The sequence below is a fragment of the Acomys minous genome, assembly GCF_964271855.1.
Source record: "Acomys minous genome assembly, chromosome: 12".
Lineage (NCBI taxonomy): Eukaryota > Metazoa > Chordata > Mammalia > Rodentia > Muridae > Acomys > Acomys minous.
The window spans coordinates 93611453-93742125 of NC_140493.1; the positions used below are offsets into that span (position 1 = coordinate 93611453).

The 130673-nt window shown below is 49.5% G+C and overlaps 8 protein-coding genes across 13 annotated transcripts; 5 read left to right on the forward strand and 3 right to left on the reverse strand.

Annotated features, from left to right (window-relative positions):
* Positions 1 to 17538: 17538 nt before the first annotated feature.
* On the forward strand, positions 17539 to 29330 carry G6PC1 (glucose-6-phosphatase catalytic subunit 1). The gene is made up of 5 exons (XM_084749223.1): positions 17539 to 18000; positions 21553 to 21662; positions 24163 to 24268; positions 26939 to 27054; positions 27797 to 29330. Exons 1-5 carry the CDS (start codon positions 17771 to 17773, stop codon positions 28306 to 28308), a joined length of 1074 nt encoding a protein of 357 aa, XP_084605349.1. The 5' UTR covers positions 17539 to 17770; the 3' UTR covers positions 28309 to 29330.
* Positions 29331 to 54869: 25539 nt separating this feature from the next.
* Positions 54870 to 63637, reverse strand: LOC311609770 (alanyl-tRNA editing protein Aarsd1). The gene is made up of 12 exons (XM_084803109.1): positions 63496 to 63637; positions 63249 to 63380; positions 61394 to 61553; positions 60671 to 60728; positions 59731 to 59887; positions 59540 to 59656; positions 59167 to 59297; positions 58821 to 58887; positions 58572 to 58663; positions 58112 to 58166; positions 57159 to 57253; positions 54870 to 55074 (listed from the first exon to the last, which is right to left on the reverse strand). The coding sequence occupies exons 1-12, from the start codon at positions 63532 to 63534 to the stop codon at positions 54939 to 54941; spliced, it is 1239 nt and encodes a 412-aa protein (XP_084659235.1). The 5' UTR covers positions 63535 to 63637; the 3' UTR covers positions 54870 to 54938.
* A 722-nt stretch (positions 63638 to 64359) lies between these two features.
* Positions 64360 to 69976, reverse strand: PTGES3L (prostaglandin E synthase 3 like). Of its 3 annotated transcripts, none has more exons than XM_084803112.1 (8): positions 69629 to 69972; positions 69495 to 69544; positions 69177 to 69290; positions 68817 to 68883; positions 68615 to 68713; positions 67495 to 67584; positions 66029 to 66082; positions 64360 to 65241 (listed from the first exon to the last, which is right to left on the reverse strand). In XM_084803112.1, the coding sequence occupies exons 3-8, from the start codon at positions 69242 to 69244 to the stop codon at positions 65206 to 65208; spliced, it is 414 nt and encodes a 137-aa protein (XP_084659238.1). In that variant the 5' UTR covers positions 69245 to 69290; positions 69495 to 69544; positions 69629 to 69972; the 3' UTR covers positions 64360 to 65205. The 3 variants fall into 3 exon arrangements, with proteins under 3 accessions (XP_084659238.1, XP_084659236.1, XP_084659237.1); XM_084803110.1 differs by having other exon boundaries at positions 69177 to 69376; positions 69505 to 69544; positions 69629 to 69769; XM_084803111.1 differs by lacking the exon at positions 69495 to 69544 and having other exon boundaries at positions 69629 to 69976.
* Positions 69977 to 70133: 157 nt separating this feature from the next.
* Positions 70134 to 83263, forward strand: RUNDC1 (RUN domain containing 1). 4 transcript variants are annotated; one of them, XM_084803104.1, is made up of 5 exons: positions 70134 to 70659; positions 74974 to 75132; positions 77241 to 77439; positions 78384 to 78500; positions 79948 to 83263. In XM_084803104.1, exons 1-5 carry the CDS (start codon positions 70135 to 70137, stop codon positions 80814 to 80816), a joined length of 1869 nt encoding a protein of 622 aa, XP_084659230.1. In that variant the 5' UTR covers position 70134; the 3' UTR covers positions 80817 to 83263. The 4 variants fall into 4 exon arrangements, with proteins under 4 accessions (XP_084659230.1, XP_084659231.1, XP_084659232.1 ...); XM_084803105.1 differs by having other exon boundaries at positions 79951 to 83263; XM_084803106.1 differs by having other exon boundaries at positions 70134 to 70653.
* Positions 83264 to 87938: 4675 nt separating this feature from the next.
* Positions 87939 to 90878, forward strand: RPL27 (ribosomal protein L27). Its single transcript, XM_084803355.1, has 5 exons — positions 87939 to 88088; positions 88360 to 88442; positions 88925 to 89094; positions 90533 to 90643; positions 90759 to 90878. Exons 2-5 carry the CDS (start codon positions 88362 to 88364, stop codon positions 90805 to 90807), a joined length of 411 nt encoding a protein of 136 aa, XP_084659481.1. The 5' UTR covers positions 87939 to 88088; positions 88360 to 88361; the 3' UTR covers positions 90808 to 90878.
* Positions 90879 to 94092: 3214 nt separating this feature from the next.
* On the forward strand, positions 94093 to 104500 carry IFI35 (interferon induced protein 35). The gene is made up of 7 exons (XM_084749982.1): positions 94093 to 94306; positions 101883 to 101987; positions 102941 to 103088; positions 103185 to 103291; positions 103400 to 103586; positions 103684 to 103790; positions 104004 to 104500. Exons 1-7 carry the CDS (start codon positions 94286 to 94288, stop codon positions 104193 to 104195), a joined length of 867 nt encoding a protein of 288 aa, XP_084606108.1. The 5' UTR covers positions 94093 to 94285; the 3' UTR covers positions 104196 to 104500.
* Positions 104501 to 104676: 176 nt separating this feature from the next.
* VAT1 (vesicle amine transport 1) lies at positions 104677 to 112342 on the reverse strand. The gene is made up of 6 exons (XM_084749979.1): positions 111823 to 112342; positions 108626 to 108833; positions 108088 to 108258; positions 107885 to 107974; positions 106386 to 106627; positions 104677 to 106225 (listed from the first exon to the last, which is right to left on the reverse strand). The coding sequence occupies exons 1-6, from the start codon at positions 112246 to 112248 to the stop codon at positions 106142 to 106144; spliced, it is 1221 nt and encodes a 406-aa protein (XP_084606105.1). The 5' UTR covers positions 112249 to 112342; the 3' UTR covers positions 104677 to 106141.
* A 1953-nt stretch (positions 112343 to 114295) lies between these two features.
* On the forward strand, positions 114296 to 117850 carry RND2 (Rho family GTPase 2). Its single transcript, XM_084749983.1, has 5 exons — positions 114296 to 114455; positions 114946 to 115033; positions 115804 to 115913; positions 116477 to 116611; positions 117024 to 117850. Exons 1-5 carry the CDS (start codon positions 114354 to 114356, stop codon positions 117270 to 117272), a joined length of 684 nt encoding a protein of 227 aa, XP_084606109.1. The 5' UTR covers positions 114296 to 114353; the 3' UTR covers positions 117273 to 117850.
* The last annotated feature ends 12823 nt before the right edge of the window (positions 117851 to 130673 follow it).

Sequence of the window (130673 nt, forward strand, 5' to 3'; positions counted from 1 at the left end):
ATGAGACAAGACCCTGTCTCGAAATAAAAAATCAACAACCAAACAAAGAACCAACCAAACAATACTTTAGTGACATGTTAGTTTAGCAAACCACTGACACCCAACAACTTAAAAGCTAAGCACTTGGGAGGCAGAAACAGGCAGGATCTCTGTGGGTTCGAGGCCAGCCTGGTCTACAAAGTGAGCCCAGGACAGCAGGGCTACACAGAGAAACCCTGTCTCGAAACCTCCCCCAAAACCCCTCAAAAAAAAAAAAAAAACCCAACCCAACTCAAACCAACCAACAAACAAAAAAGCTAGGCATAACATCATGGGATAACATCTGAAACCTTTAGCCGAGATCTCCCCACTTTGCTGAATCCCAGTAACCTGAGGTTCCCACCAAGGTATTTGAAAATGTCTTGGCTTATGACTTTCTGTAGCTCCTTAGCTATGAAAACTCCATGGAATGGTTTCCCACCTTGGGCTATGCTACTTGCTACTTAAGGCAACCTAAACCTGTGTTCCAAGGTCACGCACATCTGGCCCAGGAATAAACTCTCTCTTCTTCCCTTTCATGTGTTTTGGGTTTACACTTGAGTAGAGTCTCTGAAAAAAGAACCTGGGCCTGGAGAGATGGCTCAGTGGTTAAGAGCATCACTCGCTCTTCCAGAGGTCCCGAGTTCAATTCCCAGCAACCACATGGTGGCTCACAACCATCTACAATGTGATCTGATGCCCTCTTCTGCAGATAAAGCACTCATATGCAATAAATAAAATAAAATAAATCTTTAAAAAGAAAAGAAAAGAAAAAAATAACCTGGGCGGGGGCGGGGGTGGGGTGGCGGTGGGGCTGTGTGATCTAGATGACACAGAGATGACCCCTTTCCTCTGGCTAGATGATGGGGTGGTGGAGGAGGGGCAGGGCTGCAGGCTCCTCTCTGAGGCTGGCACTTCTCCAGGCCTTGGGTGGGAAGAAGACAGAGTTCCTCACCCCCAGGACACACACACACTCAGTCTTTACTTGTGAGTCCCACGGAATTCCCCAGGGACCTGCTTTTCCTGTTAGGGAACCTCACCAAGTCTTTCCCCCACACCTCCCACGAACCTTTACCCTCTTTCCTCTGCGGCAGCAGTTCCTTCCCCTCTCCCTATGTCTCTCCTCCATACCCACTCAGGACTTCCGTGGAAGGAGATACAGGAGGAGCCAAAGGATTGTTCATTAGAGACGAGGGGACTGTGTCTGTCACTGTGTGTACTCTTACTATCTACCACATTTTGTTGTTGTTGTTTGTTTGTTTGTTTGTTTGTTTTTTTATTTTTGAGACAGGGTCTCTCTGTGTTAGGCTTGGCTGTCCTGGACTTGCTTTGTAGACCAGGCTGGCCTTGAACTCACAGCCATCTGCCTGCCTCTGCCTCCCAAGCGCTGGGATTAAAGGCATATGCCTTCACACCCAGCCACATTTTATTTTTTAATGAAGGCCAAGTCTCGTGTAGCTCAGGCTGGCCTTGAGTACTCTGTGTAGCAGAGGATAGCCTGGAAGTCTCCTGAGTGCTAGGGTTACAGGCCTGCACTGCTGTTTGCTTTTTTGTGCTGTTGGGGGAGGGAACAAGAGTTTTGGGGCAAATGTTCCACTAACGATGTTACACTCGCAGCCATGTTTTCTAAATCACTTATCAAATATAGGTCTGCCCCCCAACCCCTAAACCCCATATAGCTGCTGAAGAATCCAGGCTGTGTGGAAATCCCATCCCACAGGAATTTCTGTGTCTCACAGCCTTGGAAAGGGCTTATGCCTGTAGCTTGTGTGTGTGTGTGTGTGTGTGTGTGTGTGTGTGTGTGTGTGTGTGTGAGAGAGAGAGAGAGAGAGAGAGAGAAAGAGAGAGAGAGAGAGAGAGAGAGAGAGAGAGAGAGAGAGAGGACTCACTACCAAAGTTCCAAAAGTCCAGCCAGCCAGTGACACAGTGACTTCCGGAAAGCCTTATCCTCTGGACCGAGCTCCGGGCTCTCATGACCTTGAGGAAAACAAGCAGCCATGACGGCTTCCGTAGCCTTATGTCTTCTCGCCTCTCCTGCCCTGAGCCACTTCACAGCCATTAGGTCTATTTCCTTGCCTTTGACTAGAACGGCTTCCTGTCCTGTGCCAGTAAGAAACATGGTCTGTAAGGTCCCCTCAGCTTCTCCTCCTGGACGTGTCACCAGGTCGAAAATGAACCCAATTCCTGAGCCCAGGCAGATATGGAAGGGTATCAGGTCCCATCTCTGGGACCCTCAGCCACTCTGGCCAGGACGTGGTTAACAGTGGTGATAAAGCTAAGTTTGGGGTTCAGGGGTAGAGGGTGGAAGGGAGCTGTGAGATTAAAGAAGATACAGAAATTTGCTGGCAGATTCGTGATGTGCTTTCTTCACTCAGGGTAAACACATGCGCCCTTCATTCCAAGAGCATTTTGTAGAACGTCACACAAAATTGTCTTCTCGCCAGGGCTGGCTACATGGTTCCCTGGACATCCGGTAGTGGCTGTCTCCACCAGGTCAACTGGATGTCCACACTGACACCTCTGCCTGAATCTTTATGTGGCCTTACAGGCTTTATTCAAGTGGCCTCACACACGTCCCTGCCTGGCAGAGAAGTCCCTGGTCACAGACTGTGAGGAGTGGAGGAGGCCACTGTCCTCAGCTCTTGTGCCATTTTTTTTTTTCCGAGACAGGGTTTCTCTGTTTAGCCTTCCCTGCCCTGGACTCGTGTTGTAGAGCAGGCTGGCCTCGAACTTACAGCGATCCGCCTGCCTCTGCCTCCCCAAGTGCTGGGATTAAAGGCGTGCTCCACCACGCCCGGCTTCTTGTGCCATTTTGGAAGAGAGCATCTCAATTGCTTTCCCTGTTGCTGGGATAAAATAACCTGAAGAAGAGATATTAATCCCACTGGGTGAGAATAAGACCACTACCACAATTTTGAGCCAAATTTGAAGCAAGCTTTATTAAATACTGGCTAGGGCGATGGACACTGGCCAGGTCTGTACTCAGGGTTCCCAGAGTATAGCATCAAATTACATTAGACAGGGGCTTATAAAGGCAAGACCCACAAGGTTATGTCCATCCCACATTTGTCCAATCAGGGGCAAGCACACACCCTAACGTACTTCTTGCCCAGGAACCTCCTACCTATATGTGATCAAGGACGTCCTGTGCAGTTGGGGCAATCAAACTTGTTTACAGAAATGAAGATACTCAGCTTGTCATCTTACGTGAACAACAGGCCCCACTATTCCAGGAAGCTATTTGGCTCGGCAAGTGGGTGGGGTTTATAGGTTAGGGACATTTTTGTTGTCTAGATCTCTTAATTAAGTAATTTAAACTTGACCCGGAACTTTAGCCATCACAACGACTCAAGGAAGGGACGGGGTTGCCTTGGCTCACAGTTCAGGGTGCGGTCCATCATGGCAGGAAAGTTTAGACTTGAGGAGCTTGGGGGCTGGAGAGATGGCTCAGAGGTTAAGAGCACTGACTGCTCCTCCAGAGGTCCTGAGTTCAATTCCCAGCAACCACATGGTGGCTCACAACCATCTATACTGGGATCTGATGCCCTCTTCTGGCCTGTACATCAGAGCACTGTATTCACAATAATAAATAAATAAATCTTAAAAAGAAAAAAAAAAAGACTTGAGGAGCTTGAAGCAGCTGGTCACAGGTATCCACAAGAGGGGGAAGAGTGCGTGCTGGTGCTCGGCTCCCTCCCTATTTTCTCTATAGTCCAGAGTCCGATCCCAGGGTGCAGTGCCAACTACTTCCAACCTGGTGTTCCCACCTCAGCCAATTCACCCTTTCACAAGCTGGCCCAGAAGCCGAGTAATCCCTCACAACTGTGGCTGGCGGCTCATCTTCCAGGTAATTAATTCCAAATCCATCCGGCAAATTGGCACAGAAACGTTAACCCTCATGGAGGATTTTCTGGTTGAAAGCACTGGCTGGCCGGTTAACCTGGAGGTCAATACCCCAGCAGTACCTGGCCTCTGACCTGGTCTGCCAGGCAACCATGCTGAAGGGGACACAAAGGTTAGTGTCTTCCCTGACCCTCATCACGCTTCCGACTTGCTCAGCCCCCGCCCCCCGCCCCCCACATCCCCAACCCTCCAACCCCTACCCTATCCCCCCAACCCCCCCAGCATACCCCCCCACCCTCCCCCCCCTTTTCTAGCCAATGCTTGGAACTCTCAGGCCTCCATGAAAGGTTATGGCCCAGTTGTGCAGCCCAGGTCCTCTCCAGGCTGGGCTTCTTCTCATAGCGTGGGAGCCACCAAAAACTGCAGGAGGATTGTGGAGAAGTGGGGGGGGGGCGGGGGGGAGGGTGCGGTGAGGGGGTAGACAGGGCATGAGGGCGGGGAGGGGCGGGGGAAGGGCGGGGGGGACGAGGGGGGCCCGGGCAGGGCAGGAAATGGCAGGAGGAGGGCTTGAAGTGCTGCAGACTAGAGGAAGGAAGGCGGGAAATAGGGAACCCAGCTGTTTCTGGGGTGCAGGGTAAGAGAGGACAGAGAAAGCCCCCCAGGCTGAGCCGCTGCCGCTCTCCGCCTACCGCCGTTCTCCAGACCACACCCAGCACCCACGTGGGTCCGCACTCCTGGCTCTTAGCGTGTTGCTTGGTTTGGAACAGGATATAGACTTTTTCCATGAGTCACCTGAAGTCGAGGACCCTTCCCAGCCCCACCTTCTCCACCTGGCCTGACCCCGGTGCCTGCCTGCTCTGTTCCTGCTGTCTCTTGCTAAAAAAAAAAAAAAATATATATATATATATATATGTGTGTGTGTGTGTGTGTGTGTGTGTGTGTGTGTGTGTATAGTTGTATAGTTTGTTTGTTTTTATTTTATGTGTATGAGTGTTTTGCCTGAATGTAAGCGCACCAGATGCTTACATCATCTACAAAGGCCAGGAGAGGGTGTCTGATCTCCTAATACTGGAGTTACACATTGAAGACTCCCAGCAGGCCTGAGCATGGCAATCAGGTGTGGCCCTTCCCCATTCCCTCTGCCTTGCTAAAGACCATTGGGTTACATTTCTAAAGCTAGCCACCAAGGTCCCTTTCCTTATTTGGCCACCCAACCCCACCCACCCCCACCCCTGTCCTGAGGCTGACTACCAAGGTCCAGCTATCAAAGTATCAAAGTCCAGCAATCAAAAGTCCCCTTTTGGCTCACCTAACTAACATGCCCAATTAAAAGTAACCAGCCAGGTGGTGGTGGTGTGGCAGCGGCACACACCTTTAATCCCAGCACTGGGTTGGGGGGGTGGGGCAGATGCAGGTGGATCTCTTTGAGTTTGAGGCCAGCCTGGTCTACAGAGCAAGTACAGCTAAGGCTACGCAGAGAAACCCTGTCTCAAAAAACAAAAACAAGCAGCAAACGAACAAACAAACAAAAAAACAAGGTCAGGGCCTCAAGATAGCTAAGTAGGTAAAGGTATTTGCCACCAAGCCTGACTCCCTGAGTTTGATCCCTGGGTCCCACATGGTGGAAAAAAGAACTGACTCCAGCAAGCTGTCCTCTGACCTCCCTCCACACATGTGCCATGGCATACATACATATGCAAAAACATAATAAGTGTAATTTAAGAATTAAGCTGGCCAGTGGTGGCCTACATCATTAATGCCAACACTTGGAAGGCAGAGGCAGGCAAATCCCTGTGCATTTGAGGCCAGCCTGGTCTACAGAGCTAGTTCCAGGATAGCCAGGGCTACACAGAGAGACCCTGAGTAGAAAAACAAAAACTAACAAAGATAGATGATGCCTAAGGGTGACCTCTGCTCTGTACACACACACACACACAGAGAGAGAGAGAGAGAGAGAGACAGAGGGAGGGAGGGAGAGAGAGAGAGAGAGAGAGAGAGAGAGAGGAGGGAGGGAACTGGAGGGTTCTGAAGCAAGTCTGGCCTTGGGTCCGGTGCCCAGCCTGATACTGCACCCACTTATGGAAGCTGAAATGCGTCTCTATTGAACCTGGAACAGGCACTCGGCATTAGCACATTCACGTCACTTTAAAATTGAAAAAGCCATTTCCCCTCTGTTTTCTGATTTGACTCCCTGGAAGAGTGCAAGTCCAAAGGTCACGGGTGAATAAACCATGTTTTTTTTTGCACTGTCAGCTTGGCACACAAAGGCCAAAGGGCAGTACTGACATGTCAGCCCCAAGCACTTCCTTCCCGGGGGACAGTGGTATTGCCTGAACTCGTGTCCAGCAAAGGTTGCAGGGAGGAGCTGAGGCCAAAGGATTATGGGATGGTGGATATGAGCCAAGTCAGAAAAGCAGGTTCCCCAGCACAGAAGGAACCCTGAGCTTGGAGGTAGAGCTAACAGGCCACGAGGTAGGGGAAGGACCAGAAAAGTCAGACCACGGTTTTCTCTTGACCCAGTATTCATCGCATCTGTAAGGGGCGGGGCTGCTTTGAAGACAGCAGTTCAGTGTTTTACGGTTTCTCCTTCCGGAGAAGGGAGAGTGGATGCTGGGGTTTACAAGGTGTCTCTGGGGCACCGCTGCTGGCATTTGGATCCAGTCAGTGTGACCTAGGATGAGTTAACATCCCTGTACCTCAATTTTATCACCTGTGAAGTGGGGACAGGAATAAAAGCTACTTCGGGATCTTTGCTGTTGTTTTTTGGTTTGGGGTTTTGGTCTTTGGTTTTTTTGAGACAAGGTTTCTCTGTGTATCCCGTGGGGCCACCACCGCCCGGCTATAGGCTAGTTCAGTAACAGTGTAAGCAGCCACTCTAAAAAACTTAGTGGCCTAGAACAAAACGCCCAATTGACGTTGCTCAGAACTTGAGGGGTGGGGAGTCCGGGCTAAGCTCAGCCGGGCAGCTCTTCTTGTCTGCTGCATTCTTCTGAGTTCACTGACAAGGCTGTAGCTATCTGGCTAGTGGATAGGGTCAGGGCTGTCCAGAGTAGTTTTATTTATGTGTCTAGTGGCTGTGGCTATAGCAATATGTGTCCTGTAGGCTTTCCACTGCAGTCTAGGATGCCAACCACAGCCCGAAGAGAGCAAGCCCTAGTGAACAAATGCTTTCTAGCTCTTTCTTTTCCTCCATCAACTCAGTAGTGTGTGCATGCCTCTGTGTGTGTGTGTGTGTGTGTGTGGTATAGTGTCTATAATGTACTTGTTTGTGGAGGCCAGATGTCCAGATTCTTCTTCAATTGCTGTCTATTTTTTTTTTACATTTATTTGTTTTGCATGTAGGGTGGGCGGGGGTGGGGGTGGGGGGTGGACACATGCCACGGTGTGAATGTGGCGGTCAGAGGACAATTTGTGGCAGTTGTTTATCTCCTTCCACCATGTGGGTTCAGGAGGTCAGACTCAGGTCTCTAGACTTGGCAGCAAGCACTTTTACCCAGTGAACCATCTAGCAGGCCCACCATTTTCTTTTTGAGACAGGGTCTCTCACTGAAACTGGGCCTCACCAATTGCCTAGGCTGGCTGGTTAATGAGCTGGTTACAGATCTGCTTGTTCCTGGCTCTGCCCCAGCTCTGGAGGTATAGAATCCATACTGAAGACTCTTTATGCAAGTGCTAGGGGTCGGAACTAGGACCCTGTGCTTGCCCAGTGAGCATTTTATAACTGAGCCGTCTCTCCATCCTCCTGCCTCCCTTTTACCAATGTCCCATTAGCCAAGGCAAGTCACAAGACCAGACCCATATTCGAGGGATAAAGGCATAAACTTCATGTCCTGATAAGAAGAGAGGCACCATCAAAGGCAAAGGGGCCAGGGCCAGGGCTAAGAGCAAGCTCTCTACAGTCTAAAACACATCACACTGAGTGCCTGGTAGGTGAGCAGAGCTCGGTTTTAGAGACTGAAAGAAATGCCTTCTTGGCCCTCAAGGCTCAATGTAAAAAGAAAAGGATTGGGCTGGAGAGGTGGCTCAGAGGTTAAGAGCACTGGCCACTCTTCCTAAGGTCCTGAGTTCAATTCCCAGCAACCACATGGTGGCTCACAACCATTTATGATGAGATCTGGTGGCCTTTTCTGGTGTACAGGAGTGTACACTGTATGCATAGTAAATAAATAAATCTTAAAAAAAAAAAGAAAGAAAGAAAAGGATTGGGACATAAACCAAACAACTTCAAGGCATGCGTGCTTAAATGTGATCAGTCCCCCAAGATTAGTCAGGGGTGAGGGACACTGTGTTGGGAAGGCTTAATTAGCTTGACCCCGAATATGGTTAGAGTCCGGACGTTTGCGGACAAAGGGAATGCTATTCTGGGTGGAGAGAAGAGCAAAGCTAGGGCGAAATGGGTGTCCGGGAGGCACAGGGGCCATGGAGAAAGGGCTTTAAAGGAACAAGACTGGCCAGATAACCTGGACTCTAACAGTGTGTGAAGCTGGCCTTGAGCCTCATTCTATAGGCAGTGGGCGGCCCTGAGTGTGTTCTGGGAGTCGGTGAGAAGAAGTCCATTAGAGAAAAAGCCTGTCTTGCTAATAGCTGGATGCCTTGGGTGGGGAGTGGCAGGGGAGTGGACGTTGTCAGGTCTATGTAGAAGAACTGGCTTGAGCATCAGGAGCGAGAGCAAAGCATGGGAGATGGCAGTGGATAACATGCTTGCTTGCACAAGCACAAGAGCCTGAGAGCTGCCCCCCCCCCCAGCATCCATACAAGCTGAGATCTCATCTGTAATCCCAGCACTGAGGTACCAGGATGGGTACAGGTGCATTCTGGGAATCACTTGTGAGCCAGTCTAACCAAACTGGCAAGCACTGCATGCAGTAAGACCCTATCCCATTTTTTAAAAAAAATGTGGATCGACTGCAAAGACAGCTCAGCAGGTGAGAGCCCCCAGCTGCTCTAACAGAGGACCCAGGTTCTGATCTCAGCACCTACATGGCAGCTTTCAACCATCCATAACGCCAGTTCCAGAGAATCCAGTGCCCTCTTCTGACCTATGTGGGCAGCAGGCATACGTATAGAACACATACACACATGCAGGCAAAACACTTTTGCACATAAAATAAATGCTTTAAAGTAAACTGGGCATAGTGGTGCGCACCTATAATCCCAGCACTCTAGGAGGCAGAGGCAGAGGCAGCCAGATCTCTGTGAGTTCGAGGTTAACCTGGTCTACAAAGTGAGTCCAAGACAGCCAAAGTTACATAGAGAAACCCTGTCTTGAAAAGCCCCCAGCCCCCCCCCCAAAAAGTTTTAAAGTAAATATAAAAGAATAAAGTGGAGCGTGGTAGAAGACCACCCCTCACATTGACCTCTGGCTTCCACATGCACATGCATGGGCCAGTGCACACTTGTGCACACATGTGCACACACATGCATACAGCACACACACCCCAGACACAATAAATCAAATCAAATATCTATAAGAAATGTAAGTGTGGGTGCCTCCCAGCACTTGGGAGGCAGAGGCAGGCGGATTACTGTGAGTTTGAGGCCAGCCTGGTCTACAAAGCGAGTCTAGGACAGCCAGGACTACACAGAGGACCGTTGTCTTAAAAAAAAAAAAAAAAAAAAAAAAAAGGATCTCACTCACTTTCCTGTCGCCAAGGCTCCAAGGCACTCTCACTGAGCTCTATGGTAGCCTAGTGCATCCCAGCCTCAAGATGTTTAAAATCTAAAAAGCTAAAGGGACACCCTTTCCCTGCCTGCCCTTCTAGAAGCAGAGCATGTTAGACTCTTCTGGCCCTGCTTTCCCATCCTCCATCCCCATCACACACTGGGGAGACTCGGGAATCACCGCCTGGCTATTTCCTTCCCAGCTGAACCCTGCTGTGTTTTCATATCTAAAAATAGCTACAGGCCAGGCGCTCATTTCCCAGGGCCTCCCTAACTTTGGTGTTTGTTTTCATAGCAGGTTGGGACCTCACCTCTTCCCTTCTTCTCAGCAACAGTGAATCTGAGGGTGGTGGGGGTGCTAAAACGGTCCAAGACTACTTGTTTCCTAATGGTGTTCCAGCTAGCCGCGGGGAAAGAGCAGGACAAAGTGTACACTGTAAGACAGGGGTGTCTGCTTGAGATGAAAGGCTCCCAGTTGGAGTAACTGATGAAAGGTGACAAGGGCAGAGTTTGGGGGGCACAGGAAGCTTGCTGTGCAGGGGAGCTGCCAGCTTCTGTTATGTGCTTCAGATCTGAGCTGGTTCCAGTAGCCACAGCATCCAGCATCCAGGTGTCCCAGAATCATGCAAGGAGAACTGGCTCTAACCGGGCACAAATTTAACCCTTTGTATTTTTTTTTTTTACTCAACTATGTGAACACTTGTATGAAATATAATATGTGCCACACAACAGATAGGATGTGGAGAAGTTTATGATGTGAGCATGGGGAGAAAAAGAAAGGGGGGAGGGGTTCCCCAGAGAGAGAGAGACAGAGAGAGAGAAAGAGACAGAGTCAGAGGAAGAGAGAGCAGTGAGAGAGGTGAAAGAGAGCCATAAGGAGGGTTTGTCCTCTTATAATAGTCCTGGGCAGGGCCACGCCCCGTGGGAGGTAGGCAATGATACCACAGGTAGGCACACTGAAGCAGAATCCTAACAAACACTTGTTGCTGCTCTTTGTTTTTCAAGACAAGTTTCTCTGTGTAGCCCTGGCTGTCCTGGGACTTGCTCTTGTAGGCCAGGCTGGCCTTGAACTCAGAGATCCGCCCGTCTCTGCCTCCCAAGAGTTGGAACCAAAGGCGTGTACCATCCGCACCCATGATTCATTTTTTAAAAATACATTTGTTTTTGTTTTGAGACAGGGTTTCTCTGTGTAGCCCTGGCTGTCTTAGACTCACTTTGTAGACCAGGCTGGCCTCGAACTCACTGAGATCCACCTTCCTCTGCCTCCCCAGTGCTGGGATTAAAGGCGTGCACCATCAAGCCCGGCCCAAATTTATCTATCCTGTACACATGTGGGCATGCATGCAAAGGTCACTGGACAGCTTGCATACTCCAGGTCTCTCCGTCTACCATGTGGGTCATGAGGATTGAACTCAGGTCCTCAGGCTTGGCAGCAGTCATCCTTACCTGCTTAGTCATATCACCCTGAATCATTAGTGTTTGGGGGTGGGGTGGGGGACAGTTTCCTTAATAGACAGAGCCTTGCCTCGCTACTCAGTCTGGCCCTAAACTGCTAGAGTTCAGGCAATCCACCTGCCTCAGTCTACTGAGGAGCTGGGACTCAAGGCACAGGTCACTGCACCCAGCTGTCCATAGCTCAGCGTTCAAACTAGAACTCTATCTTTTCCTTGAACTCTGTGGCAAAGGGTCTGCTGAATATGTGCAAGGCCCCCGGGGGGTGGGGGCGCGGTTCTGAAAGAACTAGATCAGGCACATTCTCGTAGGAGACACTTTCGGAAGACGGCACTACGTGCTCAGAGCAGGAAGAGAAGATCTGCTGCAGTGTGTCACCAACTAAATTCGAATGCTAGCAGGAAGGACCAAATTAACCGGAGGAATATTCCCGACCTACTGAAGGCGCTTGGCATCACCAAAGGTTGTGCTGGGAATGAACAAAGAGTGTGTCATCTGTCCCTGAGGGAACTGCTTGGTTGTCCTGGCAGAAACATCCACTTCATCCACTTCTTTGGAGGAAGGGGACTTAAGAGATTTTGGGGGCAAGGTGCTGGCAGGAGGAAGGGAGAGAGCTGCAAGCTTAGTTGTTTTTAATGGAGGAAAATGCCTTTGGGTATTTTTCAGCGAACGAAACGTCCCAACTCCTCCTGAGAGGCAGGCTCCGGATGCCTGGTCAACAGATGCAGGGTTCAAGGTCCTCAACTTGAACTTTCTCACCGGACAGTGATAAGTCAGCCATTTTCACCGGCGGACAATCATTAACCCATCTCCACCTGGCGCCCAGACTTGTTTTTCTAGCACATGAACTGGGTCACTCACTCTGAAGGTGACAGTGGCTGAGCCAGCCAGTTTCCACAGTCCACCTTGAAACCCCTCCTGCATCGATCTCTTGGAAGGAGAGAGGAAAAGGAAACCCACCCAAATGTCATAAAGAAATAGTCAATAACTAAATGGCTGGGGCTACAGTTTGCTCGTCTAGTATGCACAAGTGGGTTCCTACAAGCCAGGAGTGGTGGGAAACACAGTAATTCCAAAACTCAGGAGGTGGAGGTCATTCAAGGGCACTGTTGACCTCAGAGAGAATTTAAGGTCAGCCTGGTTGGAGACACTGGTTTAATAGACACACACACACACACACACACACACACACACACACACACACAGACATACACACAGAGAGAGAGAGAGAGACAGAGACAGAGACAGAGACAGAGACAGAGAGGGAGAAAGAGAAGAGAAAGAGAGAGAGAGGGAGAGAGAGAGAGAGAGAGAGAGAGAGAGAGAGAGAGAGAGAGCTGTTTATCTTGCAGTTTTGACCTGACCTACATCCTTCAGTGAAAAATACCTACAGCTCAGAAACAGCTGTACGCTGTATCCTGGCCACATCTGTAAACAAGACTTTATTCTAGCACTACTAACTTTTTATTTTGATAAAATTTTTAAAGATTTATTTATTATTTATACAGTATTCTGCTTGCGTGTATGCTCGCAGGCCAGAAGAAGGCACCAGATCTCATTATTAGATGCCTATGAGCCACCATGTGGTTGCCGGGAATTGAACTCAGGACCTCTGGAAGAACAGTTAGTGCTCTTAACCTCTGAGCCACCTCTCCAGCCCCACCACTAACTTATAAAGTTGAAGAAGCCCCTTCTCTCAACAGCCTGGAGTCCCAGCCGGAATCCAGAGTTCAGCCTCAGATAAAACTAGACTTGCTTTCTGGTGGTACATGCGATTGTGGCTGACGCGTGTAGCGAATCACACTCCTTCCTTTCTGGATCTCCAGTTGGCAAATAAACCTGGAGGCATGAGTCAGCCTCTCCGGAAAAGGAGACAGTGGGACACTGTCCTATTTAAGGGTGGGTCAGACTGTAATTTCTAGCCCCCTTCCCTCACGTTCTTCCCAAACTTCTGGATGTCTGTAGAAAAAAAAAAATGCCCAGTGTCCTTGCTAACAAAGAGAGAGCCAAGCCACTTTCTACTCTTGTTATTTCTCAGCCTTCACTGGAACTTCCCAGCTGGCATACACCTGAAGTCATGCCCACTGAGGGCTCATAAGGAAGGGGCTCACTGGCATTTGTAAAAATAAGAGACAACTTCAGTACAAGCATCCTTCAGTTTTAGTCACTGTGTCTTAGCTCCCTGGCCCACAAAGACTGCCAGGGCCCCAGAAATCAGCCAGAATTTAGCTTGGAATACCTCTGGGTTCATGAGGCACTGTGCTAGGGGAATGTTGGTTACATGGAACTGGAAGATTTTGTTTTTGTTTTTGTTTTTGTTTTTTGTTTTAAGACAGGGTTTCTCTGTGTAGCCCTGGCTGTCCTGAAGCTCGCTCTATAGTCCAAGCGTACACAACCACCACCACCTGGCTGGAGAGTTCTTTTGTTTCTGTTTTTTTTTTTTTTTTTTTAAAGAAGTGTTGGAAGTTGGGCGTGGTGGCGCACGCCTTTAATCCCAGCACTTGGGAGGCAGAGGCAGGTGGATCGCTGTGAGTTCAAGGCCAGCCTGGTCTACAAAAGTGAGTCCAGGACAGCCTAGGATACATAGAGAAACCCTGTCTCGAAAAAACAAAAAACAAAAACAAAACAAACAAACAAAAAGAAGTGTTGGATGGGCATGGTGGCATACCATGTCTTGAAAAATGGAAAAAGAGGAGGAGGAGGAGGAGGAGGAGGAGGAGGAAAGAATTAGAGGGAGGAGACTAGAAAGACTGCTCAGTGGTTGTGAGTGTCTATTGCTCCAGCAGAGATCCCAGATTCAGTCCCAGCATCTACATGGTAACTCCAGCCCCCCCCCCCCTGCCCCCACCGCCACACACACAACCACATAATTACAAATGAAGGTGAAAAAGAATCCTTTATTTTGGGGGAGAGAGGCGTTTCAAGACAGGGTTTCTTTTGTACTCCTGGCTGTCCTGGACTCCCTTTGTAGACTAGACTGGCCTCAAACTCACAGAGATCCACCTGCCTCTGCCTCCTGAATGCTGGGATTAAAGGCCACCGTGCCTGACAAGAATCTATTTTTATTTATTTATTTATTTATTTTTGGTTTTTTGAGACAGGGTTTCTCTGTGTAGCCTTGGCTGTCCTGGACTCGCTTTGTAGACCAGGCTGGCCTCGAACTCACAGCGATCCGCCTGCCTCTGCCTCCCGAGTGCTGGGATTAAAGGCGTGCGCCACTATGCCCGGCTAAGAATCTATTTTTAATAAAAATTATTTTTAAAATAATGAGAGGGAGATGGTGAGGTTCTTTCTTTGAAGATAGATTTTTGTTATTTTGTTTGGGTTGGCTTTTATTTGTTTGTTTGTTTTTGTAGTGTCGGTGATCCAACACAGAACCTCATGCCAACCTCACAACTCTTATAATGCTGAGTTATCTTTCCATCCCTAAGATAATGTGTTTGTTTGTTTGTTCGTTCGTTTGTTTGAGACAAGAGTCTCATTGTGTAATCCAAGCTGGTCTCGAACTTACAGCCTCCTGGGTTCATCTCCTGTTAGATTACAAGGCTGCACTATCATAGCAAGTGAGATAATTCCTTGAACAACTAAATACTAGGCAAAGGCTCCAGAAAAACCAAATGTTCTGTCCACAGGATTTGCCTTTTGTGACCTCAAGAGGACCCGCAACTTTTTCAAATCAGCTCTCCAAAAAGACCCAGATCCTCTGGGCTTCCTCTCTTTCTGCACACTATAAAAATTTCCTAGGAGAAGCAAGAAAGAGCTGGGAGGTGAAAGACAAGGTCTCATGATGTAATCCTCAATTGGCTTGGAGGCCCCCCCCCCCCCCCCCCGCACCTAGCAGGCAGGCTGCCACAGCGACTCCTGCAGCCCCCCTCCCCCGCCTGCCTCCGTTCGAATAACGCTTATCAGCATTTGCAGGCATTCTCCAGGAGTTAGTTCCTTGAAGATAGCACCCTCTGTTCACTCTCCATATGCCGAGCACATGACAGACCCTGCCTGACATAGAGAGCCCAGCTCCTCACCTCACACAACCCCAGACAGCGAGTGGCCTTTGGATGCTTTGTCAGAGTGAATCTGCTCTGTTTGCCCTCAACTCACCTCAACCCCCAGAAACTCCAACCCTAGGAGCATCACAGCTGTTGCTCAATACTCTGTGGGAAGACTTACCCGGTACAGGGAAGGGGCTGTCTCCCTATAGCCCCCAAAGTCCTGACAGTGAAGGGCACTGCCCACGGAATGTTCCAGCACACTGAGCGTCTGCTTCCTCTGTGGCCACCCAGAGCCAACACCCCCTCCACCCCCCTCTCCAGGTTAGAAACAGCCTGTGTAGGGCTTTTAGTCTGCTTGAGATAGCAGGCAGTCCTTGATAGAGATGAGACACCAGGTCTTGCCTCCAAATGCCAAGAAGCACATATCCCTGAAGAAGTGCAGCCACTTCCAGCCTGTCCTACAGATTTGGGAACTCTGCATTTCCTCTCACTGGCCCCAATCTAACCCCTATGTGAAGGTTAAGATGGGTTTACTGCTGGGAAAATCAGGTAGGTTTTTAAGTGTTTATTCCTACAGGTTCTAACCTTGAAAGATGCACGAATCTGTCACCTGATTCCCCTCCCTGCTCCCCTCTGAGTTCTCTGTGCCTGGGAGTTGCTTTCAGAGTCATTGTATAAACATATATGAAAGAATAATCAAGATACTAAGGCCTTTTTTCTTTCCTTTGATTTTTCATCCTTTTTCCTTGTTTTCTTTCATTCATTCTTTCTCCCCCCCTCTCCCCCCCCAGGCAGGGTTTCTCTGTGTAACAACCCTGGCTGTCCTGGACTCACTTTGCAGACCAGGCTGGCCTCGAACTCAGAGATCCACCTGCCTCTGCCTCCCTAGTGCTGGGATTAAATCTATGCCACCGCGCCTGGCTCATTCTTTCTTTCTTTTAAGGTAGGGTCTCTCTATGTAGTCCTGGCTGTCTTGGAACTTCATACATAGACCAGGCTGTCCTTGGAACTTACAAAGGTGCTCCTGTCTCTGCCTCCTGAGTGCTGGGATTAAATGCAAGTATCACCACACCTGGCCCTTACAGCCTTTTTCAAAAATGACTAAGATGAGGCAAAGACTTATTGCAGTTGATGGAATAAGTAACTAGTATGCATAAAGCCCTGGTTTGGATACACACAGCACATGAACAGGGAGGGGCATGCACCTGGGAGACACCTATGGTCCCGCATCTGGAGACACCTGTGGTCCAGCACCTAGGAGACACCTGTGGTCCAGTACCTGTAGACGCCTATGGTTCAGCACCTGGAGACAGATGTGGTCTAGCACCTGGCAGACATCCATGGTCCAGCACCTGGGAGACACTCCTGTGGTTCATCACCTGGCAGACATCCATGGTCCAGCACCTGGGAGACAGCTGTGAGCCAGCACCTAGGAGACACTTGTGGTCCAGCACCTAGAGAAATCTCTGGTCTGGCACCTGGGAGGCACGAGGATCAGAAGAACACAGTTATCCTTTCGCAATGTGAATTAGAGGCCTGATATGCAGAAGACCCAGGGTCAAAGAACAAAACCTTTTCAAAAATTTAAAACTAAAAATTTCTGACTTTTTTTCTCTAAAGTCTCCAGTTGCCAATTTACTAGATTCTTATTTCTAATCACATGTTGCGTGTTCATTTTATTCTTATCGTATGAACAGAGGTTTTTTTCCCCCCCCAACCAATTAAAGAGCTGGAGACATAGCTCAGAGAGATCATGCTTGTCTGTCTGACATGCTTGAGGCCCTACATTAGATTTCCAGCAACACACACACACACACACACACACACTTTGTCCCATGTACACACACATTAACATGTACACACAAATGAAAGACATTTTAAAATATTTTTTGTCTTTTTAAAATTCTTAAATATTTCTATTTCACGTACATTGGTGTTTTGCTGCATGTGTGTCTGTGTGAGGGTGTCGGATCCCCTGGAACTGGAGTCACAGACAATTGTGAGCTGCCGTGTGGGTGCTGGGGGGCTGAAGTGGGTCCTCTGGGGGAGCATTCAGTGCTCTTAACCACTGAGCCATCTCTCCATACTAATGAAAAAACGTCTTGAAAGATTGTTTTCTTGCCTTAAGAAATATGACACTCAAAAAAAATAAAAATAAAAATAAAAATAAAAAAATAAAAAGAAATATGACACTCAGTATTGGAAAGATTGTTGGTTTTGCAAAGCAGAGGTAGACCCTGGACCCACATGAAGTTGATGAAAGGCCAAGGTGACAGTTCCCAGGACAACAGAACCCACTGCTTTTGTACATTCTAAATTAATAGCTCAAAATGTGGCTCCGCACCTCAGCAAACTTCCCTTTGTCTCCAAATAAATCAGCTGCAGACTTCCAAAAGCAGATGCCCTTGTAAGAGCTATGGTTGAAACAGACTCTGCCCCCAGCCTCTGGCCTGGCTTCAAGGATCAGGAAGGAGGGCAGCCCCTAGCACTGTCAAGCAGTGTGCCCAAGTTAATAATTGGCTCTGCCAATGGCCGATCAGGCTGTTTTTGTGTGCCTGTTTTGCTATTTTACGTAAATCACCCTGAACACGTTTGCATCAACCTACTGATGATACACCTTTGATCAATAGGTTTTAGACAAAAGTGGTTTTTGAGTCCAAAGATCAGGGCTGGGTTGACCTACAGACTGAATCCAGGGCATATAAAACAGGGGCAAGGCACAAGCTGATAGCAGAGCAATTGCTCCCCAGCCTGGACTCGCCGTGCGAACTCTGCTGGCAGCTTCCTGAGGTACCAAGGCAGCGAGGATGGAGGACGGGATGAATGTTCTCCACGACTTTGGGATCCGGTCGACTCGCTACCTCCAGATGAACTACAAAGACTCCCAGGACTGGTTCATCTTAGTGTCTGTGATCGCTGACCTCAGGAACGCCTTCTATGTCCTCTTTCCCATCTGGTTCCATCTGCAGGACACCGTGGGCATCAACCTCCTCTGGGTGGCAGTGGTCGGGGACTGGTTCAACCTCGTCTTTAAATGGTAAAAAACCATGGGGGGGGGGTGGGCAGAGGAGGAGGCTGCATTCTCTCTAGAAATGGCTGTCCTTCAGCAGGGGTACCCCCATACTGTTCACCAAGCTACAGCTTAGTCCCCCCACCCCCCGCCCCTGGCTGGAGAGTCTCTACAGAAAGAACAGAGGTTGTGAGAAATCACATCAGTGTCTGGAAATAAGGAAAGACTTCTGTCAGCTCTGAAGGGGTTTATTTTATTTTATTATTTTGAGATAAGGTCTTGCGTAGCTTCAGCCTAGTCTCAGATTTATTATGTAACAGACAATGGCCTTGAATTCCTTCTTCTTCCCCGGCCCCCCCCCCCCCCCCGCCCCGTGCCCCGAGGCAGGGTTTCTCTGTGTAGCCTTGGCTGTCCTAGACTCACTTTGTAGACCAGGCTGGCCTCAAACTCACAGTGATCCACCTGCCTCTGCCTCCCAAGTGCTGGGATTAAAGGCTTGAATTCCTTCTTGTCTCCACCTCCTGAGTGCCAGAAGCACAGTTTAGCATCCTGGGGATTGAACCCAGGGCTTTGATCTTGATGGCCAGGACTCCCCTGATGGAACTATATCCCAGGCCCTGAGAACAAGTTTTTTGCTTTTTTCGTTTTTTTGTTTTTCCAGAAAGGGTTTTTCTGTATAGCCTTGGCTGTCCTGGACTCGCTTTGTAAACCAGGCTGGCCTCAAACTCACAGAGATCTGTCTGCGTCTACCTCCCAAACGCTGGGATTAGAGATGTGTGCCACCACGCCAGGCTAAGGACAGGTTTTGTTGCTATTGTTGTTGTTGTTTTGTTTTTCAAGACAGGGTTTCTCTGTGTAGCCTTGGCTGTCCTGGACTCACTTTGTAGACCAGGCTGGCCTCGAACTTACAAAGATCCGCCTGCCTCTGCCTCCCGAGTCCTGGGATTAAAGGCATGCGCCACCACGCCCGGCTAGGGACAGGTTTTTAAGAAACAATTGTATTACTTTGAAGAAGGCTGGGTAGCATAGAAATAGATGTAGGGAAGGAGCAGGGAGGATATCAGAAAGAAGCAAATAACTTACAGCCTTTTGGTTAGGTAGTGAAAAGTAACCCAGACAGGCAGGACCTTGCTCTGCCACCTTCCAGCCGGAAAATTACATAAACTCTCTGAGCTCTGTCTTAGCATCTATAAACCTTGGTTCTCTCCAGAATCTTAATAATAATCACAATGAACATTTATTGAGCAGTTACTATGTGCCAGTCACCCTACCCCCTTGTGTGTGTGTGTGTGTGTGTGTGTGTGTGTGTGTATGTGTGTGTGTGTGTTGCAGGAGATTGTCCCCTGCACATTTAGAAAAGTGCTCCATCACCGAAGGGCACCATCATCCCAGGCCATGTGCTTTTCTGTGAGGCAGCTACTTATATTACAGGTCAGAGAGCAAGGCCTGAGTTTACCAGTAGGATCAAGATGGTTAGTAAGCAGCAGAGCCTGTCAGCATATGAAGAACTGAGTTACAGCCAGTGGCGGAAACTTGATATGGGGGGCTGAGGGGGGCGGTGAGGCAGCAGCCCTGATTTTTAACACTGGCCAGGTTGCATTGTGTAAATTTTTCCCATTATGGAAATATCCAAGTTATTGATGGCTCTTGCTTGGAAAATGTCAATGAGTATTTAGCGACTTGTTAGCCAGTGCGAGATAACCCTGGTACACTGCTGGTTTGGCCTGATTTCCTCAGCTAAACAATGCAGAGGAGCAGCTTTATCCTCCCTAGAACTTATCTGTGTCTGCTATCAGGTGTGTGTGTATGTGTGCATGCATGTGCATGTGCACGCATGGGTGTGCACATGTGTGTGTGCACATGTATGTACATGTATGTGTCTGTGTTTGTGGAGGCCAAAGGAGTCACTCCTCAGAAACTTTCTGAGACAAGGTCTCTGACTAGACTGGAGCTCACTGCGTAGATTAGACCACTGAGTCCTGGGGATCCACCTGCCTGAACCCCCACTCCCGTCTGCCACCATGCCCTGGATGTTTTTTTTCCCCATAGGATGGTGATAGAGTTCTGGGTTTTGTGTTTTCATAGCAGATATTTTACCTACTGAGCCATCTCCTAGCCCCTGTTTCCCTGCTTCCCGTGTGTGTGTGTGTGTGTGTGTGTGTGTGTGTGTGTGTAGACAGAACCTCACTATGTAGCTCTGGCTGTCCTAAAGCTTACCGTGTCCACCAGGCTGGCCTCAAATTCATACAGATCTGCCTGCTCCTGAGTCCCGAGTGTTAGGATTAAAGGTGTGCACCAACATGCCTGGCTTTTCCTTGTGCTTTTTAAGATTGGGGGTGGGGTGGGGGTGGGGTTGGTCCTCTCATTCTGTAGCCTGGGCTAGCCTGGAACTGATTAAATAGTCCAGTTTGGTCTTAACTCAGGCCTCCTCTCAAGTGCTAGGATTACAAGTGTGAGCCACCGTGCCTACTTTGTCTGTTTTTATGTTCTCAGACCTGAAGGCAGGGCCTGCACATGCTCTTTATTACGGAACTATATATCTTCAGCCCCAGGCATTTTTGTTTTTCTTAAAAGACAAGGTCTCTTACTATGTAGTCTGGGCTGGCCTTCAACTTGTATTTCACCAGCCTTAGAGACCAGGGGCTAGGATTAGAGGTGTGCACAGATAGAGCCAGCTCCAGGGCGTTCCCTGTTTTGTTTTTGAGTCAAAGAATCATGTGACATGGGTTGGCCTGAAACTCAGTAAGTAGCTGAAAATTCACTGTGAACTTCTAATCCACTCCTTCAGTCAGACAAGGATTACAGGTGCGTGCTTACCTGCCTGGTGTGTGTGTGTGTGTGTGTGTGTGTGTGTGTGTGTGTGTGTGTGTACATGCACACCTCAGCATGCACATGGAGGTCAGAGGACAGAGGAAGTCTATTCTCTCCTTCCACCATGTGGATCCCAAGGATCGAACTCAAGTCATCAGGTTTAGGGGTAAGCTCCGTTACCTGCTGAGCCATCTTGCTGGCCACTCCTGGTGATTCCTTTTGTTTGTTTGTTTGTTTTTTTGAGATCCACTTTGTAGACCAGGCTGGCCTCGAACTTACAGAGATCTGCCTGCCTCTGCCTCCCTAATGCTGGCATTAAAGGCATGCGCCACCATGCCGGACCTGATACTATGTTTATGTTTAAATAGATAATACATTCACCTGTTCAGATTTCAGAAGTTTTCCATTGTGTCATACAACGTTTCCCCCAACCCCTACCTCCTGCTCAGGCCTCTCCCCTGCCACCTCAAAGGCAATACATACTCAAGCCTCTTTCTGTCTTTGAAAAATGTGAGCTTTCCAGGAGGCAGAGGCAGGTGGATCGCTGTGAGTTTGAGGCCAGCTTGGTCTACAAAGTGAGTCCAGGTCAGCGAAGGCTGCACAGAGAAACCCTGTCTCAAAAAAGCAAAAGAGAGAGAGAGAGAGAGAGAGAGAGAGAGAGAGAGAGAGAGAGAGAGAGAGAGAGAGAAGACAAAGAAAAGAAAATGTGAGCTTCCAGCAAAATCACACACTTGATCACTCCTGACATTGTCCCTGCTGTTTCCACAGGATTCTTTTTGGACAGCGCCCCTACTGGTGGGTCCTGGACACTGACTACTACAGCAACACCTCCGTGCCTCTGATAAAGCAGTTCCCTGTCACCTGTGAGACTGGACCAGGTGAGAGTCCTAACCCTCACTGCGGGGGGGGGGGGGGAGGGGCGGGGGGACGGGGGGACATCATTCTTTATAGACTTGCACTGACACCGACCTTGAGGAGGCTTGAGGACAGCCACTGCTTCACTCTTTTGTCACAATTCAATTTGTCTTCCGTTTGGTACAAATTCATAGCAGCAGGGAACCTCTGTTGCTAGTTTGGAAACCTAAGTGACACTTCCAGGATTAAAGTCCAAGGGAGGCAGTGGCACACCCACAGGCAATAGTTAGTCAGGATAACCGAGCCAGAGCCCCGTCTCCAGAGAGGGGACAGTGATGGACAGAAGCCTGAGGCCTTGGTTGCCCCTCTTAGCAGCCCGGCCCAGGGAACACGGTCCTCTAAGCAGACTGTCTCATCCTCATGCTACCTGCAGTTTTTGTCTTATTTGGGGGAGTTTATTTCTTTGTTTTGAGGTATGTCCTCACATAAACCGGACTGGTCCTAAACTCACTAGGCAATTGATGATGACTTTCTGATCCTCCTGCCTCCCCCACCTGCCTCCAAGGACTGGAGTGGCAGGTATGGCAGACACACACTTTACCAACTGAGCCACATCCCAAGAGTAACTTCTGTTGTATTAGTTATAGACAAATAGGAATTGTTAGGTCAAATGATGGACTTTTTTAAAAAATGAGAAATATGGGGCTGGAGAGATGGCTCAGAGGTTAAGAGCACTGACTGCTCTTCCAAAGGTCATGAGTTCAATTCCCAGCAACCACATGGTGGCTCACAACGATCTATAATGAAATCTGTATACATAATAAATAAGTAAATCTTTAAAATAAAAAAAAATAAACATGAGAAATATCCAATAAGACCTTCCCAGAAAGTCTCTGTGCCATTATCCCCTCCTTAGGGTCCCTCCCTGGCCTTCTGGACTAGACAACATCTTGGATGTTTAATCTAAAGACCATTGGTCTCCCTAGCTCTAATTTTTACTGAGGACCTACCATGTGCCAAGACTTCTTCTAGAAGCCCGAGATACCTTTGCTAGTGAACAAAGCAAAGAAAGATCCAGGCTTTATAGGACTAAAATTTGAAGAAAACGGGTCAGTGTACAAAGAAATAATAATAAATCAGCAAGACAGAGTATTAGAAGATAATTTGCAAAAAGAAGAAAGGGAAGAGAAAAAAAAGTGGCTGGGGAGATGGCTCAGCAGTCAAGATCACCGGCTTCTCTTCCAAAGGACCCAGGTTCAACTCCTGACATCCATACGGCATCTCAGGGCTGTTTGTAGCTCCAGTTTCAGGGGATCTAAGTCTTCTATAAATACTGCATGCACATACTGAACAGACATACATGCAGATAAAGCACACATAAATGTAATTTTTTTTAATAGGGGAGGAGTGGGGAGAGAGTGAGAAAGTCTGTCCCTGAGATTTCCTGGAATGCTGACTGGAGAGAGCAGTTGTTACTCTCCAGAGCCACAACTGTGCAGGCGAAGGGATGTGCCGATGGGCAGAAAGAGAAGTTCAGTTGTGACTAAATCTCACATGACTCCACAAGGAGCTCTCAAACTGGAGATTTTTCTTCAAAGATTGCTCTGAACAGGTCAAGGGCACCGGCCTTTATGGCATAATACAGACAAGTTATGGGGAGCAAGCTACACCGAGGTATAGAGGATACCAGTGACCAAGATGGCTGTCTTCAGCCAAAGCCATGCTCCCAAAAGGCTGAGAGTTAAGGTCCACCTACAACCACATTCTTACCAACATTCTGTCGGGGGTGGGGGGGGGTGTGGATGGTAGATCTCAGGAATGGGAAGCAACTATAAGTTGGTCAGAGTAGGTCTCATTGAAAAGGTGACATCTGGCGGGGCAGTGGTGGCGCACGCTTTTAATCCCAGCACTCGGGAGGCAGAGGGAGGCGGATCTCTGTGAGTTCGAGGCCAGCCTGGTCTACAAAGTGAGTCCAGGACAGTCAAGGCTACACAGAGAAACCCTGTCTTGAAAAACCAAATAAATAAATAAGTAAATAAAGGTGGCATCTGAGTCAAGACTTGAAGAGGCAAGGGAGTTGACCCAAGGAATTCTGGGAGAAGAGCATGCCTGTTATGCTTAGAGGCGAGCAACGAGCCAGTGTGGTCAGAGCAGAGCGAGAAGGGAAGTAGATGGGAACGGCTGGTGGGCAGATCAGAGTGTAATCTGCACCCCCCAGTGTCCTGATTCCTGTACAATCTCCAGACCGTTCTGTAACTGCAAGAGCAGCGAATGTCCCTTTGTGTTTGCTGACCACTGTACTCCCACGCCCTTGCACCATGATTGGTACACAGTGTGGATTCAATTTGTTAAATAACTGAATTATAGATAAATGAGTAGATAGTAAGACTAATGCATAGGTGGATGGGAGGCATGATGCATGGATGGGCTGATGGACGGGTAGATGTGTGGATGGTGCCTCAGAAGTCTCTCGAATGGACATTTTTCCATCTTTAGCCCATTCATCTCCTTTCTGTCCTCTAGGGAGTCCTTCCGGCCATGCTATGGGCACAGCAGGTGTATACTACGTGATGGTCACTTCTACCCTCGCTATCTTTCGTGGAAAGAAAAAGCCAACTTACGGATTCCGGTAAGAACTTACCACTAGGGGTGTGGGTGAGCAAAAAACTCTATAGCTGGCACAGAGCTGTCCTTCCTACTTCCCCAGCCCCATGCTCACACCTGCGGCTGACACTAGTTAAGAGTTGTGGCAATTCTGCTGTGAGTTAACATCACAGACTGTTAGGGCCAGAAGGAATCCACTAGGGTGGCCCCTGTTTCAGACAAAGAACTACGGCTTACCAACATAAACAGAGATTCTACCGAGCATCTGGAGCAGTGATTCTCAACCTGTGGGTTTACACTCCTTGGGGGGCGGGGGTCACGTATCAGGTATCCTGCATATCAGATATTCACACTATGGTTAGTAACAGTAGCAAAATTACAGTTCTGAAGTAGCAGCAGCAAAGTGATTTTATGGTTGTGGTCATCACAACACAAGGAACTGGATTAAAGGGTTGCAGCGTTAGGAAGGCTGAGAGGGAGTGGCAAGGCTTAGATTAAACTCATTATTTCATCCGTTCATCTATAGGCTTGGTTCTGGGTATCAAACCTGGGGCTTTGTGCATGTTGTATAACTGCTCTGTCATGGAACTACATCTCCAGCATTAAAAATAAAAATCCACTGGACAGTAGTGGCGCACGCCTTTAATCCCAGCACTTGGGAGGCAGAGGCAGGCAGATATTTGTGAGTTCGAAGCCAGCCTGATCTACAGAGCAAGTTCTAGGAAGCCAGAGAAAGCCTGTCTTGAAAAACCAAAAAATAAAAAATAAAAAATAAAAATAAAAAAATCTGCTTCTGTATCAGCCTGGAGTCACCTCATACAGGTTAAAAAAAAAACAGACATAAGATGATCCTAATGTGGAGACCCTAGGTATTCAGTCAGGATGTAAATCCTTAGTTATCAAACAGATATAATCAGGCAGTTAAAAGACATAGAAAGAGGGCCTAGAGAGATGGCTCAGTGGTTAAAAATACTGGAGGTGCTTCTGGAGGACCTGGGTTCAGTTCCCAGCAGCCTATATGTTGGTTCGCAGCTGTCTGTAACCCCGGTTCCTGGAGATCTGACTCCATCTTCTGACCTCTGTGGACTCTGGGCATATACATAGTTGTTTTTAAGCCTGCTAGCTCGGTGAGGCAGAGGAAGCATTCAGCTAACCTTCCTGCTCAGCCAAAGCCCTCCCCTGCAAAAACAACAACAACAAAAAACAACAACAAAAAAAAACCCTCTCCTACTCCACATTGTCTCAAAAAACCCCTCAAACTCAACGTCCCTTCCTTCTACTTCCTGTGCACCCCTCTATCAGTCCTCCTGACTTCCTCTCACTCTCTATAGTTGTGTTTTTTTTTTTTCTCCTATGTTCACTCCTGTCAACTGGTTGCTTGTTCTGCCTCTTGATCTGTGGTTGACTTTATTTAATCCTGTTTACAATATTCAAACCAAAAGCTTTTGGGGTAAAGACGTGTGCTAGGGCTAAGCCAGACCACAACTAGAAACAGGTTTTTCCAGTAAACAACACAATCTTGGGGTTCATAGTATGATCAAATATCCTGCACCAATATGTGGTATAAAGCAAAATACACATACACATAAAAATACATATAAATGATGCCGGTGTGATGGAGAACCAGGAGTTCAAGATCATCCTCAGCTGGGGCTGGAGAGATGGCTCAGAGGTTAAGAGCACTATCTGTTCTTCCAAAGGTCCTGAGTTCAATTCCCAGCAACTGTACGGTGACTCACAACCATCTATAATGAGATCCTGTGCCCTCTTCTGGCGTTCAGGCATACACAGAGGCAGAACATTGAATATATAATAAAAAAAAATTTTTTTAAATCATCCTCAGCCACATAGAGAGTTTGAAGCCAACCTAGACTATATGTAGGGCCCCTCTCAAAAAAAAAAAAATAATAATAAACCCTGAGTCAGTAAGATGCTAGCTCTGCAATCCTCATAAAGGTGAAGGAAAAAAAAATCCTCATGAGGTTGCCCTCAACTTTTATCCACATGCTAGGCACACATGCACCCCACTCCCATACCCACATCATATACAGAAACACAATCATAATAAATTGAAGGTTTCTTAAAAGAGAAAAAATTCGCATAAACATGGTCTTAGTTGCTTTTCTATTGCTTTGATGAAACACCACGACCAAGGCAACTTAAGGAAGGGAAGGCTTATGCGGGTCTCAGTTCCACAGGGCTGAGTCTATCCATTGTGGCAGAGAAACATGGTGGCAGAAACAGCTGAGAGCCCACGTGTTAAACTACAAGCACCAATCAGAGAGAGCAGACTCAAAATCATCAACACGCACGCATGCACGCATGCGCGCACACGCACATGCGCACACACGCGCACGCACGCACGCACGTACAGCCAGTTTTTAAGCTCTCCAAACTGCCCCTTCCTCTATCAGGGCCATGCCTCCAAATCCTACGCAAACAGGACCACTAACCGTAGACCAAGGAGTCAAATGTCTGAGAATGGGGCTTGGGGGGGGGGGGCGGGGCGGGGAGGATCTCACTCAAAACACTCACAGGCACCATGCACTTTTGAACTTTTGAGTAAGACTCCCAATTTCTAAAAATTCCTCTGGCAGAGGCTCACTTTGCCAGGTTCCACCGCTCCCGCCAGAGCCGCTGTCTTTGCCGAAGGGTCCGAATTTGGGTTACGGAGCGATTGCCTATTCTCTCGCAGGTGTCTGAACATCGTCCTGTGGTTGGGATACTGGGCTGTCCAGCTGAACGTCTGTCTGTCCCGGATCTACCTTGCGGCTCATTTTCCCCACCAGGTTGTGGCTGGAGTCTTGTCAGGTACTGGCGGCCCTGACTCCTTTCCCACCCACTTCCTATATCCTCAGGACCTTCCTCCATCAGCAGGTCTCTGTGCTGTAAGCCTTTCCGTGGCTTACGAGCTGGCCAGGTGTGGTGGCGCACTCCTTTAATCCCAGCACTTGGGAAGCAGAGGCAGGAGGATCACTGTGAGTTCGAGGCCCACCTGGTCTACAAAGTGAGTCCAGGACAGCCAAGGCTACACAGAGAAACCCTCTCTCAAAAAAAAAAAAAAGTGACAATGGTCTACTGTATGGCTCAGTGGGTTAAGGCATTTACTACCAACCCTGACAGCCTGAGTTTAAACTTGGGACCCACATGGTAGAAAGAACCAACTCCTGTGGCTTGCCTTTTGACCTCCACACAGGTGCCATGTCACATGCATGCCCTCCCACACACGAACAAACATACTTTACACACACATACCCAATAAATAGATAGATGCAGTGAAAATTAGAACAAACAAAAGAGAAAAAGTCCATTCAAAACTGAATAAATGGGCTTGTCTGCCCTGAGTGACTCCTAGAAGAAACAGGTCCTGACACACACAACAGGAAACTTAAACTCAGTGGGAAGGGTGTATGGGATACGATTCTTCCATCTGAAAGACCCTCTTGAGGACCTTCCACTTTGGTGTGTGATGGAATCGCATCTGGGTGTATGACGTCATCTTCCCCTCCCCCCGTGGCCGCCTCTGTTTCTCACAGTTCTTTCCTCTGCACAGGCATCGCTGTGGCTGAAACTTTCAGCCGCATCCGGGGCATCTACAATGCCAGCCTCAAGAAGTACTGTCTCATCACCTTCTTCCTGTTTGGTTTCGCACTCGGATTTTATCTGCTGCTAAAAGGGGTAGGGGTGGACCTCCTGTGGACTTTGGAGAAAGCCAAGAGATGGTGTGAACGGCCGGAGTGGGTCCACCTGGACACCACACCCTTCGCCAGCCTCTTCAAAAACCTGGGGACCCTCTTGGGATTGGGACTGGCCCTCAACTCCAGCATGTACCGGAAGAGCCGCAAGGGAGAACTCAGGAAGTCGCTCCCCTTCCGCCTAGCCTGCATCGGGACCTCCTTGGTCCTTCTGCACCTCTTTGACTCTTTGAAACCTCCACCCCAGAACGAATTGGTCTTCTACATCTTGTCTTTCTGCAAGAGTGCGACGGTCCCCTTTGCATCTGTCAGTCTTATCCCCTACTGCCTATCCCGAGTCCTGGGCCAGACACACAAGAAGTCTTTGTAAGGCATGTGGGGATCCTTGGTATTTAAAGTCAGTGACCTGTGCAAAGGACTGGGGGCAGCCAAAGCCTTCTGCAACCCACTGCGGGAGCCAGAGGTGCTCCCATCAGCCCCGGTAACTCCCCGGTGTCTTTCTTTGCTGTCTTAAACCAAAAAGGTGAATTTTGTAAAGCGAACAGGGCTGTTTGAGGAAACGTTGAGAGGTAGAAGTTGGGTCATTCTGGATGTTTCCCTTGAAGACCCACTTACCATTCTCCTGTCAGATATAGAAGAACAAGCCCAGGCCAGAGGTTCTGACTGGGAACTCGCTTCCGGTACGGAATCCTCCCAGCTGGAACAAGGGAAAGACCACAGGGCGCAGGACCAGGAGGCAGGGTGGTGTCTCGTGTGCGGAGCAGACCATGTGCCAGTTAGAGGGGGGTAATCCTGCTTCTGCCTTTTCTCTACTGTACAGAAAAGTCACACTGTGCGCTTGTGTCACTGAACGGCCATGGCGACTGTGTCACTGCACATTCGGAGCGTTCAGGCATCATCGACTGCTCTACCACAGCCTCAGCCTAGGTCTGCGGTCCCTAGACCTCTCCACTGGTCCCCTGACTTGGCTGGGGGACCCTCGGGTGTCCAGCGGGCAACTGTTTGGTGGTGCTTTTGTAGGATTAAATTAAACTCTGAAATCTTGGGCGAAATGGCAAGGGGAGAGCCAGGGTTCCTCTCCCCCGAAGGTCACTCCTGATGCTACTTTTGGTTCCTGGAGCAGCCATATGACTCCTTTCTGTAGCCCAAGCCGGCCAAGAACTCATTCTTAGAGGAAAAGGCAGCTCCTCCCTGCCTGTTCTCCGCTCTGGGTGGATTTGCAGAGTATGTTCAGAAAGAAAAGATGCTGAGCTATTTATTCAAAATCCCTGTTTTTGCTACGAATTCTGCATGTATTCCTACCCACGCCAAGTACCTTGTTCTTAACATCGTTGAAAAGAAATCTACATGTGTGCAGTATTTTATTAAAATAACATTTTATTTAAGAATGCACTGTTGCTTATTACTCTATTTTGTTTCATTTTTTCCCTCTTATCCATATTTTCAGTTGATGTGTATGGGTATTTTGTCTGTATGTATGTCTGTGCACCGTATATCTCTACAGATTCCAGACAAGGGGGTTAGATCTCCTAGAAGCGGAGTTACAGATGTTGTGAGCTGCCTTGTGGGTGCTGGGAATTGAACCCCGTCTTCAATCACATGTAAAAGTGCCGAGCATGCTAGTGCACATTTGTAATACCAGCAGTGGTGACATGGGAGGGGAAAAAGGTTGAACCTGAACTTAGGTTCGAAGGTGGCACTCCAGGTCAAGGAGAGATCTGTCTCAAAAGGTGGAAAGTGCTTAAGAAACAACACATGACGTTACAGACAGACAGACACACACACACACATATAGAGGGAGACGTGGGGGACATGGTAGGAAAGAGCTTTATTACAAGCAAGCTAAAGAAAACTTAAAAGGCCATCTTCCTGGGATGCTGACTTAAGGGGAGTTTATTTTTATTTTATTTTATTATTTTTTTCAAGACAGGGTTTCTCCTTGTAGCCCTGGCTGTCCTAGAGTCACTTTATAGACCAGACTGGCCTCGAACTCACAGAGATCCGCCTGCCTCTGCCTCCTGAGTGCTAGGATTAAAGGCGTGTGGCACAATGCCCAGCTTTAAGGAGAGTTTACATAGGAAATTGATTACAGACTGATGGGCATACAGCCAGAAGTCTGTATTAAAATGACACCCATCTAATCACCAACTGAGGTGCTATTCAGTTCCGCAAAACTCAAGAACAAAGATCAGTTGAGCCTAGAAGCACAAGCCTTTAATCTGGTGGTTCTCAACCGGTGGGTCTCAGCCCCTTTGGAATTGCATATCAGCTGTCCTGCATATCAAATATTTACATTATAATTTATAACAGTAGCAAAATTACAGTTATGAAGTAGCAACAAAATAACTTAATGGTTGAGGGTCACCAAACACGAGGAACTGTATTAAAGGGTCGCAGCATTACGAAGTTTGAAGATGGCTCCCTGCCGTTCAGAGACTGAGGCAGGAGGATTGCTAGTGCCAGATCTGCCCAAGATGCAGAGCAAGTTCAAGCAAGGGGCAAGCTGACTGACTTAGTGAGACTGTCTCAAAGTGAAAAAACCAACAGGGCTGAGGAGATGGCTCTGCTATTAAAGTGAGTAATGACCCGAGTTCAGTCATCAGCACCCATGTATAAGCCACCTGCAGCAGCACAGGACTGTAATCCTATAGACAGGGAAGTGGAGACAGAAGGACCCCTGGGCCTTGCTGGCTATTGGCTCCAAAGGAAATGCCATTTCCCCAGATTTCAAAAGGAAGAAGAGACACTGGCTACCTGTGGTGCTCATTTGCACACCAAAGTGCATGCTGGCCTCCAGGCTCCCTCAGGAATCACAAGTAACCTAACACACTCTCAAACTCCATGTTAGCATCCTCGCTCTTTTTATCCCCCCCCCCCCCCCCACATACACATTCCCTCCAGGTCACAGGCTTCCCCTCCCAGCTGCTAACTCCTTATAACCCTGCTATTTTGGTTAAGCTCACTTTCTATCTCCCTCCCCCTACTCCGCATGCCCCCCCCTCTGCCTCTCTCTCTGTCTCTCTCTCTGTCTCTCTCTCTCTCTCTCTCTCTCTCTCTCTCTCTCTCTCTCTCTCTCTGGTCTGTGAGGGCTCAATTCAAAGTACTGTGCTTGAGAACTCTATAAAACAAAAAACGCCTCTAACCTGTAAACCCCACTTGCCTAAGAACAGATCACTTCCAGGAACGCTTGGGGCTCTTGCTCATGTGAGATAACAAAGCCACGTGCTTTCACTTCACTGAACAAGCTTGCTCACCCCAAATGTACAAGGATGTGCTTGACCACAAAGAGGAAGAACATCAAGATGTATGCTTGCCCCTGGTTAAATGAAGGTGGGTTTTGCCTTTAGTAAGCACTGGGCTAATGTAATTGCCAGGCAATTCTCGGCATGGACTTTGCCCGTGTCCATTGTCCTGGCAACTCTAATAAAGCTTGTTTCACATTTGGCTTAGGAGCTGTGGTGGGGGTCTTATTCTCTCCAGGTGGGATTAGCAGTTCCTCTCTCTATTCTGCTCCTGCTTCTCCCATGGCCAGGTTCAGCCTTGCTGACCGTGTTCAGTCTTCTTTCTCTCTCTGCTCTGGATGTTTCTAGATGCTTCTCTCATATCTACAATAAAAACCTTCCTAGCCAAACCATGGAATGATCACATCATCCATATTGGTGAGCTCCAGACTCAAGGAGAGACCCTGCCTCAAAAAAATAAGACGGAGGGCTGGAGAGATGGCTCAGAGGTTAAGAGCACTGACTGCTCTTCAGAGGTCCTGAGTTCAATTTCCAGCAACCACATGGTGGCTCACAAAGATCTATAATGAGATCTGGTGCCCTCTTCTGGCCTGCAGGTGTATGTGCAGGCAGAACCTTGTATACATATAAATAAATAAATCTTAAAAAAAAAAAAGATGGAGAGTGGTTGAGGAAGACACCCAACATTGACCTCTGTTACACACACACACACACACACACACACACACACACACATGGGGGAGGGGTCAGGAATCTGGTTCAGTGGCCAGAGTGTCTAGTATATGCAAGGCCCTAGGTTCAACTCTCTACAACCAAAGGCAGTGAGGCTAAGAGTTTTATGTCCTGGGCTGGAGAGATGGCTCAGCGGATAAGGGCACTGGCTGCTCTTCCAGAGGTCCTGAGTTCAATTCCCAGTAACCACATGGTGGCACACAACCATCTATAATGTGATCTGATGCATACTGTATACATAATAAATAAATCTCTTAAAAAAAAAAAAAGGCCGGGCTTGGTGGCGCACGCCTTTAATCCCAGCACTCGGGAGGCAGAGGCAGGCAGATCACTGAGTTCGAGGCCAGCCTGGTCTACAAAGCAAGTCCAGGACAGCCAAGGCTACACAGAGAAACCCTGTCTCGAGGAAAAAAAAAAAAAGAGTTTTATGTCCTAAGACTATTCTTGTGTCCATTTTTCCATGTGCAGCTCCTGACGTGTATACAATGGACAGGCTGGGGCAGGGTTGGGTATCTACCTGACGGCCCTCTTGCTGATCACTGAACTTGCCATAGCAATCATTGTGAAAGACAAGGGTCAGGAGCCGCTAAACCGGCAGGCGGACCACAGTCTGGCCTCAGGGCGGAGCTTCTGAACTAGAAAGGCAGCGCTGGCCAAGGCAGCACACTGGTTACCAGACCACAGGGCAGCAGGAGTTTCTCTGAGATCACATTGCAACTTGAAGGAGGGTGTGGCAGAGCCACTGCCAAGTGAAGCAATCGCACACCAGCAAGTAGGGAAGGGAGCATGGCAGGGGAGGAGGGGCGGGGGGGGGGGGGACGAGGGGGGACGGTCAGGACAGGACTAGTGACCTGCTGTGAGCAAGGGTTGAGGTTATAGGTAAAGAAAGTCTAAGGAAACTCAAGCGCCCAGGAATGCTCAAAAAAAAAAAGCTACCTCGAGTTTCTGTTAGGTGATTTATTCAATCCTGGTTCCCAGTCCCACCTCGGAAGCCTTGCCCCTCCCCCTCATCACCGTAACCCTGAGCAGCTTTAGGCAAGAGCTGCTTGATTGCCCCAGCTTCCTGGAATGTGTTGATTTCAGGGAGGGTGAGCTTTCGTACCAGTCTGGGCTTCCTCAGCAGCAGCCTTCACCTGGCAGAGACTCTCATGATCCGATGCAGGAACAGGGGTGTTGGTCCTCATCTGACCGAACCCCACAACTCAGGTTGGAGCCCTTTGTTGAGGCCTGGTCTTTGTGGCAATCGACACACTTGCAGCCATTTTTGGATTCAGTATCCGTCTTTGTTCATAAGGTGAAATTAAGTTCAAAACTCTGTTTCCTAGAAGTAGTTATGCATGGCTGACACTTACAGACCCTGCCAGAGGGCCAGGTTAACCTACATTAACAGACAGCTGCCAGAGGGTCACTATACCACAGACCCTGTCAATTTAGCCTACATTAACAGACCCTGCTAAAGTGTCAACTTAGCCTTGTGTTTCACTCCGGCTCAATGGTGTCCTAATTCGTGCTGTGTTATCTCCACACTTGGCTACACTCTGGTTGCACTCTGTGTTATCTCTGCACTTGCTCGTACTCTAGAAGACCCTAATCACTGCCTCCCTCACCTCACTTGGGACCAATTAACTTAAAGGTCAGCTCATAGTACTTGGTCTAGTTGGCCAACATGCGTTAGTCTATTACTTCCCCCCACCGTCCACCATCCTCGTCTTCTACAGCCGGTTCTCCTATAAAGAGACTGCCCTAAGGACAGGTCAAAGTCACAGTTAGGCTCCCAAGTCCACACTGTGGCCCTGCTTGCAATCAGCCTTGTCTTGGGGGTTGTGCGTTCATTCAATAAACCATCCATATCTAACTGAGCCTGGAGCCCGGAGTCTGAGTGGTTTGTGTGGCTTTTTCTTGGGCCACGACACCCATGCTTGATGCTCCAGACTCTAGTCCCTTGCCAGAGGACTCTCACAGAAGGCAAAGCCTTCAGCCCTGCAGTTGTGCCATCGATAAGCACCCCAGTAACGGACCACGCTCGTCAGCTTGCTTTGTTGAGTGAGCTATCGCTCCAGTTCCATCCACCCTGTCAACACTACTGTGGGCGGCGGTTACTATCATTGAACCTCCCGGCGCATGTGCTTAGACACGGAGGGGCTGAGGATCCAGCCACAAAGGTGGGTGGGGCCAGCTTAACAATCAGGCAGTCTTGCCACTGGAGAGATGGTCAAGTGGTTAAGAGCACTGGCTGCTCTTCCAGAGGACTCAGGGTCAGTTTCCAGCAAGGGGGGGGGGGCATGGGGGGGGGCTCACAGCTGTCTATTACTCCGGTTGCAGAGATTCCTTTTCAGGCCTCCATGGGCACCTGCACATGCTCCACAGGAGGCGGAGGTGGCTGGAGAGGTTGTGGCCGTGGGGAGTAAGCCTGTTATTGTTTTGTTAAATGGTCATTGGATGAGAAAAAAAAAAAGACCGGTTCCAGGTTTTGGCACCAGGTGAATGAAAAAAAGGAGAGGATATAATTCCTCCTAGGTATGGAGAAGGGGAAAAGATAATTGTTGATAAAAGAGAGAGCATAGCCTGAGGCAGGAGCATCTGGGTGATCACTCTGGACCAAACTTAGCTGGGCCGTGTCAGGAGAGAGGGTGGATGGGAGACGGCAGAGCCAAACCAAGCCAGGAGGATGAAGAAGAGACAAAAAGAGCCAGGTAACCAAAATGGGTGGATTATATAGGGACGGGCAGCCCAATGCCTGGACTGGAGAACTTCAGGGGAGTGTGAGGGGCATGCCAGCCAGGAGGATCCCTTAACAGGTAGGGACTGCGGGATGCTGGGAGAACCTGGTGGCCAGGTCTCCTTTCATATGCTTTGTTGTTGATGTGTTATATTGTTTTTCAGGGTTTCTCTGTGTAGCCTTGGCTGTCCCGGACTCATTTTTGTAGACCAGGCTGGCCTTGAACTCATAGCACTATGCCTTCTTCAGTCTCCCTGAGTGCTGGGATTACAGGCATGCACCACAGTGCCTGGATTGCTTTGATATGGTAAGTGGTCACCCTCAGCCATTTGTCCCAGGTTTGAGACCTAACAGCCATGTTATCAAACTACCTTTTTTAAATACTTATATTTACATCCAAAGATGTGTGATGCTCTCAACCTTGGTCAGGGAAGCCTCTCTTTGCAGGGGACTTAACAGAGATTTGTAAATGGTCAAAGTGCTGAGAATGAGACTGGATGTGGGGCTGAAAGATGGCTCAGAGGTTAAGAGCACTAACTGCGCTTCCAAAGGTCCTGAGTTTAATTCCCAGCAACCACATGGTGGCTCACAACCATCTATAATGAGATCTGGTGCCCTCTTCTGGCCTGCAGGTGTACATGCAGGCAAAACACTACACATAATAAATAAATAAATCTTAAAAAAAAAAAAAAGAGAGAGACTGCATGTGAATTGTCTATATTTATAAGTAAGTGGTGCCATGTAATAATACTGGGTGGAGCAGGGCGTAGTGGCTCATGCTTGTAATCCCAGCACTCAGGAAGGCAGAAGCAGGCAGATCTCTGAGTTCAAGGCCATCCTGGTCTAGAAAGAGAGTCCAGGACAGCCAGGGCTACACAGAGAAACCTTGTCTCAAAAAGCAAAATAATAATAATAATAATAATAATAATAATAGTTGGTATGCAAAAAAAGTATCTATATGTGCTGTTGTAGCTTGAATGTCACTATTACCCCAAAACTCCTAGTGAAGCCTTAACCTCTCAGTGTGATGGTATTTGGAAACGAGTTTAATACATCATGATGTAAATGGGCCTTTTTGATAAGTTTATTGGTAAGAAACACCAGAGAGCTTGCTCTCTTTCTGCGCCGTGTGAGAACACAGGTAGACATGCACAAGCCAAGAAAAAGCCCTCCCCAGATCTAACAGGTTTGATGCGTAGGACTTCCAGCCTATGAGAACCTAATTTCTGTGAAGTCAACCAGTCTGTGGTGTGGGTTCCTTTCTCCGGAAGGCTGGGCTGAGAATCTGGTCACAGAGTTTTCTTCAGCCTTCTGGAAGCTAGCTGAAGAAGGCTCTATCCTAAGAACAGGTGAGGAAGAAGATCTTCTCTGGACAGGAAGGGAGCACAGGGCAGCTGTGCTCAGCTGGGGTTGAGACAATAGAAATAAATCTACATCCCTTCTAGAGGGCGAAGGGAGAACTCCGGCTTGTGAAAGGCCAGACCGCACTTGATTAAAATAAAGACAGTCAAGAGTCAAAGAACTAGATATTAATTCACTAAGCTTAATGATAAAAGAAAGACAAGGACAGAGAGCCACAGGGGAGAAATGGGGAGTGTGCCCCAAACCTTCCAACCTCTGGGTTTTTAAACCAAGGGTACCTGAATAGCAGGAGACACTCCCAGGACACTCCCCCCTGCCCCTCCCGCCCCTACCCTCCACCCCCGCTTGTCTCCAGGATACTTTTGATATGTTTTTCTTCAAAAAGCCAGCTTTTAACACCTTTTATGTGGGTTAGGGTCTGCAAGGAACTAGCTTTTTAAACACATTTGGGTCTGGTGGATTGTTATCAGCTGGGTGGGGGTATTCTGCTCACCTATGTCCAAGCATTAAGCTTACCTTGTCTGCAGACAAGGGCCCACACTGTGGTGTTTTATCATAGCAGCTCAGTGTTACTACTGCTGTGATGAAACATCATGACCAAAGGCATCTCAGGAAGGAAAGGGTTTACTTCACTCAAGGTTACATAAAGATGTCCACACAAATGGTTTTTGTTGTTTGTTTTGGTCTGGTTTGGTTTTGTTTTTTTTTTGAGACAGCGTTTCTCTGTGTGTAGCCTTGGCTGTCCTGGACTTGCTTTGTAGACCAGGCTGTCCTCGAACTCACTTCAATCCATCTGCCTCTGCCTCCCAAGTGCTGGGACTAAAGGTGTGCACCACCACCTCCCAGCTCAAGACAGGATCTTAATGTATAGCCCTGGCTAGCCTGTAACTTGCTATGTTTACCAGCTTGACATCAGATTCACAGAGATCCGTCTGCCTCTACCTCCTAAATGCTAAGACTAAAGGCGTGCGCCACCATGGTGGGCAGGTATCTATTTTGTTCTGGACACTATTTCACTGGAGGCCTATGCTGCACTCTGCTGGCTTATGGCTCAGTTGGTGGATGTCTGAGTTGCTTTCACTCTGAGGTTATTATGAATAACACTGCTATGAATATTTGCAGTGCATGATGTCATGTCTCTTGGGTGTATCCGTAGAAGTGGAAATACCGGGTCCTACGGAGACTATATTTAACCTTGTCAGGAACTGCCAGCCTGTCTGTGGCTTTGCCACCTCTCTGAATTTTCTGGGCCATGCCCACATCAGGACTTTGTCTACTTGTTTGCACTGTAACAGATTAGTCAAGGAGTCCAGAGTGAGCTCCTCCCATCCTCAGTCACCCTGGCTTTGCTGTTTCCTCTGTATGGGCTGAGACCATTTCATTTGAAGGCCCATCTGGGCATTTGAAGTTCCAGGCCTCTCCAGTTGCGCAGTTGCTTGTAACCTGTCTGTGGGACCCGCTGGTCGACACCCCCAGGCTTTCACCTGCTGGCTTATGGCTATTTACGATTTCATGCTGCAGTAATTGCTGAAGCGGGACAGACATTTTTTGAGGCCTGCGTGTGGATCACACAGGATGGTGGCACTAGAGCCCCCCCCCCACCGCCCCCCCCCCCTGGCCGGAGTTCTTCAGACGCCTCTTGAGATGGAAGAGTATCTGCTGGTGCTTTTTTGGGGGAAAGAACCGACTAAAAATGGGATGAAAAAGCAATCAGCAAAGGTCATTCCTATCAGAAAACTGAGGACTTAATTGATTTAGAGAAGATGATAGCTAGCAAGGTGCCCAAGGCAGCGTTGGCAGCGTTGGCAGCGTTGGGCAGCTGGAAGCCCCAAATCAAATCAAATCAAATCAAATTTCAGCATGAAAGGTTTAATAGCTGCTAGATGCTGCTGCTTGGTAAAAACAAAACAAGTATGCTTCAATTTTTCCAAATTTCTCTCTCTCTCTCTCTCTCTCTCTCTCTCTCTCTCTCTCTCTCTCTCTCTCTCTCCTGTCTCTCTCTCTCTCTCTGTTTTGTTTTTGGTTTTTTGAGACAGTGTATCCTGTGTATCCTTGGTTGTCCTGGACTCACTTTGTAGATGAGGCTGGCCTCAAACTCACAGAGATCCACCTGTCTCTGCCTCCCAAGTACTGGGATTAAAGGCGTGCGCCACCACACCTGGCTTTGTTTTGTTTTTGTATTTCAAGACAGGGTTTCTCTGTGTAGCCTTGTCTGTCCTGGAACTCCATCTGTAGACCAGGCTGGCCTCGAACTCATAGTGATCTACCTGCCTCTGCCTCTCAAGTGCTGGGATTAAAGGCGTGCACCACCACCGCCCCAAATGGGCCTAATCTTGAGACTCTCTTGCGAGGACACACAGCTGCCCCGATGAAGACTGTGACGATGTGCTGTCTGGAGGACAGCATTGTACAACTCTTGCCTCTCCAAGGGTAAGAAGAACGAAAACCCCTTCCTCTTCACTGTTGGACCGATTCTAGATCCCTTGACTGAGGCGGCTCATTTTCTTGTGGTAAGAGGTTCATCTCCCTCTTTTCCTTAAATCCCCCACCTTCAACCCATGGTCCTGACGGGCTTCACTTCTGACATGAAGGCAAATGAACCTTTCAAGAGATGGAGGTTGGCCGCTGAGTGGTGGTGGCGCACGCCTTTGATCCCAGCACTTGGAGGCAGAGGCAGGCGGATCTCTGAGTTTGAGACCAGCCTGGTCTACAGAGCAAGTTCCAAGACAGCCAGGGCTACATAGAGCACTCCCTCCTCCCCCAAAAAACCTGAGAGATTATTTGGCTTAATTGATTTAATAACCCAAGAGACATGAATCGGTATTCTCTTTGGGATTGGTGAGAGCTGTCTTCACTATAGATCTGACTGGATTTGGAGTCACCTAGGGGATACACCTCAAGATATTTCCAGAGGGGTTTGACTGAGGAGGGAAGACCCACCCTGAGTTTGACTGGCACCATCCCCAGGGCTGAGGTCTAATAATAAGGAGAAAACAAGGGGCCTGGAGGGCAGGATGCTTGGGTAAAAGTGCCTGCAAGGATCTGAGTTTGAACCCCCTGTTGTAAGGTCAGACTGCATGGCACATTTCTGTAGCCCTGGTGTTCCTAGGTCGAGATGGGAGGCGGAGACACTAGACTCCCCAGAAGCTCACAGGCCAGTTTGCCTGCTGTGCACAGAGCGAACAGCAAGAGACCTTGTCTCAAATTATGTGGAAGGCAAGGTCTGAGGTCTAAGGTTGTCCTGTGACCTTCACATGCAGACCATGGCACTCAGGTCACGTGTGCGCACACACACACACACGCACGCATGCACGCGCACACACGCACACACACACACACACACACAGTGGATATAAACATGTTTTTGTTTTGATTCCCAAGCGTGGGATGGGGAACAGACTTGTGAGAGAACAGGTGATGCTTATCCACTAGAAGACGAACCACCTCATGCGGGGGCTTGGCTTTTGCCAGCTGAAACACATCCTAGTACAGACTCTGAGAGGAGATTATATATATATATGAGCCCAAAACAGGAGGTGGGGGGGGCTTTTTGGGTCTTGGTATCGTTCGGCTGTTCATCGCTCCACTTCGAGACGCTCCTAGAGAGAACCGCTTTAGAGAATATGTCAAGGCTCTGGGTTCTGACTACTGTTCCAGGCTCCAGTAGCAACTTTGGTTGAATTGCTGGTCTGCTGAAATCCTGCTGACTCTGCCAGGGGCCTCACTCCCAGGAACTGAGTCCAAAAAGGTCTGCTTCTCCTGTTCCCATTAACCTCTTTTCTCTCCTAACTAGGGTAGGTAGGTTGGAAGGGAGGTGTAAGAATTAAAGAACCCCCCAAATAAAGTAGGTTTAGAAAAGGTTGAAGCCTACACAAACACACCACACACACACACACACACACACACACACACACACACACACACACACACACACACACGGCATTGCTGGACAAAGATTGAAGTCCTATTTCCTCCAGATTAGCTGTTTTTAAATGCACCCGGAAAAGGAGGTGACTCCCTTATGTCCCCAGCAGGGCCTCTAGATGCCATTTGGTGGAAAGTGTTACAAGCCTGGTTCTGCTTTGATTAAAACGAAACAAAACAAAACAAAAACTTCCAAAACCAGGCATGGTGGTGCATGCCTTTAATCCCAGCACTTTGGGAGGCAGCCAGGCCTGGTGGCAAACATCTTTACTCCTGCACTTGGGAGGCAGAGCCAGGCAGATTGCTGTGAGTTTAAGGCCAGCCTGGTCCAGGACAGCCTAGGCTAACACAGAGAGACCCTGTCTTGAAAAAAACCAAACCAACAAAAGTGACTATGATATAACCCCAATCTTTGCCAGGCTCTTCACACTTGACCAGCTGACTCACTGTGTTATTCAAGAGGACCTCAAATTTCTGAAGGGAAGAAAGTGTGTGTGTGGTGGTGGGGGGGGGGTCATCCCTGCAGTTGACCCAAAAAAAAAAAGCCCTCTTCCTGTTCAAAAATATTTCCTCCAATCAGGTCTATCTCCTAAAGCAACCGGAGTCGTCATCTCCTGTGCAACCTCTATACAAGTAAACCACTGTGAGCTCCAGGGTCAGAGCCTGGGACGCTGTGTGCTAACTGACTGCACAGATGCTAACAGCTCTGGACTCCACATCAACTGAACATCTTGGCCAAAGTTTGGGTGAGATGGGCCAAGTCTGACCCAGCCAGCTATTGGAGGAGTTAGTGGGAGAGATCATCTGTCTCCCCACAGGCTTGGATGCACTTAACACTGTTGTGAAATCACCAAGGAGAACGAGCTAAACAAAGCACGTTCTCATTCGACGAAGCAACACAGAGCACAGCTAAGACAAGCGCTGCATAACTCTGCTCTGACTTCCTGAGAGACGGAGGAGATTAAAAACATCCCATGTCCTCCTCTTCTTCATTCTTCCTTCCTTCCTTCCTTCCTTCCTTCCTTCCTTCCTTCCTTCCTTCCTTTCCTTCACTTTGCAGACCAGTCTAGCCTGGAACTTTCTCTCTGTAGCCCAGCTAGCTGGTCTAGAACTTTCAATCCTCCTGCTTCATCCTCCTAAGTGCTGGTATTGCAGGGGTGAGCTACCATACCTAATTTACATATTTTTTCTTCTCTTCTCTCCTCCCCTTTCCCCTGCCCCTCCTGTCCCTCTTCATCCTCTCTACGCGCCCCTCCCTCCTTTTATTTACAGTGCTGGGACCTGAACCCAGAGCCTTGCATATGCCAGGAAACGTGCTCTACCACTGAGCTCTTACTTCTTTGCCACGCCATTGCCACAAAACTCAGTGCCCATACTGCTGAAATGAGTGTGTTTCATCACTTACTAATGAGAAGATGCCAATTTAATCATGGTTTACTATCTAAGTTAATCTTGAGGAAAACAACAACAACCTCCCAGGCTGAATAACTGTCTGACATTAAGAATTCACTAGAGGGGGCTGAAGAGATGGCTCAGAGGCTAAGAGCACTGGCTGCTCTTCCAACGGTCCTGAGTTCAATTCCCAAGACCCACATGGTGGCTCACAACCATCTATAATGAGATCTGGTGCCCTCTTTTGGTGTGCAGGTGTACATTGCTGGCAGAACACTGTATACATAGTCTCTTTTTAAAAAAGAATTCACACCAGGCGGTGGTGGCAGACGCCTTTAATCCCAGCACTCAGGAGGCAGAGGCAGGTGGATCCTTGTAAGTTCGAGGCCTGGTCTACAATGCAAGTCCAGGACAGCCAAAGATACACAGAGAAATCCTGTGTCGGAAAAAAAAAATTCACTAGAAAAATGAGGTCCATCTTGATGTGTAAGCATTAAGTAGCAACACTCCTTCCAGGGAGCATGTACTTGCTTTCTGGCTACTAAATATTAACTTATACTCAAGATGCATTACTTTTTAAATATTCCATGTACAAGGCAAGGGGGGTAGCTTGGTTGGTAGAGTACTTACCTGACATATAGGAAACCCTCGGTTTGATCCTCAGTGCCATATAAAACTACCAGGGGTGACACATACCTGTAAGTCAGCATTTGGGAGGTAGAGGCAGGGAATCATAAATTCAAGGTCACATTAGACTACCTAGCCAGTTTGAGGCCAGCTTAAGCTACGTGAAAGCCTGTCTCAAAAGAAATGAATGAATAAAGAGATAAGAAAGGCCAGTGAGATGGCTCAGTGTGCACAGGCTCTTGTTCTCAGGCCTGAGTTTGATCCCCAGGACCCAGGAAGGAAAGGACAGATTTTAACAAATTATCCTGGGACTCCCACATCCCCACAGTAGCATGCACACCTCCACACAAATCAACAAAATGTAATAAAAAATTTAAAATAGAGTCAGGAGAGATGGCTCAGAGGGGAAGAGCACTAGCTGCTCTTCCAAAGGACTGAAGTTCAATTCCCAGCACCCGCACAGTAGATCATCTGTAACTGGCCAGACGTCCAGGGCTGCGGTGGACACTGCAGATCACCGCACCTGCACAGAAGGCCTCAGCGCCATCCAGCCCTGCCCTAGCACACACTTTGCACTGTCCTTGTCAGTTCTAACAGTCCAGTGTAGCAGAGCCACTGCAGCTGCACCTCTGACCCCGAGAGCCCAGTCCTGGGGCTGCCTAGGCCCCTCTGCCATACTGGCCAAGCCATTCCCTTATTTGGCATTTGGACTGGTTCCAGATTTCACTCTTATAAATAGCACATCAATGTCTTTGCAAGAATTACATTTTTACCTTTTTTGGATTATTACTTCCTTGGGATATAGTACCCAAACTGGATTTAGTCGGTCAAGGGTTTGGCGTTGCATAGTTCTTACTACCCACTTGCCAGAATGTTCCTCGGGGAGATGATGGTTATTTGAGCAGTTTGGTTTTTTATTTTTCAATACTGTATCCATTTTGGTTCCATGATGGCTCCTAACATGCCAGGACTTTGGCTTTTCCTAAATTTCCACAAAAACATATTTAGGCATTATTGAATGTTTGATCAGGATTTTTTTTTTCCCACAACACAAAATAAGATTGAACTTCCCCTCCTCCTCTTCTTCCTTTTCCTCTTCCTCTTCCTCCTCCTTCTGTGAGGAAAAGAAGTTGGAAAACATCAAACAACAGCAATACAGTGATGTCAGAGGCTATTTTGGGGGGGTTGTTTGGTTTTTTTATTTTTATTTATTTTGAGACAGGGTTTCTCTGTGTAGCCTTGGCTGTCCTGGACTCACTTTGTAGACCAGGCTGGCCTCGAACTCACAGCTATCTGCCTGCCTCTGCCTCCCAAGTGCTGGGATTAAAGGTGTGCACCACCACCACCGAGCCAGAGGATTTTTTTTTCTGTGGCTGCACAGAAACTCTTTCTGGGTAGCTTGGCTGGAGATATCAGCTTCTTGACCACCCCAACACATACACACACACACACACACACACACACACACACACACACCACATACACACCGCACACACACACCCTACATATGCACACACACATCACATACATATACACACACCACATACACACCACATACTCACATACACACACACACACAACCACATATGTACACACATACACCACATACACACCGCACACACACACCCTACATATGCACACACACATCACATACATATACACACACCACATACACACCACATACACACACACACACACACACACACACACATACACCCCACATACATGTATGCACATGCCCCTCTACACACCACACATAACAAGAAAGTAAATAAATACATGTAAACAACCTGAAGACCCCTTGGGTATGTAAGTGGAATTAGGTCCTTCACCGTGCTAAACAAATAGTGTAGCCCTAAGCCACACCCACAGCCTTACCTATTCACTTATCTGGGAGGAGTAGGATTGTTGTTTATTTTGATCATGTGGTTTGGATTGTTTTTATTTTTTTAAAAATATCAACCAAAAAGCTTTAGAAGAATTTTAAGTTTTGTTTGCCTATTTCAGGTGTGTGCACGCATTTGAACTCAGGTGTGTGTGCCACGGTGCACATGTGGAGGTGAGAGAGGATGTTGGTTCTCTCCTACTGTGTGGCTTCCAGGGCAGCAGCTTGGGTCGTCAGGCAGCAAGTGTCTTTCCCCACTGAGCCATCGCCCCAGCAAAGGTAGGCAGATCTCTCTTCCTTTTTTCCTTTCTGTTATTGATACTCTGAAAATTGTGGAGAATAGAGGAAGACACCAACGAACACATGTGAGCACTCACACACACACACACAGCAAACACAGGCACACAGACAAGCACATACATACATACATACATACATACATACATACAGGAACATGTAAGTTAAATGTTATATTGTGTGTCTTGACATGAACTCAATATGAAGAGTTATATAAAAATCACCCATTGGTTATTAGTTAGGGACATCTAGAATCTGTGTGTGTGTGTGTGTGTGTGTGTGTGTGTGTGTGTGTAGATCTTTGGGGGGGGGTGCAGATGGAGGGCAGAGGTCAATCTTGGGCCTTGTTCCTCCTTAGGTGCCGTTCACCTTATTGTTTTGAGTCAGGGTCTCTCACTGACCTGGAACTCAGGAAGTCAGCTTAGGCTGGCTAACCGGCGAGTCCCCAGCGACCCACCTGTTGCCACCTCCTCAGCACTGGAGCCACACGTCTGCACTACTCACATCCGGCTTTTAGGCTGGTGTCGGGGACCAAGCTCTGGTCTTTTTTTTTTTTAAATATTTTATTTAATTTTTAATTTTTGTGCATTGGTGTGAGGGTGTCAGATCTTAGAGTTACAGACAGTTGTGAGCTGCCATGTGGGTGCTGGGAATTGAACCTGGGCCCTTTAGAAGAGCAGGCAGTGCTCTTAACCACTGAGCTATCTCTCCAGCCCCAAGCTCTGGTCTTCCTGCTTGTGTGGCAACACACTTTCCTGAGAGAGCCATCTTCACATCCCTTTTATTTAGAGTCTTATATAAAAAATTTGCATGGAGCAAAGGACAATGGAACTAGCCAGAAATAGATGTAGGATTAGATTTTTTTTTTTCCAAAAAGCTACTTTATTTAGGGTTCTTAATCGCTTCTCCCTCCCTTCAAACCCACAGAGCAGAGGTAGGAGAGCCTGAAAGTTAATAGGGGCAGGGCAATGTGGACCTGTTTAGACATAGTTCCTTAGGGTGAGGGTAATTCCACTCTGCACTGTCAGGAGACCGGAAGTCCAGCCCAATAGCAAACACCAAACAGAAACATGAATCAGCAGCAGCGGCACCATCCAGCAGAAACAGCCAAACCCCACTGAATTGGCAGGAGTCAGAGGAAGTGGCCAGAGTCAGCCAGCGTACCAGGAGAAGCTCTCTGGAGCGTTACTCTCTGCAAACTGAAATGTTGGAAACAACAAAGACCAGCGAAGCCATGCAAAAGTGTTGTCTCACTGTCTGCGGGCTCCTATTAATAGCCTCTTAGAGGCCATATAAGGTGGACTCTCACAAGACAGCTTCTAGCAAACATCGCGTGCCCTCTCACAGGTCTGTTTTCCTCTAACAAAGGTCAAGGGACTGTCTTCAGCGGTGGAAAAACACTCCCACAGCCCATACTTGGGGGATCAAAACAAAAAACACATTCACATGACACAACCAAGTCTTCAAAGAAACCAGAAACTTCCTTTTCAAACACAGAGTATTGTTGTTGCCTTCTTGTCAACAGTGGAGAGCCAGGAGGCTGTGGGAAGACGAGGAGAAAATGTGGTTCAAAGTCCGAAGAAGACAGAGTTTCAGAAACTGAGAAACTGGAAGCCACACTCAAACCTCTATTTAAAAAAGAACACGCGGGCCTGGAGAGATGGCTCAGTGGTTAAGAGCGCCGCCTGCTCTTCCAAAGGTCCTGAATTCAATTCCCAGCAACCACATGGTGGCTCACAACCATCTATAATGAGATCTGGTGCCCTCTTCTGCAGATAAAGCACTCATATACAATAAATAAATAAAATTAAAAAAAAAAAAAAAAAGAACACGCAAGCCTGGAGGCAGAGGCAGGCAAATCTTTGTGAGTTCGAGGCCAGCTTGATCTACAAAGAGAGTTCCAGGACAGCAGAGAAACCCTGTTTCAAAAGAAAACAAAAACAAAATAAAAAAGAACACAGAAACCAGGCAATGGTGGCACATGTCTTTAATCTCAGTACTGGGGAGGCAGAAGCAGGTTTGGTCTATTAAGTGAGTCCAGGACTCCAAGGCAACACAGAAAAACTTTGTCTTGAAAAACAAACAAACAAAAAAAAAAAAAAAAAAAAAAGGAAGGAAAGAAGAAAAAAGAAAAAAGAAAGAAGCCAGGTGGTGGTGGCGCACGCCTTTAATCCCAGCACTCAGGAGGCAGAGGCAGGAGGATCTCTGTGAGTTCGAGACCAGCCTGGTCTACAAAGAAAATTCCAGGACAACCAGGGCTGTTAACACCAAAAACCGAAAAGAGAGGGAGGGAAGGAAGGAGGAAGGGAAAGAGAAGGAGAGAGAGGGAAAGAAGCTGGGAGATGGTTCAGTCCATAAGTGTTTGCCATGCAAGCATGAGGACCTGTGCACATATGTGTAGCAGCTCACACAGGAACATGTGCGCATATGTTCCCACACCCTCACAGAGAGAGAAAGGAGGGAGGGAAGGAAAATCAATCCAGAAGGCTATAGTTGGCCCCGCCTGTGTGTTAGAACTCTATGTTCCACATTCTACGAACCAGGAAACCATGCCTGCCTCGCTAGACAAGGCCTCTCTTATCCTTGTTATTTATTTTTATTTAATTAGATAAGTAATGTTTTAATTTGGAGACAGGGTCCAGGCTAGCTTCATCAGCCAAGCCCTCTGCCAAATAGCTACAGCTCCAGTCCTCCCTCGGCTGCCTCGGGCCGAGGCGCAGGCAGGCACAGGCTCACAGCGCCCCCTGCTGGTCCATCACTAGGGATTGGCTATACTGCGACTGACATTGAAGGGTCCGCAAGAAGCGGGAAAGGCAGAGGAAACTGCAAAGCTTTGTACAAACTCACTCACTGCAATCACAACATGGGACATGGATGAAGCAAAGGAAACCAAGAGCTTGGACGTTGCCACAATGACGGCTTTTCAGACTTTCGGAGCTGAGTAGAAACCTTCAAGACATCCATACCAAAGGCATCAAAAGTGCTCACTTGATGCTGTCTCTTAACCAGGGTTACAGAAACAAGGAAGAAACACAGGCGCAGGATGAAGTGTAGGGAACTGGGGATCTACCTCTAGAACCCCATAAAGATTAGTCCCTAGGGCCTAGGAAGATAGCTTAGAGGACAAGAGCATTTGCTGCACGAACATGAGGACCTGAGTTCGAATCCCTAACACCCATGTAAAACAGCTGTGCATGGCTGCGCATGCCTGTTATCCCAGCACCGGGAGGTAGAGACAGGTGGACCCTAGAGGGAGCATCCGCCTAAGTGAGAGAGAGAGAGAGACAAAGAGAGAGACTCACTCAAGGGAACAAAATGGAGAGAGAAGGTGTGGGGATGGGGGAAGAAACTGACATTGTCCTTAGGCCTCCCAATGTGCAAACATGGAAAATAATAAGCCCTGGTTTTTCAGTTACAGGATTGTGTGTGTGCCTAGCCTGACCGAGAGACCTCATGGCGACAGACATAACAGTGGGAGGTTTGACATCTATAGCTTGATGACTCAGTTATCTTTCCTGCCAGAATCACCCAACACCCTTGGGCTTTGAATTATTTATTTGACCCAGAGACTGCAATGCTACTTTCCAGGATAGGGAAGATAGGAGCCATGGTAGCTCATGCTCCTTTAAGGTACATTATCAGACACACCATTGAGCCCATGCCTCCGTGATGGGCTTAGGAACCAGGCCCCTGCTCAAAGATGTGCCTCAAAGCCAGGCATGCTGGTACACAACCTGCAGTCTCAGCACTGGGGAGGCGGAGGCAGGAGGATCACTGCAAGTTCCAGACCCCTCTGGGATAATAGATATGGGATATCCTGATTCAGAAAGAAACAAAGGGAGAATGGGGGGCATGGAGAGGGAGAAAGGGAGCGGACATGCTCAAGCAGGCTCCTCCTCTCTCCCTAAGCGTGAGTCAGCATCCTCACCTAACGGACGACCTATCTTACAGAGTTCCTATGAAGGTTAAATGGGTGTATTTTGTGTTTGTTTCAGTGGAGAGGGAGAGCCCAGGGCCCTGTGCATGCTAATCACATGCTCTCACACTAAGCAAACATCACACCCTCAGATGAGTCAAGATTTGGTTTGTTTTGACTATGTCTCACTATGTCACCTAAGCTGGTCTCAAACTCCTAGGTTTAGATAATTCACCTCCCTCAGTCTCTTGAGCTCTGGGATTATGGGTGTTGGCCACCATCCCTGGGTTTACCCGTCTGCAAATGAGGAAAGTGATCAGGCCGTGGAGTCAGAAGAAACAGTCCAGGTAGGCACGATGGCGCGCACCTGTAGTCCTCTGCTGTGGAGGCAGAGGCAGGAGGACCTCAGCATGGAGGGCTGCCTGGGCTACAGAGTAAGAGCTTGTCTAAAAACATGAGATGGGGAGAGAGGGGAGGAGGGAGGAGAGAGGGGAGGAGGGAGGAGAGAGGGGAGGAGGGAGGAGAGAGGGGAGGAGGGAGGAGAGAGGGGAGGAGGGAGGAGAGAGGGGAGGAGGGAGGAGAGAGGGGAGGAGGGAGGAGAGAGGGGAGGAGGGAGGAGAGAGGGGAGGAGGGAGGAGAGAGGGGAGGAGGGAGGAGAGAGGGGAGGAGGGAGGAGAGAGGGGAGGGAGCAGCAACAGCTTCATGCTGGCCTCAAACTCACGGTGAGCCCCCTGCCTCTGCCTCCTGAGCGCTGGGATTAAAGGTGTGTGCCACCACCGCCCGACCCCTCTTTACCTTCTTATCGCTGTCATATTTGAAGGGTCATGGATAATGCAGTTTTTTCTAGGCTCTAAGCAACTTTGAGGCTAACTATCTGCAGCTCCAGAATTTAGAGGAGGAGCTCAGGGCAGCCATCCTACTGAAAGAGACCAGCCTGGTTTACACAGTTTGGTCTGTTCAGCACTAGTGGTCAGGATGCTGGACACCAGGGGACCAAAATCTTCCCAGGTCTTGTGATGTACCCACAACTCTCCCCTGCCCTTTTCTCCTTAATAATATTCTCTACCTCCCTGTTCTTTTTGTCCCCCCTCCCTCCTTTTTTTTTTGTTTTGTTTTTTTTGTTTTTCGAGACAGGGTCTCTCTGTGTTAGCCTTGGCTGTCCTGGACTCACTTTGTAGACCAGGCCTGCCTCTGCCTCCTGAGTGCAGGGATTAAAGGCATGCGCCACCACGCCCGGCTTTGTTTTCCCTTTTTTTTTATTTTTCCAAAGTCCCCGAGGGGGTGCACCGTTCCTGGAGGCACTGCAATACCAGGTCGATGCGTGGAGTGGACGGAGCAAGCTCCTATTCCAACTCCGACTTCCAAAAATCCATTTAATATATTGTCCTCGGATAGAGGACGTATCAGATATTAAACTGATAAGAACAGATACTACACTTGATCTTAGCCAAAAGGCCGAGAAGCAATTATTTACCTTAAAGAATTATTTTAGATTTTGTTTATTTCATGAGTATTTTGCCTGAATACGTGTATGGGCAGCATGTGTGCGCCCTGGTGCTCAAGAAGGTCAGAAGAGGCCATTGCATCTCCTAGAACAGAAGTTACATTATAGATGGTTGAAAGCTACTTTGTAAAGGCTGAGAACTGAGCCCTAACCTCCTGCAAGAGCAACAAAGAGCAACAAATGCTTTCCCCCACCCCCAGACAGGGTCTCTCTGTGTAGCCTTGGCAGTCCTGGACGCACTTTGTAGACCAGGCTGGCCTGGAACTCACAACGATTCCACCTGCCTCTGCGTCCCGAGTGCTGGGATTAAAGGTGTGCGCCACCTTGCCTGGCCCGCAACAGGTGCTCTTAACAGGTGGTCTTCCCCTTTCTCTCCTCCCCTGATCTTCTCTCTTGTGACTCTATTTATTCTTTTTCTTTTTGACCCCAGAGATTTTAGACCAGGCTGGCCTCGAACTGACAGCTATCTGCCTGCCTCTGCCTCCCAAGTGCTGGGATTAAACGCATGCGCCACCATGCCCGGCTTGTTCTGGTTGGTCTTAAGCCAACTTCACACACAAACTAATGTTATCTGAAAAGAGAGAGCCTCAATTGAGAAAACGCCTCCATAAGATCCCTCTGTAGGGCGTTTTCTTAATTAGTGATTGGTGGGGGAGGGGCAGCCCATTGTGGGTGGTGCTGTCCCTGGGTTGGTGGTGCTGGGTTCTACAAGAAACAGGCTAAGAAGGGGCTGGAAAGATGCCTCAGAGGTTAAGAGCACTGGCTGCTCTTCCAAAGGTCCTGAGTTCAATTCCCAGCAACCACATGGTGGCTCACAACCATCTACAATGAGATCTGGTGCCCTCTTCTGGCGTGCAGGCATACATGCAGGCAGAACGTTGTATACATAGTAAATTAATAAATCTTGGGGAGAAAATAACCAACAAAAGGCCGGGTGTGGTGGCGCACAGCTTTAAACCCAGCACTCGGGAGGCAGAGGCAGCTGTTGTGAGTTTGAGGCCAGCCTGATCTACAAAGGAAGTCCAGGACAGCCAAGGCTACACAGAGAAACTATGTCTGAGAGAGAGAGAGAGAGAGAGAGAGAGAGAGAGAGAGAGAGAGAGACAGACAGACAGACAGACAGACAGACAGACAGACAGACAGACAGACAGAGACAGAGAGAGGGAGGGAGGGAGGGAGGGAGGGAGGGAGAGAGAGAGAGAGAGAGAGAGAGAGAGAGAGAGAGAGAGAGAGAGAGACGGCCAGGTATGGTGGCGTACACCTTTAATACCAGCACATGGGAGGCAGAGGCAGGTGGATCATTGTGAGTTCGAGGCTAGTCTGGTCTACAAAGTGAGTCCAGAACAGCCAAGGCTGCACAGAGAAATCCTGTCTCAGAAGAAAGAAAGAAAGAAAGAAAGAAAGAAAGAAAGAAAGAAAGAAAGAAAGAGACAGAAAGAAACTCCCCCACAAAAACAACTCCCCTCTCCTTCTTGCCTTTCATTTTCTATTGCTTTTTTTCTCCCCAGCTACAACTGCTTTAAGAACAGGGTCCACGGATGCATTACTCAGTGACCTTAGCAGCTTAGGACACACCCAGCATAGGCTGAGCTCTCAAAATGGTGAGTAAATAAGCAAATGAATTCTGGGCTGAGTCATTATAGACACAAGTCAACAGCAATAGCAAAAATACAAGGTGCTTGTTGTGAAAGGAAAAGAGGTGTTTCTGCTCACAGAACTGTTTTGTTGTTGTTGTTGTTATTTTTGTTTGTTTCTTTTCTGCAACTCCTTCGCTTTATTTCTTTATTTGGTTTTTCGAGACAGGGTTTCTGGGTAGCCTTGGCTGTCCTAGACTCGCTTGTAGGCCAGGCTAGATTCAAACTCACAGAGATCCGCCTGCCTCTGCCTCCCCAGTGCTGGGACTAAAGGCGTGTGCCGCTGCCACCACCACCTGGCTGGCTTTATCTAATTGGCAAATAAATTATATATATTTACCACATACTTGATATTCTGAAATGTGTATGCACTGTGAATGGCTCAGAGAGCTACTGTATATATGACGCAACTTCCAGTATTGTTTGCAGTAACATTTACAATCTCTTCTTATAAATCTTAAGAATCCAGCAGTGTTGACAGTGTGGCTTGGTGGAAAAGCACTGCCTAGCAAGTACAATGGTCTGGAATTGGTCCCCAATGCACTTCCTTCCCCCTACATCCCCCATCCCCCCAAAAAGGAAAAAGAAACTAATTTGGTTTTTCAAGACAGAGTTTCTCTGTGTAGCCTTGGCTGTCCTGGACTCGCTTTGTAGACCAGGCTGGCCTCGAATTCACACCGATCCACCTGCCTCTGCCTCCTGAGTGCTGAGATTAAAGGCGTGCGCCACCACGCCTGGCTTGAAACTAATTATTTTTAAGTATAGTTATCATGAGAGATGTGGAACTTTTAAATTAGTCTCCCTTCCTAAAAAAAAAAAAAAAAAATATTGCTGAGCAGGGTGGCTCGGGAGGCAGAAGAAGGTGGATCTCTGTGAGTTCGAGGCCAGCCTGGTCTACAAAGTGAGTCCAGATGGTCAAGGCTACACAGAGAAACTCTGTCTCAAAAAACCAGGAAAAAAATGTTTTCTATGCTTTAACCCAGTGCCTTTCCTCCATCTATCCCACTTAGATTTGAGGTTGGTGGGGTTTCTGTGAGTTCGTTTTTTAGTTTGAGACCCACGGCCTCAGCCACATACAAGGACCTCAGGAAAGGCCACAGCACACTCGGGGAAGGCCCGCTCTTGTCTCTCAGAGTGTGAGTGCCGAGCTTGGTGTCCTGAAGGCTGCCACTGCACAGAAGGCACAGCACTTTCCTAGAGGAAAAAATAAACTCCTTCATCACTCGCCCCAAACAGCGAGGGTGCCCTCTGCTGAGGACACTTGAGTCGTTGGCTCAGGTTCAGGGATAGAAGAGCTTTGCACCAGGGTTTGTTGAACTGTTTTCCTGTAAGTGCCAGACAGGGCCCCAGAGTTTACTTAAGTTCTCACTGAGGAAAAACCCCAGGCTTTCTGGCATAGTGTGGCTGATTCACTGGCTTCCACCACGGATGAAAGGGTGACGTGGGGCCAAAGGGCATTTTTGACACAACTGTCTGCCTCGTGCTGTAGACAGGTATTTTTCACGGATGGATGTTTCAAGACAAATTCTGCTGCAAGGGTGTACCATAGCTATACTCCCAAAAGTATAATCTCTATGTGTAGGCATATGTAATTCCTTGAAAATTTTTTAAAATTATTTTTATTTTATGTGGATTGGTGTTTTGCCTCCATGTACGTTCTGTGTGAGAGTGTTGGATCCCTTGGAACTGGAGTTACAGTTATGAGCTGCCATGTGGAAGCTGGGAATTGAATCCTGGTCCTCGTGAAGGAGCAACCAGTGCTCTTAACCACTGAGCCATCTCTCCAGAACCCCCTTTTAAATTTTTAAGATTTTATCTGTATGGGTGTCTTGTCTGGATGTGTGTCTGTGTATAACATGCCTGGTGACCAAAGACGCCAAGAGCTGAGTTAGATCCCCTAGGACGATGGTTATTGGTAACTATGTGAGCTGCCGTGTGAGTGCTGGGAATTGAACCTGGGTCCTCTAGAAGAGCAGCCAGCCATTGCTCCAGGTCCCTCTAAAATTCTTCTCCAACAAACCAACCCAGTGTGTGTGCTTCTTGGTGAGCCTCATCAAGCCACCTACCCTTCCCTGAGCATGCAGTTCCTGGCCCCAGGCGCTGGATTAGGGACCCTGTGACAGGCTTGAGTGACGTTGCCAGGCCAACGCTGCTTATTTACCCTGCTTTACACAACCAATTACTGTTTTCATGTCATTTGCCCCAGTGTTTATGTCTCTCCCTAACTGAGTTATTTCAGAAAACTCCCTCTCTCTTAGGATACTGTGCTCATGTCCCTAAGTACAGGCCAAGACATGGGAGGCCAGGGAGTGCCTCAGCAGTAGGCCAGATGTCCACGTTTGCCCGGAAAGGCGGGTTTATGATTTGTTCTGAAGTGAATTAAGCCCAAGTCTGAATAATGCACTCATCCTCCATGTGCACAGAGCCCAGCTGAGTGATGCTGAGCCAGGACAGCTGCCCAGTCCACTACTGTCTTATTACAGACTCTAGGGTCTCAGTGTTGTGTCACACCTTAGCTCCACAGTGAGGTATGTAGGGGCTGCAGTCTTTAGGATATATATGGTTATGGGATGGGGACAGAGCACTCGTGATTGGCACACTGTAAGAGGTTCATGAGGGCTGGGCTTGGTGGCCCCAGCACACAGAGGCTGGTGGATCGCTGTGACTTTGATGCTAGCCTGGTTTACACAGTGAGTTCCAGGACAGTCAGAGATACACAGAATCCCTGTCTCAAAAAAAAAAAAAAAAGCTGGGCGAGGTGGTGCACGCCTTTAATCCCAGCACTAGGGAAGCAGAGGCAGGCGGATCGCTGGGAGTTGGAAGCCAGCCTGGTCTACAAAGCGAGTCCAGGACAACCAAGGCTACACAGAGAAACCTGTCTTGAAAAACAAAAACAAAAAATTTAAGCATGGTGGTACGTGCTTGTAATCCCACTGCTGGGAGGCAAAGACAGGAGAATCCTTGGCATCACTAGCAGAGATGCTCTTGTAAAAATAAATGAATAAATAAAAATTTAAGCCTGGTCTACAAAGCGAATCCAGGGCAGCAAAGAGTACACAGAGAAACCTTGTCTTGAAAAAAAAAGATAGCCGGGCGTGGTGGCACATGCCTTTAATCCCAGAACTCAGGAGACAGAGGCAGGCGGATCACTGTGAGTTCCAGGCCAGCCTGGTCTACAAAGGGAGTCCAGGACAGCCAAGGCTAACACAGAGAGACCCTGTCTCAAAAAACAAAAACAAAAACAAAAACAAAAAAAAGAAAAAGGAAATAAAAGAAAGAAACAAACAAAACAATTATTTATAAGATGGACCGGTGCCCTGAGGACAACTGCTGTTGTCTCCACACACAAATTACAAAAATCAGATCCTAAACCTGGTGGTACTTAGGATTCTGAGGCCAGCCTGGGTGACATAGCAAGATTATCTCAAAAACCAAAACCAAGGTAAAGCGAGATTTGGTTGAGGCTAAGCCCTGGGTCAAGTCTTACCTTAGCCATCAGCATCTATCCTACAACATGAAGCAGGACCCAGATCAGTACGTGGCACTGACTTCGTGGACACTCCACATGGACACTCGTGGAGGTTTTACTTAACAGGAGCCACGTTAGAAACAGTACACACGGGTGCTGATGGCATTACCACACTAGAACGCACAGTGCAAGTTGTGCACGCTAACATAAGTGGCAGTACCCAATCACTGAGAGTCAAATAAGTTTACTGTCCAAGAGACTGCTGTGGTCGGTCACAGGCACTGACATCTTGGCCCCTCACTCCTCAGCACTCTGTGTGCTGACAAAGTCCTGCAGAAGCGCCTGCACCTCTGCCCGCCGGCTCATCTTGGTGGCCTTGCCCTGGAAGCGGCCTTTCTTCCCTGCTCCTTTGCCTTCCAAGATTTCAGCCACCCTAGAGAACGGAGGAAACAGTTACCGAGAAGGTCCGTGAAAAGTAAAAAATCAAGGGCAGTTCTCAGGGCCTAGAGGAAGGAGACTAGGTGATTTCTAGCAATCAAAAGGCTGATGTAGGAGAATTACAAGTTTGAGGCCAGCCTCAGAAACTTACATTTAAAATATATATATTTCATATATGAATATGAACATATAGTTCATACTTGAGAGGCAGTCATAGAAGAATCAAGAGTTTGAAAGAAGGGGTGGAGAGATGGCTCAGAGGTAAAGAGCACTGACTGTTCTTCCAAAGGTCCTGAGTTCAATTCCCAGCAACCCCATGGTGGTTCATAACCATTTGTAATGAGATCTGGTGCCCTCTGAATACTGTATAAGTAATGAATAAATAAATATTAAAAAAAAAAAGAGTTTGAAAGAAGCCTGGGCTACAGGATCAAACCTTGTCCAAAAAAAAAAAAGGGGGGGGTTGGGGTGGGGAGAGGAGGAGTAGAAGAAAAGGAGAGGGAGGAAGGGACAGTGCACAAGCCAAACCACAGGCCACATGTGGCTGCCTATTAGGAATCTCCATTATAAATAACTATGTTGTCCTTCGATGTTTCCAAGGAACACATATCCCAGAGAGCCAACAATGACTGAGAGGTCTCATGCCCAAATGAACAGGAGTCACAGGGCAAGGTGGCCCACGCATTTAATCCCAGCACTAGGGAGACAGAAGCAGGCAGATCTTTTTTGTTTTTCTTTTCTTTTCTTTTCTTTTCTTTTCTTTTCTTTTGGGGGGCGGGGTTTCGAGACAGGGTTTCTCTGTGTAGCCTTGGCTGTCCTGGACTTGCTTTGTAGACCAGGCTGGCCTCAAACTCACAGCAATTCTTCTGCCTCTGCCTCCCAAGTGCTAGGATTACTACCACTATGCCCAACTAGTAGGCAGATAGATCTTTGAGAGTCTGAGGCCAGCATGGTCTAAGGAAGGAAGAAAGGAAGGAGGAGAGAGAGAAAGGAAGGGAGAAAGAGAGGGAGGGAGGGAGGGAGAGAGAGAGAACGACAAGAGAGGAAGCAGTGTAGTACCCTGGGCTCTGAGGCAGAGCCATGCAAATAAGAGAGGACAGGCACTGGGCGACTCTTGTCTTTCTAAAGTCCTAAGCAATAGCCAGCAACTAAACACGGGCAGGGGCAGAACCGCACCATGTGCACTCTTCATGCAATGAGCTCCAGGTTCCCAGCTTTGTGAGCTGTCACCATGCTGGGGTGGGCTTTGATAACTCAGCTGTCTTTGAGTCACTTCTGCCCTTATAAGCAGCCCCTCACCCATATCCCTATAAGTAACCCCAATAAACCCTACTGGATCACCACATACGACTTTGGTGGTCTCCGTACTTTGATCTGCTTTGGATCCCAATCTGGGGCGAGTAGACCTCTGTTCCCAGTTCCCCAGGATCAGTGTCATATAACACCTAGGTTTAGGACTGTGGTTCTCAACTGGTGGGTTGCGACCCTTCTGGGGGTCAAAGGACCCTTTCACAGGAGTTGCATATCAGCTCTTTATATTACATTTTTGGTTTTGTTTTTTGAGATAGGGTCTTTCTGTGTAGCCTTGGCTGTCTGGAGTAGCTTTGTATACCAGGCTGGCCTCGAACTCACAGCAATCTGCCTGCCTCTGCCTCCTGAGTGCTGGGATTAAAGGCGTGCACCACCACGCCCGGCTCTATGTTACGATTTATGGCAGCAGCAAAATTTCAGTTATGAAGTAGCAATGAAATAATTTTATGGTTGGGGATCACCATAGCACGAGGAAGGGTTGCAACACTAGGAAGGTTGAGAGCCTGCTCTGGGATCAATTTTATTTAAAAGAAACAAACAAAAGCCCTGGGTTTGAGTCTCATTTCTCCACTTTTAACTGTGAGATCTCAAGTACATGATATGAAGTCCCTCATCTGCCAAACAAGGAGTGCTGGTGTCAGACCACATCTACTCAGCCTGCCTCACGTGCCTTTGAACCAAGGAGCTCAGTCGTGATGCCCTGCTAAGTAGCACAGGGCTGCATTAGTACACAACTTCCCCGCCTCACAGGAGCCCACAGCACATTACCTGGGACCCAGGGTCTCCACGGCCTCCGCTGGGCCTGCCAGTAAGAACAGCCCAGCACCTTTCTCGTCCCCCACAGTTAAGAACAAGAGGGTCTCCTAGGGGGTAAGACAAGGAGATGGGCACACAGGGGGTTAACTCCCCTAAGCCCCATACTCTGCTGTGTTGAGAACAGGCAGCTCCCTTTCACCACAGAGATGTCACTGATGACTGATGACCCAGCCTTCCACTCTGATAGCTGGGCCACCACGCTTTATGAGAATGGCCAGGAAGTTGAACTCTAAGAGGACGCAGAAGCCTGCGACTGCGCTGAGTGAAAGATGCCTTTCACGGTCTCACACCCACCGCCCTCTCCCCTCTTTGCTGGACTAGACACCCATCCGCCATAGCCCAAACCACCGCGCTACTTCCTTCTGGCCACTCTGTTCCTTGGCCACCTGAACACCCCTAAGCAGGCCCTGCTGTCCAGCCCTGAAGCCTTCCGTTCCCTTTATGTAATATATTCTGCCCCTAGAATTTATCACTCCAAATTACAAATGCTGACAGACACTAGCTCTCAGGCTAGAGCATGGCTCCTTGAGATCAGTGCTGTGGGGAGAGCAGAAATACAGAGAGTCCTAAGCTTGAGCCCCGGGGAGACCTTTCATAAAGGGTTTGAATTAAGGACAAAAGAGACTTAGCAATCTCCTGTGCTGGACTATTAGGATCAAGACAGGCAGGTGAGGCCTGAGGCAGAGGCCTTCAAAGGGTCTCGCCAGCCCCAACTATCTCTCAGCACACAGATCTAGGTGGCTCTCTGGCTTTCTTAACAAGAGCTTGATCCTGGCTGGTGCTTGGAAAACAATCCCGACGAAAACTTTCTAACTCTTCTCGTGGTAACCTGGCTAAGCTAACTGCCTCAGTCCTACCACGCTGGGCCTCTACACCATGGAGGAGGACTCTCCCGTCCCTCTTACCTCTGACCCAATCTCATTGGCAATGATATTCATGAACTCGGAATCACCTTCTTTCCTACAACAAAGGACACAGGCGTGAGACCCAAGATGTAGCCAGGCTGTGACCACTGCAGGAAGCTGGGCTCCTCCTCTAGAGGCAGGCCAACAGTTGACAGGCCTCATTGCTTCCTGTTTGAGCGCACAAAGTCCCAGAGCCCTTAGCATGGGGAAGATGCCCTCAGCCTCAGTGGGGTACACACGAAGGATCCCCAAGATACTGGGAGATCTGTTAGATGGTGAGGGGGGCCAGCAAAGGAACTAATGAAGCCTACACAGCTATTATCAAATCCAGGAAGCCAGTAGCACACTTCCTGGGGTCTGCTCAGCCTACTATACCAACCACTTAGCAACCCACATCCCATTGGGCACTGCATTCTTGGGGGGGAGGGGGAGGCTGAGACATGAGCTCCTAATTCCTCACCTGTGTAGTGTGACCACACCTCCCCAGGCTGGGCTGTTCCTGAGGCTGTGGGCAGTGTGCACAGCCAGGTCTCTAAGGAGGTTCAGGTTGTTCTGAAATGGATGTGAGAAACTCAGTCAGGAGAAAACGACAACAGCGGGCATCATGGTCTCTCCTCCTGTGCTGTCCTCAAGCCCCCTCGATCGCCCACACATCGGCTCAGGCGAGGGGCCCAGGCCCTGTCCACTCCCCACAGAGCCAGTCAGTCACCTTCTGCAGGAGCTTGGTGGCATTCTGGAGCTTTTTCACCGCTTCTACGTGATCTTCCGCTCCGCACCTGTAAGACAACGGTTATTGGAGAAGGGCCGACTGCCCGGGTGTTTCCACGGTTGAGGACGCAAATGAATGATACGCTCCTTGCTGGGGTGCAAAGAGGCCTCCCGAGCAACTGCGAGGGAGGATACAGAGGACTGGCCGGCTCTGTGTGCGTCTGAGCTACCGCCCAGAGCACCTTACCCTCAGAGCAGGTCCTTCTGTCTCCCCTGCAGGAGACAGCCCACGGGTGCAGCAGGCCTCGGGAGCTGCGGGCAGGGGCAGGGGCAGGGGCGGGGCATACTTAAGCAGTGCGGTCAAGGCCTTTTCACTTCCGTGACTTCGCTCCATCCACTTCAGTACCCGGTTCCCAGCCAGAAACACCAGGTTGCTTTTGTTCCTCTTCCCTTTCTCAGTGCCCAGAATCTTAACGACCTAACACGAAGTGGGTAACAAACGCATACACTGTAGCGGGTCTTAGGACACAAAGGCAAGAGAGCCCGGAACCCCTCTTTAACTCTGAGGTAACAAAGCAGAGACTTAAGAGGCTCACCTGCACACACACACACACACACACACACACACACACACACACACACACACACACACACACACACACCCCGCCCTGCTCCCGGATACCCTGTCCTCACACACTCCCGCGGCCCTTCCGCGCTTACCTGAAGGTCACTGAGATTGCTCACGTGGGTCCCACAACACATGTTAGAATCAACGCCCTCGATGGTAACAACTCGAATGGGCCCAGCATGGTCATCTGGCAAACCGCGGCCCCTCACCTGGAACAGAGGGAAGGTCACAGGGCTGTCTGGAGAGGCACTCTGTGGAGACCGGTGCCCAGTTCCCGCCTCACCTGCTCCACCTCAGGGTCGTCCAGGCTGAGCTCTCGCACACTCACGGGCAGCCGGTCTCTGATTTTCTGATTGACGGTCTGCTCAATGGCAGCGACCTGCTCGGCAGTCACGGATGGGCTGTCCAACTCAATCACACTCCGGAGTCTCCCTAACTCCCTGCCAGAGAAGAGAAGAATGGGTAGAGCATGCTGCAAGCTCGTGAGGAACGGTCACGCTGAGACTGGAGGTGCGTGGCTGCAATCCTAGTGCTTGGAAGATGGAGGGAGGACCGGACTTCAGGTCACCCTGTTCCTATAACAGCGAGGGCGGGGCCGTGCCTGTAATCCCACACTCAGGGGGCTAACTATTGTGAATTCAAGGCCAACCTCGAACTACAAAGCCAGCCTGGGTTATTTAGAAATAAACTTTATAAACGATTTTTAAAAATAATTTATTTACTTTTATTGTATGTGCATTGGCGTTTTTGCCTGCATATATGTCTGTGTGAGGGTATCAGATCTTAGAGTTACAGACAGTTGTCAGCTGCCATGTGGGTGCTGGGACTTGAACCCGGGTCCTTTGGAAGAGCAGTCAGTGCTCTTAACCGCTGAGCCATCTCTCCAGCCCCTATAAACGATTTTTATTGAATCCACACAAACAATCCCATGGGTAGGGACTGCCATTCCCATGAAACGCAATAAGGAACATGACGAAAGTCACATGGTGACAGGACCACACACTTAGCTCTGGGTTCTACACTCTATGTTCTTTCCCAAGGAAAGGTCGGCTCTCGTTTTAAGTTTCTCCTAAAAACCACACAAGGCCATCCCAGGACCCACTCGTTAGGAAGAGAAGACAGGCAACTCTGAGCCTACCCCTACCCTAACCTCATCCCTGGGACCAGAGGTGGGAGTCGGGGACCCGTGGCACCCTGTGTATGCGTGTGCGCCCTCTGCTCACCACGATGTTGTCTTCAGCCCGAAGAGATGGTCAGCAACTGCCGTGATGAGATGTTGCCCTAAGGCAAGAGACAGGAGCAAAGTGAGGGGCCCAGTCACGCAAACCACCCCCCATGACGACATCATCTCAGAGGCTCACTGAAAGTCTGACGGGGATTTTTACTGAAAAATCGTCACAAGATCTGGGAGTCTACCTCAGCGACAAGAGTGCTTGCCTAGCAAGTACAAAGCCCTAAGTCAAGTGGAAGCACTGAGGAGAGAGGGGGTTGGGGACTTGTCGTCAGAGATGCAGCTGCACTCCTGACTGACGAGAGGGAAGGAGACAGTAAGAAAAGGAAGAGGCGGATCGCTGTGAGTTTGAGGCCAGCCTGGTCTACAAAGCGAGTCTAGGACAGTCAAGGCTACACAGAGAAACCCTGTCTCGAAAAACCAAAAAAAAAAATAATAATAATAATAATAACAATAATAAATTGTATACATACATACGTGTGTGTGTGTGTGTGTGTGTGTGTGTATGTGTGTGTGAGTGAAAAGGGCCAGTACTTCCTCTAGAACTTTAATTTTACGTTGTTTTCATAACACACTGCCTGAATCAAAGCTGACTCTAGGCCTGTCGATCTCTCCTCTAAGGCTCCCTCCCCGACAACTGGAACCCCACCTCAGTCACTGCGACACTGCTATTTACAGCGCATCTCCCTGCGTGTCCCCATCCTGTGGCCCTTACCTGAATGTTGCTGCATGTGGTCAAACCTCCGCTCCCAGTCCACCCGGACCTGGACTTGACTCCCAGGGGACAGAGGCGTCTGTGTGAAATGATCAGCCTGGGCCCCACGACGGGTCACCCTCAGCACAGAGATGTCATTGATGGTACCACGGTCATCAGGCTGGGGGAGAGACGTAAGCAACACTGGGGCAGGGCTTACCCCACCTAGATGGAAAAGCCCTCCAAGGGAAGTTCTAAGAGAAATGGACCCAGAATCTGAACTTCCCAGGGGAAAAGGGGCTAATGCTAAGTGAGGTGGGCCCACTTTCTCCCATGACAGGTCTCCTTGCTTGCACTCTCTCTTGCTCGCTCTCTTTCTCTATTTATTTTTTAAAATTATTATGAATACACAAAAGAAAACAAAAAAAAATAAGGAAAAATGATAAAAAAAAAAAAAAGAAAAAGAAAAAAATTATTACGAATACAGTGTTCTCCCTGCATGCACACCTGCAGGCCAGAAGAGGGCATCAGATCACATCATAGATGGTTGTGAGCCACCATGTGGTTGCTGGGACTTGAACTCAGGACCTCTGGAGAAGCAGTCAGTGCCCTTAACCTCTCTGAGCCACCTCTCCAGCCCTGATACTTTCTAAATGGTGAATGAATGCTGTTTAACTGTGGCATCAGTGCAGAGGCCTGAGTGGCTAAAGGCAGGAACTTTAGAGACTGTTAGAGAGAATCCAGGCCAATTGTTCGCAGCCTTCCTAATGCTTCAGCCCTTTAGTACAGTTCCTCGTATAATGGTGACCCCCACCCCACCCCACCCCAACCATAAAACTTTTTTTAAATTTTTAAATTTTTTTTTGGTTTTTCAAGACAGGGTTTTTCTGTGTAGCCTTGGCTGCTCTGGACTCGCTTTGTAGCCCAGGCTGGCCTCGAACTCACAGCGAGCGGCCTGCCTCTCCATAAAACTATTTTCATTGCTACTTCACAACTGTAACTTTGCTACTGTTATGAACTGTAAAGTAAATATCTGGTGCCCAGGGTATCTGACATGTGACCCTGTGAAAGGGTTATTCTACGCCCTCAAGGGGTCATGACCCCACAGGTGGAGAACCACTAATCTAAGGTGACAACAGGGAGGATTAAGGCTCTTTGTGTTTTACTAAAATCTTCAGTCCTGGACTTATTTCCATTTTTCAAATTCTGCTATTCTGCCCAAAAAAACAAAAAAACAAAAAACAAAAAACAAAAACCAACATATATAGCTGTTCAAAAAGAGAGCCCAGAGGAGCTTGGGTCTCAACACAGGAACGCCATCGCGGTCTCCTAGGCCAGGGGGGTTCGCGCCTGCAGGGAAGAACTAGGGTCTCAGTCAGAGCACTGACGTCACAACTCTCCGGGCAGCATCGCTCCCAGCCCCTGGGAAACCAGTTCACCCTAATACCCATCTCAGGACCTCTGCAGGGCTGTTCTGTATACCTGAAATCCGTCTCTTGCCCCAGAACCACTAAACAGCTGCGGTGGCTCACCCCATCCCTTCACAGACATCGGTACGGAATAGCCTGGGATGCTATCTTCAAAGGAGCCCACTCTTTCCCTTTACCCAGCTTTATTTTTAGTGCTATTATCATTACTTAACACCTGGTAGAGAGGGTTGTCTGCAATATGCACCCCATGTATTTAGAGGCACTGTCTTGTTCGCCCTTCTTCTTCAGCTGCACGTGTCCTATCTACGTGAGCATTTGCTGAATGAAGAAGGCAACGAGCTAACATCTGTCTTATTTACTGAGCTTAAGAGCGGGCGAGCGTGTTTTCTGTGAACAGGAATGTGGGGGTTCCTGGGAAGGGGTCGGGCTGAGGCTGCTCCTGGTACCTGGCCCCCGCCCTCGGGGAAAAGCAGCGTGTCTTCCAGAACCACCTGGAAACCGCTCAGCACTTCTTTCTTGCCGCCGCTGGCCTCCGTCTGCAGCTCGGCGGGACGGCAGGCGACCACGGTGGTGGTGAACTGGACGGAGAGACGGGTGCGAGCATTAGTACCCTTACAGCGAGACTAGAGCCTGCATTCACCCTCCCTCCCACTGGCACCCTCGGTCTCAGGATGCTCGCCTACAAGGCCGCACCTCCCGGGCATAGCTGTCGCGTTGACACAGGAACGCCATCGCAGTCTCCTAGGCCGGGGCGGTTCGCGCCTGCAGAAAAAGACGGATGGCAGACGGAGAGCGATGTGGGACAAACTTCCTTAAGCGTTTCTGCGCAAAGGTGAAAGCCTGAAGGAAGGGTTGTGGTTTGACCAAATTCACTGAAACTACTAACTGCAGGTGTTCTATGTTATTTTGTCACCGTTTTAAGACAGAAAGATCACAAAACAAAATTCACAGCTCAAAATGAGACGTTTTCAGCTAGCTCTTTGGGACGTGTAATTTGGCCTGCGGCGACCCTGCTGCACTGAGGTAGAAATAAAAGAGGATGGGCAGAAATAGACAAGGCATATATGTTAATATTTTTATTTAAAATCATCATCAATAATATTTCATGGTGTAACTTTTGTTCTTTTTACTAAAGAGGATAAATTTAACCCACAGACCTCAGAAACCATTGATTTATGATAATTTGGATTTTGTTTTGTTTTTGTTTTTTCGAGACAGGGTTTCTCTATGTAACAGTCCTGGCTTTCCTGGAACTCACTTTGTAGACCAGGCTGCTGGGAGGTGGTGGCCTTTAATCCCAGCACTTGGGAGGCAGAAGCAGGCGGATCACTGTGAGTTAGAGGCCACTCTGGTTTACAAAGTGAGTCTAGGACAGCCTAGGCTACACAGAGAAACCCTGTCTCAAAAACAACAACAACAACAACAAAGGTGTGCACCCTGGTCTACAAAGTGAGTCTAGGACAGCCAAGGCTGCACAGAGAAACCCTGTCTCAAAGAAAAACAACAACAACAACAACAACAACAAAAAGGTATGTACCACAATCATCCCCGAGGTAATGGATTTTTAAAACGTTTCATTTTTATTTATGTATATGTGCACTGAGTTACAGGTGGTTGTGAGCCACCTGTTAGGGGCCCTGAGGACCAAACTCAGATCCTCTGAAAAAACACTACACACTCTTAACCACAGAGGTGTACAGGAAGCTGTCTACGGTGACAGACATCCATCTGGGTGAGATGAAGTCCCCTGGCTTGCATTCAAGCCTGTCCACTAACATCTTCCCACTGCAAAAGAGGCCAGAATCTCTGGAGGGAAAAAAAAAATTTAAAAAGGCTTTCCACAGGAAAAGTACAAGGAGAAAAGAGACAGGATTCACTCCTAGAATTTATTGCAGTCTCTTTCTTCTTTGGCCTTTGCTTTACCACATACAAACACATGTTCAAATCCAAAGCATTCAAAACATAGATTCTAAGTCAAATCAGTGGGAAGTCGGAAGCCACCCTCCACACACACATCAACTGATGCAGGACCACCCTCAAGCACCCAGGGGGAAGACATAAAAGACGGAGAGGCACTCTAAAGAAACAGCTTCTGGAGCCTGGCATGCTTTAATCCCAGCACTTGGAAGACAGAGGCAGGTGGATCGCTGTGAGTTCAAGGCCAGGCTGGTCTACAAAGTGAGTCCAGGACAGTCAAGGCTACACAGAGAAACTCTGTCTCGAGAAAGAAAGAAAGAAAGAAAGAAAGAAAGAAAGAAAGAAAAAGAGCGAGCTTCCAGAGCAGTCCAAGGTCTCCTCGGCTCCTGATGCATAACCAACTAGTTGAAGAAGGCCCCATCATAGCTTCTCGGCACCACAGAAAGTACCCACAGCCTCCTCCCCAGCTCCCACTGTCACAGAAATCTAGGTAGTTGTTGCATCCCCACCGTCAGAATCATCCTGAAAAGAGAAGAAAAGGTACCTGTGGTTACTATGGTAACAGTCACAGCCAATGCTCACTGCCCCCATCCCCACCCCCAATCCTAAATCACATCTCTTAGGCTAAATTTGGGTAATGAGATAAATCGCTTTTAATCTCAGTACTCAGGAGGCAGAGGCAGGGGAATCGCTGTCAGTTTGAGGCCAGCCTGGTCTACAAAGTGAGTCTAGGACAGCCAAGGCTACACAGAGAAACCTTGTCTCAAAACACACACACACAAAAAAAAAAGTTTCAAATGTTGTTACTGCTCCTTAAAGGGCAAAGAGACTCAACAGAGCCAAGTTTGTTCTAGAATAGGGAAGAAGGGAGGGGCTTAGTGAACACTCAACCTCGTGTCAAATTCAGGCTGGGCTAACACACAGACGACTGTGTGTCAGAAGATGGAATATACATTCTTTTTGTTTGTTTTTTGAGACAGGGTCTCTCTGTGTAGCCTTGACTGTCCTGGACTAGATTTGTAGACCAGGCTGGCCTCGAACTCACAGTGATCCGCTTGCCTCTCTCTGCCTCCCGAGTGCTGGGATTAAAGGCGTGCGCCACCTCTGCCACCAACCCCACTCACCCCCACCCCCTACCCCCGCTGGAATATGCATCCTTATGTTTGTGGGTTTTCTCCTGTTCCTTTTTGGAGGGTGGGGTTCATGCATGGTGGGAAACCACTCTTACACTGAGCTGCATCCAGCTCTAATGCGTTATTTGTGAAAGTCTAAAAGGGAAACGGTAAGCTCTAGGGAAGGTGTTACTTACGTCCAGATCATCCATGGCAGGAGGAGGTCTCTTAGTGCTGACCTTGTTCAGGAGCTAAAGGGAAGAGAGACACGGTCACAAGAGAGGAGGGGTGAGGAGGGGTGAGGAAGGATGAGGAGGGGTGAGGAGGGGTGAGGAGGGGTGAGGAGGGGTGAGGAGGGGTGAGGAAGGGTGAGGAGGGGTGAGGAGGGGTGAGGAGGGGTGAGGAGGGGTGAGGAGGGGTGAGGAGGGGTGAGGAGGGGTGAGGAAGGATGAGGAAGGATGAGGAGGGGTGAGGAGGGGTGAGGAGGGGTGAGGAGGGGTGAGGAGGGGTGAGGAAGGATGAGGAAGGGTGAGGAGGGGTGAGGAGGGGTGAGGAGGGGTGAGGAGGGGTGAGGAGGGGTGAGGAGGGGTGAGGAGGGATGAGGAGGGGTGAGGAGGGGTGAGGAGGGGTGAGGAGGGGTGAGGAGGGGTGAGGAGGGGTGAGGAGGGATGAGGAGGGGTGAGGAGGGGTGAGGAGGGGTGAGGAGGGGTGAGGAGGGGTGAGGAGGGGTGAGGAGGGATGAGGAGGGGTGAGGAGGGGTGAGGAGGGGTGAGGAGGGGTGAGGAGGGGTGAGGAGGGGTGAGGGAAGAGCAGCCTGACTATTAGGAGAGGCAGGAGAATGGCCCTTGCGAGAGGGCGCTGGAGAAGTCATCCTGAGGAAGACCCAGGTTTGGTTCCCAGCATCCGAGTGGTAGCTTACAAAAGTTAACCTTAGGCGGAGTGTGTTGGCACTTGCTTGCAATACAAAAACTTAACAAGTGGAAGCAGGAAGATCAGGAGTTCGAGGCCAGCCTCAGCTCACTACGCAGGAAGTTCTCAAGGCCAGCCTGGACTACATGAGACCCTGTCTCAAAAGGAGCAGGGCCAGCCTGGCATGGTGGAGCATACCTTTAATCCTAGCACTGAGGAGGCAGAGGCAGATGAATAGGCACCTGCTGCCAAGCCTGAGGACACGAGTTCAATACCTGGGACCTACATGTTGGAAATAGAAAACAGATTCCCACAATTTGTCTTCCAGTCTCCACATGGGTGCTGTGGCATGTGTGCATCTTCTGCTCCCAAATAAAAAAATTAATGTGGGGGCTGGAGAGATAGCTCAGAGGTTAAGAGCACCATATGCTCTTCCAAAGGTCTCAAGTTCAGGCCAGGAGGTGGTGGCGCATGCCTTTAATCCCAGTACTCAAGAGGCAGAGGCAGGCGGATCGCTGTGAGTTCAAGGCCAGCCTGGTCTACAAAGTGAGTCCAGGACAGCCAAAGCTACACAGAGAAGCCCTATCTAAAAAAACCAAAAGGAAAAGAAAAAGAAAAAAAGAAAGAGAAAAACCAATCAATCAATAAAATAGTAAACCTTTAATTTTTTCCTTTTAAATTTCACAAATACTAATTTTTCTCATTTCTGCTAAATAGTGAATAAAATATGCAGCATATTAACCGTATCTCATACCTCGGCGTAGTGTTCCACCTGAGCCAGCTCCACCTCATCGTCTCCTTCCCAGTCTCTCCAGTTATCAAAGTCCACAGAAAGCCACACAGGCTGCAAGAGGAGGCACAGATCATCAGAGGCAGGAAGGAGAGAAGGGAGAATACATGGAAAGTGTGTGTGTGTGTGTGTGTGTGTGTGTGTGTGTGTGTGTGTGTGTGTGTGTGCTTCTCTGTGTAGCCTTGGCTGTCCTGGACTCACTTTGTAGACCAGGCTGGCCTCGAACTCACAGCAATCCGCCCGCCTCTGCCTCCCGAGTGCTGGGATTAAAGGCGTGCACCACCACGCTCACCTCAAAATAATTTTTTAAAAAGATTTATTTTATTTATTATGTATACAGTGCTCTGTCTACATGTACACCTGCATGCCAGAAGAGGGCACCAGATCTCATTATAGATGGTTGTGAGCCACCATGTGGTTGCTGGGAATTGAACTCAGGACCTGTGGAAGCAGTTGGTGCTCTTAACCTCTGAGCCATCTCTCCAGCCCCTCAAAATAATTTTTTGGCTGAGGACAAAACAAAACAACTAAATAAATGTAAAAGCCAGACTCAGCTAGCAGGTGGCCAACTTTCAGCTTTTAGGTAAGAACTTGCTATCTAAGAGCCTTAAGCAGGAGAGTGACAGAGAAGGGACAGCCATGCTGAGAGCGACAGAAATGATGGCTTAGAGATGGGACAAAAAATACACAACAAACTCCCAGCAAAGTCAGGCATGGTAGGCCACGCCTGAAATGTCAACACTCAGAGTGCTAAGACAGAAGGATGGCAGTTTCAAGACCAGCCGGAAGGAACTACGTGGAAAGAGCCTGACTCAAAACCAAAAGCAAACAAAGACATACAAAAAAAAGTATCTCCTTTGACAAACCCTGACGGATGCTGTCTCGGCCAGGAGGAAAGCCATAGATTCCAGAGTATTCGAGAGATCAAACATATAGGACCCAGGTGACTCACTGAATACTGACTAGAAAGGAGGCAAAGGCGATGCGATTCAGACGTCACTCTGGTGCCTGGGTACACAGAGAAAGGCCACCGGTAGAGAGCCCAGGAGTGGACGCCCACCCGACCCCACCCCCACCAACTCACCTTTATATCCTCCTTGGTGAGCCGAGGCCAGGCCACCTTCTCCTTCCATTTCCTCACAAAACAAGTAACGGAGCGACCAGAGCGCTTATCCTGGGAGTCCTGTCAGACAGACGGCCTCATTCTTAGAGACTTGAGTTTGGGGGGGTGAACCTCCAGGTTCTTCAAGATGGCCAGACCTGCCTATCCTTTACCCTGCCCTCACCTTGGAGTTCACCTTGGCATAGAACTCAATCTCATTGTACAGCTCCACTCCATCACCACTCCTGCAGCTAGAGAGAACGCAAAGGTAAGACAGAGGAGTCCCCGGTGGCGCACGCCTGCCATCCCAGCACTCGGGAGGCAGAGGCAGGCGGACCTCCGTGAGTTCGAGGCCAGCCTGGTCTACAAAGTGAGTCTAAGACAGCCAGGGCTACACAGAGAAACCCTGTCTCGAAGGAGGGAGAAGAAAAAAAAAAAAAGACATAGGAAGAGTGAGCGAACGGACAGTTCTTGAAACACTGAAGATGGGAACAGTTCTTCAGACACCAGGCCTGTCCAGGCAGGGGTGGGAAAGGCTCCTTACCTGAACACAATACGGTGGTCCTCGATGAGCACCCTGACGTCGGTGCTGTCCTCAACACAAAACTCCATGAAAACATATTTGGGTCTGTCGTACCACAGGGTCCGGGCATGCTGCCTGAAGAGGTTGGAGGTGGGGCTTGGTAGGACAGAGGCAATAGAGAGAGGGAGAGGGAGGAGACAACGTAGCTGCGTAGGGTACCACTGAGCCAGTTGGAGGGGAGTGGTAGGAGTGGAGGGAAGTGGCGAGAAAAAGGCCAGAAAGACAAGGGAAGTAAGGAGTCAGGAGGTGTATTCATATTACACCATCCCTTTCACCCACAGTCGCAGACACCTGGAGTCCGGAGCTCCGATGGGCAGGACCAGCAGCTTCTACAAGGGGGGGCGGGGCATGAAATCTGCGGGGAAACCGGCAAGGGAGTAGGTAGATCTGTAGGATGGCGTCCTGAAACTCACCGTTCCATGGTGGCTCCAGCTGCCTGGTGGCTTTTGGAGTCCCAAGCAAGGGCCTGGTACTAAATTTAGAACCAAGGGACACCCCTAGCAGCTGCCTCTCCTTATATGGTCAGGGGAAGGGTTGAGAGGAATAGAAGGGTGGTTTGACAGAAAAAGCGATCAGCGGTCCAGAAGGACTCTCAGAGCTTTTACTCCATGCCTTCACCTCTCTGGGTCTCCAGAAATATACGCATCAGGATATCACGTCTACCTTCTATGGCCAGAGGAAGGGCTACCCTAGACTATAGGCCGGAAGTTACTGGTCCTCAGCTTCGTTCATTTGTTCCTTCAACGAAAAGTACTCCTGTGCCTAATTCACAAAGTGCACTCAAGAAATCTCCAGGGGGCGGGCCCTCGGGAGATGGGAGGCGTGCAGGCCCCGCCCACCGCTCCTGCAGGCTTCCTGGCCAGCGGTTGCCATGGCAGCAAGGGGGCGCGACTGACGTGCGGCCGGCGTTTCCGGGAAGATGGCGACGGTGGAAGTGGCCACAGAGCTGGGAACTGTGGCGACCGTCTTCGGGCCAAAGTCGAAGGACGAAGAAGAGGAAGAGGAGGAGGAGGAGTCGCTGCCACCATGCGAGACTGTGCGCTGGGCCCCCGTGGGCGCAGTGGCCGAGGCCGGTCCTGGGGCAGCGACGTTCTCGGAGGAGGCGGCAGCCGAGGAACCTGGAGCGGCTCCGGGCTCTCCTCCCGACGCGACCATCCGCACGCTGAGGCGGCTGCAAGCCGAGCGTCGGCAGCTGGACTCGGCCCTGCTCGCGCTGTCCTCGCACTTCGCGCAGGTGCAGTTCCGCCTGCGCCAGGTAGTGCGCGGGGCGCCCGCGGAGCAGCAGCGTCTCCTGCGGGAGCTCGAAGACTTTGCCTTCCGCGGCTGTCCTCACGTCCTGGGTTACGAGGGGCTGGAAGACCCCTGCGGCGGTGGCGGCGACGGCGAAGGAGATGATGGGCTGCCGGGGGACCGGCCACGGGTGCGCGGCGAGGACCAGGTGAGTGTCTGAGGCTGGGTCCGGATGAGGATGAGGATGAGGATGAGGATGGGGCAGGCAGGTACCATGTGATGCTGACTTGGATTGAGGTAGAAAGGTGAGGCGCTACCAAGCTGAGAAAGTATTATGGGTACGTGAATGCAAGATACAGAGACTGGAGGCAGGAAGATGCAGAAAAACATACGGCAAGCGCTGAAAGACCTTGAGGTGCTTATCCTGAGTGCGCTTGGGTCACACGCTCTAACCTCCAACTCTGAGCCCTTGCTGATAAAATGAGCATGGGGAGTGGGCGAAGTGGCAGGTGAAAGGGTAAGTAAATTGGAATCCGTGAAAATGTAAATTAATCCCCCAAAGCGTTTTTTGGCATATAGATAGGCTGTAATCTTTATGCTATCTTATCTCAGTGGGAGGTTTGGTGACTAGCCGCCTTCCCCTGGCAGTGGAAAGAAACACACCCTTTTATAAGGACGTCCTAACAATGTCTTCAAACTGCCTCATAAAGGGGTTCTCTGACCGGCCTCGCTCTTCTGACTGACGAGTGCATTCTTCAGTACACTGAAGAAGCAATGGAATTCTGTAAACCACCGGGTTCCTTACACATTTTGAACCTCTCGAAGCAGGTCAACTTTCTCCTTATTCTACAGGTTGCACTCCACACGTGGCTTGCTTTCCACGTTAGCCAGGGAAACTTATCGGTAGCAGACATTGACTTCTGCTGGTCCTGAGCTGTTTCTAGTTCCTTCTCGTACCCAAATGTCCTTGAGCGAGGATCGGTCAGCCGTAAAGCTGCAAGATTTAAAAAGCAGCCAGGCACATGGAAGGCCGTGTGCAGATGTGATACTGTGGTTTTGTTTTTTTTTTAATTGTTTATTGTCGCTTGCAGAAAAATTCCCAGTGTGATGATGCCTTAAGAAATTGTGCTCGCTGCACCTATTAAGCAGCTGTCTTCTTAAGTGCATACATTGCTGTGTGAACAGGTAGTCCCTGAGTGGAGGACATCTTTGCACTGAGTGATGTACTTTTAATATTTTGGGGGGCAAAGAGGACAGTCTTGGGGGTGGAACCCAGGGGCTTGCATGTTGTAGGCAAGTGTTCTGTCACCAGTTAATTGTGTCTTCGGCCCTAGAAATTATTATTACTGATTCTGTTTTTCAGACAGGTTCTCTGGCCCAGGCTGCCTTTGAACTTACTGTATATATGGGGGGCGGGGTTGAGGGGGAGACAACACAGTGCTGGTGTCACAGCCTGCATGTGGAGGTCAGAGGACAACCTTAAGGAGTTAGTTCTCTTCTTAGAATGTGAACTGTAGAAATCAAACACAGGCCATCAGGCTCGGTGTTCCTAACTTTGAATTTCTGATCTTGCTGCTTCTACCTTCTGAGTACTCAGATCAGAGACACATAGGCCACTCCCAGTTTACTCATTGCTTAGGTTTGAACCCAGCACATTGTGTATGCCAGGCATGCACTCCACCAACTTAGCTATCTCTCCAGCCCCTTCAAATTACTTTCAACTTTATCTCAATGTGTACTGGAAATTAAATCTACTATTTCCTGCCTTGCCCCAGAACTCACTGTTCTCCCTGTTAAATTTGTTTGCTCAACTGCAGCAAACATGCTGTAACTACGACAGCAAGTGAGATACCCTGGCTGTCATGGAAACAAATCAGGGTTTATAGCTAGTTTCACTCTTCCTTGGCTTCACAAGCGGATGACAAAGATGGACTATTTGTGTCTTTCTCTTTTGGCTAGTTAGACAACTTCCTCCAGCCAGAATTCATTATTTAGAATTTTGTTATTCTGCACCTAATTTAGTCCAAAAACTTATAAGAAATATGTACTGTGGGCTGGAGAGGTGGCTCGGTGGTTAAGAGCAGGCTACTGTTGCGGAAGACCCAGGTTTGAGTCCCAGCATCTCCATGGCAGCTCACGACAGTCTATAAATCCTGGTCCAAGGATTAGACACCCTCTTCTAGCCTCTGTGAGCACCAGGCACTCAGGTGGTGCACAGACATGCATGTGGGCAAATCATCCATAAGCAAAAAATAAAATTAAGAAAATATTTTTTTTTTAAGGAAGAAAGAAATGTGTACTGAGAATTCACCCCATACCGAGCATAGGCCTAGGTGTACTGGAGATGGAAAGGCAAGGCTCTTTGGGAGTCCATAGGTTAGTAGAGACAGGTCTCAAACAAACGCTGTAATGAGTAAGTGTACACAACACAGAGGAAGAAATGGCGTGTTCTTCCACGAGAAAACCAGGGAAAGCTTTCAGGGAGACCTAGTTACCAGCTGAGGAAAGGAATGGCGTTATAAGAAAAAGCAGTAACACTCTGGGAGACTGGAGAGTATCCTGAGGCTTGCTTTCATGTTCAACAAAGCTAAAGAAAAAGGATTTCTCCAGGGCTGGAGAGATGGCTCAAAGGTTAAGACACTGTCTGTTCTTCTAAAGGTCCTGAGTTCAATTCTCAATACCTACATGGTGGCTCAAAACCGTCTGTACTGAGTTCTGGTGCCCTCTTCTGGCATGCAGGCAGAATACTATAGACATAATAAATAAATAAATCTTTAAAAAGAAAGAAAAGAAGCTGGGCATGGTGGCTCATGCCTTTAATCCCAGCACTTGGGAGGCAGAGACAGGCAGATTGCTGTGAGTTCGAGGCCAGCCTGGTCTACAAAGAGAGTCCAGGACAGCCAGAGCTGTTACACAGAGAAACCCTGTCTCAAAAAACAAACAAACAAAACCAAACAAACAAAAAAGGGGGGGGTTGATTTCTTCTTAAGAAGTTGAACAAAAGAAGAAAGAAAGGAAGGAAGGAAGGAAGAAAAGAAAGGGGATTTCTCTTTAGGAAGTTGAACGAAAAGTTAATTTTTTGTTTTTTGTGTTTGTTTTTTGGTCTGTTCTTTCTCCTACCTTGCTTCTTGAGGGCTTGGTAAGTACCACTTTAAGGCTAACTTTAATACTGTATAGATCCTAGTTTAAAATGTAGCCTTATGCCTGCCTATGAGTGGTTTTAGTGCCTCTGCTTCTTTGGTTTTTTTTGGTTGGTTGTCTTTTGTTTTTTGTTTTTTTTCCCAGTGGTAGCTGTTAAGACTGAGTCTGTATATGTAATCCAGGCTGGCCTGGAACTCACTGAGGAGTACAGGTGTGCATGTCATATCTGGAGTGCCGAAGAAGGCCCACTATATAAGAATATGTTAGCCAGACTTGATTCCTGTGAACGATGCTATGTGGTCCCTGGCAGTGAGAAAATGGTTGTCCTCAGAGAAACTTACCTCTCACATACACCCACACACCACACCTGCCCACCCCTGTGACTTCTCTTCTGTGTATTTCTGTGCCTTAAATAATTAGGTTTCATTGTTTTCCCTTTTACAGAAATAGCTATAACCTTTCCAGGAAGCTTTGAAATGTCATAAAGCTGGTTGATTTCTACATGTACAAAGCCTTTCTCTATACCCCCAGGCTTTGCTTTTTGAGACAAAGTCTCCTGATGCCCAGCCTCAAACTAGCTATCCCGCTCGTGCTGGAGGGGTACGCTTGACCCAGAGTCTTCACAGGCCACCACACCTGACTCATTCCCCCAGCAGTTGTGCAAACACTGGTTTGTGTGGAGTACTGAGTGAGGAATAATCTGTGCTGGCTGACCATGGAAGATGACACCTTTAACTCCTGGAGGCGTCTTACCTGAGTTTTCTCTCTCCTGACTAGCCCTTTGAAAAACAACAAGCCTATTAACAAAAGGCTTCATTGTGCTTGTATTCTGTCTGCAGGAAAGGGATGAACACTTCTTATAGAAAGTTTGAGGCCAGCCTGGTCTACAAGCGAGTCCAGGACAGCCAAGGCTAACACAGAGAGACCCTATCTCAAAAAAAAAAAAAAAACCAAAACACCCCCCCCCCAAAAAAAAAGAAAAGAAAGAAAATACAAATGTAAGCTGGGTGTGGTGGCACACAATCATAATCCCAGCATTCCAGAGGCAGAGGCAGGCAGATCGCTGTGAGGTCAAAGGCTAGCCTGGTCTACAAAGTGAGGCCATGACAGCCAGGACTGCACAGAAAAACCCTGTCTGGGAAACCGTGAGAGAGAGAGAGAGAGAGAGAGAGAGAGAGAGAGAGAAAGAGAAAGAAAGAGAGAGAGAGAATACACATGTAATCAGTTTACCTGGGTGAAGTATATTGTTATATTGTTACTTGTCCATTGTTTAATTGGCTCATTTGGAAGCATTATCTATTTCCCTGGACATTTTTGGCGTAGCATCTTAAAGTGCCTTTGATTTCTCTCTTTTGTGAAATACACCCAATTCTTTTTTTCATCACAGAGTGAGCAGGAGAAAAGGGAACGCCTGGAGAGCCAGAGGGAGAAGCAGAGGGAGCTGATCCTGCAGCTCAAGACCCAGCTGGATGACCTGGAAACGTTCGCCTATCAGGAGGGCAGCTACGACTCCCTGCCACAGTCCGTGCTCTTGGAAAGACAGCGGGTGAGCCGACCTTAGAGGGGACGCCAGCGTTTCTCATGGTTAATGTGTCCCTGCTGGTGGTGCACTGCCCCTCCCCAGCACAATTCTTCCATGGCCTTGGGTCACGGACCTCAGGTCCAAATCAAAGAGACGGTTTACTACTTCCTGGAACCAGTTTTTCTCTTTTGTTCCCTTTGTTCCAAAGTTCCTTTATCATTTGTTTTCATCAATAAAAAGGATTAAAAATTATGAAATAGCTGGGCTGGTGGCACATGCCTTTAATCCCAGCACTCAGAAGGCAGAGGCAGGCAGACCACTGTGAGTTCGAGGCCAGCCTGGTCTACAAAGTGAGTTCAGGACAGCCAAGGCTTCATAGAGAAACCCTGTTTCAAAAAAAAAAAAGAAAGAAATTATGAAATAAGTATATATTTACTTGGAAGCCTTCAGAGAAAGTAAATATAAAGCTTTTGGGATTTTATTTTTATTTTATGTGTATGAGTATTTTGCTTGTATGTACATCTGGGTACCATATGTGCACAAAATGCCTGTGGAAGCCAGAGAGGGTAGTAGAACCACTCAAGTGGAGTCACAGAGTTTGTGACACTCCATGTGGGCTCTGGGAATTCAGCCCTAGTCCCGTGTGAGAGTACCAGTGCTCTTAACTGCTGAGCCATCTCTCCAGCCCAAATAGGAGGCTATTGGTTCTTTAGCCATTTTGGATCGTTCACCCTGTTCTACTGGCCTAGTAAATTCACTTTGGCTTATTCACTCTGCTTACTAGCCTGGTAGATTCACAATGCATGAGCAGTGCCATTCCAATCAAAAGGAACTAAGTGTTGTTTTGTTTGTTTGTTTTTTGAGACAGGTCTCATATAGCCTAGGCTGGCCTCTTAACTTGTTATATAGTCAAGCTTGACCTGGAACTTGTGACCCTCCTGCCTTCTGTATCCAAGTGCTTAGATGACAGGCATACATCTTCCCACCTGGTTTATATGGTACTAGAGAGTGGGCATCCAAGTTTTCACTCATGCTAGGCAAGCGCTCTACAAACAGCTTCATCCCCAGCCCTGGGCTGAGGGTCATTCTGAAAAGAGAAGAGACTCTGTGCCCTCTTCTTTCTTTTTACATTATTGTATGAGTGTGGGCGCACATGGGCCACGGCACCCATTCTCCTTCAGCCTTTGTGTGGATTCTGCGGCTCTAACTCAGGTCACTATGCTTACATAACAGGCCGAGCCATCTCTTGGGGCCCTATCTTTTTTGGTTGTTCTTCGTTTTTCGAGACAGGGTTTCTTTGTGTAGCCCTGGCAGTCCTGGGCTGTGTAGACCAGGCTGGCCTCGAACTCAGAGATCCACCTGTCTCTGCCTCTCAAGTGCTGAGACTATTGGTGTGTGCCATCACTGCCTGGCTCAGGCCCTATTTTTGCTTCTTTGTTTGTTTATTTGTTTGTTTGTTTGTTTTTTCTGAGACAGAGTTTCTCTATGTAACAGCCCTGCTGTCCTGGGCTCACTTTGTAGACCAGGCTGGCCTTGAACTCACAGAGATCCACCTGACTCTGCCTCCCAGGTGCTGGGACTAAAGACATGCTCCACCACGCCTGACTGCTCCGGCCCTATCTTTTTGTTGTTGTTTTGTTTTGTTTTGTTTTTTCAAGACAGGGTCTCTCTGTATAGCCTTGCCTGTCCTGGCCTCGCATTGTAGACCAGGGTGGCCTCGAACTCACTGGGATCCACCTGCCTCTGCCTCCTGAGTGCTGGGATTAAAGGCCTGCACCACCATGCCTGGCCTTTTTTTTTTTTTAAGATTATTTATTTACACAGCATTTACCTTCATGTGTGCCTTTATGCCAGAAGAGGGCATCAGATCACATTATAGATGGTTGTGAACCACCACATGGTTGCTGGGAATTGAACTCAGGGCCCCTGGAAGAGCAGTCAGTGCTCCTAACCTCTGAGCCATCTCTCCAGCTCCCTCGGGCCCTATTTTAAACAGCAGCTACATCAGTTTCTCCTGAAGTTGGAGGCCTTTGCGGCTCTTATCCACCCTGAGCATAGCAGCCTTGCTAAGACTCCTCCCTAGGCCTCTGCATGAGAACTGCAAAGGACACAGTGACTGCTGCTCTTGACAGGTGATCATCGATGAGTTAATAAAGAAACTGGACATGAATCTGAATGAGGACATCAGTTCCCTGTCCACCGAGGAGCTTCGTCAGCGTGTGGACTCAGCAGTGGCTCAGATTGTCAACCCAGCGCGGGTGAAAGAACAGCTAGTCGAGCAGCTGAAAACCCAGATCCGGGACCTTGAGATGTTCATCAGCTTCATCCAAGGTCAGTGAGCATCTGGAGTGTGGAGACGAGGACAGGCGGTGTGGTAGTGCAGAGTGGTCAGAAGACACCTGGGGTGTGGTAGTGCAGAGTGGTCAGAAGACACCTGGGGCGTGGAGGTGAGGACAGGCGGTGTGGTAGTGCAGAGTGGTCAGAAGACACCTGGGGCGTGGAGGTGAGGACAGGTGGTGTGGTAGTGCAGAGTGGTCAGAAGACACCTGGGGCGTGGAGGTGAGGACAGGTGGTGTGGTAGTGCAGAGTGGTCAGAAGACACCTGGGGCGTGGAGGTGAGGACAGGCGGTGTGGTAGTGCAGAGTAGTCAGAAGACACCTGGGGCATGGAGGTGAGGACAGGCAGTGTGGTAGTGCAGAGTAGTCAGAAGACACCTGGGGCATGGAGGTGAGGACAGGCGGTGTGGTAGTGCAGAGTGGTCAGAAGACACCTGGGGCGTGGAGGCGAGGACAGGTGGTGTGGTAGTGCCCTGTGGTCTCAGAACTCAGATCTAAAGGAGCCAGTTCTCAACTGTTCCACAGACCTGAAGTGGGTGTGGTGGTACACGCCTTTGATCCTGGAATTCAGAGAGGCAGAAGCTAGCAGATCTCAGGGTTCCAGGCCAGCCTGTTATATAGCATGAGGGAGACCTCTTATATGTGCCACAGCAGGATGGAAAGAACATTGTCTTTCAGGTCCACTGCCAGACTCATGCCCTTGAGTAGGCTCCTCCCTCTTTAGTCTTACTCTCTTCACTGGGGATAATTCATTCTTCGTTTGCTAAGCAAATATTTATTGAGCCAGCTATGCTGTACCAGGCACCTTTCACACAGTAAAACGCAATAATCTATAAAATTCTGATCATGTAGCAGAGACTATTAACTATTCTTTTCCTTCTTAAAATCTGCTATGAAGGGGATAAATACGAGTCTTGCTTTTGTCACTTCTGATAATAGATGAAGTTGGAAGCCCCTTGCAGACGGGTGGACACTGTGACTGCAAGGCCAGCGGGAAGGCAGGAAATGGCCCCACCAGAACTGGCAACAGCACGATGTCCCCAGGAACCAGCAAAAGTAAGTACAGCTTCTAGAGTGCACAGGCTACAAAAGCAGAAAGTGGGAGGTGGAGGCGGGAGGAGTGAGAGTTGAGGTCAATCTGGACTGCATATCGGGAGCCTGTCTGGCAAGAAGAAAGGACAGTGAGGTTGGCTCCGTGTGTACTAGGGTTCTCATGCTGCCAAGCCTGGGGACATGGCTTGGAGCCTCAGGTCCCGCATGATGGAAGGAGAGAACTGACTCCCTCTGGTGCCCTGTGACCTTCTGAACATTCATCCTCTCCAGGCATGGTGGTGCATGCCTTTAATCCCAACATTTGGGAGGGAAAGGCAGGTGGATCTCTGTGAATTCAAGGCCTGCCTGATCTACAAAGAGAGTCCAGGACAGCCAGGGCTACACAGACAAACCCTGTCTCGAAAAACCAAAAAAAAAAAAAAAAGAAATAAGAAATAAGAAAGAAAGGAAGCCAGGCGTGGTGGCGCATGCCTTTAATCCCAGCACTCGGGAGGCAGAGGCAGGCGAATCGCTGTGAGTTCGAGGCCAGCCTGGTCTACAAAGCAAGTCCAGGACAGCCAAGACTACACAGGGAAACCCTATTTTAAGAAAGAAAGAAAGAAAGAAAGAAAGAAAGAAAGAAGGAAGGAAGGAAGGAAGGAAGAAAGAAAGAAAGAAAGAAAGAAAGAAAGAAAGAAAGGAAAAAGATTTATGATTGCTTGAGTCTTGGGAAGAAATGGGTAAGAGGAAATGATAATGGTGCAGGATTGCACTCGGGAGGCAAAGGCAGATGGATCACTGTGAATTCGAGGCCAGCCTGGTCAAAAAAAGTGAGTCTAGGACAGCCAGGGCTACACAGAGAAACCCTGTCTCCAAAAACAAAAACAACAACAACAAAAAAAATGGCATAGGGTGTCTTTTGGGGATGATAAAAACATTCTAATATGGATTGATGGATTGTGGTGATGGATGTACAACTCTTTAAGTGTAAATTTGAAATGACCAGATCTAGGAGATGCAGCTAGTACAAGCCTAGTGTAGATGGAATCCTAGAGCCCGGGGTTTAATCCTGAGCACCAAAACAAAAGGAAACAAAAAGAAGCTGAGCATGGTGGCATATACCTGTAACCCTTCAGAGCCTGGGCAGGAAGATAAAGAGTCTGAGGCCAACCTGGACATGGTGCGCCTGCCCGAAATCCCAGCCATAGGGAGGCCGAGGGATGAGGGCTGACACCATAGCAAGATCCTGTTTGGAACCAGCAGCAGCCTGAGTTGTACACTAGAAATGGATGCGCTGCACAGGATCTCAGTCACAGCCAGTAGAATTAGCCAAAGATCAGCCAGTCCAGCTGCACCCTTGCCTTCGTGTGGCCCTGTCCTGTGCCTCAGATGCAAGGCTTGCTCTCGGCTGTGGCCTGTTGAATGTTCCGTGTCCCTTTGACCCCTTTCTAATGAGTCGCTCTTTTCTAAGCAGCCAAGGCAGAAGACGCGAAGAGAGTCCGGGAGACAGGGCTCCACCTGATGCGGCGAGCGCTGGCTGTGCTCCAGATATTCGCGGTTAGCCAGCTGGGCTGTGCCACAGGCCAGATCCCTCAAACCTTGTGGCAGAGGGGCCAGGCAGACAGAGACTACTCCCCCTTATTGAAAAGGCTGGAAGTATCAGTTGACAGAGTAAAGCAGCTAGCCTTGAGACACCAGCCACATGACCATGTCATCACTTCGGCCAACCTCCAGGACCTCTCTCTGGGAGGCAAAGATGAGCTGACCATGGCTGTGCGGAAGGAGCTGACAGTGGCAATGAGGGACCTGCTGGCCCATGGACTGTATGCCTCGTCCTCTGGGATGAGCCTCGTCATGGCCCCCATTGCTTGTTTGCTGCCAGCCTTCTCCTCGGCCCCTGAGACCATGCACCCCTGGGAGCTCTTTGTAAAGTACTATCATGCCAAGAATGGCCGCGCCTATGTGGAATCCCCAGCCCGGAAGCTCTCACAGTCCTTCGCCCTGCCCATAATGGGTGGCACTGCTGTGACCCCTAAACAGAGCCTTCTGACAGCCATCCACCTGGTGCTGACAGAGCATGACCCTTTCAAGCGCAGCGCTGACTCAGAGCTGAAGGCGTTGGTGTGCATGGCGCTGAATGAGCAGCGCCTGGTGTCCTGGGTAAACCTCATCTGCAAGTCAGGGTCCCTCATCGAACCGCATTACCAGCCCTGGAGCTACATGGCTCACACAGGTTTTGAGAGCGCCCTCAACTTGCTCAGCCGCCTCAGCAGCCTCAAGTTCAGCCTTCCTGTGGACTTGGCCGTGCGCCAGCTCAAGAACATCAAAGACGCCTTTTGATGAGAGTGCCTAACCTTAGGCCCACACACCTTGCTCTGGCGAGATGGCTGACCTAGAGTTCTAGAGTAAAAGCCAGGAAGTTGAAGGGTAGAGACATTTTTCTTAGACTCTTTTCAGGTGGTCGGCCTAAAGGAAGCAAAGTCCATTTTCGCTCTTAGCATATTAGAAAGATGTGCCAGAGACTCATCAAAAATAGTGTCAGGGGCCTGAGAGATGGTTCGCCAGGTAAAGATGCTTGCCATCACACCGGCCGATCTGAGTGGTACAAGGAAAGGACAGACCTCCCAAAGCTGTCCTCTTACCTCCAACATGAGCTGTGGCACGTGGGAACCCCTGCCCAAACACAAATGTAATAATAAAATCTGAGCAATGAATAGTATCAGGACTAGAGGCGTAGCTCGGTGCCGCGGTGCGTGAAAAGCATGCACACCAGCCGGGGCTGAGGACGTTAAAAGCAACAGAAAGTGCCGGCCCTAGCCCACCACAGTGTACCCATGCCATTGTTGGAGCCTGTGTTAACACAGTCAGTTACCAAGCCGGGTACAGTGGCGCGCGCCTTTAATCCCAGCACTTAGGAGGCAGAGGCAGGTGGATCTGGCCAGCCTGGCCTACAAAGTGAGTCCAGGACAGCCAAGGCTACAGAGAGAAACTCTCAAAACAAACAAACAAACAAAATATCAGTTACCACACATAGCTACTGCCCAATTCACTGTGCCAAGTCTGATTGTTTAGAAAATGTAGGTTGTGGCCACCATTCTCTTCATGGCAGCAAGTGATGGGAACCCTCAGGCCAGAACTGTAATTCCAGTTAGGAATTCTGAGCTCCCTCTCCTCTGAGGGAGTTTTAGTATGGGCCTAAGATGAGAACAGGGATCTCCCTGCTGAGGTGATCCTCACATAGGCAGCGCTCCTCTAGGGATGAAAACAGCTGATGTCAGGTAGGGTCTCTGGGCGGCACTCTCCTCTGAGGGCCCCTCAGGACAGAGACAGTCTTTGGAAATGAAAGCATTCAGAAGGACCCTTGGCGCTCAAGAACACACACGACACACAGTGCGGAGTGGCACGGCCCCCTGGGTTGTGACTCACTGGCACCACTTGTCCTGGAGACTGGCTGATCTCCGCGTAAACAGCAGCAGGGCCATGGATTCCCGAGACTTCCACACAGACCGTACGTCTGCATGTCTGTGAACGCAGCTCCGTTGTCCTTCGGCCTGCCGTGGCCGTGGGCACTTGCTCCAGGGCTCACTACAGATGGATGAGCTGAGCTGCCACCTGCACCTTGTCCCCATGAAGTGCACTTTAATTTGTTTTAGCAGTGTGTCACTCAAGATGCATCATCATCAACATTTAGTGGAAATATACTTAGTTTCCTTATGAAACACGGCAGTGTTAAGGGGCTTGGGGTGTAGCTCAGTGGTAGAGTGCTTGCCTTGGTGACCCTCAGCACCACCACCCCAGAAAAAAAGGTATTGTAAAATATCATAAATAATGATAGATCTGTGATTGCTAATAAAGTTACAGTATTTTGTGTAGCTTCTCTGCAAAGCCCATAGCTCCCCTCCACTTTTAAAAAAAAAAAAAGATTTATTAATTATGTATACAGTATTCTGCCTACATGTAAACCTGCACACCAGAAAAGGGCACCAGATCTCATTATAGATGGTTGTGAGCCACCATGTGGTTGCTGGGAATTGAACTCAGGACCTCTGGAAGAGCAGTCAGTGTTCCTAACCTCTGAGCCACCTCTCCAGCCCTCCCTTCCACTTTCTAAGTCTCTCTAGTCCTATCTGCCCATGTAATCTAGGTCAGCATTCATTTAGAAACTGTGCACCTCCTGTCTGCCCTGGGGCAGGCTAGTTTGGTGGCAGTAGTGGTTTTGCACGTGTGTTGGTTTTGCCTGGTCAAATTCCCTAAAGGGGGCCCTGGTCCCTTTCATTCATATTGCTGTGGCTGTCCTCGCACACGCTGCTTCCGGGAATCTGTACTGTCAAGTCCGCGCATCATCAAGTTGCCAGTGTTTGGAGGGAGTGAGAACTGGTAAGGTCGTATAGCAGGGCCCAGCTACGCCCCTGTATTGTCCTTTAACTCACAGGGTATGTGTGGGGGAGCACAAGTTCCACGCCTCCTATGTGGAGTTAGTTCTTCCATCATGATGTGGGTTCCAGGAACGGGACTCAGATCACTAGGCCTGTGTGGCGAGCCCCTGCCACTTAGGCTCTCTCTCTCTTGGTTTTGTGATCTTTATTTACCTTCAGACTGTGGGGGCTGGAGAGATGGCTCAGCAGTTAAGAGGTCCCGAGGTCAGCTCCTGGCAACCACGTGGTGGCTCACAACCGTCTGTAATGTGAACTGATGCCTTCTTCTGGCATACGGGTGTACATGCAAACAGGGCGCTGATTTACAATAAATAAATGAAATCTTTAAAAAATAAAAATAAGAAGACTGTGGGGGAAGAGTGGAAAGTATATCTTCTGTTGTGCCATCCTGATTTCACTCTCGCTACTACCGAGGCACGCGCTTACGATCTCCCTTCCCCTTCACAGCTGGGGAACCTGGACCGGAGGGGACTGGATGAGTGAGATTTGAGCAGTCACCTAAGTCCAAAGCGCATCTTTAGGCTCCGCCATGCTACTTCATCTCTCCTACGTCCAGGCCCTCATTTTACCCTTGGGAGAGCACTAAGTATTTTCTTTCTTTCTTTCGTTTTGTGTGTGTGTGTGTGTGTGTGTGTGTGTGTGTGTGTGTGTGTGTGTGTGTGTGTGTTTGTTTGTTTGTTTTTTGGTTTTGGTTTTTTCGAGACAGAGTCTCTCTGTGTTAGCCTTGGCTGTCCCAGACTCACTCTGTAGACCAGTCTGACCTCGAACTCACAGCAATCCGCCTGCCTCTGCCTCCCGAGCACTGGGATTAAAGGTGTGTGCCGAAATACCTGCCAGAAATTCCAGCTGCCACAGTACTTAGGTGAAGGCAGTGAGGCTGACAGGCTTTGCGGTGCCACGTTCTTTGTGAAGTGTAAAGATGAGCACCCACAAAAGGCCCTCAGCATCCCACAGTCACCTCTGCTAGGGAAGGAGCAGCCTACAAGGGAAGGTAGATCTGTCCTTGCCTTGGGGTACAGAGGAGTAAGCAAGGAGAGGCCTGACAGTCAAGTCGAAGGGTACACAAGAATGAAGTGAAAACGCTATGGGCCATACATGGTGCTACACACGCATGCGCCTTGGACCACCACTCTGGACACAGGTCCTTTTGTTGAGCTATATAATAGTTTGCCCAAGGCATCTCCTCCTTTACCATTCATTTTTGCCAGGCAGGTGCCTAGGAGCTCTTTCCGGTGCTTCATACTTTGTGTCCTCCAGTACAGTAAGCCTGAGGTGACACTTGTCAGAAGACAGCTCTCAGATCTCAGTATGAACCTGCAGGCTCACCCTGACCATCATGGAAGCCAAGATGTGTAGGGAAGTTGATGTGTAGACATGAAGCCAAGTGGAAGAGGAAGAGGATGCAGGTTGTGGTCAGCAGGCAGCTCCTTGATGAAGGTTCCCTCTGAAACTTGGTGGGTGGATGTTAAAATAACTTTTTAAAAATATATATATATTTATTTGGGGCAGGAGAAATGGCTCAGCAGTTAAGGGCACTGGCTGGGGGCTGGAGAGATGGCTCAGTGGTTAAGAGCGCTGCCTGCTCTTCCAAAGGTTCTGAGTTCAATTCCCAGCAACCACATGGTGGCTCACAACCATCTGTAATGTGATCTGATGCCCTCTTCTGCAGATAAAGTACTTATATACAATAAATAAATAAATTAAAAAAAAAAAAGAGCACTGGCTGGTCTTCCGGAGGTCATGAGTTCAATTCCCAGCAACCACATGGTAGCTCACAACCATCTATAGTGTGATTTGATACCCTCCTCTGGCATGCAGGAAGAGCTCTGTATACATAATAAAATATATATTTATTCATTTATTAGTATGTATACAGTGCTCTGTCTATACACCTGCAGGCCAGAAGAGGGCATCAAATCACATTATAGATGGTTGTGAGCTACCATGTGGTTGCTGGGAATTGAACTCAGGACCTCTGGAAGAACAGTGTTCTTAACCTCTGAGCCAAACTCTCCCAGTAAGACTCCCTCTGAATGCCACGAACTGACCTGCCATGAACTTAGCTCCACTGAACTGCCTCTCAGCTCACTGACTCAACTGAACCTATTGAACAGCACTCCCAAGAACTCAGAGATATGCTGGGATTAAAGGTGTGTACAACCACGCCTGAACCCTAGCTTTCCGTTCCCTGAAACTTGCTCTATATCTGGCTGGCCTTGAACTCAGATCTATTTGCCTTTGTCTCCTGGATTCCATCTGAATCACACAGACCTATAAGGTCTTTGGATGAAATCTCTTGCTGGAGCAGCCATGTTCTGAATTAAAATCCCTCTATAGGTGGAGGCTGGGGAGACATCTCAGTGCTTAAGAGCATTGGCTGCTCTTCTGGAGATGCTTGGGTTCAATTCCTAGCATTACACAGTGGCTACCAATGCTGTGTAACTGCAGTTCCAGGGAATCTGAGGCAGACATGGGTGAGGTGCCTAGGCATACATCTATGCAAGACACCACACATGTAAATAAAAAATAAGATGACAGGAGACAGTCGGGTGAAATATTTTCTAGAATTGGTAGGTGGGGGGGGGGATGCTGGTCTTTTCATCACCTTGGGAAAGGCTTCCTCTTCTTCTTTTTGTTTTTGTTTGTTTGTTTGTTTTTGTTTTTCGAGACCAGGTTTCTCTGTGTAGCCTTGACTGTCCTGGACTCACTTTGTAGTCCAGGCTGGCCTCGAACTCACAGCGATCTGCCTGCCTCTGCCTCCCGAGTGCTGGGATTAAAGGCGTGTGCCACCACGCCCGGCTCCCTCTTCATTTTTTTTTTAATTTTTATTTTTTACAGGGTTTCTCTGTGTAGCCTTGGCTGTCCTGGACTCGCTTTGTAGACCAGGCTGGCCTCGAACTCACAGCGATCCACCTGCCTCTGCCTCTGGAATGCTGGGATTAAAGGCATGTGCCACCACCCCTGGCCTCACAAAATATTTTAATTGCAGCCAGGCATGGTGGCCCATGCATGCATATAATCAAAGATGGAAGAGGCTGGGGCAGGAGGATTGCTATGAGTTTAAGTACAGCTTGAGATATATATATATATCCCAGGCGTGGTGGCACATGCCTTTAATCCCAGCCTCGGGAGGCAGAGGCAGGCGGATCGCTGTGAGTTCGAGGCCAGCCTGGTCTACAAAGTGAGTCTAGGACAGCCAATGCTACACAGAAAGTATAAGGTAGGTGTGTTGGTTCATACCTGTAATCCAGGACTCAGGAGGCTGAGACAGGAGGCTCACTGAATGTTGGATTCAAGCCTAGGCTAGAATGGTGAGTTCCAGGCCAGTCTTAGCTACAGAGTAAGATCTTGTCTCAGAAATTCATAAGCGCTAGAGATGGCTTAAAGGTGAAGAGCACTTGTTGCTGTTCCAGAAGACCTGAGTTCTGTTCCCAGCACCCACACTAAATGGTTCGCAACAGCCGAAAACTCCAGCTCCAGGAGAAGGAATGCCTGTGGCCTCTGGGCGACATACCCTCATACACCTACTCACATGTTGATAACTACATACACATCATTAAAAATAAATCCTTTAGCCGGGCGTGGTGGCATACACCTTTAATCCCAGCACTCGGGAGGCAGAGGCAGGCGGATCACTGTGAGTTCAAGGCCAGCCTGGTCTACAAAGGGAGTCTAGGACAGCCAAGGCTACACAGAGAAACCTTGTCTCAAAATACCAATAAATAAATAAATAAATCCTTTAAAATAAATTGAAAAATATTGAAACAATAATAAATAGAGGCTGGAGAGATGGCTTGGTGGTTAGGGTGCTTTCTACTCTTGCAGAAACACTGGAGAGAACCTAGGTTCAACTCCCATCACCCACATAGTGACTCACAGTCATCTCTAACACCAGTTCCAGGGCATCCAGCACCTTCCTCTGGCCTCCTTGGACCCGAGGCCCTCACTTGGTACACAATCATACAAGCAGGTAAGAGACAAAATACTCACATTCACAGAAGGAAATTTAAAGCCTGTCGTGGTAGCACACATCTTTAATCCTAGCACTCAGGAGGCAGAGGTAGACCATCTCCATGAGTTGGAAGCCAGCTTGGTTTACAAAGAAAGTTCAGGACAGCTAAAGCTACAGGAGAAACCCTGTCTCAAAACAAGCCAAAACAAAACCATTTTATCCAGATGGTGGTGGTGTAGGACTCTCTCAGGAGGCAGAGGCAGGTGGATCTCTGTGAGTTCAAGGCCAGCCTGGTCTACAGAGTGAGTTCCAGGACAGCCAGAGCTACAGAGAAACCCTGTCTCAAAAAAAATGAAACAAATTATATATATGATGTAATCTTTTTTAAAAAGCTAAGAGCCGGGCATGGTGGTGTAAGCGCATAAGCGTACACCTTTAATCCTAGCACTCAGGAGGCAGAGGCTGGCGGATGGCTGTGAGTGAGTTCAAGGCTAGCCTGATCTACAAAGCTAGTCCAGGACAACCAAGGCTTCACAGAGACACCCTGTCTCGAAAAACAACAACAACAACAATAATAATATAAAGCTAAGAGCCCCACGTGCTTATTCTAGTCAATAATATCTGACATCGTTGGCTTGAATGCTGGCGGTAACAACTCTTGATCTATCTTCCTTCTCTTTTTTCACCTAACAGTGCACAAGACCATTTTGTTCCCTTATGACTTTATTTTAATTGATTTACTTACTGCAGACAGGGTCTCTCTATGTAACCTAGGTTTGGACTGGAGCCGAAAATCCTGTCTCAGACCCTCAAACGTTTGGATTGCACTCCTGGACCCCGCAAAGCCTGGCTCTTGTCTTCCAAGGCTAAGCAGTAAATTTCAGAGTGTGTCTCCCTCCTAGTGGCAGCGTAGGGCACTACAACAAAGGAGGCGACAAAAGCAGAGGGCGGACTCTCGGGTCCCTCCTTGCCCCTCCCACGACTAGCCGGAGACGGAACTCTGTTATGTCCGCTCCCAGAGATACTAATAAAGCTTGATTCAAACAAACGCCCTCCCCGGCCCGACCTCACTAGCTCCTTCCGCCAGCAACGTCGACCACCAACCAAGCGGCTTGGCTAGGCCTGAGAGGCGGGACCGGAAGCGGAGCCACCTTTTCCGCAGGCTGAAAGGTTAGCGGAAGTGTCCTTCTTTCCTTTCTGCTGGATTCCGGCTGCTTGCTGCCGGTGAGTAGAGGCCTGGAGAGGGTCTTGCAATCCGCCGCCATCGCGGCTCCGGGGTCGGGTTGCCCTGCTCGTTCGGACGCTAAGCCTCCGGCGGCCTCGTGGCGAGTCACATCCCTCGGGCAGAACCTGCGGGCGGCGTGGCCTAGTCGGCACCGAGCGATCTAAGCCGCGGGGGCCTCCGATCGGGGCTCGCATTCCGGAGTCGGCTCCGTGGCCTTTGGCCTTAACAGTTTTATTTTTTTGAGCGGCTCCTTGTCTTTGTTCCCTGCAGAAATGGGCAAGTTCATGAAACCCGGGAAAGTGGTGCTGGTCCTGGCTGGGCGCTACTCCGGACGCAAAGCCGTCATCGTGAAGGTACCAGACCGGCAAGGGGGCTTTTGACTGCCTGCACGCGGGGATCTGGGCTGCAGCATCGGATGGGCGGGGGTCCGATGGCTGCGGGTGGTAAATGGCAGGAAAAGAGTTGAATTGGGATCCCGACACATACTGTGGGCTCCACCACGTAATGAGCACGTTACAGGTGTGTGTAGTTGTTGCAGTCTGGAGGTTGGCAGCCTTTTTGCTGCTTGCTCCTTACCCAGTTTTACACCTGCTGTGGTTCTGGCCACAAGACTGTTGGCCTCCACTGCTTCTGTCCCTGCCGCTTATTTGAAACGTGGATAAGGCTGCCAGTTTGGGAGTCCGAGCTCTAACCTTAGCCTCATGAGGGAAGGCGATGGCTGGGTGTGACAGAAGGCACCGAGCGTTGCCTGCCTCTCCAGAGCTTTTGCAAAGCCTCTAAGACAGAGTCCGAGGGGTGATGTGATTTTTTTTTTCCCTTTCCATTTCTCATTCAGAACATCGATGATGGCACCTCAGACCGCCCTTACAGCCATGCCCTGGTGGCTGGGATTGACCGCTATCCCCGAAAAGTGACAGCTGCCATGGGCAAGAAGAAAATCGCCAAGAGGTCAAAGATCAAGTCCTTTGTGAAAGTTTATAACTACAATCACCTCATGCCCACCAGGTGAGCCTTCCAAAAATGGGAGTGTGAATTTTGGTTTCCTCTCCTGAGGAAGAGATGGCCTTGTAGTTGCTGTGATAAAAAGCTGCATGTTCCTTTTCTCCTCTCCTGCCTCTAGATCCTCTGCCTCTAAGCTTGTGTCACCCTCCGTTACCCAGCAGAGGTGAGGGCCTGGGTCTTAGCACAGAGCCATTACAGAGAGGGATAGACTTGATTTTACTCTTTCGTACATCTTGGAGAATGCCTTGCCTGTCTTCTGTTTTTGTTTGTTTTCCAGACAGGGTTTCTCTCTTGTAGCCCTGGCTGTCCTGGACTCACTTTGTAGATAAGGCTGGCCTTGAATTCACAGAGATCCTCCTGCCTCTGCCTCCCAAGTGCTGGGATTAAAGGCGTGTACCACTAGGCCCTACTTTTTTTTTTTTTAAATATTTTATTTAATTTAAATTTATGTGCATTAGTGTAGGGGGTGTCAGATCTTGGAGTTACAGACAGTTGTTAGCTGCCATGTGGGTGCTGGGAATTGAACCCAGGTCCTTTGGAAGAGCAGGCAGTGCTCTTAACCACTGAGCCATCTCTTCAGCCCCCTAGGCCCTACTTTTGATGCTTTTTAGCGAATGGCTATAGTTAAATCTGGAATCGTGCTTTCTGGATTAGAGGTGTCGGAACCCAATCTCAGCTCCTTCCTTAAGTATAGATAGCTGAATTTGTTTCCCATGGAGGGCACACAGGGTCTGGTGTGCCTTCTGTCACTGGCCTATGGGGTGATTGATTTCCTTTGGGCTATGGGACAACTGAGGTAGTAGGGCGCTATTTTATCCCAGCACTTGACTGGCTAGGTCTCCTGGCCACCTGCGTCTTCCTTCTCTTAGGCTCCCTGGGGTGCTCAGCTCAGGCTAATCAGACATTTCATCTCAGCCTCTGGGGTGCTGGGTTACAGGTGAGTGACACACCTGCCAGAGAGATAGCTAGCTGTTGTGTTGTAGGTAAAGTCTGGCATGGTGGTTCTCGCCTCTTAAATGGAGTTTCAGAAATTTAAGAACAAGCTTGGTGCTGTGGTGCACGCCTGTAATTCCAGCACTTCTGAGGCAGAGGCAGGCAGATCTCTAAGTTTGAGGCCAGCCTGGTCTACAAAGGGAGTCCAGGACAGCCAGGGCTACACAGAGAAACCCAATCTTGAAAAACAAATGGAAAAGAAAAGGAAAATACACCCCCCCAAAAAAGAAATTTGAAAACAAAATGAGATTTTCCAGTGCTTGAGACCATGTAAATGGGATATTAAAATGAGAATTTCCAAGGGATTCCATGAAAAGTTAATTGAGCAAGTCTTCAGTGGATGCTCCCCCCTCTGTCCCTGAAGGGTTGGATCCTGACCACCCAGGTCCCTTGAGAATTAGGCTTCCTGGTGTCCCTAGCTAATCCTGCCTCCATACTGTTGCCTCAGGTACTCTGTGGATATCCCCTTGGACAAGACTGTTGTCAACAAGGATGTCTTTAGAGACCCAGCTCTGAAACGCAAGGCCAGGCGGGAGGCCAAGGTCAAGTTTGAGGAACGGTAAGTAGGTCCTGTGTTTCTTAAATATAGCTGTACACTTCCCGTGGAAGAATTTGTTTTCCTGTTCCACTTTTGCTTTTCCGTTATTTATTTATTTATTTATTTTCCTTTCTAGATACAAGACAGGGAAGAACAAATGGTTTTTCCAGAAGCTTCGCTTTTAGGTATATTTTTGTTTCCATCATTAAAAATTAAAAAAAAAAGTGTGTGTCTGTTACATGTGTAGATATAAGAGACACTAAGGGGGCTCTGGGGTGTGAAGCCAGATGTGCTTCTGTGACTCTTGAGCTGCTGGGATGACCTGATGGACTAACAGCCTCCTGGAGGAAACAGCCTTTGTTCAGGAGCTGCTCCTGGGTGTGTGTGTGTGTGTGTGTGTGTGTGTGTGTGTGTGTGTGTGTGTGTGTGTGTGTGTTTTGGTTTTCTTGAGACAGGGTGTCCCTGTGTAGCTTTGGCTATCCTGGACTCACTTTGTAGACCAGGCTGGTCTCAAACTCACAACAATCCACCTGCCTCTGCCTCCTGAGTGCTGGGAAGCCACCACACCTGGCTGCTCCTGACATTTTTAATGAGGTACAAAACTGATTGAGCGTTCTGCTCTCAGAAGCAGGGAAGGGAATCTCATTCTAGTAACACCATGTCTTGACAACACTGCAGGAAAAAAAGTAAAGCTGGGCCAGCACTCAGGAGGTAGAGGCAGGTGAATTGCAGTGCATTCAAGGCCAGCATGGTCTACAAAGAGTCTAGGACAGCCCAGCTTTACACAGAAGCCCTGTCTTTAGAAAAAAAAATGGGGAAATGGCTCAGGTCAAGAGCACTATCCAAAGGTCCTGAGTTCAATTCCCAGCAACCACATGGTGCCCTCCTCTGGTGGGCAGGCAGAACACTACATAGTAACATCTAGTTCATTTTTAATAGTTTATTTTTATTTTGTGCCCCTTGGTTTGCCTGCATGTATGTATGAGCATGTCTGATCTTAGAGTTACAGATAGTAGTGAGCTGCCATGTGGGTGCTGGGAATTGAACCGAGGTGTCATGCCGACCCCCAGGATTTTTGAAGACGGTTTCTCTGAGTAGCCTTGGCTCTCCTGGACTAGCATTGTAGACCAGGCTGGCCTTGAACACAAAGCGTTCTGCTTGCTTCTGCGTCCCAAGTGCTGGGATTAAAGGCATGTGCCACTACACCTGGCTGAACCGAGGTGCTTTGGAAGAGCAGTCTGTACTGTTAAATCACAGAGCCATCTCTCCAGCCCCAGATTCTTTTTTGTTTTTTTCTTTTTTTAAGTAAAGCAGAGATTTAAAATGTGGCAGTGTAGAGTACGCCTTTAATCCTATAAATTCCAAGGCAACAGTAAGACCCTGTTTTGTTTTTTTCAAGACAGGGTTTCTCTGTTACGCAGAGCTCTGTCCTGGACTCTTTGTAGACCAGCAGTCTAGTACTGGGATTAAAGGCATAAGTCACCACACACAGACCAAAAGACTTGGGCAGAGGCAGGTGGATCTCAGAGATTGAGGCTAGCCAATATTATGTGATGACACCATCTCAAAAACTGAGGGACCTGATGCCTGTGCGGTGATAGTTGGGTGTTGCAGCCCAACTCAAATCCTGGCAGTGCAGTGTTGATGTGGCTGTACTTTTGACTAGGGAGCCTCTGCACTACGGAAGCTTGTCAGCGTCAACCACCTCTAGGCTCTAGAGAAATGATCCATTAAGAGAAATCCTGAGGGGCCGGGCGTGGTGGCGCACGCCTTTAATCCCAGCAGAGGCAGGTGGATCGCTGTGAGTTCGAGGCCAGCCTGGTCTACAAAGTGAGACCAGGACAGCCAAGGCTACACAGAGAAACCCTGTCTTGAAAAACCAAAAAAAAAAAAAAAAATCCTGAGGGCTGGAGAGATGGCTCAGGTTAAGAGCACTGGCTGCTCTTCCAGATGTCCCCAGTTCAACCCCCAGCAACCACGTGACTCAAAACCATCTGTGTTGTGATCTAATGCCCTCTCCTGGTGGGCAGTCAGTCATACCTGCAGGCAGAGCAGTTGAAATAAAGAGAAATTCTGGACCCCAACATTGCTTATGGGAGTGACAAGAGCAAACGAGCTACCCTGCAGCTTCCCCACGTTTCTGGTCCACAATGCTTCCTCCAAGAACAGAAAGGCCCAGCTGGCCGGCGGAGACAGCAGTCCTGACACCAGGCTGTGCAGGGAAGATGAGTAGATGGCTTGCCTGTAGGTCTTCTGTGTTTAAAACTCAGAGAAATTAAAAAAAAAAAAAAAAAAAAACACCTGAAATTGGAAGCACCAAGGGCTCAGTAGTTAATGCCCACACCTTTAATCCCTGCACCCGCAAGTCACCTTGCCTGGCCTGGAACTCTCTTTGTAGACCAGGCTGGCCTGGAACTCACAGAGATCCACCTACCTCTCTGCTGGGATTAAATGTGTGCACCACCATGCCCAGCCACAATTAACAAGATTTATTATGTATACAATGTTTTGGCTGCATGTATACCAGAAGAGGGTACCAGATCTCATTATAGACGGTTATGAGCCACCAGGTGGTTGCTGGGAGTTGAACCTTTAGAAGGTTCCTAATTTCTGAGCCATCTCCCCATCTCCCACCCCACCCCCAGCAACACAATTTTAAAAGTAGGAGGAGGCAAGCCAGGCCTGTTGGCACACACTTTTAATCCCAGCAGCAGGAGGCAGAGGCAGGCAGATAGCTTTGAGCTTGAGGCCTGCCTAGTCTACAAAATGAGTCCAGGACAGCCAGGGTGACACAGAGAAACCATTTTGAAAAATAAAAAGGGCAGTGGGTAAGAGCTGATAGCCTGGCATGGTGGTGCACACTTATCAATCCCAGCACTCAGGAGGCCGAGGCAGGTGGATCGCTGTGAGTTCAAGGCCAGCCTGGCCTACAAAGCAAGTCCAAGACAGCCAGAGCTATACAGAGAAACAATTATTCAGGACTTAAATGATACCAGTTTAAACATCCTGTTACCACCACGCCTCCTTCACAATGATACACGAGCACCCACACAATAAGATCTGTTGGGTGTGTGTGTTTTTAACTGTATTTTTACTTTTATGTGCATTGGTGTTTTACCTGCATGTATGTGTGAGAATGTCAGACAGTTGTGAGCTGCCATATGGGTACTGGGAGTTGAATGTGGTGGGTCCTCTGAAAGAGCAATCAGTCCTCCTAACCACTGAGCTGTCTCCCCAGCCTCTCACTTTTCTTTAATTGCAGCATTTTGGTGGCAAAAGCAGGCTGTTCGAAGCCAGCTTGAGCTACAAACTGAGAGCCCATCTATTTTAAAGTCTAAGAAAGGGTGTGGGGAAATCCTACTAACTGGTTTATGATAGAACTGGCCGCCTGGGAAGGGTAGCTGGGTTTCGTGTTCCTGAGTACTGGTTAGTTGGAGACTTGAAAGGCTCCTCCCTAGGGTGGGGCTGCATGCTCAGAGGCGGACTTCACAGAAACGAAAGTGGAAGCAAGGCCCGCAAGCCGAAGGGGTTGAGGTCTGTTTGAGGCACTGCTGGAGGCTCTCGGGAGACTGAAGCCCATTCTAAGGGTCCAAGCAAGGGTTTAGTCTTCAGGACCCTCCACTGCTCTCAAGTCTCAGCTCCTGCCAACCAGGGCTGAGAGCCATGTCTGTAACGCTCCACGCCGTAAGTAAGGGAGCAGGAGAGGGTGTGCTGCTGGGCTGTGCGGGGAAGACAGGCTGCCTCAGGCTGAACAGCTGCTCAGCTCAGGCCTGCTGAAGGGCGGGAGTGAAGCAGAGGGTTGGGGTCCCCTTGGAAGGTGGAGCTAGCTGGTCATTTTACCAATTGCCTCACAGACCAGGACTCTCAACAACCTGCATGTCAGGACCTTAATAATTCTGTGCAGATATATCTTTTGGGTTCTGTAGAGCGAGCCAACACTTTGTACGAGTCAGGGTTTCTTAAGCGGCTCTGATTGATGCAGTGCCCTGGAGTACCTCCCAGCCAAAACCTCCTCCCACAGATTTCCATATCAGCCTGACTGCTGGTCCTCTGGGACAGGTGGTCTCTTTAAATGACAACTCAGGTCACCTCTGAACGGAGCCAGTGAGGCCTGTAGAGCAAGCAGGGTGTCCTATAGGGGGCAGCCACCCCTGAGGATGGACCCAGGGCAGCTTGTCCTCACAGGTAGAGCAAGCAGGGTGTCCTATAGGGGGCAGCCACCCCTGAGGATGGACCCAGGGCAGCTTGTCCTCACAGGGTGCGCTCGGTCTCCTCTTCTTAGTTTTCTTGCTTGGAAGAGTTCCAGTTGCCTCTCCGATATAGTAAGGAAAGGCACAGGCTCCCCAAGCAAACCTGCCTGTTCCAATCCTGTTTCCTGAGATCCTGTTGCACTGCACTAAACATTAGTCTTTTAAAAGTATACAATCTAATGCCCATTTCCTCGCTTACTTGTTGTTGGAAAGAAAGAAAGAAAACTCCAAATAGTTTGAGATGCTGGGGTGAAAACTTGCTAGCTCAGAGATACAGAGAAAGCACCCAGCTGACCTTCCTACTCAGCTCTCCTCCCATTAGGAAAAACCCCAAAACTAAAGAGCTCTTTATTCTCCAAGCTGTTTTATTTACTTACTTAGTTTTCCGAGACGGGGTTTTTCTGCATTAAAGTGGTGGCACACGTCTTTAATCCCAGCACTCAGGAGGCAGAGGCAGGCAGATTGCTGTGAGTTCGAGGCTAGCCTGGTCTACAAAGAAAGTCCAGGACAGCCAGGGCTACACAGAGAAACCCTGTCTCAAAAAACCAAAATAAAGACATAAATAAATAAATGTAATGTAGGGGCCCGCTGAGATGATTCAAACCTGTAATCCCAGCACTCGGGAGGCAGAGGCAGGCGGATCGCCTTGTGTTTGAGGCCAGCCTGGTCTACAAAGTGAGAAGCCCTGTCTCGGAAAACAAAAACAAAACAAAACAAAAAAGGCCGGGCGTGGTGGTGCACGCCTTTATTGGGAGGCAGAGGCAGGCAGATCACTGTGAGTTCGAGGCCAGCCTGGTCTACAAAATGAGTCCAGTACAGCCAAGGTTACATGGAGAAACCCTGTCTGAGGGAGGGGGAAAAGCCAGGTGTGGTGGTCCACACCGCCTTTAATCCCAGCATGGGGGGGGGCAGTGTTGGCCAGGCGTAGTGGAGCATGCCTTTAATCCCAGTACTCAGGGAGTCAGAGGCAGGCAGATCTCTGTAGGTTTGAGGCTACTCTCATCTACAAAGCAACTTCAGGCTCAAACAAACAAATTGTTTTAGATTAATTTATCTTTTTTGAAAGAATTGCTTTTACTTGCTATCACTCTATGGGTGTCTTGCATGCATGTATGTCTGTGTACCACTTGTGTGCAAGAAGAGCCTCCTTAGGTTCCTTAGATCTGGAGTTAACACTACATGGTTGTGGATCACCATATGGATGCTAGGAGCCAAACCTGAGTCCTCTGCTGAGCTACCTCTCCAGCCCTGCTAATAACTATCTAATCTTTATTATTGGTGTGTGTGTGTGTGTGTGTGTGTGTGTGTGTGTGTGTGTGTGTGTGAGTGTTCTCCCACTTGCCCTTGTGAGCATGTGGCAGTCACAGGACAACTTTCAGGAAGCTCTCTCCTCCCACCATGGGATCTGGGGTCAAATTCAAGTCATCAGTCTTGTGTGTCAAGTGCTTTCACCACTGAGACAACTCACCAGCTGCCTCCCCCCACCCCCACCCCTTCCACGACCACCACCACCACCACCACCACCACCTGAGCGCCATTTTAGTGGAATGCCTTTGGCCCAGCAGGCAGGAAGGTGGATCAGTGCCTGATAAGGATGGACTATGTGTCAGCTACAGTGGGACGCTCACCTCATTCAAGTCACACAAGATCACCTCCTAGGCTCGGGGTGTGCAGCTCTGAGATGGAGGGTGTGCTTTTCCAAGTCCCTGCTTCTATCCCCGGCACTGGGCAGGGTGAGGGAGGCGGATCACAGAAGTTTAGCAACGTGGTGGGCGTTTGGATTATGCAACTACAAACAGTTATATTATCATAAAGATAACGACCAGAAGTCCACATGCAGATAAAGTCTTCAACTCGCAGTGGTGTGTTAAAGTGACACACATTCAGTAGGAAGTGTCTTTTTGGTTTGGTTTTTTGTTTGTTTGTTTGTTTTAAATATTTTTATTTTACTTTTAACTTATATGCATTGGTGTGAGGGTGTCAGATCTTGGCGTTACAGACAGTTGTGAGCTGCCATGTGGGTGCTGGGAATTGAACCCGGGTCCTTTGGAAGAGCAGACAGTACTCTTAACCACTGAGCCATCTCTCCAGCCCCTGTTTTTGTTTTTTGAGACAGAGTTTTTCTGTGTAGCCTTGGCTGTCCTGGCACTCACTCTGTAGACCAGGCTGGCCTCGAACTCACAGCGATCTGCCTGCCTCAGCCTCCTGAGTGCTGGGATCAAAGATTTGAGCCACCACACCTGGCCTTTTGTTTTGCTTTGAAGGCAGAGTCTCACTATGTAGACTTGGTTTGGAAGTCACACTGTCAACCAGGCTGGTCTCAAGCTCACATAGATCCACCTGCCTCTCCAATGCTGGAGTAAAAGTGCTCTACCACACCTAGCCAGGAAGTGCTCTTTGGATTTTGATCTTTCCCATTTGTGATAAAATATTATCTCTATGTATAGCAAGGAGTCATGTAGATGACACTGGATACTCTGCAATGCTAAACCATGATCAGTGATTTCAGAGTGCTTTCCTTTGTGTTTTTCTTTTTTTCTTTTTTTTTTTTTTTTATGGTTTTTCGAGACAGAGTTTCTCTGTGTAGCCTTGGCTGTCCTGTGTAGACCAGGCTGGCCTCGAATTTACAGTGATCCACCTGCCTCTGCCTCCCGAGTGCTGGGATCAAAGGCGTGTGCCACCACGCCCGGCTCTTTTGTGTTTTTCTCACTCATCTTCCTTTCTGTTTATTATTGAGACAGGGTCTGGATATGTAACCCAAGCTGGGCTCAAATTCAGCTTTCCTGCTTCAGCCTCCCACATCTGTTTTATTCAATCAATGCATTTTGTTTTGTTTTTGCTGTTTGGTTTTATTTATTTATTTATTATGTATACAATGTTCTGCCTACATGTAGGCCTGTACTCTAGAAGAGGGCACCAGATCTCATTATAGATAGTTAAGAGCCATCATGTGGCTGCTGGGAATTGAACTTAGGACCTCTGCAAGAGCAGACAGTGGTCTTTACCACTGAGCCCTGTTGTTTGGTTTTTTATTTTAAAGATTTATGCATTTATTATGTATACAGAGCTCTGTGTGGTTGCTGGGAATTAAATTCAGGACTTTTGGAAGAACAGACAGTGCTCTTAATCTCTGAGACATCTCTCTAGCCTCCTTTGTTTTGTTTTATTGAGACAGAGTTTCTCTGTGTATTGTGTATTAGCTCTGGCTGTCCTGGAACTTGCTCTGTATACCAGACTGGCCTTGAACTCATAAAGATCCACCTGCCTTTTTCTCCCCAGTGCTGGGATTGAAGACTTATGTCACCAACCTGGCTTCAGTGCATTTCTTTGGTTTGGTTTGGTTTGGTTTTTCGAGACAAAGTCTCTCTGTGTTAGGTCTCTGGCTGTCCTGGACTCACTTTGTAGACCAGGCTGGCCTCGAACTCACAGAGATCCGCCTGCCTCTGCCTCCCAAGTGCTGGGATTACAAGCATGGGCCACCACGCCCGGCTTTCAATGCATTTCTTAAAAGCATTCCATTTTATTTTATTTTCCTAGAGGATGTTTTCTTCCTTGCTCTACCCGTTGCCCCCATCTCTTTTGTGTTTTAGACAAGGTTTCTCTGTGTAACCTTGGCTGTCCAGGCTGGCCTCAAATTCACAGTGATCCACCTGCCTGTGCCTCCCTGAGTGCTGGGATGACAGGTGTGTGCCACTGCACCTGGCTAAAGCACGCTCTCTTTACCTGGCCTTTAGTGGCAAATATAAATCAGATGGAGGCTTCCAGGCTGCAGGAAATTTATTCCTGACCACGTTGCTAGGAATGCAACAGCTCACACAGAAATGCAGCTCCACGGAAAGTTGGAGAAGCACGTGACCTTCAAAGACACTTACTTCAGAAATGTTCCTGGTGGCTGTGGCCTCTACTGTGTTCCAAATGGCAAACTGCTTATGGCCTTGTTGTGCGAGCATCTGGTGCGCTTAGACAGGGAATCAGCTGCAGGTGGCTGAGGCCCTTTGGACCCCAGGATTGTTTCTCCTGTTCTTAGTCATCCTGGAGCCAGAACCCAAAAGTTAACGCATTTTGGACTTACAGGATTTTCTCCTCACAATGGGTTTATCTCATTGTGAACCGAGAACATGTGTATGGAGGTTAAATATTCTAGCACCCTTTATAACAGGAGGAAAAAAAAGACTGGTACATTCCTGTAATTCCCATACACTAGAGGCTGAGGCAGGAGGACTGCCTTGAGTTTAGGGTTCGTTTGGTTGTTGGTTGGTTTTTCTGAGACAGGGTTTCTTTGTGTATCCTTTGGCTGTCCTAGCTTTGTAGACCAGGCTGGCCTCAAACTCACAGCCATCTGCTATCCTCTGCTTCCTGAGTGCTGGGATTAAAGATGTGTACCACCACACCTGGTCCCTCAAAAAAAGTTGTTGTTTTTTTTTTCTCGAGACAGGGTTTCTCTGTGTAGCCTTGGCTGTCCTGAACTCATTTTGTAGACCAGGCTGGCCTCAAACTCACACCAATCGGCCTGCCTCTGCCTCCCGAGTGCTGCGATTAAAGGCATGCACCACCACACCCGGCCCCAAAAAAGTATTTCTAAATAGAATAGAAATATATACAATATTGGAACCACATCTCCATGGGGAAAAATATAAAAAGCACTCATCATTGTACATTGATCTGCCTTGCTGATGTCATTTTACTGGCCTTAAATATACTGAGTCGGAACTTCTTTTTTTTTTTTTTTTTTTTTCTTTTTGGTCTTTTGAGACAGGGTTTCTCTGTGTAGCCTTGGCGGTCCTGGACTTGGTCTGTAGACCAGGCTGGCCTCGAACTCACAGAGATCCACCTGCCTCTGCCTCCCCAGTGCTGGGATTAAAGGCGTGCACCACCACGCCCGGCTCGAGTCTGAACTTCTGATTCACAGATAGAAACAGGGACCTTTTTCGCCATTCCTAAGCTGGCAAAACGTAGCCAAGCTCCAGTTTTCCTCTGCTTGAAATAGAACAAACTCATCCCCAAGACCCAGGTGTCTTCAGGGCCACCTGTAATGTGTTCCTGCCCTGTGCCACCTGTAATGTGTTCCTGCCCTGTCACTCACTCACTCACTCACCCGTTCATTCATTCCACGTTTCCTGATTCCTGTTTTGTTCCAGAGACTTTTCTAGACATTAGGGATACAGAGGAGAGCAAGACAGGGTTGTCTCACTGCAAATAAAGACACCCTTCTCTGGGTCAATCTTATTGGGTTTCCTAAGCACCTCCTAAGCTCTGCCAGCCAATGTCCGCGCTCTCCCGCCAACAAAGGTGCATTCATTGGTATTCCTGTCTGTCCTGCTGGTGTTCTGTTTGGACTCGCTCCAACTCACACCAGCCTGAAAGGCTGCTTGGTGCAAAGAGGACAAACCAGGAGATGTGCAAATTACATCTCCACTCTGGACTTCATTTCTTCACTGGAAAGCTCTGGGGTGGCAGAGCCCGCTGGAATCAGTCTGGCTGGCCAAATGACCTCTGACAAAGCCTTTTAACCTTTTTTGGTTCATCTCCTCATCTATAAGATAAAGACAAGACAGCATCTCCATAGTGGTATAGGCATTTTGAGAGGTTTCATTTATGGGTGGGGTACTTCATGCCTGTAGTCCCTGAACTCTGGAGGCTGAAATAGGATTGCTATGAGTTTGAGGCTAGCCTGAGCTACATGGGACTATATACTGCTACTACTCTGCTTAGGTGTAGTGCTACTGGCCTGTAATGCCAGCTTTTCTTCCTCCTCCTCCTTTTCTTTCTTTCTTTCTTTCTTTCTTTCTTTCTTTCTTCTCCTCCTCCTCCTCCTCCTCCTTTTTCTTCAAGCCAGGTTTCTCTGTGTAGTCCTGGCTGTTCCGGAACTCAATCTGTAGACAAGACTGAACTCAGAGATACCCCTGCCTCTACCTCCCTAGTGCTAAGACTAAAGGCCTGAGCTACTTACTAAGCCCAGCCTGCTCCTTGAAATCTTATCATCAAAAGAAGGAGGAAGAAAAGAGGGTAGGGAGAGAAGGGGAGAAAAAGGGTAAAGGTGCTTGTTGAGCAAGCCTGGCACGCTGAGAATAATCCTCAGAACCCACGGGGAGGGAGGAAAGACTCCATAGAGTTGTCCTCCGGGCTCCACGCAAGCACACTCACAGAAAAAAATGCAGAAAGAAAGCAAACCGGTCTGGCTCAGTAAATATTAACAGATAGACTGGGGTGTAGCTCGGCGACAGTGCGTACCTTGAATTCCAAAGAGCACCAATACCGAAGGGCTGAGGTTCAAGCCCCAGAAACAGAAAAAGTTAGCGAACAGTGGTCTGCAGCTTTGGTACTTTAAACCCTGGCTCCTTCTAGCAGATTCAATTGCTTTCATGTGTGGGGATTATCTTTCCTCTAAACTCCTGCTGCTCTTCCCAGTGGCCACAGGATTTGTATGAGTTTAGTACAAGCCTGAGGGGCCTGCAGGACTCTTATCTTATCAGGGCCCAGGGCCTTATAGCCTTGTAGAGGGAACTTGCGTGGTGTGTGTGTGTGTGTGTGTGTGTGTGTGTGTGTGTGTGTGTTTGCTTTGTGTTTTTGTTTTCTCTTTTTTTGTTTGTTTGCTTGTTTTTTTTGTTGTTGTTGTTTGTTTGCTTGTTTTTCAAGACAGGGTTTCTTTGTGTACCCTGGGCAGTCCTGCACTTACTCTGTAGACTGAGCTGGCCTCAAACTCACAGAGATCTGGCTGCCTCTGCCTTCGTGAGTGCTGGGATTATAGGCATCCACCGCCATGCCCAGCTTGGCTGGTGTTTGTTACACTCTGGACTTGGCTTGCAAATCAGTTGTAGCTGCTGCAGGAGCCGTTAAGTGAGCTAGGTTAGGACTGGGCCAGGGCAGGGAAAAGGGGTTGGGGGTGTTCAGAGGTCTGAGCGGTGTCTCTGTTTCTGGAGAGTCCAGAGAGCACCCTCTCTCCCTCACCCGGGCACACTTGTTCTCTAGAAAGACCGATGCCGCCTTCTTATTCCCTTCTGCTCCAACAGGTCCTCTACAGTCTTCAGGAGGAACAGTCCAGGCTCAAAAGACGGCTGCAGGAGCTGCAGCAGCAGAAAAGGGACCGCACAGCCGCAGGCTTTCCCAGAGACAAGGTTAGGTGGGAAATGAAGTATTCCTGGTAGAAAAGGGCTGGCCAGGGGCTGGAGAGACGGCTCAGAGGAGGAGAGCACCTTGCTGTGCTTGCAGAGGACACGGGTTCTGTGGTTCCAGGCCCCTAGTGGGGCAGCTCATAATTGCCTGTAACTCCAGTTGCAGGAGATACAACGCCTTCTTCTGGCCTTCACAGGTAGTAGACACAGACACAGACACACACACACACAGACACACACACACACACACACACACACACACACACACACATACACATGCTTAGGGAAGCACCACTTCTTACTTCCTTGCAATGGGACCTCAAGCACATTGCTTGAGCTCTCTGAATCCCAGTCATCATTTGTAAGATGAAGCTCCCTCCCTCCCAGGCTCGTGTGAGGACAAATCAAGAGCTTATAGGAAAAGTGGCTGGTGTAGCCAGGTGGTGGTGGCGCATACCTTTAATCCCAGCACTCGGGAGGCAGAGGCAGGGGGATCACTGTGAGTTCGAGGCCAGCCTGGTCTACAAAGTGAGTCCAGGACAGTCAAGGCTACACAGAGAAACCTTGTCTCAAAACAAAACAAAACAAAAATGGCTGGTGTGACCCGCCTTTAACCCCGCTCAGCCCAGCTCTTCAGTGAAGGCATTTTGCACTGAGAACCTCAATCAGACAGAATTGGGGGACACCTTCTGCCTAGAAGGGAGTGTTGGGGACCTCTCCTACTCTTTTTTTTTTAAATTTATTTATTACATATACAGTGTTCTGCCTGCATGTACGCCTGCACGCCAGAAGAGGGCATTAGATCACATTATAGATGGTTGTGAGCCACCATGTGGTGGCTGAGAATTGAACTCAGGATCTCTAGAAGAACAGCCAGCACTCTTATCCTCTGAGCCATCTCTCTATCCCCCTCTCTTACTCTTGAAGGTTTCTTGCCTCCCTCTCCCGACCTCCAGATCCCATTCCCGGTGCCAGAAGTCGCCCTGGTATTCCAAGGCCACACTCACTGGGGCAAGCAAGTGCCTAAGACTCAGGTTTCCAACCTGAAGATCTGCTGCCCTCTGCCTGGAGGGTCTGCTCTGGTCACCTTTGATGACCCCAAAGGTTAGCCTTAAGGGCTGGGGGTGTGCATGTGGTGGAGGCTTAGGGGAGCGCTCATAAGGTTTCCCAGTACTGACCCTGTCCCCCTAAACCCCCCAGTGGCTGAGCGGCTGCTACAACAAAAGGAACATAAAATTGACATAGAAGACTGCCGGCTACGCGTGCAGATCCAGCCCTTGGAGCTGCCTATGGTGACCAACATCCAGGTGACCGAACGGCAGGCAGGGTCCTCCATGCAATAGGTGGGATTGAGCACTTGGGTCCTCTGGATGAGTGTGGGCCAGCTGAGCCTACTCTGCCCTGTCTCCCGCTAGGTGTCCAGCCAGCCAGATAGCCACAGGGTGCTAGTCAGCGGCTTCCCTGCCGACCTCAAGCTGATCGAGGAAGAGCTGCTAGACAAGCTGGAGATCTTCTTTGGCAAGACCAAGAATGGAGGTGGCGATGTAGAGACCCGGGAGTTGCTGCAAGGGACTGTCATGCTGGGATTTGCTGATGAAGAAGGTAAGGGTCCTGCCTGGGAGGTGAGGGGGTCGGGGTGCAAGAGGCCGGGAGAAGAGGGGCCCGGATGCCAAAGGCCACCCTTCCCCATTTCTCACAGTGGCCCAGCACTTATGCCAGATTGGCCAGTTCATAGTACCACTGGGCCGGCAGCAGGTCCCTCTGAGAGTCTCTCCTTATGTGAGCGGGGAGATCCAGAACGCGGAGGTAAGTAACAGGTGGGGCCGGGGAAGCGGCTAACCTGACAAGCACCTGCCTGGGGAGGGGCAGGGCCCCCAAACCTCGGTGGCCTACATACACAGCAGCCTTTCTGGGCTTCCAGCCCCACCCCGTGTCTTCATGGGATACTCCTTGCTCCACCTCTGCTCCCTACTGCCCTGTATTCCCATAAGACCTTGCCCATTTTCTGTCGTTTTCTAGATCAAATTCAAGCAAGCATCTCACTCAGTGCTGGTGACGAATATTCCTGATGTCCTGGACATCCAGGAGCTGCATGACATCCTGGAGATCCACTTCCAGAAGCCCACTCGTGGGGGTGGGGAGGTGGAGGCCGTGGCAGTGGTACCGTCAGGGCAGCAGGGCCTGGCTGTCTTCACTTCTGAGTCCAGCTAGCTCTGCCTGCCCACTTGCCGGGGACTGGGATCACACACAGCCTAATGCTACCGAGAACAGTGAAAAATGCCAACCAAGTGTGATGGCCTTCCTTATTTCAAGATATGAGGCTATGTATACATGGAGAAGCCAGAACTCAGACCTTGACACTGGCTCACTTTCTCCTTTTTTTTTTTTTTTTTTCTTTGAGACAGGGTTTCTCTGTGTAGCCTTGGTGGTGGCTGGCCTTGAACTCACAGCGATCCGCCTGCCTCTTGAATGCTGGGATTAAAGGTGTGAGCCACCACTGCAAGGCTCTCCTAGTACTCTTTGGTTGTTTGTTGTTGTTGTTGTTTTTTGAGCTAGGATTTCTCAGTGAAGCCCTGGTGTTCCCTCTTAGCTCAGGCTGGCCTCAACTCAAGAGATCCACCTGTCCTGTAGCTGACTGTGCCACCTCCGCCCAGCTTTCCGACAGCTCTTAGATGCAACATCTGGTCAGGACTCAGGGTTTGGCTTTTTATTGACACAACACAAAGGCAGCTGTGGTAATGGGGTGGCGGACACAAAAGTAGAAATCGCACTTCCTACATGGAGGCCTCATTTAGACAACAGAGAGGCTGGGTCCCCCCCTCCCCACACCTCCCACTGACAAGGGCTGGAGTAATAGCTCTCCCTAATCCAAGCTCAGAAGCAGAGGGGTGACCCCCACCCAGCCTCAAAGGTTCCCCACTTTGGCTCCAGTAGCCCATGTCCTTTTAACCAGCTCAGTAATTCCAATGCCCAAGCTCCGCCTCCCCCACCAGTGTAAACAAAATTTGGGGCCAAGCAGCAAGGCTGCCTCCAGGCTCTGGGAAGGCAGCAGCCTCCCTTGATAGCAAAGGGAATGTGCTTGAATTCTCACTTTGGTCCCAGAATAAGACTCAGCAGTGTCTCCCAGAACTCTGGCAGGTCTGGCTTCCTGTCTTTCTTCTGGACCACGGACAGACAGGACAGGGCACAGACCACAGTACAAGCATCTGATCCCCAGAGGCTGAAGCTGCTCCCCTCCCCCTGGCACATACACAGATTTTTGGCAGTGTTGTAGGACTGGGGAGGAGAAGGCCTCAGCTCCGCCAGGATAATGGAAGGCACTGGGGAGAAGGGTGGAAAAGGAGCCAGAGATGGGGGCCGCCCCCTGCACACACACACACACACAAGCACAGGTTTTTCCGATGCTAAGGCACTGAGACATATCCAGAGACCTCAGTGAAGGATAGGGGTACCCAGGTACCCCTCCCAGATCGGTGGGCTAGGGAGTGGGTCTGATTCCTGCCCTTGCTGTAGGAGGCAGCCTTGGTTAAAGGCATCAAACTGGAGGTGGAAGAAGTCCAATTGTGCTTAAGAAATCAGGGACAGGAGACAAGGTTGGGTACTGACCAAGTCCAGGGGTGGGCACTCGTTGGCCTGGGTTGCATGGGCACTAAGGAGACACAGGGACATGCTGGACTCATTCACACGGACTAGCCCCACATCCTGAGCTGACACTTCGGTTCTTTGGGGAGGTGGGTGGGGCAGGAGGGAAGATGAGGCAGGGGTGGAAGCACACAGGACAGGACAGAGAGGGACTGGCTAACCTTGGCACAAAAGCAGCATGGCAGGCCCAGGGAGAGGAGATTTGGGGGAGGGAGGGTGGGGGAAGCAGCCAGCCTCCTGCTGACCCCTCCCTGTCCCCTTGGCAGGGCCCAGACATCCAAGTGGTCACTTCCCAACCTCTCCTGAGGGCAGGAAGGGGGAGGGACAGCCCTGAGCAAGAGCAAGCTCAGAGCAGGGAGAAAGTTATCAGCATGGAGACCTTTTGCGGGAGGGAGGGGGATGGGGGGGAGGGTAGAGCATCATGACAGAGGATGAAATGTGAGAGGCTGGTGGGCAACACAACAGGGCTTCCCGCTTCTCCCTTCCTGGCTCTCAGGGGCTGTCAACCCCTGGCCCTAGGTCTCCTTCTCAGGTCCGGGAACCAAGAGAACTTTGCCCACGTTTTTCTTCTCCTGCATCTGCTTCATGGCATCCACCACCTGAAGAGGAAAAAAGGAGACCACTGCTGATGCCATCTGCCCCGTGTCCCAGCGCCAGCCTGAAGGAGACAGCTCCCATCTGTCCCCCCACCCCCACCCCCAGCCCCCGGGATCGTCTCCTGAGGCCTACCCAGACCTTTCCTGTGGTCATCACACTTACCTTCTCAAAGGGCCAGACCGAGTCAATTCGGGGCTTGATGTGGCCCTGGTTGTACAGAGCCAGGAGGCGAGTGACCACTCCGCTGATGAGCTCCGCCTCAGCCTCCAGGTAACCCAAGTGGAAGCCACACACAGCTCGGTTGGCCTGCAGCAGCTGCAGAGCGGTCACACTGAACTGATTCCACCAGGTGCGGGCCAGAGCCATCAGGTTCCGCTTGGGGCCCGTCAGCACGTTGGCCATTCCTAAGGTACAGAGTGACATGGCCTATGAGCCAGCTGCCAAGTGCACTCCTGTGAGTCTGAATCCAGGCTTCCTCTTCTTCTTCTTCTTTTTTTTTTTTCAAGACAGGGTTTCTCTGTGTAGCCTTGGCTGTCCTGGACTCGCTTTGTAGACCAGGCTGGCCTCGAACTCTCTGCCTGCCTCTGCCTCCCGAGTGCTGGGATTAAAGGTATGCGCCACCTTGCCCAGCCTGAATCTAGGCTGCTCTAGCTCCTCAGTCTCCTCATAACACTTGACACGAGGACAACCCTGGAAGTTTGGTTACCAGGCCCAAACTTTGTGTACACACACACACACACACACACACACACACACACACACACACACGAGCCTTTGAGATGGCTCTGTGCCGAGCTTGGCAACCAAAGGTGCCTTGGGACCCATGTGATGGAAGAAGAGAGCTGACTTCTGCCAGCTATCCTCTGAATTCCACATGTGCACCATGGCAGCCACATGTACACACACAGTAAATAAATACTTAAAAAAAAAAAAAATCACACAAGCCGGCCATGGTGGCGCACGCTGGCAGATCACTGTGAGTTGGAGGCTAGCCTGGTCTAAAAAAGTCCAGGACAGCCAGGGCTACACAAAGAAACCCTGTCTCAAAGAACAAAACCGAACCAAACAAAAACGCACAGCCAGGCAGTTGGTGGCACACACCTTTCTTTAATCCCCAGTACATGGGAGACGGAGGCAAGGGTGTATCTGTGAGTTCGAGGCTACCCCGGTCTACAGAGTGAGTCCAGGACAGCCAAGGCTACACAGAGAAACCCTGTCTCAACACAAAAAAATTACACATTCAAGTGCTGGGGATGCAGCTCAGGGGTAGAGTGCCTACTCTGTACTGGGTTAGTCAGGTAGGTGTGTGGTACCAAGTTCAGACAAGGAGAGAAGTTCACGTTCATCCTTGATTGCATAGTAGGTTTGAAGCTAGCTTCCCCTGCCCCCACAGGGTTTCTCTGTGTAGCCCTGGCTGTCCTGGACTCTCTTTGTAGACCAGGCTGGCCTCGAACTCTCTGCCTGCCTCTGCCTCCCCAGTGCTGGGCTTAAAGGCGTCCACCACCACACCTGGCTCTCCATTCCTTCTTTATTCAAATGCTCAAGCCCCTGTACCCCTCCTATAAGTGGGATTTTCTACCGTCTAGTGACTATTATTATTAGCTGGTCCCACGCTCCTGCCCGATGCCAACTCTCTGCATTAGGTAAGGCTAACAACTCACCGTAAGTGACAACTTTGCCCATGGGTTTGAGGAGGTGGTAGCCCTTGGCTGTGTCTGACCCACCCAGAGGGTCCATCACGATGTCAACGCCTGTCACAGAATAAGACCCAGGAGGGGGAAAACATTAATATGCACATATCTGGAGACCCCTGCCGGTCTGTCCTGAGCTACCCTCCCCACTTCCAGGCCCTGCTCGCCCCCACCTTTGGGGGAGATCTTCTTTATCTCCTCCACATAGTCAGTTGTGTGGTAGTCGATGGGGTGCGTGAGCCCGTTCTCCTTCAGCACCTCGTGCTTGCTGGCTGAGGCTGTTCCAAACACGGTCACATTCTCCACGGTGCGGCACAACTGCAGGGCTGCCATGCCCACGCCGCCTGCAGCGAGAAGCCGGCACAGACTCACTCACTGTTCTGCCCTCCAGCCTCCCAAAGACCTCGTCCATCACTTTGACTGTGCCTCAGTTCACTTTGTGGCCCTTGTTCAAATTCCGTAATTGAGAGCCAGAGGGAGGGGGACTGGAAGGAGGTGGTGTGGGGTGCAGGGTGAGGGCAAGCCGCTAACAACAGCCGGCTGGACCTGGTGTCTAAATGTTACCACGGCAACTATACTGCAGAAGCCTCTGGGCTCCACAGGCCAGGCAGCCTGGTGTTGCCATGACAACAAACCAGCCTGGCTACAGAAAGGGGCCTGGAAGGCAACTGGAGGGAGGAAGGGGAGGAGGTAGGGGAAGGGACCTGTCACCTGCAGCCATGTGTACCAAGACGCTGTGGCCAGGCCTCAGGTTGCCGAAGTCAAAGAGGACCATATAAGCTGTGATGTAATTGACCAGCAAGGCAGCAGCCTCCTCAAAGGTCATGGCCTCAGGCATCAGGAAAGTCTGGACTACTGGTACAGTTACTTCCTCCTGCCACATCCCGGACCGGTTCAACACCATCACCCGGTCCCCTACCTTTAAAAAAAAAAAAAAAAAAGCAAGAATATTATTTGATTACTCACTGGCTTTTGCCATATCCCAGATCCTTGCGGATGAAGTAGTAGACACAGCAGTGGTGGTCACAGTCTTAACACTAACAGCATCATTTACAGAGTTTTTATCTAGTGCCTATCTGAGTAACAGAACATACACTTCATTATTGTGTAAGATCCCTGAATGCAAGAAACGTAGAGTTAGGGCAAGCTTAAAGTATTGTTAAAGAGGTCAAACTGGTTTGATTGCTCTACCATCTAAAGTGGGCTCTACCATTTTAATGACAATGTGGCTTTGAGCAAATAAAAATCATTTACGCATTTTCTTTATCTGTATCAGGGGAATTGTAAAAATTAAGTAGCAAAAAAACCAGCCAAGGGCTGGAGAGATGGCTCAGAGGTTAAGAGCCACTGTCTGCTCTTCCAGAGATCCTGAGTTCAATTCCCAGCAACCACATGGTGGCTCACACGCAATGGTATCTGCTTCCTTCCTTCTTCTGGTGTGCATGAAAAACAGTGCACTCATATACATAAAATACACAAATAAATAAAACTTAAAAAGGAATTTAAAAACCCAGCCAAACAAACAAAAAAACCTCAACATTTAGTCGGGCATGGTAGCGCAATGCCTTCAATCCCAACATTCAGGAGGCAGAGGCAGGAAGACCTCTGTGAATTTGAGGCCAGCCTGGTCTACAAAGTGAGTACAGGACAGCCAGGGCTGTTATACAGAGAATCCCAGGCTCCAGGGGGGGGCGGGAAGCAAAACAAGCAAACAAACAAATAATCAAAACCCCACTCAGTGGCATTTAGTGCATTGTCTATCATATAGTTAATATTTAGCAATCTTAGCCAACAATAATGACAATAATACCAGCAAGAAGGAGAAGTCATCAAATAACTGAAGAAAGGGCTGCTTGTGGCAAGGCGCAGGTAAATATACATGAGCTGTAAATGGTAAATGGGTGGGTGTGACCACCCTAGGAGCACTTCTATTGAAGCTGACATTGGCAGCCCTGGGGGAGGGGAAGGACCCAAACATGGCACACAGGCTGATGCTCAGCAAGAACAAGACATTCCAGCTTCAAGGAAAAGGCATTGTCTTTCATTCTGTCACTTGAGGGTCTCTCTGCAAGAAGAGAGGAGACAAAGATGGAAAAAATCCCTCCAGTTTAGCAACTAGGCAGGAGGTGTGTGTGTGTGTGTGTGTGTGTGTGTGTGTGTGTGTGTGTGTGTGTGTGTGTGTGTGTGTGTGTGTGTGTGTGTGTGTGTGTGTGTGTGTGTTGAGGGGGCGGGGCGGGGGTCTCAGTCAGCAATGATTCCTCCTGGATCTCCGAAGACGACTGCAGAGAGAGGTATGGGTGCTGTCCTAGACAACCAGGGCTTATCTTAGCTCCTGGAAATTTAGGGTCCACAGGGTAGGAGAATGAGAAAGGCCCTACACCGGCCCTTTTTCACGTTGTCAAGTTCCCACGCTCCACTAAAGACGACACCTTTGCTTTGAATTCTGGCCTGGGGAACAAAACCCTAAAACTCAAGTGTGGCAGACGCGGTAGCAAGCCAAGAGAGCTGACAACAGAGCAATAGGGCCAGTGCCAGATGTAGTGCAGAAGTGTCACCTAGTTCTAGCTTATACCTAACCTTTAGCCCTCCCAGCTCAGGGCCATGACCCCTCCCCTCCCCAATGCAGCCACCAGGAGGGTCAGGCTAGCCCTTCCCACAGAAACCAGGCTCTTACAGCAGATTCTTGCCCTAGGCAGGAAATCCTGTATTTACCAGGCGGAAAGTGTGGGGAGGAGTGGGTAGATGGGTGGCCTTCAGCTGTAACACGAACTATTAACTTCCCCTTCCCCCGCCCCCACCCCCAAATTCCTTTTAGCGCCATCCAAGAGTAGGATTATTTCTAAGTCAGCGCAAGGGTGGGACCACAGCTGGATTCACGAAGAAGGATTTTTAAAGAGGAGATGTTTAGCAAAGACTCAGACTGCTTTGGAGCGGTCTCTCTCCTGAAAGTGCTGGGTTTGAACAGAAACTCTTAAGCACATGACTATGAAGAGGCCTCACCCTAGATCTCTCAAAAAGCTGGTCATCTGTGAGTCTCTTGTGGCCAAGGCTGTGGCTGCGATTAATGATAAATGAGAAACAGACCGGCAAAGCTGGGCCAACCTGCTCAAGGTGCCACACCTCTCTCTACCCTAGTTCAAATGGACTCCACCCGGGCCCCGGGTTTCAGAGGCTGGGGGGTCCTCCAACACAGAGGAGAAGCGGTTTGGGCCGGAAGTTCCCGAGGGTAGCCCCGGGTCGTGGCCTGCCCGCTGAGTCACTGGAGATGAGCTGGGCTTGCAGTCTTGAGAGAGAGCCCAAGACAAAGGTGGGAGCCCGATCCTGCCTCCCCCGTGCCAAAAACTGTAGTAGCGTAAGGCCCGTGGCGGTGGGGGGGAAGCGAGGCTCCTTCTGCTCCATGATGGGTGTGTCCCCTCTGGCCCAGCTCGGGGAGGGGCCGTCATACACCCCCAGACACCACGGGGCTGCATGTGACTAGCGCTCTGGCACGGCCTCTGCGCCCCCGCCTAACCCGGTCTATTCGGCTTCTCAACGCTCCCTCGGGAGGGAAAGGAGGAGCTAGCCACCACTCAGGGTCACAGACCACAACTGCCCTGGGAGTGTTTAGTGGTCAGGGGGTACAGGTGTGGTTTTTACTAGGGGAGAGGGCGAGCAGGTCATCTTGCGCATGCGCCTGGTTGTCTTATTGTTTTCCGCCCCCAACTCCGTTTGGGGCGGTGGCCACTACTAAAAAATGGTTGGGGAAGGGGCAATAACACTGTCTCCAGTCCCCAGTAAATCCTTTTCCTCGGAGCCTCAAGACAGAAATTGCTTTCCCATGCGTTCCATATTTCCACCCGAGTCCCTGCTGGCTTCCCCGTCCGGCCACACCCCCGGCACGCACCCACTCCTGCCCTGTTGCCGCTCACCTTACGGTCGCCAACACCCTCGCCCACGGCCACCACTACGCCCGCACCCTCCATGCCGGGGGTGACCGGCAGCGAGGGCAGCCGGTCGTACAGCCCCTGGCGGGCCATGAGATCGGCGAAGTTGAGCCCGCAGGCTCGCACGCGCAGCGTCAGCTGACCGGGACCCGGGGCCGGGGGCACCGCCGGCCGGCTCTGCAGCTTCACCTTGTCGTAGCCACCGAAGCCGGTGAGTACCAGGCAGCGGAGCGGCGGCGCCGAGGCGGAGGCCGACGCTTCTGGGGCTGCGGACGGCTGCGAGTCGCTTGCCACCTCGGCTGTCGGGGGCTGCGACGCCGCATCCTCCCCTGCCCCGGTCGGGGTCTCGGTCCCGGCCCCTGCCTCCGCCGCCACAGTGGCCGCCTCGGTTGCCTCCCTTTCCGCGGACATGGCTAGACTCCCGACGTGCGCTCCCAGCTGTACAGAAAGGGTGCACAGCTGGGGAGGGCGGGACACGCGTCAGGAAGAGCGCAGACTGCGGACACCAGTGGATGGGGCGGTGCCTTTGCTCGGGGGCGGAGCTTTGCGCTTGGACTTAAAGGGCTAGGCCCTCTGCTGACCAAGGAGAGAGAGCGCGAAAAGACTAACGGTGCGGGTGGAGGGTGTGTGCGTGTGCGTGTGCATGTGTGATTGATAAGCATGAGGAGATTGTGGGGCATGCAGAGACTGAGACTTGATTTGTTCATAATAACCCTTATACGCATTAAAAGCTGTCATGGCGCAGTCGGAAGGACAATCCAAAAACCTGAGTTTATTTGTGTTTGTTTTTTGAAACAGGGTCTCTCTGTGTAGCCTTGGCTGTCCTGGACTCCCTTTGTAGACCAGGCTGGCCTCGAACTCACAGCGATCTGCTTGCCTTTGCCTCCTCTGCCTTCTGAGTACTGGGATTAAAGGCATGTGCCACCACTGCCCGACCAAAAACCTAAGTTTATATCAGATTTGGGGAGCTAGTCACCTATGGGTCAGAACTGGCGAAATTGTGCCTCGGGTTCTAACTCTACCCGTCAGTGGTAATCAGACTTTACTCACTGTGGTCTTGCAGAGGCAAACCACGGGCGAGTATCTCATTCTGTAGCCCTGGCTGGCCTAGAACCTGCCAAGAAGACAAGGCTGACCTCGAACTCCCCTGTCTCTGCCTCCTGAGTGCTGTGGTTAAAGGCTTGCGTCATCACTCTAAATTTCTCACTTTCTTTCATTTTGTTGGTATTGAGGAGGGAACGTAGGGCCTCATGAACGTAGTTCTTCTACCCCTGAGCAATACATCTCTAGCCTAACAATTTTTTTTTAAATCATTAACGCTGTCTGTTTCCTTTCTGTAAAATAGTGATGATGTTGTGTGTTCTACTTATCTTTACAGGGTTATTCAAAATGAGATGAAATTAAAACGAGTGTCCTCGACTTAAGGAAGAACTTTTTCTTTTTTGTTTTGAGACAGGGTTTCTCTATGTAGACCAGGCTGGATCCACCTGCCTCGGCACTCCGGTGACAAGATCAAAGGCATGCAGCACCACGCCCGGCTAAGGAATAGCCTTTAAAAGGTAAAAGATGTCATGTAAATGGCAGCTTGATTATTGTTCGTGTGAAATGAGGCTGAAATTAGCTTCTGAGGCTTAGCTCTGGTCCCAGCAGAGCTGTTTGCCACTCGGTTCTAGCTTCCTTAATCTTCCCTTTCTTTTTCTACCAAAATGTCCACCAGAGGACGCAAACGCTTCCCTAAAACTTTCCATTCAGTCCTTGGCTAGAGGAACTCAGTCTACACTTCCTAGGATGGTCCAGGTCCACAGTTCAGTGTCACAAGCCTAGATCCCGCCACCCGTCGTTATGGAGACGGAAAGCTATGATGTCACTAATGTCGGGTGAGCATGCTAGGGTCTTTATTTCCATTTCCGCAAGCCCTGCCTGGACCGAGAGTTGAGGAGAGACAAAAAAACAAAAAATCCTCTCTCTCCTGACACCTCACGCCCCCCTGTGTTCGGGAAGTAGATGGCTGCCGCCGCGCGTGTCCGCCGCACTAGCACACCTGCGTGCACGCGTGGGCTCACTGAAGGCCCAAGCCTCTCGCCTGTGTGTATAGTTTCACAGCCGACCCTGAAGAACTTCGCCCCTAGTCCACCCAGCCTCCATTCCCAAGGAACACAAATAAACGGGGCTCTCAGGCCTAAAACCCTCAGGCGCTCCTGGGGTCACAGCAGCGCGCTAGGGTCTGACTCTGGCCCCCGCCCCCTGCATCCAGGCTCCGCCCCATCCAGGGCCCCGCCCCTTCGGCGGTGCAGAAGGGAGGCGGGGCCGGGGGCGCGGCCGGCGGGCTAGGGGCGGGGCGGAGGGGGGCCCGCAGCCCCGGGCGGGGGCTCGGCGCGGGCCCGCGAGATGCCGGTGTCGGCGGCCCGAGAGGCTGCAGCTGCAGCGGCGGGGGAGGAGGCGGCTGAGGCGGCGGCGGCGGCGGCGGCGGGGCCCGGGAGGGGGGCGGCGTGGGGGGCCGGCGCGTAGCCGGGACTATGGAGGGGCAGAGCGGCCGCTGCAAGATCGTAGTGGTGGGGGACGCGGAGTGCGGCAAGACAGCGCTGCTGCAGGTGTTCGCCAAGGACGCCTACCCTGGGGTGAGGAACTGGCATCTGAAGAGAGGGGCACCGAGGCTGCGGGGAGTGGGTAACAGGGGCCCCGGGGGCCGCTGGAAACCGGTACCAGGGTAACGAGGGACGAGTGAAAGAGGCTCCGAGAAGGGGAAGGAGGCGTTGGGGGCTCTGGAAGGACTGCAGAGGATTGGAGTGGAAGCAATCAAGGAGCGCGGTGAAATGGATGAGGCTTGAGAGCATCAGAGGATCCGGGAGGGCGCTCTGGGAGAATGTCGGAGGTCCTGGGCATCCGAGAGGGAAAGAACTAGGGGCTAAAGGGACCCCCGAGGGGGTCTGAGAGTCTAGCTAGGATTCCTTGGAGGTGGGGGCAGTAGCTCCCCGGATCTTCCCTTAGCCCAGCCTCAGACCAACTTCTGTCTAGGGACTGAGCTGGATCGCGTGTGGAGGGAGGAGGGCAGTTGTCGGGGGTGAGGACCCGAGAGAAGCTCTCATTTTGACCCATCCTTGTCTGCAGAGTTATGTCCCCACCGTGTTTGAGAACTACACTGCAAGCTTCGAGATCGACAAGCGCCGCATTGAGCTCAACATGTGGGATACTTCAGGTAGCCAAGTCCCTCGGGGTCACCCTGACTGCCAAGGTTCCTTACCTTAGCCCCTCCCTTGGCTAAACCCTTAGATTCCAGGTTAGCTCAGACATCCATCCAATTTTAGAAGGGAACATCAATCTCTGTTTTGAGCCAGAGAAACTGAGGCAGAGTTCCTCATGCCTGACAGAAACCGTGTTCTGAGGTAGAAAGCCGAACATTTGGATCCTGCAGCTGGGTTCTGCTCACCCAAGGAACTTGGGGGGGAAGAAATGACTTATTTTGGAGCATGTTTCTTAGGAAATGGGACTGGGTTTAGGAGAGCTTATTTAGAATTTCTCGGCAGAGGGGCGGGGGGGGGGGTGGCAGTGGTGGAAAGTAGTTTTTTTTTTTTTTCTAGACTGAGCTAAAATCCCAAGAGGACAAGCACACTCTTTTCCTGTCCCTGCTCCAACCCCACGGGAAGGGTTTTTATTTTTACTCTGTTCCCGGGAGGACTTTAAGACGATGTGTCATCAAAGCCCAGAAAGCACGCACAAAATTTGTTGGAATATTGGTAGATTTTCCAAACTCCCGAACACTACACATTATTATTGTTCGGTTAGAGAAACCTGTAAGGCAGATGAGAGCTGTTTCCCACCCGTTCAGCTCTCCCACTGCCTGTTCTGGAAACACACATACTCTTTCATTTCCTGCTTCCGGCATCCCTTGACCACAGTCACCTGAGTCCCTCGAGCTCTTGCGTGCCCACCGCCCGCTCAGGTGCAGTCTTTGCTTTCTTCCTTCAGGATCCTCGTACTATGACAATGTCCGGCCTCTGGCCTACCCAGATTCCGATGCCGTGCTCATCTGCTTCGACATTAGCCGGCCAGAAACACTGGACAGTGTCCTTAAGAAGGTGGGAGTCTTCAGAAGTCGAGACTACTGAGGAGACAGGGGGGGTGCGGGGGAGGTAATGGCACGTCCCCCAGCTGCATAGTGGGTTAAGGGGCCGATATCGCCCTACTCCAGCCCCATTCCACTTGCAAGTCAGTCCTTGGAGCTGGAAATGGCGAATATATATATATATATCCTGCCTTCCCTGTCTCCTTGCCTGTAGAAGCCCTGGATGGAAAGGTTGTGTTAGAATGCCCACCCTGGGGCTTTGCAAAGCCCCGTGGCCTCCTGCCCAGGCCATTCCTTAAGAAAAGCCTGTGGGGGGGGAATGTACAAAAGTCAGGGTGTGGTCGGTCTGTTCTCGGGACAGAGTCTGGGGAAGGGGAGTAGATGGGGAAGACTGCAGGCTGACAGACAACCCCCCCCCAAGTCTTCACTGAAGCTCTCCTCGCCTTCCACACTGTCCTGCTCTCAACCCAAGAGCAGCTTTCGGGGCCCCGGAGGATGAGTGAGGCGGGCATGCAGGGAGCAGAACTTTCCCCAGTATCTTCCTCTCCATTAACTCAATTTCCCACCCCCAACTAGTGGCAAGGAGAGACTCAGGAGTTCTGCCCCAATGCCAAGGTGGTGCTGGTGGGCTGTAAACTGGACATGCGGACTGACTTGGCCACACTGAGGGAGCTGTCCAAGCAGAGACTTATCCCTGTTACCCATGAGCAGGTGAGAGCCTTAGCCCCGCAGCAGAATTCCAGCCTGGACGTCACACCCATGCCTGGTTGCTGGTCTCCGATTTGAACCACAGCTCTTCCTTTTGGCCTAACCTCTGACCCTAGCCCTTGGTTCTTTTTTTTTTTTTTTTTTTTTTGGTTTTTTTTTGGTTTTTTTCGAGACAGGGTTTCTCTGTGTAGCCTTGGCTGTCCTGGACTCACTTTGTAGACCAGGCTGGCCTCGAACTCACAGCGATCCGCCTGCCTCTGCCTCCCGAGTGCTGGGATTAAAGGCGTGCGCCACCACGCCCGGCTAGCCCTTGGTTCTTTCCAAGCTCTGTCTGACCTTTAACCCCAGCCCACCAGCTTCACACTCCTTTCTGAGGTAAGCCCTATCACTTTCATCTGTCCGCTGCTTGTTCCAGGGCACTGTGCTGGCCAAGCAGGTGGGGGCCGTGTCCTACGTCGAATGCTCCTCCCGGTCTTCTGAGCGCAGCGTCAGGGACGTCTTCCACGTGGCCACAGTGGCTTCTCTCGGCCGTGGCCATAGGCAGCTGCGCCGTACTGACTCTCGCCGAGGACTGCAGCGGTCTGCTCAGCTGTCGGGACGGCCCGACCGGGGAAATGAGGGCGAGATACATAAGGATCGAGCCAAGAGCTGCAACCTCATGTGAGGGGCCCCGCAGCGAACGCAGAGAATGAAGGGGGGGGTGGGCGAGAGGCACAGTTGTCCCCCCACCGCACCCCACCCTCGCTTGCTCCTGGACTTTCTGACCTCCTGACCCTGGCTGGAAGGGCAGGGCAGGCAGAGGAGCAGTTCTGGTTGGAAGAGCTAGCGGACAGAAGGGTGTCACCATTCCTCATCCTAATCCCCTCTGCTGGTGGCTGAGAGGGCTAACAGGGTAGGCGTCTGGGGCATGAACCTGGGCGGGGCAGGTGGGTGGACGGGAAGCCAGCATCAAGCAATGGCTTTGCTTGAGTCTTCCCTATAGAGCGTATCTTCCCGGTCGCACCCTGGCGTCCATATCCTGTCTGCCTTCCCTAAGGAAAGCGCCCATTGGATGATGCCCTTCTTCTCTTCTTCTTCTCTCTCTTCTCCATCTGTTCTCACACATTCTAACCTTCAAACAACGTGCACTACATTTTAAAGCAAGAAGTCCTTTCCTACCGTCAAACCCGCCAACCAGGTCTAGCTCCGCCCCCCGCCCCCCTTCCCTAGCAGTCTGCAAATAAAGCCCATGACCATGGAAAACGGCTATGGCCTTAGTTTTGTTCTCTCCCCCCCTTCCCCCCCCCACCAGAACCAATCTAGCAGCAGGCTCACCCACAGAGGAAGCACAGCGGGGTAGCCATGAGCTGAAGAATCAAACTTAGGAGGCAAGGGTGGGAGAGTGAACTACCTTGGGGCTTTTCCTTCCTGTTAATGTCAATGTCGGGTAGACAGGCCTGTGGGGGGGGGGATAGGGGGGAAAAGGTTGGAGTGAACTGATGAGGTACAACTGCTGAGCATTCCTCAGCCTGGCGGGGCTTGGGGGATGGGGGGGGGTGTCCTGCTAGCACGGCTGCCGAAGTGGTACAAGTCCCTTGTTCACCGTCTCTGCCCTGGCTTGGTGCCTGCCAATGCTCTAAGGATTATGAAGACAGGAAGGCACTGAAAGCTTCCACCTCGCTGAAACTGAACCCTGTATAAGGTGAAGTGTCCTAAGGGGACCGTAACCCCCCCTGGGGCCCAAACACCACGGGCTCTCCCTCGGCTCTATGGGGGAGCATCATTGAGCGTTATCCCCACCCTGGTCCCTGGTGAGTGAAAGCTGGTGGAGGGGACGGCCTGAGTACTTGTCAGCAAGGACAGTGCTGGTCTGTTTTCTTGGGAGTCTGGTTTCAGATTGTCCTGTATTCGCTCCCTGGCTCTGGTCCCACTGGCCTCTTTTTGGTGACATTCCCCCACCCCACCCCACCCCAGGAACTGTCCATTCGTGGCTTATAACTTCCCCCAGCTCTCCCAGAGATGTTGGAAGGGAACGAAGGCAGGCCTTACCCTCCCACCTGCTGGGACCCTGGGCACACTCCACCCCTCCGTGCACTCACCAAGCATTCCCTGTGCCAACGGTGCCACATACTGATTGGACTGAGAGACGAAGTCTGTCTCTCAGCTTCTGGAGGCTAGCCCAGTAGGGAAGTGAGGAACCCTAAGTGTAGGTCAGTGGTTCTCAGCCTTCCTAATGCTGCAACCCTTTATTTAACACAGTTTCTCATGTTATGGTGACGACCCCCCCCATCCGTAAAATAATTTTCTTTCTTTTTTTTAAGATTTATTTATTTATTACGTATACAGATTTCGTTATAGATGGTTGTGAGCCAACATGTGGTTGCTGGGAATTGAACTCCTGACCTCTGGAAGAGCAGTCAGTGCTCTTAACCTCTGAGCCATCTCTCTCCAGCCCCCTTAAAATAATTTTCATTGCTATTTGCTAGCTGTAATCTGGTTACTGTTGTGAATTGCAATGCAAATACCTGTGTTTTCTGAATGTTTTAGGTTGACTCCCATGAAAAGGTCATTTGACTCCCAAAAGAGTTGTCTCACACAGGTTGGGAACCACTGGTGTAGAGGTTACCTTGGTTAAGGGACACTCTACACACCCAGGCTGCTATGGGGGTCCCTGAGCCAATAAGTCCTGAGGGAGTTGGCTGGGGGTGGAGGGAGGAAAGGTACCAGCTACTGTTAGCACAGGTGCAAATGTACATACGAGAGAGTGAGTGTGGCAGGACAGGATTCCCACAGCAGGGAGGGAACACAAGGCTGGAAAGATCCTGTGAAGCCACTAAAGAGCTCACAAGGGAGTTGGGACCTCCTTGTGAGGACACACCAGGCAGAAGTGGTTAGATTTGGCGTTTTTGGATGGGTGATTTGGTGAAGATTAAGAGTTTGAGCTTTAGGCCAGGCGTGGTGATGGCACATGCCTTTAATCCCAGCACTCGGGAGGCAGAGGCAGGAGGATCGATGTGAGTTCAAGGCCAACCTGGTCAACAAAGCGAGTCCAGGATAGCCAAAGCTACACAGAGAAACCCCGTCTAAAAAAAAAAAAAAAGCCAGACGTGGTGGCACACGCCTATAATCCCAGTACTCAGTAGGCAGAGGCAGGCGATCGCTGTGAGTTCGAGGCCAGCCTGGTCTACAAAGTGAGTCCAGGACAGCCAAGGATAACACAGAGAAACCTTGTCTTGAAAAAAAAAAAAAGAGTTTGAGCTTTGGTGCACACCTTTGGTCTCAGATCTCTGTGAGTTTGAGGCCAGCCTCAACCAGATCTACAAAATGTGTCCAGGACAGCCAAAGCTACAAGAGAAACCCTGTCTCTTGAAAAACCAAAGGAAAAAAAGAAAAAAGAAAAAGAAAAAGAAAAAAAGAAATGAGTTTGGGCACTATGAAATATGTCATACAATATCTCTCCTTTCCCTCTGCCAGACCCTTCTCTCTGGGAGGACTTCTTCCTCATTTTCTGGCATGCTGGCTGCCCCACCTGTCCACCACCTCCAGGCTGTGGGATTCCTATGCCAAAGCCATTTCTACCAACCTAAGGTCGCCTAGGTACTAGACTTCCCATCCCCTCCAGTGCGCAGGGAGGGGCTGATTCCGAGACCTTCCTCCAGGGCCCCAAGACCTGAGCCTCAATGCTAGAGAGGGTGGAGCTCTGTCTCTGCCAGAAGTCTGATTTTTTTTTTCCCCCAATAAGGACTGGCCATAAAAATGAACTTGGAGCCAGGCATGGTGGTTAGTACCCTGTAATACAGTTCTAGGGAGGCTGAGGCAGGGGGATTGCTGAGAGTTCAAGGCCAGTATGAGCGACAGAATGAGACCTTCAAAAAAACATTGAGGGGATTTTTGGCAGGGCACTTCTCTTGGACTACCCAATATGAAGCAGGCTCAGGCCTGTAGCCGCTGCAGTGAAGATGGCTTGCACGCCTTCTATACCCCGCCCCCAATCTTCCTCCTGTGCCCTCTATAAATTGTGCTTAGAGAGTGCAAATGCATTCAATATCCACCCAAAACAAACATAATTAGGAAAATAAATCAGTTGAAGGAACCCCCCCAAAGTTTAATATATTTCCAAAACCAGTGGGAAGGGAATTTGGTTCCCTCTGCAGGGCTGTGTTGCCAGGCCTATTTCTGAGGAGGAGGGTGTATCTCAGGGACCTAGGAGCCCAGCGGGTGGGAAGAGGCAATGGGGCTGTTCATAGGTCCAAAAAAGGCTCTTGCAGACTGGAAGGGACCTTACATCCCCAACACACACACACACACACACACACACACACACACAGACAGAGTTAGATTCAGCTGCTTCTCTGACCCCCCCACCCCGAGACAGGGTTTCTCTGTGTAATAGCCCTGGCTGTCCTGGACTCTGTAGACCATGTTGGTCTTGAACTTACCAAGATCTATCTGCCTCTGCCTCCCAAGTGCCAGGATCAAAGGCAGAGTCAGCCTTATGTCAACCTTTATAACCAACATGGCGGTAGACTTTATGTGCTTCCGAACTGCTTCTGAAGAATCAGATTTTATCTTTTCTTTCTTTTTTATTGAGGATTGATTCTAGGGTTTCCTGTTTGCGGTGATAACACTCTACCGAGCTATATCCATGCCCCACCTTTTATTTTATCTTGTAATGTTTTTGAGACTATAATTACGTAATTTCCCTTCTTCTCCCCGTTCCTCTTCCCTGCCCTTCCCATGTACCCTCCCACCATGTGCTCATTCAAGTTCATGGCCTCCTTTTAAAAGTTACAATTCTAAGTACATACGTACTACACGCTCAGTCTCCATAATGTGAATTATATGTATGTTTTCTAAGCTGACCATTTCCTAGTAGATAACCAGCTGGTGTGCCCTTCCCTGGGGACTCCCTTTTCTTTTTAGCTTTTGTTTTTAAACAAGTGTCTTACAAAGTTGCCCACACTGGCCTTTAATATAGCAATCTCCCAATGAGCCATGGTGGTGTACACCTTTGATCCCAGTACTCGGGAGTCGGGGGCAAATGGATCTCTGTTAGAGACCAGCCTGGTCTACATAGTGAGACCAGTATTTCAGAGGGAAACACACACACACACACACACACACACACACACACACCTCTCTACATATAAATACATATCTGACTTTCTTGTCTCAGCCTATACAGCCCACCTCCTAAGAGCATCATAAAATGGTTCTTTTGAGGCCAGAATACCCAGCTGTTTTGTTTTCCAAACAGGGTCCAGACCGGCCTTGAACTTGCAACCCTCCTGCCTCAAGCCATAACAATACTGGGATTACAGGCATGTGCTACCATGCCCAGCTTTCTGCAGTCTCTAGAGCAAACCACGCCAGATCCAGTGGGATTTGTCCAGGGGCCTGAAGAGAAGGGCGAGTAGTCACGTCTGTGATTTCCCAGTGGGCATCAGGACCCTGGCAGACCTTCCTAGTGCAGCTCTCTCCTTTGCTCCACGCCCTTTCCCAGGAAGAGCTCAGCTCTTTGTTTTAGTTTATAATTTAAGGTCCCCTCTGCCTCCCTCTTTTCAGCTGAGTTCCAGGATGCCCTCCATCTCTAGGCTAGCCCTACTTTCCTTCAAGGCTGCTATGAGGTCAGAGGTGGTGGTGGTGGTGGGGGTGCGGTGCTTGAGATTCTGGGGGCTGGGGTGAGTCCCAAGCAGCCTTCCCACAGATGTACATAAGTGGCCCTTCCCCCAAGAAAATGCCTCTGCCGTTGACTCCTAAATAACAGATGTCTGTCTGCATATTAATGAGATTGGACGAATAATTGGCGAGTTTTTCATTCAGTGTCAGAATTTAACCCGGAGGCCTTATGTTCATGCACGTAGACGCCCCCGTCACCCTGACTCTCTCTCCCTTCCCCCAGAGCAGAGTGAAGCAGATTCAGAGGCTGGCAGCCTTGACCCACCAAAGGGAGGGGCAGATGGGACCAGGGAGGGGTGTTAGCAGGAGGGAGGCCCCCCTCCCCGCCCATGGTCTGGTTTGCCAGGTTGCTCTGCCTGGATCACTGCCTTCCCATCACCCCACCCCCCCACCCCCTGGGGTTGATGGAAGCCCTGCATCTGTGCTGCTCCACCGTCCTGCAAAAGGGGCCCAGGAAAAGGTGGGAGTCTGAGTCAATCCTATAGGAGGTTGTCATCGGAGAGCAGGGCAATGACTGCCTTCTGTGAGGCTGCCGTGAACCTCTCACCACTCGGTGTTAGGTTCTGTGAGGGGGTGTCTAGTGGGAGACAGAGGTTTGCTTTTGTTTTGTTCGTTTGTTTCTTGAGACAGGGTCTCTTTATGTAGCCCTGGTTGGTCCTGGAACTTGCTATGAAGACCAGGCTGGCCTTGAACTCATAGAGATTCCATTGCCTCTGCCTCCCTGGAGGTAAAGGGATGTACCACCACACCTGGCAAGGCTTTTGAATCAAACAGCTACCGCTTGCCAGTTGGGTATCCTTGCTCAATGTCTCCGAGCCAGGCTCTACTTTGAAAGATGGAAAGAAAGAAAGTGTGGGCTGGCTGTCTTCATGCCTGGCTTACAATCGGCTCTAAGCCAGGCTTGGTAGTGCATGCCTGTAACCCCAGCACTCAGAATTTAGAGGATTCTACACCAGAGGAGGGACAGCGACAACAATGACAACAACAACAACAACAACAACAAAAAACCCTGACATGCTCTGTCGCACCTGGCCCCAAAACGCGGAGACAGTTTCCCCATCACTACCTCTCCTCTCAGATCCACCCTCGTTCTTGCAAGGGTTAATTAGAGGTAGGACAGGCCAAGGAGACTAGAAAGGAGACACTGGGGGAGAGCACAGTGGAAACCAAAGCCCATAACTGGAGATGGGGAGCTAGAACCTCAGATGAGAAAGAGGAAGGGGAAGAGACTGCAAGGCTGAAGTGAGGCTGAGCCCCTAGACCGGGAATCTGGTGTCTCCTGGTACTGGAAGCCAGAGCTCTAGCTGTTTGACTTGAAGTATCACATCCCCTCGGGGGCCTCTGCCAAAGGAGGGGGATTGGTTGGCACCGTAAGGCCCACTCTCAGCGTGAAAACAAAAGCTCCCGTGGCTGGTGGAACGCAGGGGTGGAGGGTTGCCTCGCGTCCCCCCCTCCCCGCCTCTCCCCCCCCCCCCAACAACCATAGCCTATCAGTCACTTGTGCTCTGTCCCCTCTCTCCCTTGGTAAATGATCCGCTGCACCAGCAAACAACTGTCCGTTGTTGTGTCCTAACGAGGGACGAGCAGGGAAAGCCAATCGCTTATGATGCAAATGAGCCGACGGCTGTGGCTCTCTTCTGTCCTAGCCCTCCGTGCCCCAGTTGGGCCTTTCTCCGGAGTCCCAGTTCCCATCTGGTGGAGGAGGGGGAGGAGGGGGGAGGCCAGCCTATCCCTCACATTGTCTGGCATTGCCACTCCCTGCGAGGAGCCCTGACCCTTTCAAAGGCTCAGAGCTGGGGTTCAGTTCTCCATGGCCCCAAACGTGCCTTTTTAAATTTTTATTTATTTATTTATTTATTTACTTTTGGCTTGATTCGGGGTGTATGTGAAATTCCTATCACTGCGAAGTGTACAATTCGATGGTGTTTAGTGCATTCCTAAACTAGTAGAATGGCCACCTCTCTGGTCTTAGGCTTTATGTGGCCCTGCGTGTGGACCACGGCCTTCATGGACGCTGGTGTTAAGAGAAAACATCAAAGCTGTTCAGGACAGGAGGGGCTAGTCCTGGGCTTGGCCACCGGTGGGAGAGTGCTCACTGGCTGGGTTGGCCCAGTTCCTCTTGATTTTTTGGCATTTGGTGAGAAACCAGAGTTGGCTCCTTGCACAGATCTTGGTTTCACAGTTTTCTGAATCTCTCCATGTTTGGGATGATCCCATTGGCAAGCTTAGAAGCCATGAGAGACTCCAAAGACAGTCCACACAAATTCTTTGTTCCAGGAAAGTCCTCCTCTCACCGGGTTCCAGGGGCAAGGCAAAATTTTCTAACTTGGTACACAGGCTGTTTTTGCTTTTTTTGTTTGTTTTGTTTTTTGGTTTCTCTTTTTCTCTCTCTAGCTAGAGGTCCCAAGTGAGAGACCTGTCACAAAAAACCAAGGCGTGTAGTTTATCAACTTTGGTGATGTAGAACTTTAATCCCAGCCCTTGGGAGGCAGAAGCAGGTGGAGTTGTGTCATTTCCAGGGCAGCCTGGTCTACGTGATGGGTTTTAGGTCAGCCAAGGAAATACAGTGAAAGTAAGGCCCTGTCTCAAAGAAGCTGAAACAAATAACACGCTGAGGTGTTGGCCGTGGCAGCTGCCTTGGTAGGCATCCAAGGCCACCTGAGATTGACCCGCGCCCGCCCCTCGCCTCACACATACACACAGGTACGCATACCTTTTCCCTGACAAAAGCTCTTCTGAAGTTAGTGCTAGCTAGCTTCCAGCGAGGCAAAAGCCTTTACAATTGCGAACTTTGACCTTCACCAGCCTCTAAATTCCATTCAAAGCTCCCTTCCCCAGACAGCTTAATGAAGGTGTTTCTATCTGTGCTGTAATGAACAGGGACTCCTGGGCTGGCTGGGTCCAGTTCTGCCACCCGCTCGCCAAGTGACCTTTGACAAAGGGTTTGGACTTTGGTTTTATCATCTATGAAACAATCATTGTTGCCCCAGTGAGGAGAGATAATGGCAGGGCTGGTGCTTTGAACTTGTAAAGGCATTCCTAGGAACATCATAATTATTTCCCCAGTCATGGCAGCAGCAGGCTCTCTGATGAGCAGGGCAGGCTGATGGGTAGGTGCTGTTCCGACTAATCACCATGGGGCTTCAAGATGAGTGGGCTCAGAAAAGAAGTCAAGAGTGTAGATGTCATAGATTGTAGAGAAAAATCACAAAATGGGTAGGAAGGAATCAGCCCATTGAGGGGCACCTACGTGGCTTGCTTTCTGATTTTTTTTTTCCTGAGGTAGGGTTTCTCTGTTTAGTCCTGGCTATCCTGAACTTGCTTTGTAGACAAGGCTGGCCTCGAACTCACAGAGATCCGTCTGCCTCTGCCTCCCAGAGTGCTGGATAAGCACTTCAGTTCCTGGGTCCCATGTAACTCACTGAGCAAATACTCCTTGGATGCCTAACAAAGCAGCTGCCAGGGCCAACTGTGTAGTAATAACGGTGAAAAAAATACAAACCAACCCATTAGGGAGCATAAGCACCATCTAGGCAAACAGAGAGGACAGGAGAAAGACACAAGCGACTGAAAAAAATGTTACTATGTGGCCAGTATGGTGGTGTACGCTCTCCAGTACTTTGGGAGGTAGAGGTAGAAGTCTCAGGAATTCAAGGTCATCCTTGGTCTCAGTGAGTTTGACATCAGCCTGGGTTACATGAAATCCTGCTGCCAAAACAAAGCAAAAAGCAAATGAAACAGGCTGGAGAGATGGCTCAGAGGTTAGGAGCACTGGCTGCTCTTCCAAAGGTCCTGACTTCAATTCCCAGCAATCACATGACGGCTCATAACCATCTATAATGAGATCTGATGCCCTTTTCGGGCCTGCAAACACACATGCAGGCAGAACATTGTTTACATAATAAATATTCTTTAAAAAAAAAAAAGCGCCAGGTGGTGGTGGCACACACCTTTAATCCCAGCATTTGGGAGGCTGAGGCAGGTGGATCGCTGTGAGTTTGAGGTCAACCTGGTCTACAAAGTGAGTCCAGGACAGCCAAGGCTACACAGAGAAACCCTGTCTCAAAAAAAAAAAAAAAAAAAAAAAAAAAAACAAGCCAGGTGTGGTGGGGAACGCCTTTAATCCCAGCACTTGGGAGGCAGAGGCAGGTGCATGGCTGTGAGTTCGAGGCCAGCCTGGTTTACAAAGTGAGTCTAGGACAGCCAAAGCTACACAGAGAAACCTTGTCTCAAACAAAACAAAACAAAAAAAATCAACCAAACAAACAAACTATATTTTTAAAAGATAGCTAGGTGTGATGGCTCATGCCTTCAATCCCGGCACACAGGAGGCAGAGGCAGGTTGATCTCTGAATTCAATTTGAGGCCCAACCTAGTGATTCCAGCCCCCCTCCCCCAGGATAACAAACAAAACAAAATATAAATGAAGCAGGATGGGTATTCTAAACTTCCTTTTTAAAAAAAATTATGTTTTTTGGTGTTTTGCTTGCATGTATATCATATACACCATGTATATGCAGCAGAGACCAAAGGAGAGCATCAGATCTTATAGTGGATGTACACGATTTTGTTTTGATCCCAAGTGTGAGATGGGGAACAGAGTTGTAAGAGAACAGGTGATGTTTATCCACTAGAAGACAAACCACCTTGTGTGGGGGCGGGCATTTCATTTTCGCCAGCTGAAACACATCCTAGTACAGACTCTGAGAGAATATATATGAGACAAAACAGGAGGCGGGAGCTTTTTCGGTGTTGGGATTGTTTGCCTGCTCATCGCTCCACTTCGAGACGCTCCTAGAGAGACCGCTCCAGAGACCACGCTTTGTGGCTCCGGCTTCCGGCTGCTGCTCCAGGTTCCAGCAGCGACTTTGGTGGAATTGCTGGTCTGCTGAAATCCTGCCGACTGTGCCGGGGGATCGCTCCCGGGAACTGTGTCCAGAAAGGTCTGCTTCTGTTCCCATTAGCCTCTTTTCTCTCCTATCTAGGGTAGGTGGGTTGGAAGGGAGCTATAAACATTAAAGAACCACAAATAAAGTAGGTTTGGAAAAGGTCGAAGGCTACAAGACCGAGAACAGGAGTTAGACAGTTGTGAACTGCCATGTGGGTGCTGGGATTGAACCTGGGTCCTCTGGAAGAGCAGCCAGTGCTCTTAACCGCTGGGCCATCTCTCCAGCCCCAGAATGGGTATTCTAAGTGTGGGGGGATTCTGGTCTGGGAAATCAGGGGAAAGCTTTTGTGAAGGACAGGGGTTGTGCGAGATTTGCACCTGGTAGAGATGGTAGATCAGCATTCAATACAGCTTGGGTAAAGTCTATGAGTTCCTATACATGGTAGCCAGGGCACCTGAAAAGCATCACTGGATGACACATTAAAGGGCTGGGTTTAAGAAGCAAGAATTCACTCTATGTTCGAGCTTTGGGTTCTGATTCTAGAACCTGAGGGTTTTCACCTGACCCTTCCAGAAACTCTTGGCTTCCTTCTCACCTGGTCAAATGGTGCCTGCGTCCCAGTCCCTAGCTGAGATTTTTCTTCTAGAAGTCCTTGTGAGTCCTGGCCCCACTATGTCATTTCCAAAGAATCCCTGAACTAGAATTCTTCTATGGCTTGACTCCACTGGATAGTAAGCAACCTGAAGGCCAAAATGGACCTGTCACCCTCTTTCACAACCATACTCTCTCCTTAATTTTTCCAATACAGGATTTCTCCTTTTGGCCTCTGTTGCATACAAATAGTGCAGAAGAGCCAGATGTGGTGGTCCACGCCTTTAATCCCAGCACTCTGGGAGGCAGAGGCAGGCGGATCTCTGTGAGTTCGGGGCCAGCCTTTTCTACAGTGAGTCCAGAACAGGGCTACACAAGAGAAACCCTGTCTCAAAAAACCTAAAAAAAAAAAAAAAAAACCCCAAATGGTGCAGATGATATGTGTAATAGCCCTGGCTGATTTGGAACTCACTTTGTAGACCAGGTTGGCCTCGAACTCAGAGATCCGCCTCCCAAGTGTTGGGATTAAAGTCGTGAACCACCACTCCCAGCTTCAATCACTAATCTTATTGTTCACTGTCTGCTGGTCCCAGGAGTAATGCACTGGGAAAAAATTACAGGCTGTTGAGCCTGATGCATCTTTGAATCTGAGCTTTTGTCACTTATTTCTGCAGTGCGACCGAGGGCATGTCATTCGACTTCATTTTATCTGTAGTAGGGAGCACTGGTGCCCTCACAGATTGGCAGGATCAAATGGATCCCAGAACCCAGGGCTAGGCCTCTGATATTCCCATTTTAATCTAACCATCTCCACCTCCGGGAAGCCTCCTGTTCTCCTCCGGTCCTTCCCATCATCAGACTATGGGGCTGCTTCCATTCCACCCTTCAGGCAGGCTCTCTCTGCTCCTCTTAGAAAGTAGTTGCTGACTCTCTCCGGGCTATCCATGGCTTGCACTCCATCAGTCAATAGAGATAAATTACAAAATCATTTGTTTTATTTGTTCTTGTTACCTTGAGGGCTGTGTGAAATTGCCTTGCTTTTGAAAGCCACATTTGCATATCTCTATGTTGGAGTCAAAAGGCTGCAGCTGTGGTTTCACAGCAATTTAAATATTAATAAAATCTAAACCTCTAGCTGCATTTTTTTTTAAACTAGTCAGGCCCTTCTGTCCTAGGTTGCTAATATAATATAATCTTTGTCCTTCGCTTTGTTTATTCTTAAAGGGCCATTGTGGAGTTAACTGAAGCCAGCTGCTGCAACCTTGGAGATAAGAGTCTTTTATAAGAACCCTCAACCTTGTTTATTCTTTTTTTTTTTCTTTAGTTTTTCAAGGCAGGTGTTCTCTGTGTAACAGAGTCCAGAGCTCTGGCTGTCCTGGACTCGCTTTGTAGACCAGGCTGGCCTCCAACTCACAGTGATCCACCTGCCTCCCCAGTGCTGGGATTAAAGCCATGTGCCACCATGCCTGGCACCCTTGGTTTTTTGTTTTGTTTTTTTGTGTAGCCTTAACTGTCCTGGACTTGCTTTGTAGACCAGGCTGGCCTTGAACTCACAGTGATCGCCTGCCTCTGCCTTCTGAGTGCTGGGATTAAAGGCATGCGCCACCACACCTGGCTTCCTTGTTTAATTCTTTTTTTTTTTTTTTAATTCTTTATAGGCACAAAGATGTATATTTCTTTTCTTCTTTTTTTTTTGGTTTTTCTAGACAGGGTCTCTCTGTGTTAGCCTGGCTGTCCTGGACTCACTTTGTAGACCAGGCTGGCCTCGAACTCACAGCGATCCGCCCACCTCTACCTCCCAAGTGCTGGGATTAAAGGCGTGTGCCACCATGCCCGGCTAGACGTATATTTCTTTCTCTCTCTCTGAGACAGAGGAGATACAGGCAACATTTTATAGGATCCTATTTCCTTCATCTCAGCTTGTCTTTTTTTTTTTTTTTGAGACAGGGCCTCTCTGTGTAGCCTTGGCTGTCCTGGAGCTGCTTTGTAGACCAGGCTGGCCTTGAACTCAAGCTGGCCTTGATCTGCTTGTCTCTGCCTCTGTTGGAATTAAAGGTGTACACTACCACACCTGGCTTCAGCTTACGTTTTTTAGGCTGAGTCTGTTGTGGGCATCCCTGTCATTTCGTGGCCCTTCCTGCTACAGCTGCTGGTGCAGTGGGTCCAGGGATCTGCTGCCTAATTTCTTAGGTGATGCGGGTACTCTACCTCAAGGTCTAGATCGAGGGCAGACATGTTTGAGAGCACAATATTGAGATACATGTTGTCATATCAATTTGGTCTCTGAAGCCAGGCATTCAAAGCTTGTGCCCTTAGGGACACGGTGATCTAGGTTTTCATCCAGGATCAGCTTCTTGATGTCTTTCAAACTAGTATTACATTTTCTTTGTTTTGTGTCTGTATGTGCACACAAGTGGGCTGTAGGGCGATGACCAGAAGATAACTTGTTTGAATCAGGTGTCTCTACCCTGTGGGTTCTGGGGACCAAATTCAGGTCGCCCGGCTGGGATGCAAACGTGTTTATCTGCTGAATGATTTCTCCAGCTTTTTCTTTTCTTTTTTTGGTGACAGGGTCTCCATAGCTCCGACTGACCTGGAATACAGACCGTTCTCTTCTGTCTGAGCCTCCTAAGTGTTTATGTGTGAGCTATCTACCACTCCCAGCTTACCTCTTGCCTCAGTTTCCTAAGTGTTAAGAAATAGATGTCCCCCGCCTTGCTAGGTGAGGACTAGCTTCTAGATTCCACAAGCCACGGTCTTTGTAGAAACTAGCTGTTTCCAGTTCTCTTTAATGTTTCCTCTGCCAGACCCATCTCTTTAATGTTCCTTTGTTTTAGCAGATTTGGGCTGTTTTGCAGGCACTGGGCATCTCCGAAGCAGGGTGCAGAGGCCCTGGAGTTCAGCCAGTTTAAACCATCAGTGAGTAA

Coding starts and splice junctions, on each gene's coding strand:
- G6PC1 (XM_084749223.1), top strand. CDS start 17,771: ATGGAGGACGGGATGAATGTTCTCCACGACTTTGGGATCCGGTCGACT. Junction 18,001..21,552: donor TTCAACCTCGTCTTTAAATG/GTAAAAAACCAT, acceptor CTGTTTCCACAG/GATTCTTTTTGGACAGCGCC. Junction 27,055..27,796: donor TGTGGCTGGAGTCTTGTCAG/GTACTGGCGGCC, acceptor TCCTCTGCACAG/GCATCGCTGTGGCTGAAACT.
- LOC311609770 (XM_084803109.1), bottom strand. CDS start 63,534: ATGGCGTTCCTGTGTCAACGCGACAGCTATGCCCGGGAG. Junction 58,167..58,571: donor GGTGTGGTCACACTACACAG/GTGAGGAATTAG, acceptor CCTTTGTTGTAG/GAAAGAAGGTGATTCCGAGT. Junction 57,254..58,111: donor CCAATGAGATTGGGTCAGAG/GTAAGAGGGACG, acceptor CTTACCCCCTAG/GAGACCCTCTTGTTCTTAAC.
- PTGES3L (XM_084803110.1), bottom strand. Junction 68,884..69,176: donor GACCACCGTATTGTGTTCAG/GTAAGGAGCCTT, acceptor CGTTCTCTCTAG/CTGCAGGAGTGGTGATGGAG. Junction 67,585..68,614: donor TCACCAAGGAGGATATAAAG/GTGAGTTGGTGG, acceptor CTCCTCTTGCAG/CCTGTGTGGCTTTCTGTGGA.
- RUNDC1 (XM_084803104.1), top strand. CDS start 70,135: ATGGCGACGGTGGAAGTGGCCACAGAGCTGGGAACTGTGGCGACCGTC. Junction 70,660..74,973: donor GCGGCGAGGACCAGGTGAGT/GTCTGAGGCTGG, acceptor TTTTCATCACAG/AGTGAGCAGGAGAAAAGGGA. Junction 75,133..77,240: donor TGCTCTTGGAAAGACAGCGG/GTGAGCCGACCT, acceptor TGCTCTTGACAG/GTGATCATCGATGAGTTAAT.
- RPL27 (XM_084803355.1), top strand. CDS start 88,362: ATGGGCAAGTTCATGAAACCCGGGAAAGTGGTGCTGGTCCTGGCTGGG. Junction 88,443..88,924: donor GCAAAGCCGTCATCGTGAAG/GTACCAGACCGG, acceptor TTTCTCATTCAG/AACATCGATGATGGCACCTC. Junction 89,095..90,532: donor AATCACCTCATGCCCACCAG/GTGAGCCTTCCA, acceptor CTGTTGCCTCAG/GTACTCTGTGGATATCCCCT.
- IFI35 (XM_084749982.1), top strand. CDS start 94,286: ATGTCTGTAACGCTCCACGCC. Junction 101,988..102,940: donor CAGGCTTTCCCAGAGACAAG/GTTAGGTGGGAA, acceptor CCCGACCTCCAG/ATCCCATTCCCGGTGCCAGA. Junction 103,089..103,184: donor CACCTTTGATGACCCCAAAG/GTTAGCCTTAAG, acceptor TAAACCCCCCAG/TGGCTGAGCGGCTGCTACAA.
- VAT1 (XM_084749979.1), bottom strand. CDS start 112,248: ATGTCCGCGGAAAGGGAGGCAACCGAGGCGGCCACTGTGGCGGCGGAG. Junction 106,628..107,884: donor GGGCAAAGTTGTCACTTACG/GTGAGTTGTTAG, acceptor TCTGTACCTTAG/GAATGGCCAACGTGCTGACG. Junction 106,226..106,385: donor CGGTCTGGCCCTTTGAGAAG/GTAAGTGTGATG, acceptor TTTCCTCTTCAG/GTGGTGGATGCCATGAAGCA.
- RND2 (XM_084749983.1), top strand. CDS start 114,354: ATGGAGGGGCAGAGCGGCCGCTGCAAGATCGTAGTGGTGGGGGACGCG. Junction 114,456..114,945: donor CCAAGGACGCCTACCCTGGG/GTGAGGAACTGG, acceptor CCTTGTCTGCAG/AGTTATGTCCCCACCGTGTT. Junction 115,914..116,476: donor TGGACAGTGTCCTTAAGAAG/GTGGGAGTCTTC, acceptor ACCCCCAACTAG/TGGCAAGGAGAGACTCAGGA.